The sequence below is a fragment of the Sus scrofa genome, chromosome 9 (assembly GCF_054392235.1).
Source record: "Sus scrofa isolate SSC_HxYL_T2T_F1_AM1 chromosome 9, Sscrofa_HxYL_maternal_Yorkshire_Landrace_v2.0, whole genome shotgun sequence".
Classification (NCBI taxonomy): Eukaryota; Metazoa; Chordata; class Mammalia; order Artiodactyla; family Suidae; genus Sus; species Sus scrofa.
The window spans coordinates 118,765,978-118,910,156 of record NC_139391.1 but is presented as its reverse complement, the minus strand read 5'-3'; the positions used below and the strand labels follow the sequence as shown (position 1 = coordinate 118,910,156).

Below are 144,179 nucleotides of genomic sequence, written 5' to 3'. Positions count from 1 at the left end.
TCCTACGTGGCCCACACTGCTGGTTGGCTAACCAGACTTCCACATCAAAATGCTTCACTCTTGCTCACCTTCACTATAGACTCCATTGGAGAAGCTAAAGGGTCACTTTTCCTCTCTCCTTTGTAGCTAGGTCGGCTGAGTGACACAGTTCTGGACAATGAAAGCCTGTGGGGAATGTTTTTACTTTTCTAATAAAAGTAAAGTTGTCCCTAGTGCCTGCTCCTTCCCTTCCTCCTTCTTCCACCCTTAAACACCTGATGTGATGCCTGGAGCAGCTGTCACATGGTGAGGGCAAGAGGCCAACAATCTTATAAGAATAGTGAGGTGGAAGGTGGCAGGAACATGGATTCCTGATGATACTGTTGAGATCCCACCCCAGTTCCAGAATGCCACTTCACAAAATCTCATTAAATGAGAAAAACCAACCTCCATCTATTTAAGCCAAGTTTCCTGTCACTTGTAGATGAAAGTATTTAAGTGATATATCAGTTGTGATAAAGGGTAAATGAGGTGTATAATGGGATTTTGCTTTAGAAAATAGGAACCAACACAAACATTTCAGATACTAGTTGCTGGTCAATTAAGTCTAAAATTAATAGCATGCAGACTGTCTTTAGTTGGGATCTTTTAAGATTCTCATTCATCAAAAGTTTATATCACATTTCTTATACTCTTTCAACATTTTTTCAATTACTACTGATTGATTATTTTCAGAAACTTTTTACAATTAAAACAAAATATACCATGCATCACAATTTTTAGCAAAGAAAATCAGCTGCCTTATTCAGTGAAATGGATGTTCATTTCACAAACAGTACCATACCTGTATCATTAAAAGTAAGATTAAGGGAGTTCCTGTCATGGCGCAGTGGTTAACAAATCCGACTAGGAACCGTGAGGTTGTGGGTTCCATCTCTGGCCTTGCTCAGTGGGTTAAGGATCTGGTGTTGCTGTGAGCTGTGGTGTAGGTTGCAGACGCGGCTCGGATCCCGCGTTGCCGTGGCTCTGGCGTAGGCCGCCGGCTACAGATCCGATTCGACCTCTAGTCTGGGAACCTCCATATGCCGCAGGAGCGGCCCAAGAAATGGCAAAAAGACAAAAAAGAATTCCATGGTCAGGAGTTCCCTTCTGAGCTCATCGGTTAACGAACCCGACTAGGATCCTTGAGGATGCAGGTTTGATCCCTGGCCTCACTCAGTGGGTTAAGGATCCCTCGTTGCTATGGCTGTGGTGTAGGCTGGATGCTTTAGCTCCAATTCAACCCCTAGCCTGGGAATCTCCATATGACTCAGGTATGGCCCTAAAAAGCTAAAAAAAAAAAAAGAATTCCACTGTCAAAAGCAAAGATATGATTGCCAGCATCTTGACCACATAAGTTGAGTCAAACCTCTTTAGAAGGGCAGTGCAGCCAAACAATCCCGAAATATTGCTCTGAGCATATCACTTCCTGAGCTAGGAATTCTCATTCCACTTCCCTAGATGAGAAGTGTTGGAAACAAATGCCGATAATGATTAGAGGATGTAGAGCCTGCATTTATCATCATTCATGACAGTGTTTAGAGAAACAAGATGAATAATCGGAGCAAGTCACTAGCCACACAGGCTCAGTTTTCTCTACCTTTAATGTGGGGATTGGGATTGAGGTCTTATCTACCTATCCTGAGGGATATCATAAGTGATGTAAATAAAGCTTTGGCATTTACTGAGTACTCCTTAAAGAGAAGCTTGGCTTCCACACCAGGAAAGACGTCTACCTCTGCATTCCTGAGCTCTGCGGCTCAGATCCCCTCTATTTAAATTACTTTTATTGGATAATCTTAGACAAAGCCTCACTTTTCCCATCTGTAAAATATCACAGTCATAACAGTACCTACTTTATAAGTGTTATGAAAGATTAGTGATATAATCCTGCTAAAGTGTTTAGCATGGCCCCTGGCACACAGCTATGCTTAGTAAGTGTCAGCCGCTATTATTGTCAATTCTTACACTTCTGCTCTGCTGGCACTTTCCCTTTAGCATATAAACACACCAAATTTTTTCCATTTTTAAAAAAGTAATAGACCTTAGATATTACCTCTTATTTTTTTCTCCCATTCCGGTAATTCTTGATTCATATCCTCCACCTTGCCCTTAGCTGCATACACATAGCCCAGGTCAACATCTGCCTATGAGTCCATCCTGCCCACCTGACCACACGCCAGGGCAAGGCAAGCAGGTGGCATAGAGGGGGAACATAGGCTTAAGAGCCAGAGGGTCATCTTTCTCAATCCTGGCTCCACAAATTTCTACATGTGTGACTTGGGTAAATTTCTGGTCATCTCTGAACCTAAGCTCCCTCACCAATAAGCTAGCGATGAGAACATCTGCCTTGTAGGACTACATGCAGTGAGGTAAAACCAGATAATGCACATAAAGTACACAGCACAATGTCTGGAACACAGCAGGCACTCAATGCATGGTGAGGTATAATTATTATCTAAAACATAAAATGCATTATAACTTGCATTTTTTTTGTCTTTTTAGGGCCACACCCGAGACATATGGAGGTTCTCAGGCTAGAGGTAGAATTGGAGCAATAGCCTCCGGCCTACACAATAGCCACAGCAATGCAGGTTCCGAGCCCTCTCTGCAACCTACACACAGCTCACGGCAACGCTGGATCCTTGACCCATTGAACAAGGCTAGGGATCAAACCTGCAACCTCGTGGATACCAGTCAGATTTGTTTCTGCTGAGCCATGACGGGAACTCCATAATATGAAATTTGTATCCATAGATATAGAGCAGAAGGAAGGAAAGAACCCAGCTAAGAAAGAGGAGGAACAGTCAGAAGGGCACAGGAGACCCAGGGAATGTCAATATTGCTGCAACAAGAGTGAAGCAATATTCCAGAAAGAGTACAGAATCAACATTAAATGCTGCAATGACAAAAAATGATATAAACTTGAAAAAATAAAAAAGCAAAATTACATTTAACCCAGGCTGCCCTATGTTCTTGGTTTTGTTTTTAATTTTTGTTTCTGGCAGAATTTACCTTTTTCTTCAGGCTTGTTGGTGCTAAGAGTAAAATCATTCTGATTCTGTGAAAGTTGCCTGAGAGATTGGGAGCTTGTTCAGGAAACTCGCTGGACCTGAAATACATTCACAGATAATCTGCAAGGCACGTAATTAATTCCCATCAGGATGCTCAGGGGTCACTGACATAAGGTCGTTCCTTGATTTTCTGCATTTGATATTTTTCCACTTTTATGTAGGGCAAAAAGCCAGAAAGAAGATACCTCTTTCTTTTGAGACAAACTTTTTCCCCTGGAGCTTTGGATATAACCTACCAGCACTGGATTTTTAAAGGACAAACTGTTCTCACTGAAAGCCAAACTGCCAACTTCAAGTGAATGTGTGTGCCTGCCTCCTTGGCATTCTCTCATTACTCAGTTTTGCTGGTGGGAAGATCATAGTTCCAGCTTTACAAATAAATTATTTCATAATGATTTCTTAATTAAAAACCCTTTGAATCATACTTACTGAAATCTGTTACATGAATTTAACTGATCAGCAGGGAAGAGATTTTCTGTTCCCTGTGGAATAAAAAAATTTAGAAAGGAAATGAACGACAAAATGTTCCAGTAATGAAATCCCTCTCTTTAATGATACAGGTCACACTGAGGACTTATCAACTGTAAGTTGACTTAAATTTACCCCAGTAAGGCAGAACAAACCAGTCACACAGGAAGCCCTGACCCTGGGGGGAGAGTTGGGTGAACGTCTCAGTTCCCGTACTTGCCAACATGTTTTTCTTTAAGACTCAGAAACTGAATTTATTCAGAAGTCGTGTGAGGAAATTAGTAAGCATCGGGAAGGGTAGTGAAAAGAATGATAGACTCTATATGTAAAACACCTAGTGTGCAATTGAGGCCATTGTGTCAAGAAATGACTCATAGCCCTTGTATCATCCAGCAATGTCCCACAGGAAGAATTCAGGAGAAACTTTCATCCTCATGGTTCCTTTGCTCCACTTGAGGTAAGGATGAGTTATAAAGAGCATTCAAGTTCCTGATGCAGGAGTTCCTGTGATGGCTCAGTGGGTTAAGAACCCAACTAGTATCTATGAGGATGCAGGTTCGATCCCTGGCCTCTCTCAGTATGTTAAGGATCTGGTGTTGCCAAAAACTGCAGCATAGGTAGACCAAATGTGGCTTGGATCCAGGGTTGCGGTGGCTGTGTGTGGCACAGGCCGGCCGCAGTAGCTATGACTTGACTCCTGGCCCAGGAACTTCCATGTGCCTCAGATGTGGCCATAAAAAGAAAGAAAGAAAGAAAAAAAGATCCTGATGCCATGCTCTAAAGACTGTCTTGCTGATTTGGCATCTGATCTCCAAAAGAACCTTCTGAGTTCTGAAAGCATTTCAATCTGCAGATACTGAGGCACGGCCAGTTGACGAGTGCCCTCAGGGACAGAAGGAGTATACAGACCATGTGGAAATATCTAGGTCCCAACCTCTTTTTGCCATAATATACTAACTCCTATAGAGCAGAAATATGAGGAATAACGTAAAAGATTGGAAGAAGTTAAATAAAATTTAAAGATAAGTTATTTAACAATCACAAAGGAGTTCCCTTGTGGCTCAGTGGGTTAAGAATCTGGCATCATCACTGCTATGGCTCTGGTTACAGATATGGTGTGAGCTTTATCCCTGGCCTGGGAACTTCCACCTGTTGCAAGTGGGGCCAAAAACAAACAAACAAACAAATCGCTTAAAACAAGTTCAGGCTGATTATTAATCTTCCACTTTTAGATTAAAAGCAATACAATGGGAAAATTTTAATAACCTTTCATGATTTTCTATTGATAAAATTCAGTTTTTCTCAGAAAGTAAAGTATATACTAATTATCTGCCAGAAAAAAATCAGCATAAACTTAATATAGAGCAGGCCTAAAATTGTCTAATTTTTATGTAATTTTGATGAGGTAGAACAGGGGGTGAGTAGTAAGTGGCATGTGGGGTGTGGAAGATGCGAGGGCATGGTGCTAGACTGTGTTCAACCGGTTCATGGATTGATAAATGACTTAATTTTCAGTTTCCTCCTTTATAGGATGGGGTTAATAGTACTTATCTCTCAGAATGATCATAAGGCCAGTGGGCTTTTCTTTCTCTCTCTCTCTCTTTTGGCTGTGCCCATGGTATTTGAAAGTTCTAGGGCCAGGGATGAAACACGTGCCATAGCCCTGCCCTGAGCCATAGCAGTGATAAAGCAGGTCCTTAACTACCAGGCTGGTAGGTGAGGGAACTCCTTTTCCTTTTTTTTTTTTATATTTTGTCCTTTTAGGGCTACACCTGGGACATATGGAGGTTCCCAGGCTAGGGGTTGAATTGGAGCTGTAGCCATTGGCCTATGCCATGGCCACAGCAACACCACATCTGAGCTACATCTGCAACCTACACCACAGCTCGTGGCGATGCTGGATCCTTAACCCACTGAGCAAGGCCAGGGATTGAACCTACGTCCTCATGGACACTAGTCAGATTCATTTCTGCTGAGCCACGATGGGAATTCTGGGAACTTCTTTTCTATTCTAAATAGTCCCCTCATCCCCCTCCACAAAACATAATTGAATGGATTAAGGTTGAGTTTCTGTCCCAAGGGCAGAACTTTTTTTTTTTTTTTTTTTTCTGCTTTTTAGAGCAGCACTAGAGGCATATGGAGATTCCCATGCTAGGGTCCAATCAGGGCTACAGCAGCTAGCCTATGCCACAGTCACAGCAACGTCAGATCTGAGCTGCATCTGCGACCTACACCACAGCTCGTGGCAATGCCGGATCCTTAACCCACTGAGTGAGGCCAGGGATCAAACCCACAACCTCACGGTTCCTAGTTGGATTTGTTTTTGCTGGGCCACAATGGGAACTCCTCAAGGGCAGAACTTTAATGGGCAGCTAGACAACCTCTGACTGGTGTGGTCGGCTTCGAAGAAGGCGCTCTCAGCCAAATGAATCTCTCAAGATTGTGTTTTGGGAAACAGACTGAGTTAGTAACCAGAGTCATAGGCTGGGAGGTAGGCTCAGGCCTGGGCTGAACATTAGGGACCAGATGAAAGCTAAAGTCAGCAGGATGAGACTGACAAAGTAGAGAAGAGAGTGGACACATGGAGAGACCGAGCCACTGTGAGAGAGTTCTCGCAGTTCCTGAGAAGCAGGGAGAACAGTGCCCCCGGTCATGCTTCACCAGGTCAGTTTCAGTTTCAATTTAGGAGAACACTTACCATAGTCTCCTTCCCTACACAGCACTTCCCTCACACACACCCTTTTTTCTTAAGGAAATGTGAACGAGAATCTGTACCTTGAAACTAAAACAGAAGGATTTCTGTGCTTATCCCAAGGAAGCGTTACACCTGCAGGCCTCACACAGCCTCGTTGTTTCTGGTCTGGCCACACAGTATGGCACACACTGTCCCATCCGTGGGGCCAACCCAAAGCAGACGTAGGTACGGGCAAATCTAGTCTTTCAGTTGCCAGTCAGTAGACCGGATGGAGGGGAAACATCTGAAGAGCCCTGGAAAGTTCATTCTTGAGGCCTTCCCTGCAACAGCATTAAATTTAGAAGCTGGATGCAGTGGGAAGGCTGTTATTCAAATCCTGGTCCCTTTTACCATCTGTAGGATCTTGACAGAATCAGTCAATCACTTTGATTCACAGTGTCTTCACTTGTTAAATGAAGAATTATGAATGTTGCCCAGTTTACCTCTGGGTTATTGTGAGAGGTTAAATAAGATATGTGGAAGTTGTCCTATAAACTCATTGGCCCTTATTCAGATGTATGTCTTTGGTGGAATAATAAAGAATCAGGACAAGGACAAGTATCAGTGCCAGGAAAGTGCTTGGGCTGTATCTGCTTCTGTTTTCAGTGACTGGTGCTCTTCCTTCAGGAAGCATGAGATCCCATAAGGTAAGTCCATCAGAGAGGCGCTAAGAGACCCAGCATGATCACCTTATGGCACTTGTCCACAGTAAATTTCCAAGAGAGCAAATAATAATGGAAAATAAGATTTTCCCCTGTTTTTAATTTCAGGAAATGATAATGAGAACTAAAGGTCAGTGAATAAGGAAAACAGCTCAGAAAAAGATATTTCCAAATTGATAATTAAGTATCTGTTGCTTAGGAAGGGACTTCCTTGTGAACTTGAGGGAAAAATGAGAAAAACATAAAAAACATGATTTGATCAGATCCCAGAGGGGATCTTTATTTTAAAAACAAAGCAAAAAAAAAAAAAACCAAAAAAACAAAAACCCAGACAGCATCACTGTGAGGAGGCAAGCTCAGCAATGCAAGGCAAGCAAAGGACATAAAAATAACAGCAAAATCAAAATTCTTCAAATGTAGGAAGCAAATGGGATCGGGGTAGGTTTAAATAACAGAGGATGACAAAGTGGTTGAACATGTTCATAACATCTCGCCTGTACTGGGAGACACCATTGACTGGATTAAGTCAGGCTTTTAAGGGAAAGATGAAAGAACAAGCAGTAACAGTTGAAAGGCACCTAGAACACTGAGTGTATTCAAATCAGCAGGGTCTGCTAGCAGGGACCCTAAATCCTTTAATAGGTCCAGTTTTCTTAAGGAATCTCAACTTACAAAAGAGAACTAATTTTAATCACTTTAAATATAAGATAAATATGAGTATGTGGCACATGATCAATTTAGACAAGAGAAATGATTTTGTAAAGTCAGGAATACAAGAATATTGTACCCCAGTTCCTGATGGGTTAGAAATCATTAGAAATCACGATCCTCACAAGCCTAGTTCCTCCACCCTGATCTATCAAGGCCCTTTGTAACATAGGTCTGACGCTCTTTTTCAAAGTGGGCTACCGTTTGATTTTTTTGAAAGGTCTCACTTTTTCTTTCTGTGCTTCCTTTCATATCTCCATATTCCCTCCATACCTAGTAGAAACCTTATTCATTAATAGCTGGAAGGAAATCAGCTTACCATATCATATACTAAAGCTTCATAGGGGTTTCATGGGACTAGTGGTAAAATCTGTGGGCTGAAAATTGCCAACAATGGCATTGTGATAATTTAAGTGTGGTGTGACATGGTCTAGATGCTAGCATAACATTTGGAACTCTCAGGACTTCCCAGGGGACTGTCCCCATACGCATCCAGGCCTCATAAAAAAAGCCTTCTTCTCCAGGCAAGGACAAGCTCCTAGGCTTTACTTTGTGGCTACAGCTGCTGGGTTCTGCCTTTGGAAGACTCTCTCTCTCTCTCAACAGGAAAAGGATGCCCCAATGCCCAGGACCAGCTCCCACCTGAACAGCATGGATAACCCTTGGACAAGTGCTGAATGGAAAAGAATGTGCAGGGCTCACTGACTTAAGACCTCCTCTTCCTTTCTGCTTTGGGTCAAAGAGTGGTGGGAGGCAGCAACAAAGGAATGAGACATGATTAATCTGAAAGTGATTCTGCATGCCTTGTCATTAGACACAAGGTACACATAAAGAACCCAAGGCAAACCTGTAACCAAGTCACAACTCAAATGCCTGTGCCACTGTAAACATGTCATCTCATTAGGACCCACTACAAATTCATCTCCCCTGTGAAGCCTTGCCATTCACAAGGGCCACCTGCCTCCCCTAGGCTTCTCCAGCATTTACCTTACTCTGCTAGCCTTACCCAGTGTTACAGCTTGAGAGATCCTTGATGGTAGGGTATGCTTCTTACACATTCCTGTATGTGCCACAGTCCTTGGCACACAGCAGGTGCTTAATACTGATGTATTTCAACCATGAATCATCAAAAGCCTTGAGCTCCCGGGTTAAGATGGCTGCTTCTCATCAGTCCCTTGCCTGGTCCTTACTAGTCAGTTACCATTTTAATTCACCCTGTTTTGCAGGAAGCCTCCGTATCTGTAGCAAAATGAAGGTATACATGAAATAGTCCCATTTGAGACTATGTGAGTGCTTTCTGGGGAGAAAAGTGCCCCCAGCAAAGGTTTCCTCTCAGCTGGGAGAGCCCTGCTCACAGACACCAATGTGGTGCCCAGTGGGTCCTGAGAAGACACCCAGAAAACAGCACAACCGGAGGCTTTTCTCTCATTCCTGAGGGCTCTTTTATTTTCAATTTTTGAATCATGTCTGCATCCAGGCATCCACTGAAAATGTATTGAACACTTACATCTGCCTGATCCTGAAGACACAAATGATGAGTGAAATAGTCTCAGCCCTACCCTCATGAAGGTTCCAGTCTCACTTGGAAGAACTGCAGAAGAAAATCGGTAGCCAACTAGCTTAAATCTCAGCGTAAAAGAACGGGAATAAACACAACCTTGAATAGAAATGTCAGGATGCTTCTTAAGAACGCTGCTCCCTAGCGCCCCCTGCCGCCCCCATCTTGAATGGGATGCCCCAGGCCAGCGCCTTCCTTGAGGCTCCCGCCACAACCCCAGCTCTGCGGTTGGCCGCACACACCCCTTGAGAGTTTTCCAACTTTCCAGGCTGCTGGGAGCATCTGAATTGGACACTCCCTGGCTCCAGGCTCCAGAAAGGAAATGGAGCTGGAACACAAAGCCTAACAACCAATCTGGAGTGGACAGTGTTTCCTCAGGGGGAAAAATGTCTCCACGTCCAGGAGAATTCCAGAAGTAGGGGACTGCGGGGAGTAGGGGGGCTGGCGCGGAGAGGGCAGTGAAATGCAGAAGGGCGAAAAGGGCAGGAGGAAGCCAACCAGATGTTTATTGCTGTTCACAGGGCTGGAGAGTTTCCTGTGTGTTCCAGTGAGCCCTTTTTCCCGCTTTTAGGGAAATAATCCTCTTTCATGGAAGGATGCACTTTTGTAAAATCAGCTGTGAAAACTCATGGTTATGCATAGGTTTTCCTTCACTAAAGGCCTTTACTTAATGGGAATATAGGAAGCTAGCTCATTCCCTAGAGTGCTGATTCCTGGAAGCGCCTGGAGTCTTTCATGTACTCTGGGCAATTAGTGGGTACTTGGGTGGACTTGGCTTATGCAAGAAGGTGGAAAACCCTGGAATCCAAGACATCAGTTTTCTTTCTAGTTTTGCCACTCATTGACTGTGTGACCTTGGGTAAGTTCCTCTCTTTGTCTGGGCCTTAGTTTCATTGTAAGTGCCCTTGTGGCTCTGGCATTCCATGAAGGCTGAGAGGGAGATGCCGAGAGCGGGCAGCAGGCAGAGCTCGAGCAGTGAGGTGTTGTGGGGGTGGTGGTGACAGGTCAGTGGAGGAAGGCACAGTATGGGTGCTTGGTCAGTCCTTATCACATCAGGCTCCAGGGGAAGAAATGAACCTGAACCACAGCAACTGAGAAAAGGTCAACACACCCATCAACCACATTTCGTTCCCTAAGCACAATGGCATTTGCCAGGAACTATAAAGAACACTGAGAATGACTGCTTTTGCCTGGTGTTCAAAAACAGGGTTGGAACAAGCAAAAATGCCAAGGGTTATTAAACTCTTTCACCCCTGCCTGGCACCCACGCAGCTCAACAGTGACTGGCCTGCAGCTTAGGGGAGATAAAAGAATGGGATAAAGTATGTATGAAAAAGATAAAAATTCCCTAAAGAGCAGTGGGACTGACTGGAAACCCCTGGGAATTATAGACGGTGTACTTCTGGATTATCCAAAGCAGTGCCATATCTCAGAACGGAAATCACTTCAAGGAAAGTCAGAAGACCTGCCCTCTAGTCTTCTGTTCTTCCTTTACGAGCACAGTAATCCTGAGCCAATTGAAGGCAGCACAATTACTTAAAATTCTCTTTGTCCAGAACTCTTTTCCTCTTTTCCATAGCATTGGCAGCCTAGAAATGATCTTAGTCCTTTTAGCAGAAAGAAAACATTCCTAAGAGTAAAACCAATATATTTAAATCTGTTTTTGCTGATGTTGTTTTTTAAAAAAAAAAAATTCATTCTGGTAATGTTTATTATCTGATTCAGGGACTGAGACCATTACCCTTCAGTCAGCAGTAAACAGACACCCATCTGTAAGTATCTCAAGTGCACATCTAACTTTAGAATCAATCAAATAAGAATAGACTCTTCAGAGCAAAATGTATTTCCCAGTCTCACAGTGAGCTGGCCAGGGGACATCTGAAATATTCACTTCACAAATATTGAAGATGTTATGGGTATCAGACAACACAAATTGCTCAAATGCAAATATTATTTTAAAAGTTACTAATGAGGCTGCAGTACACATTCTGAATTAGATGGTCCTTCTCTTGGCATGTTTGGCAGTGTTTTTTTTTTTTTTTTCCACTTCTTTAGTTTTTTTGTTTTTCTCTTTAGGTTTGTTAATACAAAGTAGGGATTATTAACCTGGGTCCATATAGCCCATGAATTTGGATATGAAAAAAATGTTACACCTTTATTTTTACCACCTTCAAACTAAAATTTGGGTTTAACATTTTAGGAATCCCCCATGTGGCTCAGCAGTTTAAGAACCTGACTAGTATCCATGAGGATGAGGGTTTGATCCTTGACCTCGCTAAGGGAATTAAGGATCCAGCATTGCCACAAGCTGCAGCATAGGTCACAGATGTGGTTCCAATCTGGCATGGCTTTGGCATAGGCCTGCAGCTACGGCTCCAATTCAGCCCCCAGCCTGGGAACTTCAATATGCCACTGGTGCCACAGTAAAAGCAAAAAAAAATTTGATTCCATCATGATCTAGTCATAAATCCAAAGTGTTTTAGCACTACCTGCAACTTTGTCGCCACCAATAGAGGCCACAGACGTTTTACATTTAATTGCAGTTTTTGCAGATAGCATGCAATAGGATTGCCACTTGAAGCTACTTTGAAATTAGACACGCCAGCTAGACCTTATTTTTAATATAAATTAAATTAAAAGGATGCGTATATTTAAAATTTAAAAAATTGATAGTGGTATTTCAATATCATGTGTTCTCCTTGCAATCCTATATATTTGATACATTTAAAAACATCTTCCTGAGAAGGGTTCCACAGATTTCATCAGTGAGGTTGATGGCATTTGTACACACACACACAGAATGAGAACTAGTCTAGAGGCTAGCATTGATGCAAGACTGGAATCCAAACGTCCTCCCAAAGATATGCCCACACTTGTTTAAAAGTGAGGGGAAGAATTTGGCTTCCAAATACTTTTATAGGATAAGTATTCCCTGAAGCCTGGTGGCATGCTGCCCTTATATTCTAACTGGCTCTTATTTGTCTCTGTCTCTGCTACAGGGCAGAGGGACTGTTTCTTAGGCATATCTGTGCCCCTGTTTTCTAGAACAATGCCTGACATAAAGCAGGTTCTCAATAAAGTTTGTAGAGAACATGGAAATATAAACTAGAAATAAATTCCTTGTTGAAATCAGCACACAAGCAGACATGCAGGATGAGGTAGGCATGTGTTGAGTGTATGTATGAAAATAAGGTAGAGACAAAAGGACTATTATGGGGATGTGGGGTGCATAAAGTGGGACAGTCTTTTTTTAAAAGAAATTCGAAACATAACCTCTGTAAGTTCATTTTCTAAGTATCTTGCTGGCAGCATAGAAACACCCCCTTATGCACAGCCCCACCCGGCCTCATGTGGCCACCTCATTCTCCCCCCATGCAGGGCTGGCTCCCCCCATGTATATAAACTTCTGTGGAGCTGGGGCAGGAACCAGCAGGGCCACCCATCCAGACACCTCACAGCGCAGAGGAGAGTTCCAGAGGCAGCCTCACCCAGCCTCTGAACTGAGGGCTTCTGTGCACATTGCTGCCGCTGCAGGCCCAAGATGCCAGCTGTCCAGCTGCTGCTGCTGGCCTGTCTGGTGTGGAGTGCAGGGGCCAGGACAGCCCAGCTGTGGAAGGCCAATGACCGGAGTGGCCAATGCCAGTACACCTTCAAGGTGGCCAGCCCCAATGAGTCCAGCTGCCCCGAGCAGGGCCAGACCATGTCAGCCCTCCAGGACCTGCAGAGAGACAGCAGCGAACAGCGTGCAGCCCTGGAGTCCACCAAAGCCCGGCTCAGCTCCCTGGAGGCTCTCCTTCACCGGCTGATCTTGGGCCAGGCTACCGGGCCCTGGGAGGCCCAGGAGGGGCTGGAGAAGGAGCTGGGTACCCTGAGGAGAGAGCGAGAACAGCTGGAAACTCAAAACAGGGAGCTGGAGACAACTTACAACAACCTCACCCGTGACAAGTCAGCTCTGGAGGAGGAGAAGAGGCAACTGGAGACAGAGAATGAGGATCTGGCCAGGAGGTTGGAGAGCAGCAGCCAGGAGTTAGCAAAGCTGAAGGTCCAGTGTCCCCAGGCTCACAGCATGTCTCAGGATGTGCCGTTGGGCTCCAGGGAAGGTAAGAATGTGGGGTGAAGGTGACACGTTCATGCACCTGTTACAGGTGACCCAGGCCTGTCCTTCTTGCCCTCCCCCTTTCTCCCAGAGACCACCCATCTAGCACAGTGTAGATTAAAGAGGGCAAAGCAATCACTTTCACATATTGCTGGTCGTTTAGCTCCTGAGAGTTCTGCTGAGGTTAGTAGTTCTGGGTTCTTGTGCCTACCCTTGACAGTTTTCACAATCCATGGTGCAATGGGAATATGTAAGGACAAGGTGAGGTGCCTGTGTGATCAGCAGCAAGTTGCCAACTACCCTTTTTAGAAAACTATCCTTTTGTGAATCTCTGTTCAGAGATTGATTCTTTGTTGTTAAAATGACCTCTATTTACGAAACGACAATAGATTTATGAAATGATGATAAGCGGTAAGGTCCCTTTTTTAATGTCCTTCCTTGGCAAAATAAAGAGACAGCAACCCTTTGTGGGTGCCCTCAATATGTTGTTTTGGAAGATTTCCTGCTCTTGTTCCAGTCTGAGAACCTCTGCTTTTAAGTCACTTTGAAGCAGCTTTTGCTACCTGAGATGTTGTGTTTATCTTGGCTCCAGCCAGAAGGTGAGTCCGTGAGTGCACACTGGGGGAAGGGGGACTCTTTCAGTACTTAGGAAGACAGTATTTGTGTCACTTTTTGTGACATTGTGCTCCCCAATATTTGCTGTTAAATAAGTTTTCCAATCATAAAGAAACAAGAAAGTAAATCCAGTTAATTGACAATTAGTCTGGATGTCAAAATCAAGAAAGAAAGAAAGAAAAGGAGTCGGGGGGGGGGCTTGTTTTAGATTAATGGGGACCGAAGAGATGTGGTGGCCAAATGCAGTACATGACCCTGGAGTGGCTCCTGCATCCAGGGGGACAAAGCTACAAGGGATCCTTGAAGAAAATTGAATATACGCTACTTGTCAGATTGTGTTATTGAATTAATGTTCAGTTTCTTGGATGAAATATGCTATAGTAGTTATGAAGAATATCCATGTTCTAAGGAGATACATACTCAAGTACTTAGGGGTGAGGTGTCAGAATGGCTACAGTTTACTTCAGATGGTTCAGCAGAGACTAAATAAATAAAGAGAGAAAGAAAAAGAATGCAAATGTGACAAAATATTAACAATTGGTGAATCTAAGTGAACAGCACATGTGGGGTTATTGTACTTTTCTTTCAGCTTTTCTAAAGGTTTGAAAATCTTCAAAATAAAATGAGGGAAACTATTTTCTAAATAGGATTTCTGCATAAAAGGCAAGATCTGCACAGGTCTGAGACCGAAAAACCTGAGTGAATTCCTGATGTGACCTCTGGCAAATTTTTTAGCCTCTGTACCTTTGTTTCCTCCTCTGTAACATGGCAATGAAAATTCCTGCTGTGGGAGTTCCCTTACAGAGCAGTGGGTTAAGGATCCAGCATTGCCAGTGTAGCAGCTCAGGTCGCTGCTATGGCTAGAGTTCGATTCTTGGCTGAGGAATTTTTACACGCTGAGGGCACGACCAAAAAAAAAATCCCCCTACTGTGAGTAATAATTTTTATGGGGTTCAAATGAAATAACTCTAAGGTATAAAGAATCCTATAGTGATAGAGTTGAAAGAGAGCCAATTCTAAATTTTAGAATGAAGGAAAATAAGGTCTGAAATGCTGAGGGACCCCAGGTTGAACAGCTGATCAGGGGTGGAGCTGAGACTTGTTGAACTTGGTCTTTGAGCACAAATGAATCGTTATTAATAGAAATGTTAAGAGCCATTATGTATTTCACACTGTAACCTGAAAGAACAAAACCTATGAGTGTGTGTGTGTGTGTGTGTGTGTGTGTTTGAAAATAGAGGCAATTTTTTTATAGTTTTGTGGTCATTTAACAAGTCTTTGGGAATTTATTTGATGCGTTCTCTGATTTTATATTTCTTTTTGTCCTTTCCAGCTGCTCTACTTTTGAACTAAAGGCAGCAGCCCATTATAGTGAACTCCAGACTTGGAAGCTCTTTTCTAGCTGTGGGTTTTTTGAGCAGGAAATTACATTAGCACAAGAATGCAGAGCTGGAAAGGGGGCCCAGAGAGAATCTGATGCCTCTAGCTCATTTGTACAGATGTGGAAACTGAGGCCCAGAGAGTCACTCAGCAGCCTGCTGTCTCCCAGCCCCCTAGCGGCAGAGTCGGCAATAGAACTCAGGCCCTTCCTCGGAGTTCAGTGGCTCTTCAGGACCCTGAATTGACCTCTAGCTTATAGAATCTAAAGATGCAAGATAGAAGAGTTACATTTGAACATCAGGGAAAGAACTGCTTGGAACAAAAGATGTGCCTCAGTGTCCTGGATGTGATGGTGGAGGGGTGTTTGGGGTGGCTGGGATTTAGGTGTAGGTGTGCTCTATGCAGGGAGGGTGGGCGTAAGGGGAGTGAGGGCTTAGTGAGGCCAAGGAAGCAGGGGAGAGTCCTGAGAAGGTGGATGTTTTCTTACTCCACTTATAAAACTGTCACCACCACTTTCTTTATCGTGTGATTATTACATGGAAAAAAGTCTCCTTAGAATCATGGAAATCACTTGTTTGTGCATATGTGTGTATGAGTTGAAATAATATACACATATAGGGAGTTCCCTGATGGTCTGGTGGTTAGGATACGGCCCTTTGACCACTACAGCCCATGTTCAATCCCTGAACTGAGATCAGGGATATATACATATATGTGTACAGATATATATATACACACACACATATATATATATGAGATCAGGGATATATATATGTGTGTGTGTGTACATGTATACATAGATATGGAATTGAGATCAGGGATATATATGTATATATATAGCTACACACTCACGCACACACACACATATATATATAATTTTGTAGTAACAGTTTTGTAGTGAAATGTCTGGACATCTTTTAAACAAGCCCAAAGAGGAAAATACAGAATACTGAAAATAATCCAGTGTTGGTTATAGCGTCACAAGAGAAGCCCTCCCCTCCCCTTAGTTCTCCTCTGCTTTGAACTGGTCCTTCCAGAAAACAAAGCCTGGGATGAGGGCTCATGTGCAGTGTTTATATGGGCCACAATCCTGAGGAGGAGAATCAGGGGTAAAGAGAGTGCTGCAGGGAAGGAAGGAGAACCAACCAGGAGTGGTGGCTGTCCCCACGGGGCAAAGGTTCTACCCCACCACGACTTCTGAGAAGCTGTGTCACGTCCAGCAGAGGAAGGCAGCATTTATCTCCAGATTTGAGACTTTATTGGCCACAGGTCATCCCCTGATGTGTATCACACTCCTGTGACACACAGATATGGGCACAGAGTCAGAGAAGCTGGGGCAGGGCAGCTGAGGCAGGTTCTGATAAGTGCCAACTGTGGGAGGCAGGTAGACACAGCAATGGCTGGAGAAAGGTAGGCAAGATACGCAGGAGGGGCACAGCAGCGGCTTAGCATGAGCATTGCAGATTTCACTTCCTCACCTATCAGATGGGGAGAATAATTCCCCCATGTGGAGGCATCCAGCATGGTGGCTGGCACAGAGCGACCACCCATAATTACAAAGATAATTACAAAAGACTTCTTTTGCTCACGTCACACTATTCTTTAAAAATGCCATTGGACAGAGTTCCCATTGTGGCTCAGAGGAAACAAATCTGACTAGGAACCATGAGGTTGTGAGTTCGATCCCTGGCCTCGCTTAGTGGGTTCGATCCCTGGCCTCGCTTGCTTTGAGCTGTGGTGTAGGTCACAGGTGGCTCGGACCCTGCATTGCTGTGGCTGAGGCATAGGCCAGCAGCTGTAGCTCTGATTAGACCCCTCGCCTGGGAACCCCCGTATGCCACAGGTGCTGCCCTAAAAAGCAAAGCAAAACAGCAACAAAACAATTGCCACTTGACAATCAAAACATCAACATGTGCTTTTGTTTCTATAGCGCACACTGATTCTGGAAAGTGTATGCATTGGAGCGACACCCAGGAAAGTAATCTGCTAGATAATCTTCACTTTCCTAGAGAATTCGTGACAACTTGTGATTATGTTGGTACCCTTCTTTTTCCTTCATCCTCCTCATTTACATAATATTGACCTAACTTTTGGGGCAGTGGTAGAAAATAACTCCACTACAAAAATATTACAATATAATTTGCATATATATAAGTATATAAATATATATGGTATGTAAGTTTATGTACCATATGTGTGTGTGAGTGTGTGTGTGTGTGTGTGTGTGTATGGAATGCAACTGAGTTAATGAATTCAGGTTTCTAAGTTTAACTCTCTAGCATGTGTCTATCAATAAGAATTAAGGGAGATAGGATGAAGCATGAAGAAAATATTTCCTGAATTTTATAACAGACATGGACTTTTCAACCACAGAAGGATTGAATTTTAATAGAAACAAACAAAAGTCCTAAAAATGTTCAGCTGTCTGATACAATATAGTCCTTAATCTTTTCATAACCTCTTTTTGTTTTTCTCCCACATTCAGAATGAAATTTGAGTGATTTTGAAACATTCCAGAGAAATTTTAGTTTTGATATTTTTTTTATTGAGACTGTTTCATTTATAGTTTGAGCTAAGAGTTCTTTTTTTTTTTTTTTTTTTTTTGGCCACACCCAAGGAACACCAAAGATCTCAGGCCAGCAATCAAACCTGTGCCATAGCAGTGACAATGCTGGCTCCTTAACCACTAGGCCACCAGGGAACTCCATGATCTAAGACTGCTAAGGCTCAGAGAGGAAGCTACAACTTCTGGCCCAGTCCAGGCCTCTTTACACAATGGATTCCCTGCCTTTGGGCCCTGCATCCTCTCCCACAGGCTTCGGTTCTCATGCCAGATGCCTCTACTCTGGGAGTTTCGGCCATTGCCAAGTGTTCCTGGCTAACACAGCCAAGCAGCAGCCAACAGGCTTGTAATCCAACCATCCCACCTGCCAACTGAGAACTGGCCTCACGGTCGTTCTGGAAGCCATTCCCTGACATTATGTTTTATTGTGGTTCTTGTTTATTCCAAAGAAAGCACATGAGGTGTGGTTCCTACAAAGAGCAATGTAAGAGTTTTGGGGGTGAAAGGGGAGAGAAAGGCCTCTTGATCAGAGTTCTGAGGGCCTTAGTGGGACCAGGAAAGGAACTAGACACCAGCCAGGCACTTGTTGTACCGCTTCTTCGGGGAGGAAGAGCAGCTCTCTGGTGCTCCACCTGGGAGCTGTGTGGGTGTGTGAGAGCCCCCACTGGAATCTGAGTAGGCTCCAGGGGTGGGTCACCCCAGAGTGCTGAGCAGTATCTTTGAGCCTCTCGCAGAGCTTGTGGTAGCAGTCTGTGTTCAAGCAGGAAACAGAAACCACACAACAAGCGGAGTCAGGGATGTTTGATAGAAAGGATTAACTGATTAAAGAGTAATGATGAGATAAAGTAAACTCCACATGGCACACCAGGGCTGAGGGAGGGTACCAGAGGAAGGACAAACTTGGAATGGGTTCCAACCTCATTGAGAAAGGTGGGGTTCATCCCATCAGAGAGCAGAGATTCTGGCTGGTTAGCCCAGGCTGGAATTGGAAAGGCCACCTCCTAAGTGCAGGCAAGGAGCCAGGGGAGTCTGGGACAGGCTGCAGGAGCCCTGCTGAGCCAGCACGGGGAGGCCGGCAAAGCACGGGGGTCCTCATGCAGAGACTCTGGGTTCTGCGTTGAGAGGGCTGTGGAAAGGTTATGGCCAGGCCAAGCCTGTGAGGTCACAGAGGAACCGTGTCCTGGACTCTGCCTGAGGGGGTGCCACCAGACGTCCTCACAGTCAGGCTGCCAGCCCCTGCATAACATTGTGGAGAGACCAGCTCCCTCACAGTGCCTCTCTAGCGCCCTCTACTCAGCTTAACATTGTGCTCCTTTTAAAGGAAAAATGCCTTATTTTTCAGAGAGCATCTAGGGAAGGGTGCATTCAGCACCTAGAGAATCCCTTTTAAGCTAACACGCATACCTACCAGAGGATGGAAAGGTGCACAACTGGAGTTCCCAGAGTGGCTTAGCGGTTAACGAATCTGACTAGCATCCATTAGGATGCAGGTTCGATCCCGGGCCTTGCTCGGTGGGTTAAGGATCCTGCGTTGCTGTGAGCTATGGTATAGGTCGCAGACATGGCTTGGATTCTGAGTTGCTGCAGCTGTGGCACAGGCCAGCAGCTACAGCTCAGACTTAACCCCCAGCCTGAGAACCTCCCATATGGCATGGATGTGGCCCTAAAAAGCAACCATAAAATAAATAAATGAAAAATAAAAGAAAGGGTCACAACTGCCATGACCTTGGCAGATGTGGGTCAAGTCCTAGTCCCACCACTCGTGACCTTGGGCAAGCTACTTAGCCTCTCTGAGCCTCAGTTTCCTCTTCAGCAAAATGAAGATAATAATGTTCCTTCTCAGGACTGTTATGTGAAATAGAGGTAATAATAGCAAGAGCCTAGCAGGGTACCCAGCTCATAGGGGTCACTTAGTAAGTGGTGGTGCAATAATTAAATTAGGTGCAGATTATAGTCCCAAAGCCTTATTCTATTTCTCTAAAACTTGTGAAGGTACCAGAGCACATAAATAATTTATATAAAACTTCTCTGAAATGTGGAAAGAGCTATAAATACCTGTTAATCACCTCTGTTCACGAAGAAGCTATTTTCAGTGTTTCAGAACTTCCGCACGATCTCAAATCAATGTAGCAGTGTGTGACCCACTGTGATGACTTAATGTCTAGCCAGTGTCATCCACAGCTCTTGCCTTCTCCATGCCTCAAACTCTCCTCGAAATTCCAGTAGGAATCCTGCACACTCTCTTCCTTGTCCCAAACTGATCTTGGAAAAGGATCTGACCGAATATATCAGAAAAGCATGTAAAGCTTAATATCTTCCTCCTTACAAGACCATTTGCATTATGACAAGAAAACAGAAGCTTAAGTCATGCAGGGGACTGTCAATTGTTGAATTATTTCAGGCATCCTAGAAGAAGCTAAGGATCTTTCCAATATCCCTTCTTAACACCACCTACTCATGTATCAGACCTTCTAGTGGGAATTATTTTAATTTACTTTATGTTGAATACTCTGTGCGAGGGACATTGCTATGCAATTTATTATTTATGAGCTTTGTACTATGGAATTTTTCAAACATTCATGAAAGTAGAGAGAATAACACAAATCCCAACATATCCATCACCCAGCTCTGACAGTTGTAAACTTAGCCCAATCTTGTTTCATGGTCCCTCCCCACAATCTCACCCCACTTATTATCTTAAACCAAATCTCAAACATCATCATATCTTTGGAAGCCTATTTAAATCCTATCTTCAGGAGTTCCTGTCGTGGCTCGGTGTTTAACGAATCTGACTAGGAACCATGAGGTTTCGGGTTCGATCCCTGGCCTTGCTCAGTGTGTTAAGGATCCGGCATTGCCATGAGCTGTGGTGTAGGTCGCAGCTCTGATTAGGACCCTAGTCTGGGAACCTCCATATGCTGAGGGAGCAGCCCTAGAAAAGGCAAAAAGACAAAAAAAAAAATCCCATCTTCAACCTAGTCTATTGTTAGACCTTTTTCCTCACAATACAATTTTGCCTCTTGCTTTTAATATAGTTTCTAAATGGAATGTGGAGAACTTGGACTTTCAAGAACTGAAGTCAGAGTTAACTGAGGTTCCTGCTGCTCGAATCTTGAAGGAGAGTGTGTCTGGTCATTCCGGCAGTGAAGAAGGAGGCAGTGGTATGGAGTTAAATTTCTCCTCTTCTGTACCCACCTGGTCTTTATCTGTGTCTAATTCTGTATTTGGAGTTGGTCAGCCCACTATCAGGGAGATAGGGGTGGACAGGTAACCTCCCGGGAAGCAGAGGCAGGGAAGAGGAAGAACAGAACTGTTTTCTGCTCCCTTTCCAGGGCACACTGGCAGGAAGGTGGCCTCTCCCTACCTAAGCTCTATATTGCATCACCTACACTTGGGATGGGGACTAGGCTGCACTGGGGGAAAATGACAGATGTGTCTGTTTCATCTACCTGGTCAACACAAAGAATTGATTACACCTGAAAATGCAAAAAATGACATTTTCAGTAGACCCTTCATGTCTTTATCTTGGGGCCAGATGGACAGCATGAGCCATCCCAATACACTCTGTTACTCAAGGTATCTTTTCTGAACTTTGGGTACCTAGGAAAAGTACAATTGCCCCTCTGCAAAGTGTTCCCTGAAAGCTTGACTTTAAGACAAAGACTCTGGTTTTCAGCAATAGTGACTATCCATGTTATTGACAATTATTGCTAGTATAGAAGGGGAAGCATGAGGATGGGGAGTTTTGAAATATTCCAAATATGATTCCCTGAGATATGGGTAGCAAAGAGTTTCTGCTTTCTGTAAGGAAATTGAAATGCCCATTAAAATATAGAGATCTGTTGTGATTCAAATAAATCTAAGTGCTCAACCATATCTTCATTTAAAAAATTATATTCAAGTTTTAGTATAGTAAAGTGATGGCTGAAATACATGGTCCCTTGGGGAAGGACTTGGAAAGCTTTGTTTTATAGAGATTGTTATGACTTGATTATTGTCTAATTTTTTAAAAATAATAAATCAGACAGGAAAATCATAGAGGAGGAGTTTCTGTCACGGCTCAGTGGAAACGAACACAACTAGTATCCATGATGACATGGGTTCAATCCCTGGCCTTGCTCAGTGGGTTAAGGATCCAGTGTTGCCCTGAGCTGAAGTGCAGGTCACAGAAGTGGCTCAGATCCTGCATTGCTGTGGCTTGGCATAGGCCAGCAGCTTCAGCTTTGATTCAACCCATAGTCTGGGAACTTCCATGTGCTACGGGTGTGGCCCTAAAAAGCAAAAGAAAAAAAAGGAAAATCACAGAGTAATATAATTAACACCAGGAGATTTTGCCCACCTTAAGTCAAATATTACAAATAGAATGTGAAGCCCTCTGTGAATCTTCCACCTTTATAACTGATACCAAATAGAAGTAAAATTTATTGAACAAAAAAAAATCCACATATATAGTGGCCCCATACTGTTCAAACCTGTGGTGTTAAAGGATCAGTTATAGCTCAATTCATATCATATAGCGCTCATATAATATTTGGCAGGTGTTTATACAATCACTTAGCATGTATAATTACATTTAAAACTTACAACAGCCCTACTACTCAAACCACTATGATCAGCCCCTTTTGCAAAGGAGAAAATTGAGTCTTAGAAAGCCAGGCAACTTATTGAAAGTCACACAGTCAGCCAGTGGCAAAGCTTGGGTTTAAACCCCAAGGGTCTGCTTCAGGGGTTCTCACTTCTTCTAGCTCTGCCATGCTTCCACATCATGGAAAGATGGTAGACACACCGTTTTTGTTTTAATTCACCAGGATGTGGAGAACTCGTTTGGGTAGGAGAGCCTGTCACTCTGAGAACAGCCGAGACAATCACTGGCAAGTACGGCGTGTGGATGAGAGACCCCAAGGCCACCTACCCCTATACCCAGGAGACCACATGGAGGATCGACACAGTGGGCACGGACATCCGCCAGGTTTTTGAGTACGACCGCATCAGCCAGTTTGCGCAGGGCTACCCTTCCAAGGTGCACGTGCTGCCCAGGCGGCTGGAAAGCACAGGTGCCGTGGTGTACCAGGGCAGCCTCTACTTCCAGGGTGCCAGTTCCAGAACGGTGATCAGGTATGAGCTGAGCACCGAGACCCTGAAGGCTGAGAAGGAAATCCCTGGAGCCGGCTACCATGGACAGTTCCCCTACTCCTGGGGTGGCTACACTGACATCGACCTGGCAGTGGATGAGACAGGTCTCTGGGTCATCTACAGCACGGAGGCCGCCAAAGGCGCCATTGTCCTCTCCAAACTGAACCCAGAGAATCTGGAGCTTGAGCGAACCTGGGAGACCAACATCCGTAAGCAGTCCGTCGCCAACGCCTTCATCATCTGTGGCACCTTGTACACCGTCAGCAGCTATTCATCACCTGAGGCTACCATCAACTTCGCCTACGACACAAGCACGGGCAGCAGCAAGGCCCTGACCATCCCGTTCAAGAACCGCTACGAGTACAGCAGCATGATAGACTACAACCCCCTGGAGAAGAAGCTCTTCGCCTGGGACAACTTCAACATGGTCACCTATGACATCAGGCTCTCCCGGATGTGAAAAGCCACCAAGCGCTGTCAAAAAAGGCAGAAGGGGATGATGGTCCGGGCTCCTGAGGGGAGAGCCAGCCAGCAACACCCACAGAGCTTTTCTCTTTTCAAGCTTGCACTCACCCTGGAGAATGTGCATGGTCACCACGTCCCACTGGGTGGGAAGAGCAAGCTGGGGTTTCCCATCATAACAGATGCTTTTCTTCTGTCAGCTTTTAAAGGGATATGTAACCAAGATAGTTTGAGTTTTTTGGTGATTTGAGGCAAACGCATAATGAGTAATAGTTTCTTCCTGAAAACCACAATACTGGCCCTCACTGGCTAAAGAGGATAGGTTTAGAAAAGAACTTGGGAAAAACAGGTTTGCCCCATGTGGAACCCAGGGCCAGCCCCTGCACTCACATGTTGCCGGGTTGCTGTGAGCTACAATAACAGCAGCACTTCTGAAGGAAGAGAAGGGCCTCTGGCGCCAGAGCTGAACATACGTGTGTTTACTATGGTTGGCTTTTAATGCTTCAGGTGGAATCCAGTTGGCTATGACAGAACCTTTGCCTCGTAAAATAAAATAATCTTACATAACGTTCTCTTTGAACTTTGTGGTTTACTTTGCTGAAAAGAAGAGTACAGATTCCAACGATCAGATCATTCCCTTGGGTTGGGAGCTGTGATTAAAGGATACTGAAGTTAGGATGTGTGTGTGTGTGTGTGTGTGTGTGTGTAACTAAGAGGCTTGCACCTGGTTTTGAGGTGCTGCCCACGATGACACCAGGCACACACACCTCCCCACTCCCATCTCCTGGTGTTTTCAGTTCTTCTTGAACAATCTTTTCATCTTTTCTTCAACTTATCCTCATTCACACTAGCTTTATTTTGGTTCTTATCTGCTGTCATGGCTATGAATTTTGTAAGCCCTAACCTTGGGTGAGCAAAACTAAGGAATTTATCTTTTTACCTAAATGTAATTACCTAAAAATTACTTCTTTACCTAAATTTAATTACCTCTTTAAAAGTCTGTCTTCAAAGACAGTCACATTCTGAGGAACTGGGGGGTTATTATTTTAACATATGAATTGGAGGCTGTGTTGAAAAAAATTCATCTCATTGTAACCAGGTATTTCCTCTCTACTCTACTTGTTGCAAATTCTTAAGACTAGACAACTCAGAAGGCAGTGCATGAACTTATCCACCCTTCTTTTTTTTTTTTTTGTCTTTTTGACATTTCTTGGGCCACTCCCGCAGCATATGGAGGTTCCCAGGCTAGGGGTCTAATCGGAGCTTCAGCTGCCAGCCTACGCCAGGGCCACAGCAACGTGGGATCCGAGCCGCGTCTGCGACCTACACCACAGCTCATGGCAACGCTGGATCCTTAACCCACTGAGCAAGGGCAGGGACCGAACCTGCAACCTCATGGTTCCTAGTCGGATTCGTTAACCACTGCGCTATGACAGGAACTCCACATCTACCCTTCTAAGCACCTTTGGCTGCCAGGTGTTGAATGAAGAGTGGAAGATGATGAGAGGAGTGGTTGCAGCACACACAGGTGAAGCAAACCCTGCCCACATAGCCCTGCCCACTTTTCCTTTTTTTTTCCCATCAGTTAGTGCTTCTGGCTTCAGGAGGGAAGAAGGTGAAGGAAAGAGGAAAAAGGGAAGAAGGAAACTATTACCGCAGGTAGCTTTTAGCTTACAGAACATTAGACTCCTCCCCCACCATGGATTGCTCCTCTGTTGGGTTTTGTTTTGTTTTGTTTTGCTGGTTCCTCCTGTTAGCCTATATTAGACAGGGTTCTCCAGAGAAATAGAACCAATAGGAGGTATATAGGTATAATGACAGGCGTAGATGTAAAAAAGAGATTATGAAGAAATGGCTCATGCAATTGTGGAGAAGTCCCACAACTTGCCATCTGCCACCTGGAGACCCAGGAAAGTCTAAGAATGAAAGGAGTCAAAGGTATCCGTCCCAAGGGAGGGGCAGAAAACCAATGTCGCACCTCAAACAGGGCAGCAGGGAGCAAAAGGGGTGAATCCCTCCTCCCTTCACATTTTTGTTCCTTTCAGTCCCTAAACAGATGCCCACTCTCAGGAGGAGAGTCGACCCTGGGTCCACCAGTTCAGATTCAATCTCATCCAGAAACACCCTCAAAGACAAACCAAGAAATAATATTTAATCTGGGCACCCTTTGGTCCAGTCAAGTTGACACAAAAGTTGACTATCACACAGCCCAAACCTCTTAAGACTGGCATAGCCCTGGGCTCACGTTAGGGTTTATCTACTCATTCTTCTGGTGATCTCAACTAGCATCATGGCTTTAAGCGCTCTCTCTATGCTGAGGTCCTCCTCAAATCTGTATCTCTAGGCCAGACTGCCCCTGAACTCCAGATTCACATAGTCATTTGCCAAATTGATATCTCTTCTTATTTATTTATTTTTATTTTTTATTTTTTTGTCTTTTAGGGCTGCACCTGCAGCATATGGAGAATCCCAGGCTAGGGGTCTAATCAGAGCTGTAGCCACCGGCCTACACCACAGCCACAGCAATGCCAGATCTGAGCTGCATCTGTGACCTACACCACAGCTCACAGCAATGCCAGATCCTTAACCCACTGAGCGAGGCCAGGGATCGAACCCACGTCCTCATGGGTTCGTTAACTGCTGAGCCACCACAGGAACTCTGATATCTCTTTTTAAATGTCTATGAGGCCATATCGAGCCAGCAAAAATGGAATTTCTGTTTCCCTACCCACCCATGCCCAGACACATCCAATCTGCTCATCTTTGAAGGGAACTCCAGCTGCTCAGGCTTAAACACCACAGGGTCATCCTTTACTCTTCTCTCTCATAACTTATCAGAAACTTTTGTGGGTTCTAGCTTCAAACACATACGTATATATAGAATCTGACCATATTTTTCACCACCCCAACTGCTACCTGTCCAAATCATCATTGCCTTTCTCCTGGGTTATTCCAGTAGCCTCTGAAGTGATTCTCTTCCCCCACCTCATGGAGCCTGTTCTCTACACAGCAGCTAGATCATGCCTTCCCAGCTCATTCAAAGTCTTTACAAAGCCCCATGGGCTCTACCTCCTTCCCACACCACTTGTGGCTTCATCTTCTGCTACTGGGCTCTGGTTCACTCTACGGCAGCCAAGCCTTGCCCTCCCCTGAATACACCAGGCACATCTTTTTCTGTCTTATAGCCTTTTCACTGGCTCTTTCCTCTATCCCTGATGTCCTCACGCCTAATTCTATCACTGTCCTCAAGATTTTACTCAAACATTACCTTTCTAATGAGGCCTATCCAGACCACCCCACTTAAAATCGCAAGTGGGGAGCTCCCGTGGTGGCACAGCAGTAACAAACCCTATTAGTATCCATGAGGACTCAGGTTCCATCCCTGGCCTCACTCGGTGGGTTAAGGATTCGGCATTGCTAAGAGCTGTGATGTAGGCCACAGATGCAGCTCAAATCTAGCATTGCTGTGGCTGATGCGTAGGCCAGCAGCTGCAGCTGATTCGACCCCCAGCCTGAGAACCTCCATATGCCGCAGGTGCAGCTCTAAAAAGATAAAAAAACAAAAATAAAAATAAATTAAAACCGCAACTGACCTGATGCTTCCTCTGCCACTTCTAATCTCTCTTACCCTGCGTTATTGTAAAATGTCTTTTCCACTACATTTATCATCTCCTAACATAATTTATTGTTCCATGTTGTCAGACATTTATTGTTATGTGTTGTAGACATACTTACTCACTGTCAGTCTTCCTCTACGGGAATGTAAATTCTGTGGGGCAGGGGCGTTTTGCTCAATAATATGTCCCTGGACCAGTGCCCAACTCACACAGTAGGTACTGAATACTTTTATTTAAGACAATCAGTTCAACCCTGTGGGCATCTAAGTTTTTTTTATTCAAATATACAACTAAGTGTTATAATCTTTTTCTTCAATTTTATGGTCATATCCACAGCACAAGGAAATTCCTGGGCCAGGGACTGAAACCGAGCTATAGCTGCAGCAACACTGGATCCTTCAACCCACTATGCCAAGCTGGAGATCGATCCCGTGCCTCTAGAGCCACTGGAGCTGCTGCAGTTAGACTCCCAACTCACTGTGCCATGGTGGGAACTCCCTGGATTTTTTTTTTTTTTTTGAACAAACAAATGAACAGGAATAACATCCTGGGACTTGCTCAGAAACAACTAGCAATAAAGTGATGGTCCTTCAAACCCCTTCCCCTCCTTCTGAAGTTTTTTTCCCTCTTTTTCTTTGGCCATGCCCATGGCACATATAAGTTCCCAGGCCAGGAATCGAACCCACACACAGCAGTGACAACACCAGATCCTTAACCTGCTGCTGTGACAACTCTGGATCCTTATTCCAATTTGCCACAAGAGAACTCCCCCAAGGTCGAGTTTTGAAAACCCAAACACCTCAGCATTCTCTGCAGCTCAAGTCTTTAAATTCACAGAAGCCTGGACTTTTCACTCATCCAGATTTAGTAACAAACACTGAGGCTTGATCATTTTTTTTTTAATTCAAATACAACTGACTACCATACGTATTCTGCAGAGTGACATAAATTAAAGACCAAATATAGACATTAATCAGAGGTGTGGCTTGAGAAACCAAGGATTACTGTAAGTGCATGAGTAAGCACAGTGCTCAACAGTGGTTGCAGGAGAAGAAAACTAGGAAAGAACAAAGCTATTCCAAGACAGTCTTCTTCAAAGACAACACCAAGGACTTCACGGAAACTGTTTTCTGGAGTTATTCTGTCAAGGTTTACTTCAAAAGGACTGATGCTTTAGAAGCTGAGGAGTCTTTGGCGTCCTCAGCTGGAGAGGGAGGTGGGGCTGGGGGTACTTCGGGACCGGCTGTGCTAGGAGGAGGGGCTTGCTCTGCATCCACATCTGAGAGTATTGCCCCCGCTTCATCACTTTTCTTGGTAAATTTCTCTTCTCTGGGAGGAGAGGCACACTGAATGTCATTTAAATAAGGAGGGGCTTTTATTTTTATTTTATTTTATTTTTATATTTTATTTTTTGTCTTTTTGCCATTTCTTGGGCCGCTCCCGCAGCATATGGAGGTTCCCAGGCTAGGGGTCTAGTCGGAGCTGTAGCCGTTGGCCTACACCAGAGCCACAGCAACGTGGGATTCGAGCTGCATCTGCAACCTACACCACAGCTCACGGCAATGCCAGATCCTTAACCCACTGAGCGAGGCCAGGGATCGAACCTGCAACCTCATGGTTCCTCGTTGGATTCGTTAACCACTGCACCACAACAGGAACTCCAAGGAGGGGCTTTTAAAAAGAAGAAAAAACAAACCCCCAGATCCTGGCACCGAAAGAGAACACTTTACATTTTAGAGGACATCCTGACTCACCTACCCATGTTTTCAGGGCTATCACCTGGCAAAAATGAGATGTATGCTATTTACATTTTAACTGTGTGTCTGCTCTTCTCGGAGAGAACTTAACCCTCTCTACTGGTCCCATGGAGCCAGTGTAGCTGTGGTCCACCCCTACCAGCCAGCTCTCTGTACATTCAGCCTAGGGTAGGCTCTCCCTCAGGGTTTTATCTGCACTCCAGATAGTCTATGGTCATTTCAGCTCTCCTTTCTGCCTAGTCCCCGCTCCTCTCTCACCTCCTTCCCGCCCCGCCCCCCAGCCTACCTGGTCCTCTCCCCCTTCTCCTAGAATCATCTGGCTTTCCTACTCTACTCAGAGCTGGGCAAACCCTGCCTTCAAAAGAATACAACTCACCTGGTAAGTGATTAAAGGCTCAGATTTAACTATTCCCTGAATACCTACAACATTCCAGGGCCTTGGGAATTAACTAAAAACTATGTTCAGATTCTCAATCACAGCTCACAATTAAGTTTTTCAGCTGAAGAAGCTGAGATAGAAGGTGATTTACCCAGATCATGTCACCAGTATAAGACAGAACTGGAATCCAAACTCAGATATCCGGACCTCAAGTTCACTGTCACATCTCCCAGTCAGAGCTGATCCCTAATGTTGCTGAAGGCATGTGAGGGAATGGGGAGGAGGTAACAGAGGAAGAAGCTAGGAGACCCCCCAGAATCATCAGAATTCTTCCTTCTTTTTTGGCTGCATCCACGGCATGTGGAAGTTCCTAGACCAGGGATTGAACTCACAGCACAGCAGCAACCTGAGCCACAGCAGTGACAATGCTGGATCCCCAACCAGATGAGCTACACCCTCTTCCTTCTTCAGTGGATGTTAGAGCACAGAGACCACAGCCCACTGGAGACAATGCCCACTCTCACCGTCTAACTGGACATGTCAAGTTTGCCACATAGCCCCATCAGTAAAGGTTTAATGTCTCCCTACCTGTATTAACTAAAGAATTGTACATAATTTTTTAAAAATCAATAATATCTTACATCCCATAAACTCTAAGGTCAAGAGGCATAGTGAATGATTCTAGATAGAAGTCCCTATTTCAAATCAATAGTTTCTTTCTTTGGCCAAATTATCAGGTTTAATAAAATCACTATTTTTAAGTTCATACTCTACCCACAGAACTCAAAACAAAAGTATCAACTCTGCCAATTGAATATTCATATTTGCATCATTAGATTATTTCAACTCAGGTTTCTTTGCAGACATTTGTTAGCCACTTATCTCCATTGAGGGTTACATTCATTAAGACTAGATTCTATAATTTAACCCACAAAGTTAAGTCCCCTCAACACACAAAGACAAACTGCAAAATGTTGGCATTTGCTGTGAGTGAAGCAGCCCCCCGACTTCCTCCAGTTTTATAGCTTCTGTCCTTACGTTGAGAAAGTCAGAATCTATTCATGACCTCTTGACACACAGGAAGAGGCAGCATCTAGCTGATCATCAACAGAGTTCAGTTTTCATATAAATTTGAGACCTAATATTTTCCTTGTTCATCTTTATATATGGGATGTCTTAGGTACCCGCTTGGATCTGGGGATCTCAGACCAGAGAGGGGACACCCCACAGTGGCCATCGTAGGCTTGCCAGATTTAGCAAATGAAACTACAGGATGCCCAATTATATTTGAATTTCAGAAAAATGACTTTTTTTTAAATTGTAAGTTTATCACAAATATCACACAGACATACTTGGGCCAAAAAAACCTTTTAGTTGTTCATTGAAAATTCAAATTTAATTAGGCATCCTGTATTTTATCCACTGACCCTGCAGCCAGGGGAAGGTGTCAGGCAGTGGACTCATTTGAGAACTCCGGCATGCAGCAAGGGCAAACCCTCTTCTTTGGGCCAGACAAGCTGTTGAGATCTCCCCTTTCTCAGGGCACGCTAGCATAGTCGTGGGCACCAGGCCCATGGTGGTGAAGGAGAGAAACCATCCTTGCCTGCGGGGAACCTATAGTCTAGTTGGGAATGAGGACAAGTTTCGGGGAGTCCATGCTATCCTCCAACTTTGCAGTGTCATGCATTTCTATACTGGGAGGGTACATCATAACTTCCATCAGGTTATCTAAGTGATCCCCACCTCCCAATTAGGAGACACTGATCTGAAGTTCGTCCCAGCACCCTTATCATTGCCTGTTGAAGGACCATATGACAGTGGACGACAAAGCATTTTCTCATCCGTAAAACCTGCCTCCCTGAAACGGATGAATACACTGAATACATTTACATAAACCAGCATCTGGGGGAGTTTCAGGTGCTTGGTGGGCATCAGCATGTATGTGCCATCCCAACCTCCCCCCGCCGCCCCGCCCCAAGAGGTTGGGAGTACCTCATGGTCATGGTGATTCTGCGCCTGTTCACCTCCGAGACCAGATCTCTGTAGAGAAGGTTAATATTGTTGCCCATGCAGCCTTTCTCAGCCATAGTCTTGCAGTCAGAGGATTGAGATTCACTGCACCTGTGAATCTAAAACAAAAGCACCTGCTTCAGTGATCAAGCCTGCTCTTCCTGGGTCCAGCATTGGGGGGTTTGCAGAGGACTTTCACTGCTATGTTCTTAGTGGGTTCTCCACACAGCTGTCTCCAGCTGCCACCCCCACACCCCATTCCCCCAGTCCCACTGTTTCACAAGGCATATATTTTCTCAAATACCTGCTGTGAGGGGGAGAGCAAGAGCCTCCCTGCCATTGGGTAGAAGAGGTATTACTACCTCAATCTTGCGAGATGGAAATCAAGGGCAGCTTTGGTTCCCCCCAGGGAACAGCTGAGGAAATGGAGACCCAGAGAGGTGAATTGTCTCTCCCCAAGTTGCACAGCGAGGCCCTGTCCCAAGCTGCTTCCCCTCTAACGAGCACCAGTTCTCTGGAGCCCTTCCCACAAGGGCTGTTTGGCATGCCTGACACATGCAAAGAGTGCTCTTCCTGGAGCACTTATTTTCCAAAGAACAGGAAAGGTTCATGGACAAAGCTGGAGTTAACAAGGCTACTTGTTCAGATAAGCACCTGGCAGATAAGCACCTGGCAGAGACACTGGAGGCTTGATATTGAGGAGAGAAATAGCAGGAGTGGGACCTATTTAGTGTCAGACACTCTGGGGTGTCCTAGGTATCTTATCTACTAACAATAGTAATTTTGCAAGGTAATTATTATGATACCCACTGAACCTATGTGGAAACTGAGCAGTAGAGCAACTAGATAGCTTCAGGAGGCACAGAGCTAGAATCTGAACCTAGGTCTGCCCAGATTCAAAGACTCCACTACAAAGCCAAGCCACCCTCCCATTCCGTGCTAAGCCACTTGCAAAGAAATAAGAGACCAGCCTGGTTTCTGGACACCTGGTCACATTCTCTGGTGACACAGCCATTCTCAGAACACAAATTGCAGCGGCCTGAGCCCACCAGCCTGATCTTCTGGCTAGAAAGTTTTGTTCTTAGGAGGAAGCCCAACTGACTCACATTTTGATCCCAGATCAGCACAGGATATAATTCCTTCTACACCTCAGCTCATGGTCTTGAAAGAAATGCCCTTATTACAGACTCTGTAACCACCTATCAGTTACTCCACCTCCTCAGAGTAGGAAAAGGCCAAAACCACCACCACCACCACAGCCAATGGCCTTCCCTACTTTTTTTTTAATCCCTCCGCAGCCAATCTCTCTCAGGAGCCTGAGTTAATGGGTTAATGGGTCGAGGCCTTAGAAGGTAGCAGCTGACACAGATTTTCCCTGCAGAAATGACCTTGATGAGAAATCCCCAAAGAAGTCACAGGGAGGGATGGGTCTTGAGTGCAGTGCAGGGGAAGGGCAAAAAGGAAGCACCAGCTTAGAGGCTGGAGAGTATGCCAGCTTGACCTGCTACTTAATGACTACATTTAAAAAACTAATTCACGTGCACCCTTTCCCAGCACCATCACTGATCCCGCTCCTTCCTGATGACTCACAGCACTTCTGCTGAGGTGGCAGGTGTTTGGCTTTGAAATGAAAAGTCTTGATTGATCTCATGACTCTCACTTTGAGCTGAGTGATCTTGGACAAGCAATTTAGCTTCAGTGAGCCTTGGCTCTCCTACCTGCAAATGAGAAGTAACACTCTCTCCTAGGGCAGTTGTGAGGATTGAAGAAGTATTTGCAAAAGTCCCTAATTTTATCTGTTTCTTGCCTTTTATTTTTAATTTATTATTTTTAAATTTTTTGGCCACACCCATGGCCTGCAGAAGTTTCCGGCCCAGGGATCAAACCTGTGCCACAGCAAATCCTTTAACTGCTAGGCCACCAGGGAATGCTTGGCCTTTTAAAATCCATGTTTCAATATATATACTTTTAGTCGAGGAATGAATATGAACCTAAGTATGTGTATGCTGCCCCTCATTTAATACCATGAATGTAAGCCTTTTCCTCACAAACCCAATTATATTATATTTTGAAAGCAGGAGCCCCTTTTTTTTTTCCTTGCCTCCTATCCCAGGGCTTGGCAGTGTTGTGTTCCTAGTGGGAACCCAACGATTACTTCAATTAACTCAGAACCTGCAATAGCATTGTGCTCCCATCTGTTTCCTTTAGTCATGTGATTACTAAAGTCTGATATAAACAAATTTCTGTATTGTGTTTGAATATATCAGAAGCATTTATTGGATGTAAATTTCAGAAAGGATGCAGTGGCTGTACTTATTTCTTAGTTTGGTTTGTGTGTTGCTGTTTGGGCCCAAGGACTTTGGAGAACAAAGTCTGAGCTCTTTTGCAGGAACCCTGGGGAAGTCTGCTGTTGTCAGATCCATTGGAAGTGACTAATGGCAACATGAACCTGGAAAAATGCCTCCCTTCTATGCTAGCCATCCTTTATGATGTTACACATTTATCTCAAATGTGTTTCTGAATCCTGATGTCCAAATGTGAAGTTTACACTTCAGGTAGGTAAGGAGAAGCCCTGGTAATAAAGCAGTTTGGCGGTAATAGAGCCTGCATTTCTTGCTATTAACTATAATGAAATCACAGTGGAAGGCAGCTGTTACTTGTGCCATAATATATGATAAAGCTGAGGTTCAAAGCATAGCCTACTTGGCCCCAAATTTCACACATATAATGAATACGGTTTTCCACTCACAAAATAACAATTAAACAAGAATGTGTAAGCTCTAGGAACAACAGAAAAATATGTGACTACCAATATTATTACTAATTTTACAATAGGGGCACTGAAACTTCTCTGTTAGGTTCTCTTAGTTGCATGGGACATAGACCAAGGATATCTCAAGTGATAGGGGATTGTCATGAGGATGTGCTCATCAAAAAGGGGGGTCCTCTTGGAGGGACAGGGTGGGTTACCCTTATGGTCCTCGTGGGAAGACTTGAACTGGAAGGCCAAAGAAGAGGCACCTCTAGGAACTATATTTTCCTGCCATCCTAACAGCAGCCAAAGGCTATGGCTCTAGCACATCTAGTTCATCTTGAACATGATATATTTATTCTCAGTCTCTCTAAAATGGGGAAGCTGGGTATAATTTTTATAGGCATGTACACATAGCTGAGGCAATAGGATAATTAGCAGTGACATGGGATGTGAGTCCCTGCAGTCCACTCTCAGCTCCCCTGACCCACCCTCTAGTGTGCACCTGCTTGGCTGAAGTTATTCTCAACTCACTACCTCTTGACGCCTCTACCCATGCAGCTGTGTATGGCTAGAGAAAAACACACAGCTTGATGACTCATCTCACTTGAACTTCATGACTGCAAACTTCAGGTGGGTACTTACCCCAAGCTAGATACCATCTCATCTCTTCATAAGCCTCCAATCCTCCTTCCCAATTCTCATTTTCAGCTGAAGAAAATGAAAGCAATCCTAAGAACCTCCAAAACTACCCACCACCACCACATCTACCCAGCTTCTATCTTTTGTGCCATATTCTTTGCCTTCTCCCTCATTAGTACAGATGAATGATGAGCACTCTTTTCAGAAGCCAACCCTTGCACTCAGGCTCCTGACTCCATCCTCTCTCCTCCACTTCAGGTCTTCACTCCAGGAGTCCTCTATGCCTGAGTATCAAATTTCCCCTCTCTACTAGATCTTTCCCACCAGTGTACAAAGCTTATTTCTCCCATCTTAAAACTCTCTCTTGAACACAGTTTTCTCTACCACAAGACAGATCAACAAAAATTTCTTGAGAAAGAGTTGCTTATATTCACCAATTTCAATTCCTTTCCTTTCACTTGCTATCAAATCCACTCCAGTGAAGATTTACCCAAATATTGCTCATCTCACTTAACCATCAGTGGTGGTTTGGGACAGTAAATCATTCCCTACTCCTTGAGACATTTCCTCATTGACTTCCAGAACATTACACTATTGTGTGTGTGTGTGGGGGGGGTGCGCGCTTTCTTTTTAGGGCTGCACCCAAGGCGTATGGAAGTTCCCAGGCTAGGGGTCAAACTGGAGCTACAGCTGCTGGGCATATGCCTCAGCCACAGCAATGCTGGATCCTTAACCCCTGAGTAAGGCCAGGGATTGAACCTGCATCCTCATGGATGCTAGTCATATTTGTTAACCACTGAGCCGCAACAGGTACTCTGACACAACACTATCATTACACTATTCTCTTTCTTTCTTTGTTTCTTTTTAGTGGGGGTCTGGTTTGGCCGAACCTTCAGCATGTGGAAGTTCCCAGACCAGAGATCAAACTTGTACCACAGCAGTGACCTGAGCCACAGTAGTGACAATGCCAGATCCTTAACCCACTGAGCCACCAGGAAACTCTGCAGCACACTCTTCTTGCTCCAACCTCAGTAGTTACTCTTTCTCAGTTCCCTTTGCCTATTTCTTCTCATCTTCTTTTTGTGTGTGTATGTTTTCTAGGGCCGCACCCTTGGGATAAGGAGGTTCACAGGCTAGGGGTCTAATCAGAGCTGTAGCTGCCAGCCTACACCACAGCCGCAGCAATGCCAGATCTGAGCAACGTCTGTGACCTACACCACAGCTCATGGCAACGCCGGATCCTTAACTCACTGAGCAAGGCCAGGGATCGAACCTGCAACCTCATGGTTCCTAGTCGGATTTGTTAATTACTGAGCCACGATGGGAACTGAGACTCATCTTCTTAGACTCAGCATTAGAGCATGGAATGCTCAATTCTTGAATCTCTTCTCTACATTCATTTCTTTATTGGTCTCATTTAGTCACATCATTTAATTCCATCTATAGGATGACGAGGTCCTGTCTGTCCAGTCCAGATCTCTCTCCCGAACTCCAGACTGATACATCAACAGCCTACTTGACATCTCCATTTACTAATAAACATTTAAACTCAATGTGTCCAAGAATGAACTCTTGATCAGCTCCTTTAAACCAGCTCCACTGGCTGTTTTCCCATTTCTCTTCATGGCAGCCACATCTGTTTAGGGCTCAAATCTAGAAGTCACCTTTGTCTTATAGCTCTCTTTCCCAAACTCACATTCAATCTATCAGCAGATGGATTATGAACTCAACTCTTCAAGTTATATCCAGAATCCAACTGCTTCTCACTACCCTCACTATTCCCTCCTGGTCCACAATTCACCTTTATTTTTAGCATGAATAATTGCAAAAGCCTCTGGACTGGACTGCTTGTTTTCATTCCTGTCCCTCTTTCAACATACAGTCAGAGAAATCAATCCTTTAAAAATGTCATATTACTCCTCTGCTCCAGACTCTCCAATACCTTTCCATTTTACTCAGAGCAAAAGCCAAAAATCCTGGCAGTGGCCTTCAAAGCTTATAACAAGCAGCCTCCTTCCTTCACTCCCAGTTCCTCTGATTTCAAAATTTATTACTCTCCCTCATCAAGCCAGGCTTCTACTTGCTGTTGCCCCTGCCTAGAATATGCTGTCCCAAATATCTACATAGCTTGTTTCCTCTCCTCCTTCAAGTCTTTGTTCAATATTGTCTGTGCAGTGATGCCTTCCTTGGGTACTCCATTCATTCATTTGTTTAGGCCACACCTGCTATATGTGGAAGCTCCTGGGCCAGAGATCAAATCTGTACCACAGCAGCAAATGGAGCCACAGCAGTGACAGTGCCTGATTGTTAAACTGCTGAGCCATTCGATGTTGTCCCAGAGGTCTGTCCTCATTTCTTCTTTCTTTTTCTGGCTGGTGGCGGTAATTTCCACCACTCTGTCTTCCAGATCACTGATCTGTTCTTCTGCCTCATTTGTTATACCATCGATTTCTTCTACTGTACTTTTCATTTCTGTTATTGTACTCTTCAGTTCTGTACGGTGCTTCTTTATATTTGGTAATTCTTTGTTAAAAGCTTCTAATTTCTCACTCTGTGTGCATCCATTCTCCTCCCGAGTTCTTTGATCATCTTTACAACCATTACTCTGCACTTCTTCTTGGGTACGTTGCCCATACCCAGCCTAAGACACTTAATTCTTCTTCTGGGGTCTTCTCCTGTTACTTCATCTGAAACATTCCTATCACCTCATTTTGTCTAAATTGCTATTTGTATTTTTATGTATGTGCTGGGCTAGTTATGTTTCTCAGCCTTTGAGAAGTGGCCCTCTATAGATGTCCTGTGAGTCCCTTTTGTCACTTAAGGTCTGGGTGCCAGCTGGTCCCAAGATAGGATCCGGCCTTTATTTGGTCTGTAGGCTTTAGGACCATAGTTTTCTTGCTTCTAGTGTCTGCCCACTGGCTAATCTAGAGGCTTGTGCAGTCTTGCTGGTGAGAGGGGCTGGTGCCTGCCCCCTAGTGGGTGGAGCTGGGTCTTGGCCCTCTGGTGGGCAGGGCTCTGACTAGGTTCATATCTAGAGGTGGCTGCTGGCTTAGGGTCCTTAGGCAGCCTGATGGGTGGGGCTGTCTCCCTGCCCAGTTTGTTGTTTGGCCTTAGAATCCCAGCACTGGAGCCTACAGGGTGTTGGGTGGTGCCAAAATGTGAGCCTCCAGGAATTCTCACACATATGTGAATGCTCCTTGACGTATCTGCCACCAACGTCTATGTCCCCAGGGTGAGCCACAGCTGACCCCCATCTCCCCTGGAGACCCTAGAAGACTAGCAGATAGGTCCAGCCCAGGCTCCTATCAAATTATTGCTTTTGCCCTTGGTCATGGTGCATGGGAGATTTTATGTGTGCCCTTCAGGAGTGCAGTGTCCAATCCTGTGAATCTCCTGCAATCGAGTATCCATTGGCTTTCAAAGCCAAATGCTTGGGGGGTCATCTTCCCAGTGCTAGAGCCCCAGGTTGGGAGGCCTGATGCAGGACTCAGAACTCTCACTCCTACGAGAGAAAATGTAATATAATTATTCATCAGTTTGTGGGTTGTCAACCTGGGGGATATGGGATTTGATTATGTGGCGGGTCTGCCCCTCCTACTGGTCTCATTATGGTTCATTCTTTATGTCTTTAGTTGTAGAAAATCTTTTCTTTTTTGGTGGGTTTCAGTATTTTTCAATGGTGGTTGCTCTCCAGATTGTAGTAATTTTCAACCGCTTCAGAGGTGAGCTTAGGATCCTTCTACTCCACCATCTTGGCTGCTCCTCCACAATTATCTAGTTCTGGAGGCTGAGATCAGGGTACCAGCATGCAGGTAAGGGTCTTCTTGTAGGATGCACACTTATTTTATGCTCACATAATGGAAGGGCTAGAAATTCCAGCTTTCTTTTTTTGGCTGTGCCCACAGCACATGAAAGCTCCCAAGCCAGAGACTGAATGTGCACCACAGCAGCGACACAAGCTGTGGCAGTGACAATGCTGGATCCTTAACCCGTTGAGCCATATGAAAACTCCAGCTTTCTGAAGAACACTAGTTTAAACTATATAGATTCAGTAAGGCAGGTAATCAATTAATCACTTTATCGTAGCACACCAAACACCAGGCATATTGTGCATACACATGTATATATGTTTTATTTCATTTCCATTTTAGAGCTGGAAAGACATGCGTTGTGTTTTTCTTAGTAACCTCAAGCACAGTGCTTTCATAGCACTGCAGCTCAGTATTTAAGAATTTATGCCTTGAGAATCAGACTGCCTGGACCAAATCCTGGTTCCTACACGTACTGCATGTCCTTGGGCAAATGATCTATGTCTCATTCATGAGTAAATGAGAATAAAAACATTACCTACCTTGTAAAGGTATTTGGAGGCAACAATTGATACATGGCAATGGGGACTGGCTGGCACACAGGCTGTTTCTTAAGTGTTTACTACTTCCATGCAGACATAGCAGAACTAAGGAGGAAGCGTTTTGGGACATGTGCGGCCAAGAGAGTATTATTAATTATTAATACTCTGTATTATCGCTATTTTCTCTGTATCCTCTGGTCAAAATGTACTTGGGAGAAGTGTTTGTACTAGGGGTGTGGATGGGAACTTCAGGAGTGTGAGCATGGTCTGATACTAGTGGCCAGGTCCTGTCTCTTTAGTAACTTTTTTTAAAAATGATTTTAATTTTTTCCATTAATAGTTGATTTACAGTGTTGTGTCAATTTCTACTGCACAGCAACGTGTCCCAGTTACATATACATATATTCTTTTTCTCACCTTATCCTTCATCATGTTCCATCACTAGGCATAGCTCCCTGTGCTATACAGCAGGATCTCATCGCTTATCCACTCCGAATGCGATAGTTTGCATCTATTAACTCCAGACTCCCAGTCCCTCCCACTCCCTCCTTCATCTTCAGTAACTTAAAACTACCAGCAAAATATCACTTCTGCTAAAGCTTTTTTTGACTAAACTGAGCTCTTTGGAGGGGGGAAACATGCTTTTTTTTTGGCTTTAAACATTTAGGACTTAGCAACGATGATGCTTATTTCTGAAATAAATAGAGGAGTACTGTGTACCTTTCCTCATGGTTAAAAATGGGATTGCCTTGTGTGGGAGTCCTACCTGGCCATTCTGTTCTCCAAGATTATGTCCTAATATACCTTTGGGAGGATGAAAACAAAACAAAAACAAAAAAATGAAGCACTTGAACTATACCTTGATTCTGGGCTGCTGAGAGAAAACAAAGAACCACTCAGCCAAACAAATAATGTTTTTGAGTAACTGTTTCTTACCCATGAGACTTTAAGCCAGATATAAAATTCTGGTAGCTGAGATGTTTAAGAGGAAACAAATCTTAATTCCAGATGACCAGAATACACCTGTCTATCCTCTTTCTAGCCCTCTTAAATCATCCTTGAATCTGGGATTTATTCATCTGGAACCCTGGGGCTGATTAATAAATAACACATTTCTGGGTTCCCTTTTCATCTCAAATGAGTAAACTACTGATTTTTTTTTTTTTTTTTGCTCAGAAACCAGTAAAGACCAAACTTTACATACAATTCTACCACTTAGGAGTTCCCATCGTGGTCCATCGGTTAACGAATCTGACTAGGAACCATGATGTTGCGGGTTCGATTCCTGGCCTGGCTCAGTGGGTTAAGGATCTGGCGTTGCTGTGAGCTGTGGTGTAGGTCACAGACGCAGCTTGGATCCCATGTGCTGTGGTTCTGGTGTAGGCCGGCAGCAACAGCTCAGATTAGACCCCTTGCCTGGGAACCTGCATATGCTGTGGGAGCAGCCCTAGAAAAGGCAAAAAAAAAAAAAAAAAAGACAAAAAAATTAAGAACAAAAATTATACCACTTATTAGCTAGTGTATCAAGAAATGGTGAAAAAGTTACTCCCTTTTTTTGTCCAACACCTATTCTCAACAGTTGTTAATCAGGGAAGGGAGGGGATGCAGAGGAACAAACAACAGTGCAGTCCTGGAGGTAGGTTTCTGGTTCCTCTCCAAGGAATATACCTAACAATATCTTTTGAGTTCTGCACAACTAAAACCCCCAACAAAAGAAAACCAGAGAGAAGAACCACCAGAACCAGCCCTGGGGCCACTAAACATCGGCTCTGAAGAAGGAAAGCTTGCATCTATCCAGATCCTTATCTGTGACCCTATTTTCTACCCCTGAACTATAAAACCACTTCCTATTCTTTCCCAAAGTGGGGCACAGTCTTTAGGGTATTAACCTGCTCTTGCCTCCTTTGCCTGGCAAAGCAATAAAGCTATTTTTTCGTTCTTCATGCCACCCCCACCCCACCCTCCACAATGGTGAGAAACAAGACCAGATTAGTAATGCCTAAATACTTTTAGGTCTCAATCATATTTAGAAGTTAAGCAGTATAGATAGATGTATGGCAGAGGGAAGGGAGAGGGCTTGACTGGAAGAAGACAGAATGAGTGACCCAGGAAATAAATGTCAGGTATCAGTAATGGCAAACTTAAGAACTCAAGCTACCACCTGGATCTGCACCTCCCTCACTACACTATGTTGAGGTAAATAAGACCTGTTTTCAGTATTCCCATCATGACACAGTTGATACATGACCCCTTGCCTAACTAGTCTAGAATCTCATCTCTTCCTTAAACTCTCTAGTATGGGTAAAATTTACTTCTCTTATGGTACAATGGTCTCAGCAAGGGAAATGGGTATGTTTTTGAAAATAATTCTTTGGAGTAATTCCATACTGGAATACGGACTAAATTAGTTTTACCCAAACTTTAATCACTTTCCAGATAACACATTATGGACTAATGCCCCTAACTAGTAGGCTTAAGTCTACATTACTTGATCTCTACCAATTTTCACTCTAAAAATTCTTGTCAAATTAGGTGTGGGGAAAACTAACAAAGTATCTAAAAATTCAAGGAAAATTCTATACTCACTATATGTAAAAGACTCTGGTTTGGCAGACATGTCAAAGAAATGGCAAAGATGTCACCTAAAGGTTGGATGGAAAACACATACCTAAAATTATGCTAGTACAGTATCCACATTTTTTGATTTCTCACTTTGACCAGCCACCAGCCTAGAAAGATCTGAGAGCTTCTATTAAGAATCTAAGTGACATGGAGTTCCCGTCGTGGCTCAGTGGTTAGCGAAACCGACTAGGAACCATGAGGTCTCGGATTCGATCCCTGGCCTTGCTCAGTGGGTTAAGGATCCAGCGTTGCCGTGAGCTGTGGTGTAGGTTGTAGACACGGCTTGGATTCTGCGTTGTTGTGGCTCTGGTGTAGCCTGGAGGCTACAGCTCCAATTCAACCCCTAGCCTGGGAACCTCCATATGCCATGGGAGGGACCCAAGAAAATGGCAAAAAGACCAAAAAAAAAAAAAAAAGAATCTAAGTGACATCACATCATAGTCACCTTACCACAGAAAGGCTGAAAATCAATAGCATGCTTGGCTTGAAATTTATTGCCATCATCTACTGGATATTTCAGGAAAACAATATAGAGTCACTACTTTGAGTGTCAACAGTGGACTCAGCCCTACTGAATGTGTGAAAATCAGCACAAAAAGGAAGGAAAAGGGCCAAGGAAAAAGAAACACTTCTCTTTGGCAATGTAAAAGAAACAACATGCAAGTGTTAAGATGGCCAGTATAACATTAAGACATCATTGTCTTGTTCTCTTGTTCAATTTTACAAGCAAAAATTTTACAGCTGAAATTTCGTAAAGCACCTAAAATATAATTAAGATGCTTTTCACAAATAGGTCAACATGGTTAGATAGAAAAAGAGACTGCAGACTATGGAGAGAAAAAGAGATTGGAAAGAGAATGTGAAAACACTGAAAATGCTAAGAAGCTATGTAATATGCTATATAAAACAAACAAACCACTGATGACCTATTAGAAAAAAATACCTCATACATTTAGGTTCCCGACAGTCTACTTTTTCAAACCTATGATGTTTCCTCATTCCACCTTCCACATCTTGCCTCTAGCCAAATGTATGCTTGAGCTTTACTTTCTGTAATCTGTATTGTGAAAACAATTAAACACCTTTTCAAACTATACTCTTCTCATTCCCCAACCATACCCCCCTAACACTCTCCTATCATAAAACACAATTTGCTATTAACTAAGGATAAAAATATGTTCTCTTTTCCCTTACCAGAGGAGTTCAAAGGGCAGAGAATGCTGAGGTTATGTGACCAAGTCTATCGTCAACCTCTAGCTGAAATATCTTTTAGGTTACTGTTGAACTCAAGAGATAAGATTTAGATGACCAACTGGAGAAGATATGTGTACACAGATATCTTACTTTCACTGACTAGACTTTCACTGCCATTTTTTTTCCCACTGTACATCTTAGCTGGTAAAGGGCCTAAGGATTAAAGGTTTCAAGCTAACACAATCAACTGAACAGCACACACCTGGTCACTCTCTAAGTCCTACAATTTAGGAGGATTAGAACATTAGAGACAGTGGTAATGGAAGTGAGTTGGCAAGAAGACAAATATACGTAGTGACAATAGCATTTTGGTACAGGTTTGTGTTCCCAACCTTCACCATCATACCAAATTAGAGCACATTTTCAGAAGAATCTGAGACTGAAAATCTTGAACATCAAGGTAGAGTTTATTGGTACTTGGGTATTTTAAATGTTTAAGAATCACAGTATCTGTGAGTAAAGAAGGCACACAGGTTATCAGTAACTGGATTACTAATTTTCCTAAACCTGGGTCTGGAAGCCATGTGTTCTCGAGATGGGATTTTAGGCAACTGAAATCCTTCAATATTTCACAAATTGAGTAAATGGTAAAACAAATTGCCCTACATTCTGCTTGTGTGGGTGATGATGGCTATGAATATGCTAGCAAAAATATGAGAAAGATTTCTCTTTTCCTCCTTTTATTTTTTTGGCTGCACCTGCTGCATGCAGAAGTTCTCTGGCCAGGGATCAAACTCATGCCACACCAGTAACAATGCCAGGTCCTTAACCTGCTGAGCCACCAGGGAACTTCTTGACAGTTTTCAACATGAGTATCGCTACCCTGAGAACAGGGGCCATGACTATTATCCTCTTCAACGACCTTTATTTTGACTGAATAAGTTTTGTACTTCTTGAAAGTCAGAAATCAAGTTCTGGGATGATAATTTTTTCCTAGAGCATAATACAGTCTGGATTGTTCTTTTTGGTACTTGACAAACTTCTTGCTTCAGATTTTAGGAATGGATAAGAAGCTCCAAGATTCATTATTTAGAGAATACTTTATTAGTTTCTGTAATCAAACCCATGTAGATAAGACCTTACATATTTAATACAGTGCGTTACCCCTGTACAAATGGAAAAAATTATGTTTAACGTTTCTAGACCAATATGGCTGTTAATTTCTGTACAATGCCAACCCAACACGGTACAACTGAGATACTTTTTCCAAAGTTGACAGCACAGCTAAAGTTTCCAAAAATTCAAATTATATATATATGTATATATATATATAGATTTATTTATTTATTTATATAAAAAGACCAATAGCAGTATGTTATGCATCAATAGCAGCAATAGCTTTTCCAGGTTCTGCAGTCATCTGAACAAAATTATAGAGACAACTAGCACACTCCATTTAAAAAAAAAAAAAAGAAAAAGAAAAAAAAAGGTAAAAAAACAAAACCCCAGAAAACAACAAAATTTTGTTACTGTCGTGGTACCTGGCACCATTTTTTTTTAATTAGCTTCTCAATCATCATCTGGAAAGAAAACATTCTAGAATAACGTCATTAAAAACAGCTCTGATAAAGCACAGTCACTACTACATATCATAAAGCAGGTACAAGATATTTTACATTCACAGAGGTATGATACAGTACTGTCCTACATCTATAATACTAGAGGATATAATTAAAAAGGCATTATTCGAGACTTGATTCTACTTTTCCAGCAGAGGGCCCAAAGGATGGTTATGACACAGCTCTGGTACAGAAATGCACCTTCTTAGATAGAATATCCTTTCTTTAGTGGCACAGCTCTAGGTACTCACTGCTCTTCATGAACATCAGTTAAAAACCGTTTTAAAAATAAACAAAACCCACCACTGGATTCATACAAAGATGACTCTGTAGAGGCAAGCAAGACTCAGGTGACCTAACTAGTATTTGACCAGCTCTGATGTTTCTGAATGCTAAGAGCTCCATGGAAGAAAGGAGATGCCAAGTAGCACTTCAAAGCTTCAGGCCACAACCAAAACACAGCATCATTTCAAACAGAAGCAGTAGCCAAACATTGCCCATATGGATATGTTCGAGGATGAATATATCATCATCTGCTCACTCATCCGGGAAGAAGGGGAGATCAGTTACTGTACTTTGATTGTGTTCAACTCAATCACCATGTTATAAAAATAGCAAGCTGCCATAATAAAAAATAAGGCTCCTCTATCCAGCACCAGTTATCTTCTGTTCTTCACCACCAAACCTATAAATGCTATATCACCACATTAAAAGAACACAAGGGAGCAAAGAAATCACATCTGATGTCTTAACTGAGATCAGTACACTGTTCGGGCTGAGCTATTTCTCTGCAGTTTATTTCCCTCATATTTCTGGTATTTTATCTAACCATAAGGATTTTAGTTCTAAGTTATATGCACTCCAGGAATGTGTGCACATATGAATATATAAATTCTGACTGAAGATGCATGGCCATCAACAGAGTGCATGTTACATAGTGGGTGCAAGCTGGCAAAGCCTCATTTTACTGGTGTAGCAGCTGTGTGTCAGTGTAAATTGCTCCTATGTCCCTTGTGCACCTCTAGGCTCTGGAGAGGATAATGTCAGAGACCACTTTACCCTTTTGGCTACTGGCATTATCTGACTTCATTCTCCCTCTTTCCCTTCTCCCCTCCCCAACCCTCTGCAATAAACCATAGCCTTTAAGATTTTGTTTCTTCAGTTTTGATCGCCTGAGGTTTGATTGGTCCAGTTCTAACAGGTTTGGTGGCTATGGTGGGTGCAGGGGGTGGCTTTTCTTCTACTTTTTCCTGACAGACACCAGGAGGGTCTGTCAGTGTTTCAGAAGGTTTACTTGTATCACTGTCCACTTTCTGGGCTTTGCTTCCTATCTGTTTGTTCTGTTGCTGTTCAGAGAAGAACCGTTGCGTGGACTGAAGAACCTCTGCTCTCTGCTTTGCCTTAAAAAATGAGAAACAGAAACTGAAAACGCTGCAGTATTACCAAAGCCTGTCATTCAATCTCAATTCAAATTCTTTTACCAATCACAAATCAGTCTTCCCCATGTTGGTTTGTCCCCAAAGTACCTCAATGATCTTTCGGCTTTTAATGGATAGATTTCTTCCTAACTTTGAAAATATTCCATGTGACTTTTCAAAAAACATTTGAAAAGAACAGGACCACCTCCCACCATCTTTTCAAAGTTTGCCCTTTTATAAAACAATAAAATAGAAATTGCTCTTGGTTTTTATCTTTTTTGGATCAAAGCTTATTAGTATCAAATTTTATTTGGGGAGCCTGCTTGCAAATTTGAAAACATATATGTAATACTTTAAACTTCTAGTTATCAATATGTGGTCTACAATAAAATGAAAAGGAAGCACTTATATTGTGGCATTACCAACACCTAGGACCAAATGTCTTGTGGCTGAGTCCTCTTCCCACAGCTCTCTTCTGCAGGGGAAGAGCATCAGAAATTAGTAACTACAACTTCACTTGATCACTAAGTTCTGATCGCTCCTACCACATTCTGAGCTGGTAAAATTATTTCCTAGTTTTATTGACTCTGTGCCCCCAAAGAATATACTTACGTCAATCTGTAAATTATACCACTGTAACATACACAATTAAAACTAAAGTTTCTACACCTCTTGCACATAACAAATGCCCTTTATGTTCTACAGGTAACCTGTACTATTCAAAGCTCTGAAGCAATTTTTATGAAATTTGTACCCTTCCCCACCCCATTAGTTAGTTCTAATGCCATTTCCACCATGGGCATGTATGAAAATCAAGTGCCAAGATGGCAGGAGAAGAACTGGATATCAAAGCCAGATAGTTCCCAAAGATGTATTTTTAATAGTTATGAACGAATGGCTATCCTAGGCACACATCCTTAGTAAAAGTGGGTAATATTTAACAAGAGTTTCATGGCAGGGTAGTCTTTAAATCTGATCACTCATCAGCAACAAGGGATATCAATCCAGAAAGAAACTTTGGTCAGTCAACCGAATTTTCTCACAGGATTGTCATAAACACGTTTCTCATTAAGAGTAAAGCATTATCATGGGCATTTTCCCTTTGAAGGCCGTAAGGTTTTTTTTTGTTCTAGTCTGACCTGATACGTAGTGACAAAATTGGCAAAACTACTAGGCCCGCTAGTCAAGTCTAAGTAAATATAATATAGAAAGAAACCAGCTAGCTGTACAGGCAGACAGGTAAGATTTATGCTATAAAAACTGTCCCCACACAGACTCCTAAAGGCACCCTTCTGCATTAGTAAACTTCATGTTAATCAGTGCCTTTTATCATGAAGGATCCCAAAGTGCTTTTTGAGTTCTTCATCTACAACTATACAATCTGTTGTGAAATACGGCCATCTCAGATGGCACACATTAAAAAAAGCATATGAAACCAGTTTGAGAAGAAAACTATACTTGGAAGACTTAGGAGGGAAGAAAAATCAAGATATGTAATATGCCTTACCCATTCCAGAGTTTTCACATAACCATGCTTTATATTTCAGGATTAGGGGATGGAGATGGGGTAGGAAGGAGGGGAAAAGAAAAAGAAAAAAGAAAACGGGGACGCCTATAATAATTCATTTTACTTATTTGCTCTTCAAAAAAACATAGCAGCTAAACTCAGATCTCCCTCAAATATTTATTTTATAAGCAATTCATTTGGCCACAGTTTAAATTAAAATGTTATTAAACTTGTTTGCTGACTATAGTTGCAAAAAAACAAAAACATAAAAAAAATGGGAGGGGGAATAGGAGAACAAAAAGGAAATTAAAAAAGGGGGGGGATGAATAAAAGTAGTTAGTTGATTAAATCGGCTAAGACAATGAATGCCTGGATACGTGGTTACGGGTCTAGAGGCATCTTAAGACATGGTTCAGAGACAGATTCTTGCTCTGTTGGCTGTTAACACTGTACTAACCTTCATGTCTTGTTCAGCCTTCAACGCAGCCTGGGCCTGATTACCTCTGACTCCAGATAGTGATCCACAAGGACCCCTGGCTACATGTGGCAAACGAGCATGGCTCATGAGGCCTGTGGTCAGCGGAGGAGGCATCTGACTGGCCAGTGCCATTGGTGGCCTCTGAACAGGCGCTGGGAAGGTGTTAGTATGTGGGGCTCTTACCAATGGAGGGACCAGGTTAGGCTGAGAGAGAATCTGAGTGAAAAAAACAAAACATACAACATTGAACTGTTAAAAAAAAAAAAATTGCCAACTAGACCAGGTTGGCTTATCCCAGAGTAAATCTGTGCCCATTCTGCTAGTGAAAGGAAGTGTATGGGTTTGTGCCATTCTATCACAAGGATCAAGAACAAGCAGGCCATGCTTGGAGAATCTAACAGAAAAATTAGGCAAAGCATGCTATGACACTTCAGTTCATTCTAGCATTTCAGCTACAAATTGTGAAAGGGAGATAGAAAGGCTATTAGGATATCTTTTAAAAAAGATATAACTGCAGAAAAGGCACATACCTATACCAAACATAATCTGAAGATAAATGAAAATAGTACTAATTCAACAAGTATGTGAGAATTCTTATTAATTTTAGTTATTCCTCCCATATGATCAGCAAAGGAAAGAGAAGCAAACATTTTTACACATAAATTAGAGTATCTACCTCAACTATGTAGAGTTATCTTAAAGAAAACAAACCAAAAAAAAACCCCTACTTTAAACTTAGAAAATATTAAGCACTGGGACCCTTCTCTGAAAAGCCAACTTCTTCAAAAAGATAAAAGGATCAGGACTGAAACAAATTATCAGAGCTGTGTGGGGAATCTTTTGACTATATTTCTATTGTCTGCTTTAGAACCATATGGTTACTACTTGTGTCTAGTTAAAATCTGTAGAGAGTATATTTGAACATCAAAAATTTACTAAAAACTGCTTCTAAGTTGGTTATAGTACGGCAAGATTACAAAATCAGAATTAACCAGATTAGTAATCACTTACAAGTAAATAATACTCATTTCTCACTTATATCTGCCCACCTGGGGTGCAAACTGTGTAGGAAATGGTTGTGTCATTCTCACAGTGGCAGGGGCTGACTGGAACTGCTTCTGATAGACAATGCTGTTCATCTTGCTGGACTGGCTATTTGGACTTGTGGAAGTAGCCCTTGGAAAGAAGCCATCACTGGTCAGTACAAGAGTGCCACATAAATAATGCTGGTAGATTTTTAGAGACATTATCTTGGCAGATTCATCATACTTGGTAGTTGATGAAAATTTACAAAAGTTAGTCACCAAATAGTAGGATAGCAGATCCAGAGACAATGGAGGTGAAGACAGACAGGAGAAGGCAAAGCAGCTATATTTTTCTCTGGGTTAAACTTTTTTCTTAAAATAGAGTATAACAAATAAGTTCTTAATTATTTAACAGCTTAACACTTTGGATAAATTATCAGAATATTTTGTGCTTAATGTAGGAAAGGTGACATTTACACATCTAACAAATGGGCTCAGTCATTTGGAAATTCTATAAGCGAATTTAAATGCCCATTTTACCGGAAAGGACTAGATGTTGGTGTGGTGCTTCTACCGCTGATTGGCGGTGTGCCTGGCTTTATATCAATGCCACTTCCAAAGGCTTTTAGTTCCATTTCAGACATCTGAAAAAGAGTATAAAATAAACTTAACATTTCTACAACTCCATAAACTAAAGTGCTGGATTTAGTATTCTATGTATGATAACTTCATCTAGCAAAGAACCTGAGTACAAAAATCCTATTGGGTTTTAAGTATCATGGAATTATCAGGGCCAAATTTGTGGCTGAAATGTCTAACAGACTGTGCAAATTCAATTCTTCCACAAAATTTATGAATTTTTTGTTATTAGGGAAAAACCAAAGGGGGCCAAATACATTAACAGTGAGTAGCTAAAAAATAAATATACTGAGCTTTGACATTTCCTGGAGGGCAGTTAAAACTGATGCATTTTATTTTTACAGACTACACAGATGGCCTTAAATTCCTGAAGAAAGTGGGCAAATTTCTCTTTACTCACTTTTCCTGTGGTTGCAATCATGCTATGCTGTGTTCCAGCAGGAATTAATCCCCTGAAAGGCTGGCTTACTTGTGCAGGACGACTCAGGCTCTGGGCCTGTGCTTGTGCGGTGGTATGCTGTAATGGGGGCTGAAGAGTCTGAGGCAGAGCAATTAAAGGTTGCCCCGTAGATCCAAAATTAGGTAAGGAAAGCTGGGATGCTGGTAAAGGTACTGTAACCTAGAAAATAAGCAAATAGAAACTGTAGCAACTTGCTTCCACTTGTATACATGCCTTTTAATTATATACATGACTCTTCAAATACTTTTGAGTAAGGTTTTAAACAGAATATTTCAATCTATTAAAATATTTCACATATCAATGTTTTTGCTTAGTAACTATCTCCATTCTTTTATTAAAAGCTCAACAAAACTATCTCCATTCTTTTATTAATGTTGAATAAAAGTTCAATAAAACTATCTCCCTTCTTCTACTAGAAGTGCAACAATAAAACAGATTAGCAGTGGAGAAATTATATATACATGAAATAATTAAGACTATCTTTGAATTAATCTATATATCAGATAAAATATAGTAAAATCAAGATGATACAATTTAGGAAAGTGGTTACCACTTTCATTTTTACCAGACATTTTTATACTGTGTGGTCAAAATGAGCTTTGACAAAAAACAAAACAAAAAAACTCAAAAAAATTCCAGTTTTCATATAAACTATTTAATTGAAATGTCAATAATGCGATATTTTTTGAATTGTCATACCCTCAATACCCACCAAAAATAGCTATGAGAGGAATTCCTTGGTGGCCTAGTGGTTAAAAATTTGGTGTTGGGACTACTGTGGCAAAGGTTCCATCCCAGACTTGGGAGTTTCTGCATGTCACGGGTGAAACAACCCCACCCACGCCACCCCAAAGAAAGCTACGAGAAAATGCTAAGTTGCTTGCCTCTCTCCTCCAGTCTTCCACCAACTTCAGAGTAAGCTGATTAATGACACTGCTGGAGGAGATAGTTTCATAAAAACATAGAATTTTCACTGAAAATTATTATTGCATTCATATACTTAAGAAAAGTGAATGTCATTTAACTCTGTCATGCTTTGCCACACAGTCCTATGTATTACATTAACTGGTGTGGTGGTCCTCAAAGCCTTCCTTCATCTCTAGTGCAGATGGGCAAAGCATTTATGACACATGTAACTGCATATCCTGACAATGGTTTTCAGATTTTTATATCTGTGGAATCTTTTGTTAAATGATTACATGGAATCCATTTTAAAAAGAGGTAAAAAGTATAACCGATTCAAGCTGGGGTGGGGAGAGGGGTGGTGTAGGACTGAAGCATGTGGACACTATGGAATTCCTAGGACACCTCAGAGAAAAGACTAAAATCACCGCATCACTTCCCCATCTTGGTTCTACTTAAATTCTCCAATAATAACAAAAGCAAGAGAAACAACAACAATAAAAATGATAAAGAAAATTAAGGAAATTTACCATGCCATAGTTTACCTGCTGGAGAGCACTCGGTGACTGGGCAGTGTTATAAAAATTTGTCTGACCAGGCTGTTGTACTTGTCCAGAATAAAGATTTGAAGCCTGGGTAAGATTCGCTCTGGCCTAGAAAATATTTTGTAAGAAAATAGCAGTAAGACAAAAAACTTCCAATTCAGATAGCAAGGTTACGGCTTCAAAGCAATCTCTAAGAATTTTAGCATTAGAAAGGAAGATCTTGGTTTTTCATGGTGTCAAAAACATTTTTTCTTTAAAAACTGTTTCCTTAAATAATCTGCTGCATAGGAAAATAAAGACAGTACGTGATTCTGATCCCTGCCTTACCTGAAGAAGATGTGTATCAATCAGCTGGGAACCTCCTAGTCCTGATGCCTGACCCAGCTGATGTTCATACAATATTGGAATAGGCTGAGTATTTGACGTTTGTTGAAAGGCAAGACCCGACTGTGCCTTGGCAAGTTCCTGGTGTTGGACAGCTGGAAAGTTATGGATGGCAGTACCAGAAAGCACCACAGATGGCTGGGATAGATTGCTTTGCATGAAGGCTGGCTGGGATCTGCAGAAGCATTAAAAAGGTTTGTGTTTTAGAAGTCAAATCTATCTGGAATCTTAAGAATGAGTATCCCAAATAACCAGGTACTCTAATTAGCATATTTAAAAAGGCAGAGAATACAGACTATGTCTAAAGCACTTGTTTCAAGATTTAGAGTCCTGGGAGTTCCTGTTATGGCTTAGCGGGTTAAGAATCTGACTAATATCCATGAGGATGTGGGTCTGATCCGTGGCCTCGCTCAGTGGGTTAAGGATCTGGTGTTGCCGTGGCTGTAGCGTAGGCTGGCAGCTGCAGCTTTGATCTGACCCCTAGCCTGGGAACTTCCACATGCTGCAGGTACACGAAGCAAGGTAGGAAGGGAGGGTGCACATCTTTCCCATATATAGGAGGTCTCAAGACCTCTATGGAATGTAGCAGAGTAGTAGTTCACATTGGGATTACCTACAAAGTTCTGTTTTGTTAACTTAAGTACAATGGACTAATAATAAGTCAAGTTAACATCTGTCACCATACATATTTACAACATTTTTTTCCTTCTTATGAGAACTTTTAAGATCTACTCTCTTAGTAGTTCAAATATGCAACACAGTCGTATGGCCAAAGGGCATAAAACTCCTCTGTTATAAAATAAATCATGGGAATGTAATGTATAGCATGGTGACTACAGTGTATAACAGGCTGAAATCTAACCACAGACTGCCCTATTATTTCTGTGATGGAGGATCGAATTTTCACACCTGCGGTAGGAACAAAATCCACTGAGCAGAAATGCCAGTCTAGGGTCATAAGTAATCTTTACAATATCTACATATAATTCCTCTCAAATAGAAAATGTGAAAACATAAGTATGCTGTTAAAACCACCCTGTTCTGATAGAAATTAATTAATTCAAGGATCCTCTGTTAGTAAACACTATGCTAATTAGCTTAAGAGCAAGAAACAGCAGAGTGATGTGGTAGGGATACAAACAACCACCTTCAAAGTCAAAACTGGTGCTTTCTAAGAAGCCACTTGCCACAATTACATACATAGCCTGTATTATATTTTTATTGAACAGGTCTGATCTTAAAAGTACTTCTTTCAAGACAATTATTAAACACGGGGTACAAATACAGAATGTCAGTATATTGCTAATCCATCTATCATGCCCATGGAAGACATCATTAATTGATCACTGAACTTTTTAACAGAGCTGAAAAGCAGCTGCAAACTTTTTAAAACAATGTTTCAAACTGCCAGTACCAACGAAAAGGAAATGGGTTTGTGAGATTAAATCTGTTTGCTATTTCTAAATCTGTTGAAGTTTAAAACGAAAGTGAGAGCCACATTTATTAAGTTCATTAATAATTCTGCTCCTTTGAGAAAGTTTGATCAGCCAAGCCTACCTTCTTTTAGCAGTAAAACATGTGATCTGAAAGAAGTAAATTATACCACTGATGCTAACTTCTTATGGAAATTCTACTTGAACCATTTCAACAACAAATTTCTAAAAGCAAATGCCTAATTTTGCAACCTTCTTTAAACTAGATGTCCTGAAAGGAATTTATTTTTCTTTTTGATGGTTTAGGGTCATAAAGTATCAACAGGTCCATAGAGTATCAATGACAGGTATACCATGATGATGAATGAGCTATGCTGTCACTGCTATCATTCATTCTCACCTTATCCTTCCAATCTCATTAAGTTGAAGATGAGAGAAAACCTGGGTTAAATCCAGGCTCTGCCACTTATTTGAAATGTAATATTAGGTTAAACAAACAAAACCCATCCTCTTCAAATGTCAATTGTGGATGACTTAATCTACTATATACGGTTTTGTGAAAACTAAGTAAGTTAGTGCATATAAAGGGCTGAATAACTATCATATATAAGGAAAGATCAATAAAGATCAATTTTCATTACTTGCTTAATTACAAAGATAATTTACAGCAAATCTTTCAAAGGAATGGTTTCCTCTATGCTACTCAGCATACTCATCACCACTTCCATTGTCAGACACTCTACTTCTCTCTTGTATTGTATTCCACTCTGGCCTGTGCCCCCTAACATACTGTTGTCATTTTCCACGCCTCAGCTTTTACAGAGAGCAGGTCTGGATTTATAGCTGTTAGCATCAAGATAGCATTTTCAACTTTTAGGTCCTTTAACAGCTATTTTCTGTGATTTCTAATTTTTATGGGATTGTTGTTAGCCTCCTCTTTAAGAGGCTTTAAGGCTTCACTTTGTTCAATAAAGTCTGACTGAAATTATCAGAGGCTCAATCATGACATATAATCAACACTATTTAATGCAGTCTATAAAAGCTTTTTGAGGGAAGAAGAGGGGTAGGGATATGACAAGAAGGCTCAGGAATTGTGCTGTTCCCAACATCACAACTTTTTTTTTTTTTGGGCATTTCTTGGGCTGCTCCCACGGCATATGGAGCTTCCCAGGTTAGAGGTCTAATTGGAGCTGTAGCCACCAGCCTATGCCAGAGACACAGCAACGCAGGATCCGAGCCGCGTCTGCAACCTACACCACAGCTCATGGCAACGCTGGATCGTTAACCCACTGAGCAAGTGGCAGGGATTGAACCCGCAACCTCATGGTTCCTAGTCGGATTCGTTAACCACTGCGCCACTACGGGAACTCCTGTTCCCAACACTACAAACATAATTTTAAAGGATTTACCTATATGGTTGAAGTGAAGAACTGAATAGTTCCTGAGCCTGGGAAACAGCAGGCCCAGCACCCAGACTCAGTTGGGCTTGATGCTGTCCTTGCAGTGGTGCATATATAGGGATTGGAATCTGCTGAACTGAAGTTGGCTACAATGTAATGAAAAAAATAATACATGAACATTATATACACAAATGATAACACCTGGAAAAATAAAAATTTGATATATGAAACAAAAGATTAATGCTATCTCTGAAAAGTTCCCTTTTCAAACAAACCAAATATAAACATCTAAAATTTCCTTTCAACCCATTACTAGTTCTACATTAAGTCCTAAATACTATTACACCATAAATATGCCAAGAAACAAATATAGGATGGAAGAAGTCTATGATATTTACCTGAGAGAGACCTGGTTGGAAGCCTTGTTGCTGAGCCAAGGAAGGTGGAGCCAATCGTGCATGTTGCGTATTGAATAAATGACTTGTGTCCATATAAAAAGCAGGGATTTGAGCTAGAGATTGGCAAGAAAAACAAATAGTAGTAAGTGTTTAAAATCCAGAATTTTAAAATCAATAACCAAAAACCAAGCTTTGTAGCAGATTTCAAATTACGTTGAGCCCTCTGAAAATTAATACAGTCAAGGAAAAACTAGAAATGTGAAATGATGCAAATGCAAAAAGATGCAAACCTTCTAGCAAACAGGTACATGCAAATTAAAACAATGAAACTCTAGTACTTGGGGTAGGAAAAAATACACACTCATATTCATTCTGCCACTGGGGTATAAATTAGTAAAATTTTACACAATCCACTAAAACTGAAAATGAACTGTCTGTTTACCACCAAATCCACTCCCATTTCAGATTTACCAAGTAGAATTTACCAAAGTATTTCAAAAATAACTGACAATAATTAAAAGAATTTAGTATACAGATTCTTAACAGATTTCTGTTTATATATATTACTTTGCGTTAACGTTTTTATACAACAGTATGTTTTGGAGAACTTCCCATATTGTTTTTAATTTGTTGTCATTAATAAATACTATTGCAATAATGAACACCCTGTATACTTACCTTTGATTAATTAATTGGAACCTTATCATATAGATAAACTGAAACTGTTACTACAGTGAGTATGTACACATAAAATAATACCTGTGATCCTTATAGGTGCTAGGTATTAAATGTGCTGGGTATTATCAATCTTCTTAGTATTTCCCACATGGGAAGACAAATAGCTTCACTGTCCTTTTATTCTGAATTCAAACCATCAGTGAGCTTGAATATTTTTCAATGTTATTCATTAACTCAGATTAACTCTGTGATAATTAGCAGGACAAGTTACCCCCCCCCCCGCCCCGCCTCGAGTATATAATGTTTTTCTTATTCATTGTCCTTAGGTTTGTTCTTCCTCACGAACTTTATCATCAATTTTGTCAGGTGTCAGATAACAAAATCTGCAAATGCTCAAGTCTGTCTCTTATGTAAAATGTACATCATATGAATATAACCTAAGCACATCCTCCCATGTACTTTAAATCATCTCTGTATTACTTACAATACCTAATACAATGTAAATGCTATGTAAACAGGGTACAGAAAATTAAAGCTTTATTTTTTGGAATTTTATGTAATTTTTTCCTGGAAAAAAAAAATTTTTTTTTCTGTCTTTTCTAGGGCCACACCTGCGGCATATGGATATTCCCAGGCTAGGGGTCGAATTGGAGCTGTAGCTGCCGACCTACGCCAGAGCCACAAAAACGTGGGATCCAAGTCACGTCTGCGACCTACACCACAGGCTCACGGCAACGCCAGACTCTGAACCCACTGAGCAAAGCCAGGGATTGAACCTGCAACCTCATGGTTCCTAGTCAGATTCATTGACCACTGTGCCACAACAGGAATTCTTTTCCTGAATATTTTTGATATACTGTTGGCTAAATCCGTAGACTCAGAACCCATGTATATGGACTGTACTGGATACTAATTTGTCTACTAAATGTAACATATGTGCAAGAAACAATTGCCAAGAGCCTCAGAATGTTCATCAAAGAGAGACAGCATGCAATCCTATGAGGAAACATGTTTGCAAAGCAGATAAAAAAAATATTTAAACTTGAAAGGGGAAGAGAAAAATAAGCACTTAAGATGTCTTCATTTTCTACATTCCTTATATTCAATCTTAAAAATCTTACCTGCTGCAGACTGAGACACATAGACTTGTGGACTCTGTTGTTGCTGGGCAATAAGGGAAGGCATACAACTTAACTGTGAAAAATGACTTGCAGAAGGCAGGCTGCTTGTCTGTAATTGTTGGGGTTTTACTTTACAAATATTAGGAGGGTCTGATGTAGTTGTAGATTTTGTACTCAAAGAAGAGGTAGTGTATGTACCAGCTCCTACATTTGGGAGATGGATAAAATAAGGGGGAAATATTAAAGTACCACTGTTGTTCACAGTAAACTCAGCCACCAAGCAGGAACTGGAAAATTAATATTTATGTCCACTATGTACTTATTATGCATTTATTTATATACTACACCTCAGACCAAAAGTGGCTATGAGGTGGCTTATAAAATGAAGATACACAACACCAAATGCAAACAAGACTATAAAATCTGAAGAAATATAAACAGAAAATTAAAATGAGAAAATTTTAAAATAAACTTAGAAAATAAGGAGGCTGAGAGCTGACAGCATTGTTACAGTTTAATCTCAAACTAATATTTAGTTTTTAATTATCACAAAGGATAATTAAGTACCTCATTCATTTATGGCTAGGCATAAATACAAGCACATAAATGGGCCTTGAGAGATTACAATTATTTCTAAAAAGTCACATAAACTTAAGGTTAGATTCCCCCCCCCCCTTTTCTAGCAAAACACCTTAAGGATAATAATCTTCAGAGCTTCATTCATTTATAAATAAATATTTGAACATCCATTAGTGGCCAGGCATCGACATAAGAACATAGAAGGACAAAGTGCTGCTACTTAGAATAATTATTAATATAAAAAACAAATGTAAATTGCTTTTAAAATGTCATATAAACTGAAGGTTATTTCCTTTCTCTCCTTGTACATATACCAGCAAAAACTGATATTTAGTAATACCTTAAAAGCATACAAACTATGAATAAATAAGTAGAATTCTAAAACTTAAGATCTTGAAGGGTCAATTATTTCTGTTGATCAGTTAGCTATAATGACTGCAATACTAGAGAAAAATGACAATACTGATATTTGATACAAAAGAGAGATGGAGTGGTTATCATTATTTTCAGACATCAAATGATGTTCTGCCAAAGAGAGGACCAAGACTGAGATACCTCTGTTCTTCCATTTAAGCCTCTACCAGTAGAATGACTGGGCAGGAAGGTCCTTGTTAAAAATTTACCCTAGTTGAGGGGAGTGTGGGGAAACTAGATCCAAAGGAAACAAAGTAGCTGAGCTCCAAGGAAAGAACCAGGAATCTTCCCCATCCCTTATCTCCTAATCTTCTACCATATGCTCCCCCTGGTACCTTTACAGCCTCACGCCCACCCACCCAAGCAGTCAGGGGCTCACACTGGGAAGCATAATGAAGATGCCTTGCAAATGGATGGTGGGGAGTGCCAAGTGGGTTTAAAGAGGGGAAAATTACAGTTGGAATACTCGTTTAGATTTGTATCTCTGGGTTTATCTTAATACATATTGCAAATAGTATCAAAATAACTATATTACAACCCAAAGACCAGTTCTTCTGGTCCTTAAAACTAGTAGAGAAAGTCAGAACATTGAAAATAATTACTGTAATCATTAAATAGAACTAGTCAAAGAAAGTAAATTCTGTTCTGGACATATTTTACATGTGCTGGAAAGGAGTTTCCCACTGTTCTGGAAACAGAGAATACTAGAAAAGCTTAAAATGACATTTCTATTTTTAATAAACACAGTTATACATATGGTAAAAGGGTACACCTTCCTAAGTCAAATATTTCTGAAATATCTTCTCTGATCCTTTAAGAACAATAAAGCTCCACACGAGAGAGAGAGAGATAGTTCAAAGAAAAGATTATACACTAGCAAAAAAATTTAAGAAAGAAAAACATCTTCTAACTTGGGGTACCGATGGGCTCCCCTTAAAAACAAACTCCCAAATTATGATCTACTCAAATAACACAGGCTGGAAATTCTCTACCCCTAACTCTTCACCAGAAAATAGATTTAGAGCAAGAGCTTCTTCAAATTAGATATAGATCATAAAAAATTTAAAAGCTTTATGATTCTGTGTTATTTCTGAATTGGTCTAATTAGCTGTATATGAGTTAGGTAATATAAATCAAAAGGCAAAATTTACAAAAAAATTTAGAGGAAAAAGATAGAAAGTTTCCTACCAATTGCTTATTAGTATCTGTTTTGGGGGTTGGGGTAGGAAGAAGAGAAGATAAAGAAAGCAAAGTAATTTAGTAAGTCATCAATAAATATTTGCCAAACTAAAACTGGGAGAGGGCAAAGAGGGGAGGAGGTAAAATGCGGCAAATTTATAAAACAGATGATAATTATCTCATGGACAATCTTACCTCTTTTATAAATAATATTTTGGGGGATGGTAAACAGGAAAAGCTCATAAGAAATTTTTAAATAATTTGGGAAATTTAAAGAAAAAGTATAAAAGACTTCTACCTGATAGTGAAGTCGTGGGAGTGACTGAAGCAACAGGAATCTGAGGCATCGATGCACTTGAGAATGAGTTGTAATTAGCAGTGCTTGGTCCACTGGCACTACTGCTGACGCCACTTGCAATTGGAGGTGCTGTGGAAGTTACTGGAGATCCCTTTTCCCTTACATTTGGAGAATTCTCCCATGCCTTACGTGCAGACTCCATCTGCAACAAAATGAACACTTTTTTTTAAAAGCAAAAATAAAAAAAAAATAAAATCACTGCAGCTAACAGAATATACCTATCTACACAAATATATATATATATATATATATATATATATATATAGTCCAAATATAATCTTTCAAAACCCACAAAAATAGAAGATGAGGATCATAAGGCTTTCAAACCTTTCACTTCCCCCTTTATCACTACTCTTTTACTCAAACTGGGAGGCACTGGGCTTTAACTGTCTTTGTAGAGAGCTTGATGAAGACTGGCAAACCAGTGAAATATAAAGCTCTTGTATCATCTAAACATGAACCCCATTCCTACCAGCAAATAAGCAAACAGATATGTCATACCCCTGTTAAGACTGACTTAGGGCTCTAATTCCCGTAGGAAGGACACTAGAGACCCTCCACAAATACCCATTCCCTCCAGTCTTTCTTTTTAAGCCAACAATTCTGAAATGCCAAGTGACAGGCACCTTTTGTTTGGCTGTTGTATGTTTACAGTGCCTTAAAAGGCAACGTAACCAAGTAGGTTTTAGGCTTGGGTATAGTGGAAATAATTCTTATTTCACATCTAGACCTCATCAAGCATTTCAGGTACTGAGTGCTGCCATTTGTTTGTGGCTGCTGGTTTTACCTGTAGGTTTTGTTTCTTAAAAGGCAGAAACAGGTCTTATTTTATCTAGAGCTATTCAACGGACATATAAATGCAAGCCACGTATAATTTAAAATTTTACAGTAGCCACACTTTAAAAATAAAGAGGTAAAACTAATTTTAGTAATGTATTTTATTCAACCCAATAAAACCAAAAAATTAAAGCCTATAATCAATATAAAAATTGAGATGTTTTGGGAGTTCCTGTTGTGGCTCAGCGGGTTATGAACCCGACTAGTATCCATGAGGATGAGTCTTCGATCTCTGGCCTCACCTCACTCAGTGGGTTAAGGATCCAGCATTGCTGTGAGCTGTACAGTAGGTTTCAGACACAGCTCGGATCCCATGTTGCTGTGGCTGTGGCCAGCAGCTGCAGCTGATTTGACCCCTGGCCTGGGAACTTCCATATGCTGCAAATGTGGCCCTAAGAAAGAAAAACAAACAAACAAACAAAAAAAAACTGAGATGTTTTAATTTAAAAATTTAACATTTCAGATCCATCATCTATTTTATTTTACACTTACAGCACACACCTCAACTTGGATTGGCCACATTCAAGTGCTCAATAACTACATGTGGCTTGTGGATACTGAATTGAAGAGCACAGATCCTCAACTATCCTTGAACAGAAAAGGAACAGATACTGAGACTTTGAAGTTTTTAGTTCTACTAGTCAAAATACTGAGCCCAGAGGAAAAACCCACGATAATCTATAAAATTCAGCTGTAATGACTTACACGAGGGTACTTTTCACAAATAAAAAGTTGGAATATCATTGCTGGCAAGTTTGTAGGTCCCTGAGATACCAACTTTCAAGTTTAAGAATGTGAGAAATATTATGTCTCTTTCTACTTTCCCGTCAAAACACACACTGTATATACATTAACTTTTCCTTAGTGACTAATTACTACAAATTTAAAACATTGCGCACTTTTATGTTTGTTTGATTCTTTTCTTTTCTTCATAGTCACCTTTCTGGTTTCAAATGTATTTTTTTAAAAAAACAAAAAGTCTTAGAGGGTAAAAAAAAAAAAAAAAAAGCCCCACACCACCACTCAGGAAGTTAAGACAAATGCAATTTGCTTGTACTATCTGAGATCTTATGGTTTAGAGCAATTTTACAGACTACAATACCTTTCTTTTTTTTTTTTTTTCCTCTTTTTGCCTTTTTCTAGGGCCACTCCCACGGCATATGGAGGTTCCCAGGCTAGGGGTCCAATCGGAGCTGTAGCCGCCAGAGCATAGCAACGTGGGATCCGAGCCACATCTGCAACCTACACCACAGCTCATGGCAGCGCTGGATCCTTAACCCACTGACAGAGGCCAGGGATCAAACTCGCAACCTCATGGTTCCTAGTCAGATTCGTTAACCACTGAGCCACGATGAGAATTTCTACAATGCCTTTTATACCAGTTTTACTGTAGAGGGAAAATATAAACTATAGCTAATCAAACTCGAATAATATTTAGGCCACTTTGGCTTCATTTCATAAGCAGTAGGAAAATTAAGATTCTATTTTTTTTTTCTTTTTAGAAAAAAGTCTTTTTCCTGGAGGCTGATAATCTCCAGATCACTTAGCTGTTTTTCTGGGATTTTTTCTTATTTCCTTATCCGAGTTATAGTTCTCTGACTTTTCATTTTTATAGGTTTTTGGTAAGGTCTCCTTTTTGCAGATAACAGAGTTGCAGTCTCTCTTACTTCTGATGTCTACCCTGCTGGTGGCTGAAGCTGATAGGGGGCTTGCTATAGGCTTCCTGATGGGAGGGGCTGGTGCCTGCCCAGTGGTAGGTGGGGTTGATTCCTATCCCTCTGGTGGGTGGGGCTTGTCTCTGGGTGAGATTAGAGGCGGCTGTGTGCCTGGGGGAGGTATTTAAGCAGCCTGTTTACTGATGGGTGAAACTGTGATCCTACCTGGATTATTGTTTGGTCTGGGGCTTCTCAGTGCTGATGGGTGGGAACACTGGCCACATTATAAAACAACTTAGTTTCTCCCTCTCCTGAAGATAATCAGAAAGATTCACTGGCAACCAGTGCAGCAAGAGAAAGCCCTGATATAGTAGAGGATTAAATACTTGCCCAGATTATAAAACTAAACAAAGAGCACCAAAGAGATAAACAAATACAAAAAAATCCTAAAGAAAAAAAAAATCCTCACTTAATTCTACACCTATACTTTTTAAACACTGAACAAACTTGAAGTGAACAACTGGTTTAAAATGCTCTAAAATAACTCCATTATAAAAAAAGTATTAGTAATGAAGCTCAAAATTATAAACATAGTAGGAGACTAAAAAAAAAAAAAGCTGGAGTCCTCCTGTAGCATGGTGGGTTAATGATCTGGCATCATCACTGCTGCAGCCTGGGGTGCTGCTATGGGGCAGGTTCAGTATCTGGCCTGGGAACTTCCACATGCCACAGGCATGGCCAAAAATAAATAAAAAAGTAAATCTCTTTTGGACCCTTATTCAAAAATTTGTATCTTCATAAAAATATTCTGAATCACTGTTAGACCGCATTCATTCAATTCACACATGACATATAGGAAAGACAGAAAATTAGCATTTTTACCATCATTGGTGCTCAAGATAAAAAATATGCGACATCAAGTTAGTTGTTTTGTACACAACTAATATATTCTATAATTATTAGGACCTCTAAGAGGTAGGGGAAGGATCAAGATGGCGGAGGAATAAGATGACATGCTCACCTTCTCCCACAAACACATTAAAGACCTCTAAGAGGAACTCAGTACAAACATGAACTATAACATACTCTCCTGTATTTTTAAGACAAAATTCACAAGCATAATAGCTCACTTTATTTTATTTTTTTGCTCTTCAGGGCCGCAGCCACGGCTCATGGAAGTTCCAGGCTAGGGGTCAAATCTGAGCTACAGCTGCTGGCCTATGCCAGAGCCACAGCCACACGGGATCTACGATGCTGGCTCCTGGACCCACTGAACAAAGCCAGGGATCGTACCTGCATCCTCATGGATACTAGTCGGATTCATTTCCACTGTGCCACAGTGGGAACTCCATGATAGTTCACTTTAAATAGGGCACTATCAAGTCACTGCTATGTGGTATTAGAAATAAAATTTTAAGGTATAATTTGACATTGCTCCATTTCCTCAGCTTAGTATTGTTGTTTATTACACAAAACTAGTAAAAATACCAAAAGTATTATTAATTTATGACCCCTTGCATGCAATAATCAAGGACTTTTCAGAGATGGATATTGTACCTACCTTGAAGGTGAGGCTGAAAGTAGTGGGAGGAACTGAAGTTAGGCTGGAGCTCTGTTGTATAGTCTCCCTCTTAGGGAGGGGGAGGGTGTTGGGCAAGGGCACCTGAAAAGTAGGCAACACATATCACAATTCAACTAAGTCTGCTACAAAAGCACAGTTAAAGATAAGGCTAATGTATTCTGAGGTTATTTATTTTTCATCTGAGCCAAGAGGAATATCTGACTTAGTGTTACACTATATTTACAATAACTGATAATTTTGGACATCTTAAATCAAACTTCTGAAAAGAGAGTATCTGCTTATTCATGCACAGATTAACTGAAAAAAGAATCTGCTCCAAATACAAACTCAAAGGCCATGCTTCTTATATTTTAATGTATTAAACAAAACACCTGGGGGTGTTGTCAAAATGCAGATTCTTATTCAGTTGGCCTGGGGTAAGGCCTGAAATTCTGCTTTTCAAACAAGCTCCCAGGTGATGCCGATGCTACTGGTCCATGGACCACACACTGTATAGCAAAGCTCTAAGGAATATAATTTCCACAATTTACCGGATCCACAGGTTCTGAGAAGCATTTAACATGACAGGGTAAATAAACTGTTCTCCTTCTGGCAATCTGGTCAATTTTCTTATAACGAGATTCAAGAACAAAAGTAGGAGTACCCACCATGGCTCAGGCTCAGTGGAATCGAATCTGACTAGCATCCATGAGCACACAGGTTCGAGCCCTGGCCTTGTTCAGTGGGTTAAGGATCTGGCATTGCTGTGAGCTGTGGTGTAGGCTGCAGATGTGGCTCAGATCTGGCATTGCTGTGACTGTGGTGGAGGCCAGCAGCTGTAGCTCCAATTCAACCCTTAGCCTGGGAACCTCCATATGCCATGAGTGTGGCCCTAAAAAAGGTACAAGTCCTTCAGCTGGACTACAAATGTGTCTTCAATGATCCCTAGTGCATCTCACCTAAAAGACTATATACCTACCTAGAAGGAAGAAAAGAAAAACATAGGAAAGACATTATAATAAGACATAATTGAGATTTTTATTCCTAAAATGACAGTTAAAGGCTTTTACAAGACCTTTAAATGCATCTGTAAAGAATTTTTTTAAAAAAGAAAAGTTATTGTATATTATAGAGTTATATTCTAAAAAGAGAGCAGATGACCAAATCTCTACCATACCTGCCCTACAAAACAAAAGAGCCATACAAATAACCTCTAAAACGCTCTTCTACCATGAAGGTTACCTAACTTTTTCGCCTTCAATTTTTCACCCAGTCAGCCAGTGAACTAGGTAAAATTTTGGACCATACTGAAGTTTTTTTTTTGGCTCTTTAGGGTCATACCTGCAGCATGTGGAAGTTCCCACGTTAGGGGTTGAATTGCAATTGCAGCTGCTGGACTACACCACAGCCACAGTAACATGGGATCCGAGCTATAAGTGCACCACCTACACCACATCTACACCACATCTACACCACAGTTTAACCCACTGAATGAGGCCAGGGATCAAACCCACATCCTCATGGATATTAGTCAGGTTAGTTACCACTGAGCCACAACGGGAACTCCAAGGGACTCTACTGATATTTAACAGAGCCTTAGATTATAACATAGATGATTTTGGGAGACTAATCTTACATTACTTACTATCACTTTTTCATAGAGCATTTAAAGGTTTTTGAAGTACTAACATATACATTATAGCTTGGTCCTCACAAGAGGAATGACGATTAAGGTCCAGTATAATTTTTTAAATTCCAAAAGATACACATAAATATTTCATAATAATATAATTGTCTTTTTGTTTTAAGTGAATAGTTTTCACTGAGTTAAAAAAAGGTGTCATTTAAGAACAAAATTACCAACCAAATGTAGAATCTATAGAATGTGGAAGCTAAGAACAAAAATTTTTAGCAAAACTAGGTTAATAAGATTAGTGCTTATGAAACCAAGTCTGAGCACCACAAGCCTGGATATTAAATGTAAGGCTGATGACTTTCGGGGAAAAACAACAACTCAGCTCTATTTCCCCTAATTATATTATAGTGCTCCTTAATACAAACTTACTGTCAATTCTTTGCCAAGAGTTAAATACTGGTCATAAAGTATGTATTATGTAACAATAGCCAGGTTCCTACCCAAATTTGTCATATCTCAAGTTGATTACTTACATTATTAACCAAAGTATCCTCCATCTTTGCATTATTAGTAGCCACAGTGTTAGGCAGAGAGGAAGAAGGTGTAGTATAGTCTGTTACAGATTCCTGTGGAGTAGTAATAGGAAAAAAAAAAAGTTTTAAACTGAATTTAAGAGTTACTTTCTAATGACAGCCTAATAGTTGTAAAGTTGTTTTAGAAGAAAGCAGGAGAGGGGAGCAGATTCAACTCAAGACTTAACTCATTCAAATCTTAAAGATCGGGAGTTCCATCGTGGCTCAGCAGTTAATGAATCTGACTAGCATCCATGAGGACGCAGGTTCAAATCCTGGCCTCGCTCAGTGGGTTGAGGATCCTAAGTTGCTGTGGCTGTGGTGTAGGCTGGCAGCTACAGCTCTGATTGAACTCCTAGCCTGGGAAGCTCCATATGCCGAAGGGTGCGACTCTAAAAAGCAAAAACAAAAAAAACCCCAACAAATCTTAAGACCAACAGTTGGATAAAATAAACACAGACCCACGTTTCAACCACTGCTGGGGTCCTATACATTTAAAAAAAAATACTGCGTAGTATTAGTTACAATACCAAATATTTATTTCTGTGGATTACTAAAAGAACTCTGGTTGTTTTTCTCTCTTTTTTTGCCTTTTAGGGCCGCGCTTGCAGCATATGGAAGTTCCCAGGCTAGGGGGTTGGATCAGAGCCACAGCTGCTGGCCTACGCCACAGCCACAGCCACACCAGAGCTGAGCTTTCTCTGTGACCTACACCACAGCTCAGAGCAACATCGGCTCCTTAACCCACTGAGCAAGACCAGGGATTGAACCCGAATCCTAATGGATCCTTGTCAGATTCGATTCCACTGCCCCACGACAGGAACTCCTCTGGTTGGTTTTTATACTCAATCTATATCTTACTTTCAACTATTGATATTTTATTTTCTTCAAAATAAAATAAAAATATGGATAAATATCAAGATTTCAGTTATCACAATTAATTAGGTTTTAGGATAAACTCCTTATTTATCATCATGAATCTCTGGATCACACCAGCTTTTTATTTCCATGCACTGAGTTGTACGACAATTAAAAAGAGGAAAATATTCAAATAATATGAAAGATTCCATCTACCATTCTCAATAAATACATGTCCCAGAGTGAACACCAAATAGCAGATATAAATGTGCTGTTCCCACAAGTGTTAGTCCCATACGTCACTCAGTATATCTTGCCTTACTGAGTATTTTTAGATATGAATCTTTCATTCAACATAGTCCCTAAATGCGGAGTTCCCATTGTGGCACAGCAGAAACAAATCCAACTAGGAACCATGAGGTTGAGGGTTCGATCCCTGGCCTCACTCAATGGGGTTAAGGATCTGGCGGTGCCATGAGCTGTGCTGTAGGTGGCATTGGCTTGGATCCCACGTTGCTGTGGCTGTGATGTAGGCCAGCAGCTGTAGCTCCTATTCGACCCCTAGCTTAGAAACCTCCATATGCCTCAAGTGTGGCCCTAAAAATCAAAAACAAAACAAAACAAAACCATAGTCCCTAAATGAAGTCAACCATTTCTCTGGTGCTCAACCAATGAAACATGATCTGTTCCAACAAATTTGGAAGAAAACTGGCTATACTGGAGTTACTAAAAGTTTATCTTATTTCCTAACTTCAGAATCTCATCAGTGGGCAAGATAAAGAGGGCTCCATTATAACTCCATTGATAAAATAAAAAATAACACAGAGTAATTCTTTCAAAGTCTACGAACCCATTGAAAAGTATTCTAATCTCATAAATCTTTTTCCACTTTAAATTACTCAATAGTCCAGGAGTTCCTGTCATGGCTCAGTGGTTAATGACTCCAACTAGGAGCCAAGAGGTTGCGGGTTTGATCCCTGGCCTTGCTCAGTGGGTTAAGGATCCGGCGTTGCTGTGAGCTGTGGTGTAGGTTGCAGACGAGGCTCGGATCTGGCTTTGCTGTGGCTCTGTCGTAGGCTGGTGGCTACAGCTCCGATTATACCCCTAGCCTGGGAACCTCAACATGCCACGGGAGCAGCTCTAGAAAAAGGCAAAAAGACAAAAACAAACAAACAAAAAACTACTCAATAGTCCAGAATTAAGTTTCCACAGAAAGAAATAATTTATGGTAGAAATTTCTTTAGCTCACATATGCACACCATGAAATAAAGTATTCTCTGTAGGAATAATAACTCATATAAGCCACAGAACTGTATGTCTCAAGAAAAAGGAAAAAAAATACTGTTGCTGTTTTTCCCACTCATTTTAGACCTAATTTGGTTCACCTGACCTGGCAATGTTGCTTACCTTTACGTTAGTGCCATATTCTGTGGATGATACTGAAATCATTGTTCCTATTTCAGTAGATATTTCTGAAACTGCTTTGGTTTCCTTTGTTGTCACAGGATCTGTACTTCTGACTGTAGCAGGGCTTGGTTTCTCTTGTCCTTCTGGCTCCACCTGCTGGGCATCTTTTACTTTTCTGTTTTTCAATGAACGTTCCTTTCCAATAGGACCAGGTTTATGTTCTTTGTTTTCCACTGGACTCAAATCTGGAAGCTAAATTCAATGTTTATGACAAAACACATCATGATCAAAGATATTCAAGAAAACTAAACCCAATGTTAAAGCTGTTATTTATTCTCCATAAGTGCTAGTGGCTTTCATACAATTATATCTGGAACATGAATTGTCTTTACCTTCTGGGCTTTGATAGGGCCTGCCCGTGGCTGCTTCTGCCTTTGTTCTTTAGGTTCAGACATTTTGTCAGTAGTTTTTTCTGAAAGCACGGGAACAATTTCATTTTCGTTCCCATTAGAAGCTGGAGCACCAAACTGAATTGTGTCAATTCCAATTTCAACTCCACTTTCTTGACTATTCTTTGTTCCCTAGTAAGAGAACATTGAAAAATTTGCTTCAAAGCAGGGTTCAAATTTGACTGATTTACAGAGTAAAACATATTTTAAAAGTACAACAGGGAGTTCCTGTCGTGGCGCAGTGGTTAACGAATCCGACTAGGAACCATGAGGTTGTGGGTTCGATCCCTGCCCTTGCTTAGTGGGTTAAAGATCTGGCATTGCTGTGAGCTGTGGTGTAGGTCGCAGACGAGGCTCGGATCCCGAGTTGCTGTGGCTCTGGGGTAGCCCGGCGTCTACAGCTCCAATTGGACCTGTATGGAGCTCCGATATGGAGCCTGGGAACCTCCATATGCTGCAGGAGCGGCCCTAGAAAAGGCAAAAAGACAGGAAAAAAAAAAAAAAAAAAAGTACAACAGAAGTGTGAAGCAATCTACATCTGAGATTAACTGACACTACGTCTTAAGAGAACATTATCATTATCTTAAACACCATTGTTCTGTTATTAGGAAAAAAGCTAATAAAATAAAAACTAATGTAAGACTTAAGTATTATAAGACCTGGCTTTAATGCCCTGGATTTAAGGGCAAATTATAGCCTCAAGTTAAAATAGATATAAAACAACAAATACCTAGAGGCTCCACCAGTGACAAACAGGTGAATGAATTAATGGGAGAGCAAAGAAAGATAGGAATTCCAGAGTTACCTACTTTTGTTTTGAAAATAAAGTGAATTTATACAAAGAAGTACTCTGGATTGGTAATGGAGTGCATGGACCTTAGGAATCCATTTATCAATGAAAGTGCTAATTTATGTAGCACCATCTCTTTGTTAGGCACTGATCCAGACAGATATTATCAATCTAACATGCAGAATTTGCATTACAATGGATGAATAACTAAAAAGTTAGATAAGGGATATGCAAAAACTAAAATACAGTTAAGCCACTTAAAAGTCCCTAGGAAGTCACGCTGAAATTGAATCAAAAAGACAAGATCAGGGGTGGGGGGATGTGCTTGGGCTGTGGGATGGAAATCCTGTGAAATCAGATTGTTATGATCATTATACAACTACAGATGTGATAAATTCATTTGAGTAATTTAAAAAAAAAGCAAAAATAGATAAATAAAATTTAAAAAAAAAGGCAAGATCAGTGGGAAATGTTTCTGGTAGAGCAAACACCTAATATAAATGTCAAGAATTAAAACAACAACAACAACAAAAACCTAGTGGGAGTTCCCATTGTGGCTCAGAGGCAACAAACTTGACTAGTATCCATAAGGATGTGGGTTCAATCCCTGGCCTTGCCCAGTGGGTTAAGGATCCAGTATTGCTATGGCTGTCATGTAGACTGGCAGCTGCAGCTCCTATCTGACTCCTAGCCCGGGAACTTCCATATGCCGCACGTGTGGCCCCCGAAAGGCTAAATAAACAAACAAACAAACAAACAAACTGGCGAGGCCAGATGGAACACAGCAGATATTAGGAACAGTGGTAGAAGATGGACAAGCAGAAGTCTAGGTGACATGGGGCTCTGTAAACCGGAGGATGTTCATAACAACTACAGCAGTCCCCTATTATCTGAAGGAGATGGAACAAGACCCTCAGCAGATGCCCAAAACCACAGATAGTACTGAGCCCTACATATACTGTGTTTTTTCCTATATATACATAACTGTGACACAGTTTAAATTATAAACACACAGTAAGAAAAACATCTAAATTACCAGCAGTACCTCTCTTGCACTTTGGGGCCATTATTAAGTTAGTGTTACTTGAACACAAGCACAGCAAAATGATCGGTCAATGTGATAACCAAGATGGCTACAATGTAGTGGGTGGGGAGGAATGCTGAATAAGGGGATGATTCTTGTCCCAAGCAGGATGGCATGAGATTTCATCAAGCTATTAATTCAGAAAGGTATGCACAATTTGTTTATTTCTGGAATTTTCCATATAATATTTTCTGGCTGTGGTTGACTCCAGGTAACTGAAACCAGGAAAGCTACACTTAATCTATTCATGGAAGAACAAACAAACAAACCCACCGGAGACAAAGTTCAACTTCAAGACTTGGTCTTATAATTCCACAGCAATAACCAGAGACAAATCAGGGACAACACCAAATCCTGAATCCACTGGGCCTGAAGGAAACTACTAGATCTATTTTTAATATCTGAATATTCACTTTCAAACTACAAGAAAATTATCTATCAATGTAACTTAGAATAAACATCTGTTTTAGTCAATGTTGAAATTTTATAGTCAGTTCAGTATAAATGTACAATTAGTCTTAGAAGAACAGAATGCTACAGTACTTAATGATTGAAAGCTATTAATTATATAAAAAACAAGAACTTATAAATAGTTAAACGAATAGGCAAATTGATTGACAGTTAATAGGATTATTAAAGAACATGAGACATTAAGAATATTATATCCTTTGAAACAAAAAAGTGTATAAAATGTAAGGCAAGGAGAGATGATAAAATAATATTCTATCCAGAAACTGACATAAAGAACATAAAGAGGATGAGAAAAAAAATGTGTGTGAGAAAAATGAAATACCAACTAAATATCTTACTCCTCCAAGTGGCTGGAGGAGAATGTAAGCATCCTTTTAATATCACAAATTTGTAGTAGAATGTCTATAACAAAAATATTGCAGCTGAGGGATTATTATTTCTGCACTTTAATGTCAATTAAAAAGCCTAGACTAAACTTTTTTTTTTTTTTTTTGTCTTTTTGCTATTTCTTTGGGCCGCTCCTGTGGCATATGGAGGTTCCCAGGCTAGGGATCTAATTCGAGCTGTAGCTGCTGGCCTACACCAGAGCCACAGCAACGCAGGATCCTTAATCCACTGAGCAAGGGCAGGGATCAAACCCGCAACCTCATGGTTCCTAGTCGGATTCGTTAACCACTGCGCCACGACGGGAACTCCTAGACCAAACATTTTAACAAAATTATTAAACCAGCACACCCATTCAAAACAAAGAAAATTCCTAATCCATCCTTTTTATCAGTATGAAAAACCTATAACTTTCTGTATAAGAAATGCTAATTAATCATAATGTCAACAGAAGAAAAGTGATTAAACTGAGGATATATATATTTTTCTCCCCTTTTTATGGCCATACCTGCCGCATACGGAAGTTCCCAGGCTAGGGGCTGAATCAGAGGTGCAACTGCCTGCCTACATCACGGCCACAGCAACACTGCATTCCAGCCATATTGCGACTTATGCTACGATGTGGCACCACCAGATCCTTAACCCACTGAGTGAGGCCAGGGATCAAACCCGCATCCTCAGGGACACGACACTGGGTTCTTAACCTATGGAGCCACAACAGGAACTCCTAAACTGAGGATCTTAAATATAGAATCCAGTGACTCTTAATTCTACTTGTACACAGAGTTCTCTATAGAACTTTAAAAATCAAAACAGATGATGAGGACTACTCTAGACCCAAGTCAAAAAGCTGAACTAGGGGTATAAGGATAGTGGGAAGACTTCCCAGGGGTAGATATCTCAGCTATATCTTCATCTACATTTCTCAGCTTCCCCTTTACAGCACAACTTCTCTAGGAGTGTTATAGAGTTAGTTGGCCCTCCTTCATTCATCATCCATGGGCTCTACCACCCCTGGATTAAAAAGAAAAAAAAAAATTCCAGAAAGTCCCCAAAAGCAAAACTTGAATTTGCTGCATACCAGCAAGTATTTACCTAACACTTACTTTGTATTAGGAATTGTAATCTAGAGATGATTATATGCAACATACTGTATCATTTTATGAGACTTGAGCATCCTTGGAGTTTAGTATCCATGGGGGGGACTCAAACCTCCTTGGATGGAGTTCCCATAGTGGCTCAGCAGTAATGAACCTGACTAGTATCCATGAGGACTTGAGTTTGATCCCTGGTCTTGCTCAGTGGGTCAAGGATCTGGCATTGCCACTGTGCAGTAGGTCGAAGATGCAGCTCAGCTCTGGCATTGCTGTGGCTGTGGTACAGGCTCACGGTTACAGCTCTGATTCAACCCGTGGCCTGGGAACTTCCATATGCCTCAGGTGCTGCACTAAAAAGGACCCCTCCCCCCAAAAAAACCAAACCAAACCAAAACAAAAAACCCTTGGATAGAAAGGGGTAAATGTACTCATCTTTTCTCCCATTTTCTCTTAAATTCACACTTTGGCACCTGCTGCTCCAACACTATTCTTGTTAAAGTCTCAAGCAACCTCTAGCTGTTAATGCCAGCTGTCAATGCTCGGGATCTGTTTATTTGACCTTCCAGCAGCATTTGACAACTTGATTTATCCTTCTTTCTTTAAACTTATCTTTCACTTGGGATTCCAGGATACTTTTCCCATCATTTAGCTTCTCCATCTCTCACATCTAAGAATTTTTTTCCTCTTTTTTTCTTTTAATTCTCTTCTCTTTTCTGAGTACTCTTATAACTCATTCTCCCTTGGTGATCTCTTTCAACCTCACCCAATGATTTTTGAATTCATACTGCCGAACGAGACCATCTTCTCTGAACTACAAATTCTTATATCCAACTACCTACTTGACACATTTCCACTTAGGTATGTAATATACATCTTAAATCCAACAAAGTCCCAAACTGAACTCCCTTTTCTTCTTCCCCAATGATGATTCATTTTATATCCTCCCAATCTTAACTGATGGGAAACTATTCCTTTCTTGCTGCTCGAGTCAAAAGCTTTGGAGATAACTCTGACGCCTCCTTCTCACATACATTTAATCCATCAGTGAATCTGTGGGTTCTATCTTCAAATACCCCAGAGCCCAACTATTTCTCACCTCTTTTAATGTCACTTCCCTGGTCTGGTTTAAGTTATCTTCATTTGATTACTACAACACCATCCTAATGTCGACTCTCTCCCCCCAGACTGTTCTCAGCAGACCACTTAACAGTAGTCTTTTAAAAGTCAGATCCCATCTTTTTCTCAAAACCATCTATTGCCTTTCTATCTCTCCCAAAGGCCCTAACATATCCCCCATCTATTATCTTTCCAACTTTATCTATTTTCTCTTTATCCCTTACTTCAGTTTAGCCACACAGACCTCCCTGATGTTCTTCAAACACACCAGCCATGCTCTGTCTCAAGGCTTTTGTATTTGCTATTCTCTGTACCAAGGAACTCACTTTTTCTAAGATAACTAAACAGCATGCTCTCTCTTACCTCCTCCAAGTGTTTCAAATGTCACCTAAGTAGCCTTTCCTGGCTGCCTTATTTTAAATTGTCTCCCATCCCTTGGGAATTTTCTTTCTCTCTTTTTTTTCCTTTTGTTCTAGCCATTATGTGGAGGATTTCTTGCCATTTTTGGAGGTTTAAGGTCTCCTGCCAGCATTCAGTAGATGTTCTGTGCAGTCATTCTATACTTAGATGGTTTTTTTAATGTGTTTGTGGGAGAAAGTAAGTGCCACATCTTACTCCTCCGCCACCTTGATCCCTGGGAATTTCCTTATACACCCTCCTTACTTTGCTTTTCTCCTCAGTACTGATCACCATTTAATACATCGTGTTATTTATTGTTAGTTCTTCCCACTGCAATGGAAGCCCCATGAGTGCAGGGATTTTATTCTGTTTTTATACCACCACCCCCCTTTGGTAAGGCCACAAGTTAGGACAGTGCCTGATACACTGCAAGTGCTCAATAAATTTTTTTTGTTCAATGAAGAATTGCTGGTCTAGGGGGTTCCCGTCGTGGCGCAGTGGTTAATGAATCCGACTAGGAACCATGAGGTTGCGGATTCGATCCCTGGCCTTGCTTAGTGGGTTAAGGATCTGGCGTTGCCGTGAGCTGTGGTGTAGGTCGCAGACACGGCTCAGATCCCTGAGTTGCTGTGGCTCTGGCGTAGGCTGGTAGTTACAGCTCCGATTAGACCCCTAGCCTGGGAACCTCCCATATGCCGCAGGAGCGGCCCAAGAAATAGCAAAAAGACAAAAAAAAAAAAAAAAAAAAAAAAAGAATTGCTGGTCTAAACAGTTATTTACCAAAATTACACATTTGAGAAATTATGTTAGTACAATTCCTGTAAACTCTGCTCCTAAGTTATACTAATTATTCAAACATTCATACCATATTAAATATATAGTAGAACAGTCCAGAAAATAGTAATTGCACTTATATTCTCCGTATCACAGGGACTTTTTTCTTAAAAGTACAGTTTTTAAAATGTTAAGCTTAATATGTATGTCGAAAGGTGAAAAGCAGCTTATAACTATTGAGATTCAGTATGATTAGCACCACTTGGGAACTTACTAGAAATGTATTCAGGCCTCAACCCAGACCTAATGAATCAGAAACTCTTGAGCATGGGTCCCAGAAATGTACTTTAATAAGCTCTCCAGGGAGTTCCCATCATGGCCCAGCAGAAATGAATCTGACTGGTATCCACGAGGATGCAGGTTCGATCCTTGGCCTCGCTCAGTGGGTTAAGGATCTAGCGTTGATGTCGGCTGTGGTGTAGGTCACAGATGTGGCTCGGATCTGGCATTGCTGTGGCTGTGGTGCAGGCCAGCAGCTGCAGCTCTGATACCACCCCCTAAGGCTGGGAACCTCCATATGCCTTGGGTGCGGCCCTGAAAAGAAGAAGAAGAAGAAGGAGAAGAAGAAGAAGCTCTCCAGGTGATTCTTAGGCATGCCAAAGTTTGAGAAACTGTTTTAAAGGAAAGTGCCACAGGAACCCCACAAAAGCCATTAAGTCTATTCCTACCTCTGATGAAGCAGCTGATCCAAATGATGTTAGGGGCTTATTCCATGCACTGACTGAAGGTGGCTGTGGTGGACTAATGGGACCTACTGAAAGGGAGAAGCCAATGGAAATGTGACCATTAAAACTTAGAAGCTAATAATCTTTAATCCATTTAAGCCTGCCTTTTAATGGCAGCATACAATAAAACAACTGACTTTTCAGATAGTTACTTAGAAATTCTCACATGACAAAATAAACATAACTCCCCCTAAAGCATTGTACATTGTTTTATCAACACAAAGTTGTGCCCATAAAATATGTCTGTTAAAAGTATAACACAATTTTCTTAAAAACAAGTGCTTTAAGAAGGAAGCTAGGAAAAGATTACTACTACAGCTTCCTACTAAGGAAAAAAAAAAAAAAAAAAAAGAGAGACGGCTACAAAAGAACATAGTGAGTATATAAATAAAACTGAAAACAAACCCCAAATTCCCATGCCATTCCCCCACCCTCACTTTTTGCTGCATACTTACATTTCTTAGAGATGTCATTCAGTACAGCTTGTGGGGCCACTTTGTTATCCCATAATTCAGTCTTAAGAGTGCCATGTGACTGTGAGCTCTGGATGGATTTTCCTGTGGTGACATAATCTGTGCCATTAGGTGTCTGAGCTGAAGGTAGTCTAATTGAAGGAGGTGGCTGTTTTGAAGACTGTGTTGTAGTCTGCAGCGGACTCTGGACTGTTTTGTGAATCTGTCCCTGAGTCTGGCCTGGGGCAGTGGAGGCTGGAGCTGGGGGAAGTGCTGGGACTTGGACTAGGGTGGAGGCGGGGGTTGGGGCTGCTGCTGGAGCTGGGGCTGGGGTTGGGGTTGGGGCTGGGAGTGAGGCAGGGGTAGTGGAGGCTGAGGCAGGGGCAGCTGGGGTTGATGTGGGGACAGTTGGGGCTGAGACAGCTGGAGATGGAACTGAAGCTGGTGCTAGGGCTGAAGCAAGGATGGGAATTGAGGCTGAGGTAAGGATGGGGACAGAAGCTGATGTGGAAACTGAGGCAAGGATTGGGGTTGGAGCTGGAACTGAAGAAGAGGCTGTGGCTGTAGCTGAGGTGGAGGCTGGGGCTGGAACTGGAGCTGAGGCAGAGGCTAATGTTGGAAGTGCAGCAGAGGTGGAGGTTAAGATTGGAACTGCAGCTGGGGCTGAAACTGGAGCCGAGGATGATGCTAGAACTGGGGCTGGGGCTGAGGCTAGAACTGGAGCTGAAGTTGTGGCTGGAACAGGAGCTGAGGTTGAACCTGGACCGGGAGCTGAGACCAGAGCAGAGGCTGGAGGCTGTGCTTGCTGGGTCCCCGTAGCCTGTTTTTTGGCAAATCTTGGCGGGAGCTTGGAAGTCTGACTTCTTCCTTTTTCACTTGCATTCTTTTTATTCCAAACCTTAAAGAGTTGGCAGGAATCATTTTTTTTTTTTTTGGTCAATAACAAAGCTGAAAATAATGGTTCATGAATGGAAGTTCCAACAAAGCTACATACTAATTTAGCACTTTTACTTTTCAAAATAAGTCCCCGACAGAATAAAAATGTCAAGGTTGCTAAATGAGATTTTAATTACAAGAAGCCAAGATGCTATTTGGGAAAAAAAAAAAAAAAAAAGACAAATATGTATTATACATTCTTGATCTATAGGTCCACAATCTTTTTCCATAATTCTGAAATTCAAAAAATTAAGGAAGTACAGTTGACAGAACACTATAAACCAACTATATTGGAAAAAATAAAAAACATTAAAAAAAAAATTCAACACTAAATCACTTGGCAGCAAAACCCGACCCCACCTGACAAAAAGTTACTGATTTCATTCAACTCCTGTTTGCCACAGAAACACTAATTCTGGGAGTGTTGCTGGGCATTATGCTACATAGGATATAGGCACTAATGTACCTTCCTTTAATAAGTAAATAAATATCTAATCCCAAGGATTATTCAATTAAATTTAAAAATCCCACCCACATAGGATTTTTAGTGTTCCCTGTTTTTAAGCCTTCTATTAGGGCTCTCTATCACTATGACCCATGTGCTCTATTTTTGTACTGTGTTAGCAATTAGCAAAATGGGTGTTTGGGTTGACTTAAATGAATTAACTTACTGTGATTCATACTATGTATTTAAATGAACTAATTTAGATTACATCAGAAACTTGTATAGGTCAAGAACCTTCAAGTTATTAGATATTATGGCAGGTGTGTTCATTCGATTTCCAAGATAATTTAAAATTAACTCTGCAATGCAATAAGGTGGGCAAATTACGCATGTTTTGAAATAAAGATGGTCCTCGCTAAGGCAAATTGTGAGCTACAGTGATTGTATTCTATTTAAAATTTACCTCAATTCTGGTTAAAGAGCTTAAATTTGTAAAAGTGAGGTCATTCTCAACACTTGAATAATAAATACAGCCTTGACCTTTTAGGTAGACAGAAATGAAAGCTTGACCATTTCCTAATATATTCTGGGCAACAATCTAAATAACTACCAACAAATTGAAACACCAAACCTGTATGATTTGTTCTTCCTTCTTTCGGCGTTCCTCATCCTGTAGACGTTTTTGTTGTTTTTTGGATACCACTTCGGTAAAACCATCATCATTTAAATTTGACTGAGGATCTTCAACTACCGTTACTTCAGGATGGTCATCGATTATAACAACACCTATGGGTACAGAAAAATATTTAAATATTTTCTTTTTTTTTTCCAAATGAAAAGATAGAAATGTTTAGTCCAGTAGTGATTAAATAAATAAAAGAAAAAAAGACAAAGATCTACTTCTTATAACTCATACGATAACTCATTTTTCACACCATAAAATGAACAACAGGAGTTCCTGCTATGGCACAACAGGATCAGGGGCATCTCTGCAGCTCTAGGACTCAGATTTGATCCCCAGCCTGGCACAGTGGGTTAAAGGATCTGGCATTGCTCTAGCTGTGGGTAGGTCATAACTGGATGTGATCCCTGGCCTGGGAACTCTGTATGACACATGGTAGCCAAAAAAGGAAAAAAGAAAAAGGGGGAACCACTAGTAACATTTGAAGATTTCATATATTTACGAAAAGATTTCATAAACAGGTTAAAAATGAAAGTCCTAAAACTACCTACTTTAAATGACATATGTTTTTTTCCTTAAGCAATGTAGCAGTAACGCCTTAAAAAAAAAAAAAAAATCAAATGATCTTGGTCAAATCATTTCACTCTTCGATCCCTCCTATTCTTAAGAACTAAGCTGGCCTAATGAGTCTTAGTGCCTCTGTCTTTTTTTTTTTTTTTTTTGGCTTTTTGCCTATTCTTGGGCCGCTCCCGAGGCATATGGAGGTTCCCAGGCTAGGGGTTGAATCGGAGCTGTAGCCACCGGCCTACACCAGAGTCACAGCAACTCGGGATCCAAGCCGCGTCTGCAACCTACACCATAGCTCATGGCAACGCCGGATCCTTAACACACTGAGCAAGGCCAGGGATCAAACCTGAAACCTCATGGTTCCTAGTCGTATTCATTAACCACTGCACCACGATGGCAACTCCAGTACCTCTACCTTATGTAGACCACTGTCTACAATGTCTAGCTATTAAAAACAATATACATAAAAGTTCCATGTGAATGTAGTGGCATAGATCATAATAACTTAGCAGAAGAATAATTCAAGATATACTTTCAACTCACTGTCTAACAATTATTCTGGCTATCTTGTTAAAATTATTCTAGGAGTTCCCATCGTGGCTCAGAGGTAACGAACCCAACAAGGATCCATGAGGACTCAGGGTTCAATCTCTGGCCTTGCTCAGTGGGTTAAGGATCCGGCATTGCTGTGAGCTGTGGTATAGGTCACAGACTCAGCTTGGATTCCAAGCTGTTATGGCTATGGCGTAGGACAGCAGCTACAGCTCCGGATTCAACCCCTAGCCTGGGAACACCCACATGCCGCAGGTGTGGCCCTAAAAAGATGCCCCCCCCAAAATTCTGTATAAGAAATCTAGATCCATTACCTAGTACCTTAAAGTTAAGAGTCCAGGTGATGTGATTTGGGGTTGCAGGTATGTTTACACAATAAAGAGAAAAGGGTGAGGCAATCCAAATAAATTATTTTCATTTTATTTTCACTGGGGAACACACATAATAAAGGTAGCTATTTACTTGGGAATGCTACATAGCAATTTAGAATGGTGATTAACTTGCAGGAGGTTGCAAGAAAATATGACCATGGAGTGCGTCATGGGGAATCTACCTACGAACAATTTTTAAATAGCTAAAAATATGCATTTATAGAAACACTGACAGGGAAACAAAAAATAAATCCTAAAGCTGGCTTTTACTCTTTACAAACCTATTACTATTATCGTTTTTCTAATAAAAATTTGATTTTAAAGGAAAAAACCAATTGATTCTGATTTATATGATACATCTACTTGTATTTTAAATCATTTGAGAAATTAACTGTATAAAACGGAGAATTTGCTCATCATTTGCTCATCTCAATGAGCAAATTTCAAAGGATTTCAAAGATGTCCTGAACCCCAATATTTCAGATTTATGATAAGATTCTTAAAATTAACAAGTCAAAACAAATAGCTCAATTTTCACCATCAAATAAGAGACTCCCTATCTTTTTATACTATGTCTTAATACAGTAATATAATACTTTGGAAAAATCTCTACTCCAAAAGTTGTTTGAAAGAAGAAAAACTAGTAAACAAATATTTGAGAAGACAAATTTGCCATGTTTTGTGGACTTTTGTAATCTTGTCATTTTCCAACTGTTGTGTTTTAGATGGATGCTAGACTCTTCTCATGGAAGAGTCCTATCATAATAGGATTAGCATCCAAACTTCCTATGGATTTTTTTTAAATTGCTCTAAGTTTGAGCTTTTCAACTTCAGCACTTAACATTTTGAGCTGGCTGTCCTGTGCCCTGCAGGATGTTTAGCAGCATCCCTGACCTAAACCCACTAAGATGTTAGTAGTATCCAGCTACCAGTAATGATACTCAAAATATCAACAGAGGGGAGTTCCTGTCATGGCTCAGTGGTTTGTGAACCCGACTAGCATCCATGAGGACAGGACGTGGGTTTGATCCCTGGCCTCTCTCAGTGGGTTAAGGATCCAGTGCTGCAGCGATGCCACGAGCTGTGGTGCAGGTCTCATACACGGCTCGGATCCTGCATGGCTATGGCCGTGGCGTAGACCAGCAGCTATAGCTCTGACTGGAATCCTAGGCTGGCAACCTCCATATGCTGTGGGTGTGGCCCTAAAAAGACAAAAAAACAAAAAACAAAAACACCAAAAAAACCAAGTCTACAGAGGCTGCCAAATGTCCCCTGGGGTGCAGAATCCTCCTTATTGAGAACAAGAGCTCTAAATATCTAAAAATTCTTAAAACATGCAATCAAGATAAGTTGATTTCTTTCTCATGTGAATCCTAAAACAGTAATCTAAAATTAGTTCGCAAAAGTTTGCATGCATCAGAATCATCTGGAGAACTTGTTAAAAGACAGACTGCTTCACACTCCAAGAGTTTCTGATTCAGTAGGTCTGGGGTAGGGCCGAGGATTTTTATTTCTCACAAATTTCCAGGTTGTGCTGATGGTCTGAGGACCACACTTTGAGAACCGCTGGTCTAGAGATAATAATGCCAAGGTCCTGGGCCCATTTAACATTTAGTATGTATCAACTAAATGAAAGAAAATTCTCATCTACATCTCTAACACTGAAAGAAGAGTATTAAGAGTAAAAACAGTGAAACTCTGTGGATTATCTTTAATGAGAAGTATTTTATTTTGGTCATGCCTATGGCATGTGGAGTTCCCTGGCCAAGAATTATGCCCACACTATAGCAGCAACCCCAGCCACTGCAGTGACAATGCCCAGGTCTTTAACCTACTGCACCATGAGGGAACTCTTCTTTAATAAGAATTTTATTAAACTTCAAGGCTATGTCAAAGCTGGCATTATTTCAATTCAATCTATATCAGTGATTGATAACCAGCCTCTATCTCTACCTTGAAGTCTAATGCTCTGTTGTTTTGGGGTTTTTTTTTTTTTTTTTGGTCTTTTTAGGCCCGCACCCGAGGCATGTGAAGGTTCCCAGGCTACGGAACTCCCCAACTGTTTGTGAGTTCTTTAACTATAGTATTTACTTAAATTTAACAGCCAGATAGACAGACACATAGATAAAAGGGACCTGAGACGCACTTGCATAGTTGTTGAGATCAAACTGTGAGAGTGCATCCACTTTCTCTTTGGGTTTTTTAGGGCCTGGTTTGGGGTCTTCTCTTTTTTTCCCAGTAGAATCTTTGGAGTTCTTTTGTCCTGTACCATTAGGTGCTCCTTCCTGGTGATGTGCAGAGCTGCCATTGACAGGATCAGCACCAGTTGTGCCTGCTGACTGGTCATCAAATGGCCTACAAAAATAATAATTTGAGATATTACTACCTCCACATAACTGAACAAAATAAAAATGCTCTTAGTTTAGTCTAAGAAGAAATAACAATGAGATAGAAGACACTAAACTCGAAAAGCAACAAGCTTTGATGACTTTTATTGGGTACAACTTCATTAAGACTGAGCTACCCAATAAAGGAGATAGACTAGCTCCTTAGAGTTCTTTTTAGCAATTAAATTCTAGAATTCTAATTATCCCCTAAAGGTACTTATTATGTCTATTATTACTGTGTCCATTACATTGTGAATGAGCTAATCAACATTGTTTACTGCAGAAAATTTCTTTAATTCAAGCTAGTCCAATGTATAAACTAGTGGGCAACAAATGAAAAAAATTTCAAAGCATTCTATGCTTATAATATGCATAGCCCTTCTAAAAGTTCAATCAGATTTATATATAAAATAAACATTAAAAGTTTTAACATGGAAACCATTCACTTCAGAAACCAAAGTTATTTATACAAGAAACACAACTTGTAGTATCACGTCCCTGGACCTTTTTCTGAATTATCAGAAGGTAAAAATATTTTCACTGACAGATGTAGTAACCTCAAATGTTAAGTGTAAGTAACTAACCAATACAGATTAAGATATTATTTTGTCTGAATAAATTTCTTACCAGCTTAGGCCGCAAATTTGGGAATCTGGTCTTTAAAAAACGAGGTACACCATAATAGTTGCTTACTATATATCAGGTGTTGTTAACTAATTAAAAAATATGTCACTAAACCTTCATGCATTTTCTTTTTGGCCACACCCACAGCACGCAGAAGTTCCCATGCCAGGAATCTACCTTGTGCCACAGCAGTAATAACATCAGATCCTTAACCCACTGAATCATCAAGGAACTCTCTTTTTATAAGTACTATTACTTTCTCTCCATTTTACTGGTGAGGAAGCAGAGTTTATACAACCAGTAAGTACCAGAGCCTAGATTTAAAACTAGGAATAATGCTTTATAATGCTACCTAGTACTAAAAAAATATATTAAAAAAATAACTATACAAACGCTTTAATATTTAAAAAGAACAGACCAAGTTTAGCATAGGTTAGAAAAATTCTTCTTAACAAATCTTTAAAAATTACAGTGGCATCGTATTTATGTTATCAGTAGACTTGGTGGTTGGGCAGGACTTTGCTTTCTAGCCCTCTCAGCTGTATCATTTATTGTAGGTTTGCAATGTGAGAGGGGAATATAATTTATATAAGTTTCAACATTCACTCTCTAGAAACTGATAAGAGTGACAAAGTATAAGGTTAAAACATTAATTTGTAAGTCCCAGAGGACACCTGTGAACACCACAGTCTACCAAAGCGAAGCCAAGAAAGGCAGGCTTACTTACCAGTATGACTTACCAAATGGAAGACACTGTATGTGTCCCACACTAGGTGCGTAGATTTTCCCAAAGCTAAAAATTCCTAAGAAGACTCTTCTGGGAAATTTAAAAACAGACAAAGGCTGCTAAGACACACTAACCTCTTTCTTAAGCACCCTTACACTTTCAAAACTGGAAAAAAACTGGCCCTCTACAGACTTGGTTGCACAGTTCAACCAAGAAGGCTACTTTCAGCTTCCCTGAAGGTGCAAAAGTAATAATATCTAAAACAAAGTACTCACCCTCGCTTGCCACTTTTTGATGGTGGGCCACTTCTCCTTTCATTTCTAGGACCTGAGAAATTCCTTCCGGATTTGGGTGGACCATTATTGCCACGCCGATTCTGGCGATCTATGCCAGGTCTCTGACTAGAAAAACTTCTCTTTGCTATTTCTCTTTTTGGAGGTAAAACATTCTCTCCAGCCTTTACAACCACCTGTGCATTCAAATCAGCATTTTTTTTTTCATCCCTTTCGCGCCTCTCATTGAAATCACTGCTTTCAGAAGCTGTTTCCCATTCTTCATTTGCCTGATCTGAAGAGTTCTGATTAGATAAGTCTGGTGTCTTATTTCCAGAAATATCCCCAGCAGTATTAACTGGTTCTTGAACTACATTATTAACTGTACCATTTGTAGGCACTGCCACCTCGCTGGTTTTAGAAGCAGCCTCCCTCTCCCTTAGCCGTCTAAATCGGGGAGGCTTATCTTGCCTTGGAGGTCTGGTAGGACGCTGCCTTCGGGGCCTCTCTCTAGCTGGGTCAAATTTTCGCTCAAATTTTGGAGGCCGTTTATCTGCTGGTATAGGAATAAACTGCTCATGTCTTCTTGGTGGCTCTCCATCATCTGGTTTAGGAACTTCTGCCTGCCTTGGGTTCCACTGATTGTCCCGATAGGCAGGTCTTCGTAAGGTGGAAGGGCGTGACGGGCGACCTCCAGGATCCCTTCCACCACGTCTGAATGTTCCCCCTCTGCCTCGCCTTGTAGGTTCTCCTTTAGGAAGGAAGCCTGGTTTAGATTTATCATCATCCCTTACAAAAGGTTTTTCTAGAGGTCTATTATCTATTCGGACATGATTTTCAGGCTTGAAAGATTGAGGCTTTATAGGTTTTTTGTTTTCAGACCGTTCCTCTCTTTTGGGAAGTTTACCTTTGCTTAAACTATCCTTGTCACTTGCACTTTCATGAACTTCACTGTCTGTGTCAGTTTCTGAGCCACGCTGCCTTCTTCTTTTGGGAACAACTTCAAAATCAGAGCTCTCACTTCGTGTTTCACTTTCTTCTCGCTGCCTGAGAGGTCCTGGGGGCACATGCTCCGTTCGTGGCTTACTGTCTCTATACTGAGGATAATCTCGAGTGTGCCCTCTACCGCCCCGCCCACGCCCTCCATAAGAGCCTCTGTAGCTTCGCCCTCTGGAGTAATATTCACCTCGGCCTCGACCTCTGTATCCTTGATCTGGAAACCAATCTCTATCTCTTGCTTCTTTCCAATAGGTCCTAGGGGGTAAAGTTGATTCTTTTTTAATTGCTGGTCTTGAATCTGGTCGAGTTCTTTCTGTAACAAGGTCTTTGCTGATTTTTTCTGGTTGCTTTTCTTCCTTGACCGTTGGTGCTGAGACAGTTTGCTGGTTTACAGTTTTAGCTGCTGGCTCTACTTCAACATTACTTACAGGTTCCAAAGCTTTTTCAGTATCTTGAGGTGGCTTTTGCACCAGTGTTGAAGTTTCCACTGAAGGAAATTTCTCTGATTCTGGCTGAGGTGGTGGTGGAACCAACTGTGGCTGAACTGGAGCCACGGGTGGTGGGGGAGGAGGAAGAGGTTCTTTCTTCTCTGTCTTTTCAGGTTTTGCAATTTTTTCAGTGACCTTTTCTCCCTTTTCTCCTTCTTTCTCCTTCCTTTGCTCTCGTTCTTCTTTCATATCTCTAAGTATAGGTTTTTTAATAGGACCTGATCTTCTCACGGGCCTATCATTACCTTCTTCTCTTCTGTTAGAGCCTGGTCTTGGGCCCCAACGAGTTTCTGATTTAGACTTATATGGTTTTTCAGGTTTTGGTCCTTCAGAAGATCGTATAAAGCCCTCTTTTTTTGGTTTTTCCTCTGGCCTTTCTGCTGGTTCTTTTGAATCAAGGCACCTGCCAGTTACTTTAGGAATGCTTGCAGATGGTTCATTTCTCTGCTCCTCTGATTTTTGAGTATGGTTAGATCCATGGGAAACACTTCTTTTCCGGGCAGGCTGAGTTTCTCCAGATGAAATTCGCTCTTCTTGAGGAGTGGATATAGTCTTTCGATCAGATACATCAAAACAAGCAGACTGATTATTTGTGTCAGTATGGTGAGGTCTAATGTCCTCCACTGATCTGCTTAAAAACTTTTGAACTTCTGTCTCACTTGATTCTCTGATGAAGTCTGCTTTTGGATGAGCCTCTAACTGACTGTGTTCTACAGGATAAGCAGCAGTTATCTGTTCCTGATCCAATGGGGCTTCAGGTCTATGAAAATGAAAATTCAAAGATGTTACCATCAAGGCAAAATATCACGTACAGGTGTACAGCAAAGTGATTCCTCTAATTTAAGAACAAAACAATGGATCCTAATCATAAAGAGCTTTATATTGCTACAAAAATTTAGTGCAACATTATTCAAAACAGCCAAGAGATGTAAATAACCTAAATGTTCACTGACAGATGAATGGGTTAAGAAAATGTGGTATATACATACAACTGAATGTTTAGCATTAAAAAAAAAAAGGAGTTCCCGTCGTGGCGCAGTGGTTAACAAATCCGACTAGGAACCATGAGGTTGTGGGTTCGATCCCTGCCCTTGCTTAGTGGGTTAAAGATCCGGCGTTACCGTGAGCTGTGGTGTAGGTCGCAGACAAGGCTCGGATCCCACGGTGCCGTGGCTCTGGCGTAGGCCAGTGGCTACAGCTCCGACTGGACCCCTAGCCTGGGAACCTCCATATGCCACAGGAGCGGCCCTAGAAAAGGCAAAAAGACAAAAAAAAAAAAAAAAAAAAAAATTCTGTTATATGCTACATCATGGATGAAGACATTACATCAAGTGAAATAAGCCAGTCACAGAAGGACAAACACTGCACAATCCCACTTATATATGCTATATAATGTAATCATATTCATCCACGAAAAAACAGAATTTTGACTGCCAGGGACTGGGAGGAAGGGGGAAATGGGTTGCAATTAAATGGGTATAAAATTTCAATTGTGCGAGATAAAAAAGTTCTAGAGTTCCATTGTACAACATTACGCTTACAGTTAACAATATTGCATTATACACTTAAAAACAAATAATGCTGGAGTTCCCATCGTGGCTCAGCAAAAACAAATCCGACTAGAAACCATGAGGTTGTGGGTTCAATCCCCGGCCTCGCTCAGTAGGTTAAGGATCCAGCGTTGCTATGAGCTGTGGTGTAGGTCAAAGACACAGCTCGGATCTGGTGTTGCTGTGGCCCTGGTGTAGGCCGGTGGCAACAGCTCCAATTGGACCCCTAGCCTGGGAACCTCCATTTCCAAGTGTGGCCCTAAAGACAAACAAAACAAAACAAAACAAAAACAATACAAAAAACAAATTAAGCTGATTCCTTAAGAAAAAGAAGTTCAGACAATGCTGATGTGAATTTTTAATCCACCAAAACTAATAATTTCCACTTACAACCGGAGCGCACTAGAGTAGTCTACCTTACCCACTGAATCAAAATTTAAAACATCATAAAATGCACTGCATAAAAGGGCAGAAGTTCTAACTTTACAGTTATAAATTATTAGAAATCACCAAATGTTTGCTACTTCAGGGTAACTCTGTAAATTAATATTTGTCTTTAACTTGGCCTTAATATATGTCAAGCACCTAAGCAACAGCAAAATCTCACCAATTTTTAACATCCACCACTAAGTTTCATCATTTAATTAAGTGTACAGTACTGTTACAAAATGCCCCAATAAATACAGAAAAGTAAAAAAAAAAAAAAAAAAAAAAAAGAAAATATGTATGTCCTAAAATGAAATGAGGCATACTAAATGGAGAAAATCTGATCTGTGGCTCAGTCCCAAAACAGAATGATCTTCAAGGAGGCTACAGTTTTCATTTTCCCACAATATTCTATTGGTCTCCTAATAAATAATTACCTGACATCCTCAGGTTCTTCTGTCGCCTTGGGAGTAGTGGCCTGTTGAGGCTCAGTGTGAGGATAGGTATCTGACCCCCACATCACACGAGGCTCAGAGAGGGAAATAGCATGATCTCTTGTAGTTCGAGCTATGTGCTCAAATGACTCAGAATTGTTCGGTGTTCCTTCCACCTGATCTCTTCTCATTAATGGCTTAGGTGGAATCATTCCTATACAAAAGGTCAGAAAAAGATATTAGATATTAGGGGGGAGGAGTAGGTGGAACAAAGGAAACATCATTATAAACACTAGGTTATTAATTATTCTAGGTTATTAATTACTCACTCTTTGGAATTCTCTACTCTTAAACCAAAGAAACTTTTTGCCAAGTAAAACTGATTAACTCATAAAATAATCAGCAAAAACTATGGAGTTTTTCTGTGAATGAGATTTTTACTGTTGCTGTTAAAGAGATTTAAAAATTTAGGAAGGAAGCAAAACAAGCAAAACCACAAGAGTAGCTTATTTTACTTTAAAGAAAATGCCTATAAAAATCGGGTAACAAGCATTCTGAATCTATGCATGTTAAATATTATGAGAACTATACTAACAGTGATCATGTTCAGAGAAAACAGTTTCTAAGAAAACTCCCATTAACTTGTTAAATTATGCCTCTTAAATTTTAAAATTTCAGTTTAAATTTTAAAATCAAGATGGGATGTGTGATCATATTTTTATCATCACTAAATTTTCCTCAATACCATTTTGGTAATGGATTATCTGGGTTTATTGTGATAAAGACTGCTAATTTATTTGTTTATCGATAACCTGTTAGGAAACTCAAGTGGTATGCTGACAGAAAAAGTTGGAAAGCTGTTAATATATAACATGGACAAAATTCAAATGCTGAAACACTTAAAATAACAAAAACAATGTAGTGAAAAATAGATACTGTAAGATAGTAGATACTTTTCCATCTGAACATTTTTAAATGATATCTGTAAAAGAGAAAATATAGTATTTTGGGAGTTCCCATTGTGGTACAGTGGAAACGAATCTGACTAGGAACCATGAGGTTGCAGGTTCAATCCCTGGCCTTGCTCAGTGGGTTAAGGATCCAGCATTGCCGTGAGCTGTGGTGTGGATTGCAGATGTGGCCTGGATCTGGTGTTGCTGTGGTTCTGGCATAGGCCGGCAGCTATAGCTCCGACTGGACCCCTAGCCTGGGAACCTCCATATGCCGCAAATGCAGCCCTAAAAAGACCAAAAAAAAAAAAAAAAAAAAATATATATATATATATATATATATATATATATATATATACTCACCAGGATGAATGGGTGGAATGTCCATAGCTGGTCTACCTGATATCATGCGTGGATCCATATATGACTGCATCATGAGCCACCTTGGATCAAAACCCATAGAGGCCAAATGCTGAGGGTGAGGCTGCATGGGCTGGTAGAGAGGTCTGTGTGGCGGTGGAGGGACAGCACCACTAGATGGTTGTGAAGGAACTGTTTGTGGAAGTACACCTTGCTGCTGCTGCTGCTGCTGCCACTGCTGTTGTTTCATCTGTTCCTTAAAAAAGGATCCAACATCTTGAGACATGCGAAACATTAATGTAACCAATCATATCAGAAAATATGCTTTTCTGAATCATGGAGGGAAAAGAATTCAAAATACACTTGATAGTGAGAAGGAGCAAGACAAAAGAACAAAAAAAGTTATAACATTTTGCCTTATACTTGACTTAAGCAACTAATTACTCATTAGTTACACTACAGAAACCATTTCCTAAAAAGGAAGAAGGTCTCTTTAATGAGAAAGAGGAAAAAAAAAAAAAAAAGGAATGACATAGAAGTTCATAGTAAAACCCATTTCAATAAATGTTTCATTAATTTAAAAGGGGCAATTTTTCAGAGAAAATTTGTGTGCTTTGTGTATTTTGAGTTTTATGTCAAATTATTTCTCAGACTACTGAACAGACCTTTTTAATCACACGTACAAGATAAAATGTTTTTATTGTTACCTGCTGCCGCTGGAATCGTGGTGGTAAAGACTTCTGAAACTGTTTAAAATAGCCAGATAATACAGCAGGCCGAGGCTGAGATCCAGATTCTGGTTCTGCTTCATGTGCTGCTTGAGTGGTCTCTTTTTCACTGCGATTGCTGTCTTGTCTAGAGAAAACTGGGTCATCCTCTGCCCAAAGACAAAGTGAAAGATAATGATATTCATCTATGATACTTATCAAATACACGATGTTCGTATTAGAGTAAAATTATTAGATTGACGTGTTTTAAAAGTTAATGAGGAAGAAAAGCATCCTTTACTCTTAAACACTGTTTTGCGTTTTGACAGTGGTAATTATCAACGAGGTAATATTACATTGACAGAAATCACATGCCCAAATGCTTTACCACACAAAAGTCTGTATTTGATATTTTGTTATAATAAACCACTTCAAATACTACCTATTTTTCATTGTTTCAGTAAATATTAACACTACCGTCAACATTTTCTTGTGGTGCACTAGGGCTTACATGAAAAAACAAATGGCCTATAAATATTTAAAATAGAACATACTGGGAGTTCCCGCTGTGGTGCAGCAGAAACAAATCTGACTAGTAACATGAGGTTACGGATTTGAGCTCTGGCCTCACTCATTGGGTTAAAGATCCAGCATTGCTGTGAGCTGTGGTTTAGGATCCTGTGTTGCTGTGGCTGTGGCATAGGCCAGCAGCTGCAGCTCCGATTTAACCCCCTCACCTGGGAACCTCCTTATGCCATGGGTGTGGCCCTAAAAAGCCAAAAAATAAAAATAAAATAAAATATACTGGTTTATTTAAAAATATTTTTTGGTCAAGGGATTATCTATAAAGAAAACTAATGAATCAAAATCTGATGACAACAGGTTGATCACTAGCTATTTTCAAATATAAATCATTATTTGGAGTTTCTGTCAGGATGCAGCAAAAACGAATCCAACTAGAAACCATGAGGCTGAGGGTTCAATCCCTGGCCTTGCTCAGTGGGTTAAGGATCCGGTATTGCTGTGAGCTGTGGTGTAGGTTGCAGACCTGGCTCGGATCTGGTGTTGCTGTGGCTGTGGCATAGGCTGGCAGCTATAGCTCCAATTAGACCCCTATCCCAGGAACCTCCATATGCCAAAGGTGGCCCTAAAAGGCAAAAAATAAATAAAAAACAGAGCTATATTCATTCTAGAAAATGTCATTTGTCACTATGCATGTTATAAATTCTTTTTTCAGAGAATTAGGGTTGGGTTTTTTTTTTTTTTTTTTTTTTTGATCTTTTGTCTTTTTTGTTGTTGTTGTTGCTATTTCTTGGGCCGCTCCCGCGGCATATGGAGGTTCCCAGGCTAGGGGTTGAATCGAAGCTGTAGCCACCGGCCTACGCCAGAGTCACGGCAACGTGGGATCCGAGCCGCGTCTGCAACCTACACCACAGCTCACAGCAACGCCGGATCGTTAACCCACTGAGCAAGGGCAGGGACCAAACCCGCAACCTCATGGTTCCTAGTCGGATTCATTAACCACTGTGCCACGACGGGAACTCCCTAGGGTTGGATTTTTAAAAGGAAATCTAATGTAATGCCAATGTAAAACAATGCAGTAAAGAATCACAAATCACACTTTGTATTATATTCAATATTAAGAATGTTATAATAAATAATTATAATAATAATAAAATCTTGGAGGGAAAAGAGCCAAGTAGGTGAAACACTTAAAAATCAAGAGTAAATCTCACTGATAAACCTAGCTAAAATTAAACTGCCATCAGAAGACACATAAAATGTGAATGAAGATAAAGGTGCCACTAAAGTGATGATTGTTGTACAACTATAAATATAATAAAATTCACTGAGTTTAAAAAAAAAGTGCCACTAAATCATGATTATTAAAAACAAAACCAGAATTAATTTATGTACATATGGTCATCACAGTTAATTAATCAGGGTCAATGAATGTATTTACTAGCAGAACTTGGACTAAACTGAATTCTCTTATTTCTCACTCTCCTTTTTTTTTTTTTTTTTTTTTTTGCTTTTTAGGGTCACACCCACGGCATATGGTGGTTCCAAGGCCAGTGGCCTACACCACAGCCACAGCAATGCCAGATCTGAGCCAAGTCTTGGACCTACACCACAGCTCACGGCAATGCCAGATCCTTAATCCACTGATTGAGACCAGGAATCGAACCTGCATCCTCATGGATGCTAGTCAGATTCATTTCCGCTGAGTCACTATATCAACTCCAATTTCCTTATTTCTAATCCATGGTCCTTTCTCATTAACTGTGAATGAGATTCCCTAAGGCTGTTCTCTTTCGGAATTCATCAGTTTTAAAGCATACCAATGTTTTTCATTTCTGTGGTGAGAATTTTACTTTACTTTTTTGAGTGTTTTGAGCAAAGTGCTTATAATGTATAATAAAAGGCCATTATCAATATCTAGCTTTAGAATGTTTAATATAAACTAAACAAATAATCTACACTGGTTGTATCTCTCTTTTTTTTTTTTTTACTCTTTTTATAGTTACATTAAGGACCGAGTTCAAACATAACCCAGAACATAAAAACTTGAAGCAAAATTTTAAATAGCTTTATAATTTCAAGTGGCAAGGTTTTATAGAAAAAGCCTGGGTTTTGAGGTCAAAAAAATTTCCACAACAGAAAATATATTGAAGTAAAACTATTTCTATTTTAACTCACTATTAATGCAAGCTATTAATTCATTAAGACAACTTTGCAAGTTTGTAGTTTTTTTTTTTTTTAACAGTCATACCTGCAGCACACGGAAGTTCCTGGGCTAGGGAGTCAAATCTGAGCTGCAGGTGTAGCCTATACCACAGTCACAGCAACACTGGATCTTTAACCCACTGAGCAAGGCCAGGGATAGAACCCACATCTTCAAAGAGACAATGTCAGGTCCTTAACCCACAGAGCCACAAAAGGAACTCTGGTAGCAAAATTTTACTATTTAGAGTTTATAAGCCAAATTAAGGAAGAACAAAAAAGTTGATTAGAGCTGGAAAGGGCTTTTTTTGAAAGGCATATCAATGATACTATATTGAAACCGGTAGAAAAACAAATATAAAATTATGAACTGAGAGTACTCATTTAATTATGACAATCTGAAATTCCCATTAAGCTCTATTAAACTTAAGTTTTAGAGGTATTAACACGTGTGAACAAATAATATTTTATTTGGTTAAATGTCGTCGAATCAGAAAAAGAGTAGAACAATCAGCCACCTGCCAACTATAAAGCCAATATGATTTTGCAGGTAGAATAGAATTTAAAGTCACCTAACTATACAATGATATCTATAAGAAACTCATTTTAGGAGTTCCTGTTGTGGCTCAGCGGAAACAAATCTGACTAGGAACCAACCATGAGGTTTCGGGTTCAATCCCTGGCCTAGCTCAGTGGGTTAAGGATGCAGCATTGCCGTGACCTTTGGTGTAGGTCGCAGATTCAGCTCGGATCCCTTGTTGCTGTGGCTGTGGCTGTGGCTGTGGTGTAGGCTGGAAGCTGTAGCTCTGATTTGACCCCTAGCCTGGGAACTCCATATGCCACGGGTGTGGCACTAAAAAGACAAAAAACCAAAAAAACAAACCAAAACAAACAAACAAACAAAACCCCTCACTTTAGATCCAAAGATGCAAATAGGAGCTCCCATCGTGGCACAGTGGTTAACGAATCCGACTAAGAACCATGAGGTTACGGGTTTGATCCCTGGCCTTGCTCAGTAGGTTAAGGATCCAGTGTTGCCGTGAGCTGTGGCATAGGTTGCAGATGCAGCTCAGATCCCGCATTGCTGTGGCTCTGGTGTAGGCCGATGGCTGCAGCTCTGATTCGACCCCTAGCCTGGGAACCTCCATATGCTGCGGGGAGAGGCCAAAGAAATGGCAAAAAGACAAAAAAAAAAAAAAAAAAAAAGATGCAAATAGACTGACAATAAAAAGATGGACAAATATATTCCATGGAAATAGAAACCAAAAGAGAAGAAGGTGGCTATAGTAATATCAGACTAAACTGACTTAGTAAATAAAAAAAGGTACAAGAGACAAAGAAAATCAAAAACTAATAAAAGATTCAACACAGCAAGGTAACAATTATAAATATTTGTACACCTAATAACTGACCATCAAAACATATGAAACAAAATACTGACGGAATTAAAGGGATAAATAGCACTACATTAATAATTAGAGGCTCCACCATCCCAATCTCCATAATGGATAGATTAGCCATACAGAAGAAGGTAAGGAAAAAAGACTTAATAAACCAACTAAATTCAACAGACATACACAGAACATTCTACCCAACAACAACATAATATACATTCTTCTCAATTGCACATGGGACATTTTCCAGGACAGACCATGTTATGTCACAGATTAACTTTCAAAAGATTTTATTTAAAAAAATTTTTTTCCTCAAAAGATTTTAAAAGATAGATATCACATAAAGTATCCTCTCTGACCACAATTAAATGAAGGTAGAAATCACCAGAAGTAAACCTGGAAAATTTACAAATATGTGGATATTAAGCAAACACTATTAAACAACTAAAAGATCAAAAAAAGAAATTGCCAACGGAAATTGGAAAGCACTTAAGAGATAAATGAAAACAAAATCACAGCATATCAAAACATTGGATGCAGCAAAAGCAAAGCAAAGGGGGAATTTATAGCTATAGATGCTTGTATTAAAAAACAGTTAAGACCTCAAATCAATAACCCAGAGTTACAACTTAAGGAGTTAAAGATAGTAAGAACAAACTAAACCCAGTGTTACCAGAAGGGAAATAAAAGTCACTGCAGAGATCAATAAAATAGAGAGTAGAAAAATAGACAAAAATTAATGAAAACAAAAGTTGGTTCTTCGACAAGATCAACAAAATTGACAAATCTTTAGCTAGGAATGCGAACTAAGAAAAAAAAGATTCAAATTATCAAAATTAGAAATGGAAATTGGGACATCACTGCCAATTCTACAGAAATAAAAAGGATTATGAGGAGCTCCCGTGGTGGCGCAGTGGTTAACGAATCCGACTAGGAACCATGAGGTTGCGGGTTCGATCCCTGCCCTTGCTCAGTGGGTTAAAGATCCAGCGTTGCCATGAGCTGTGGTGTAGGTCGCAGACGCGGCTCGGATCCCGCGTTGCTGTGGCTCTGGCGTAGGCCAGTGGCTACAGCTCCGATTAGACCCCTAGCCTGGGAACCTCCATATGCCACGAGAGCGGCCCAAGAAATGGCAAAAAGACAAAAAAAAAAAAAAGGATTATGAGAGAATTATGTACAACTATATACCGACAAACTGGATAGCTGCACACCAACAAATTAGATAACCTAAATGAAATGATGAACTCCAAAAAACAAAAAACCTACCAATAATAAAGTTGCGAAGAAACAGAAAATGTGGGAGTTCCCATAGTGGCACAGTGGAAACAAATCCGACTAGGAACCATGAGGTTGTGGGTTCCATCCCTGGCCTTGCTCAGTGGGTTAAGGATCTGGCATTGCCGTGAGCTGTGGTGTAGGTGGCAGACGTGGCTTGGATCCTGTGTTGCTGTGGCTGTGATGTAGGCCAGCAGCTGTAGCTCTGAATGGACCCCTAGCCTGGGAACCTCCATATGCCACGGGTGAGGCTCTAGAAAAAAGAAAAAAAAAGAAATAGAAAATGTGAATAGACTTTTAACTAGTAAGGAGGTTGAGTTGGTATCCAAAGACCTTACAGCAAAGAAAAGCCCTGGACCTAATGGCTGCAGTGATGGGTTCCACTAAACATTAAAAAAACTGGAGTTCCCGTTGTGGTGCAGTGGTTAACGAATCCGACTAGGAACCATGAGGTTGCAGGTTCGATCCCTGTCCTTGCTCAGGGGGTTAAGGATCTGGTGTTGCCATGAGCTGTGGTGTAGGTTGCAGACGTGGCTCGGATCCCGCGTTGCTGTGGCTCTGGAGTAGGCTGGTAGTTACAGCTCCGATTAGACCCCTAGCCTGGGAACCACCATATGCTGCCAGAGCAGCCCAAGAAATGGCAAAAAGACAAAAACAAAAAAACAAACAAAAAAACCCCTAACATCAGGAGTTCCTATTGTGGCTCGGTGGTTAACGAATCCGACTAGGGACCACGAGGTGGCAGATTCGATCCCTGCCCTTGCTCAGTGGGTTAAGGATCTGGTGTTGCCGTGAGCTGTGGTGTAGGTCACAGACTCGGCTCAGATCCCGCGTTGCTGTGGCTCCGGTGTAGGCCGGCGGCTACAGCTCCAATCAGACCCCTGGCCTGGGACCCTCCATATGCCGAGGGAGTGGCCCTAAAAAAGGCAAAAAAAAAAAAAGACTAAAAAACTAACATCAATTTTTCTCAAACTCTTCCAAAAAACTGAAGAGGAGGGAACACTTCCTAACTCATTTATAAGGTAAGCATCACCTTGATATCAAAGTCAAACAAGGGCACTGTAAGAAAACTACAAATATCTTATGAATACTGATGCGAAAATTCTCAACAAAATAGTAGAAAACAGAATTTAGCAGTATACTGAAAGGATTATACACCATTACCAAGTGGGATATATTCCGAGGATACACAAGGATGGTTCAACATACAAATATCAATCAATACATAACACAGTGACATAATGAAGGAAAAATAACATGATCATCAAAATTAATACAGACAAGGATCTGACAACATTCAACATACTTTTATGATAAAAATACCCAAACTAGGAATAGAAGGGAACTACCTCAACATAATAAAAGCCACTTATGAGAAACTCACAGCTAACACCACATTCAATGTTGTCAGACTGAAAGCTTTTTTTTTCTCTAGGATCAGGAAGAAGACAAGGGTGCCTGGGGTGCACTTTTATTCAACTTAGTACTGAATAACTATGAGGGGTTCAAGACTGCAGTGAAGGAAGTAACTACAAATGAGAAGGAAACAGCAAGAATTAATTAGAATTAATTAGAATTAGAAGTAGAGCCTGCAGATGTGACTGAACTGCTGCAATCTTATAATAAAACTTGAAGGGATAAGGAGCTACTTCCAATGGATGAACACCGTGATTTCTTGAGATGGAATCTATTCCTGATGAACATGCTGTAACAAACTGTTGAAATGATAACCAAGGATAACGGAACATTGCATAAACTTGATGAAGCATCGGCAGGGGAGTTCCCATTATGGCTCAGCAGTAATAAACCTAGCTAGTATTCATGAGGATGTGGATTTGATCCCTGGCCTCACTCAGTGGGTTAAGGATCCGACATTGCAGTGAGATGTGGTGCAGGTTGCATACTCAGCTTGAATCTGGCATTGCTGTGGCTGTGGTGTAGGCCATTAGCTTGGAACCAGCCTGGGAACCTCCATGTGCCACAGATGCGGCCCTAAAAAGACATAAATAAATAAATAAACAAATAAATAAAAAATAAAAAAGGGTAAAGCATCAGCAGCGTTTGAGAGAACTAACTCCAATTTTGAAAGAAGATCTACTATGGGTAAATGCTATCAAATAGCGTTGATGCTACAGAGAAATCACTCATGAAAGGAAACTCCATTGTTATCTTATTTTAAGAAATTGCCACAGCCAGTTCAATCCTCAGCAGCCACCACCCTGCTCAGTCAGCAACCATCAAAACTGAAGCAAGATTCTCCCTTACCCCAACAAAATTATCATGATTCAATGAAAGCTCAGTGATGGTTAGCATTAGCAATAAAGCATTTTTAGGATATATGTATTTTTTTAGACAGAAAGCTACCTCACACTTAATAATCTAGAGAGTAGCATAAACTTTTATATGCACCAGGAAACCAAAAGATTCATGTGACTCCCTTTATTGCCATATCTGCTTTACTGCAGTGGTCTGGAACTAAACCTTCAACATCTCTAAGACGTCTGTACTCAAAAGAAATGAAATCAGGGTCTCAGAGATACTTGTGCACTTTCAATCACATTAGTATTATTCAAAATAGGTAAAAAACGAACTCAACCTAAGTGTCCATCAACAGTCTGGGTAAGCAAAATGTGGTGTGTGTATATATGTATATATATATATGAATTATTAGCTCTAAAAAACAAGAAAATTCTGCAATATGTATGAAACTTAAAGATATTATGCTAAGTGATATAAAGCCAGTTACAAAAAGAAAAATACTGTATGATTCCACTTCTATAAGCTTCTGAGAATAGTCAAAATCATACAGAAGGAAAGCAGAATCACTAGCCAGAGTCTGGGGAAGAGTTATTGTTTAGTGGGTATAGAATTTCAATTTTACAAAATAAAGAGAGTTCTGAAAATGAATGGTCGTGATGGTTCATTATAAATGTTTCTAATACCACTGAACTGTACACCTAAAAATGGTTAAGATGCTAAAATTTTGTTTATATATATTTTATAACAAAAAATTATAGAAAAACATATAGTAAAGCATTCAATAAAATTCAATTTCTACCCCAAATACACCACTTTTATTTGGATTACGTATGTTAAAAATACACAAACATCCAACATCCACACTATAAGTAATAACGAAGCCTTCTGTAAAGCTTATATAAGAACAAACAAAACTATCATACCTTTATTACAGTTGTTTTCACTTTCTGGTTTTTCTACCATAGGCTCTAAAGTAGGTTCTCTGTGTTCAGTTTTTTCTTCCATTTTCTCCCTTTCTTTCTTCTCCAGTTCACATTCCTTTTCCTGTTCTTTCATCACCTGCAGTTCTTTTTCCTTTTCTTGTTGCCGTTCTATTTCTTTCTCTTTTTCTTGCTTTCTTTCCTTTTCCATTTCTCTCTGTTTTTCCTGCTCTCGCTCCAGTTCTTTTTCCTTCTCCTGTTGTCTTTCCCTTTCTTTTTCCCTCTCCTTCTCTCGCTCCCGTTCTTGTTCTTTTTCAAGTTCTTTCTCACGTTCTCGTTCTTTTTCTCGTTCTTTTTCTCGCTCCCTTTCTCTAATTTCCTCTGGAGAGGGTTGTTTGTCCACTATGCCAAGCTTTTCATCCAATCGTTTCAGTTTCTCTGCACACGCTGCTTTCCTCTGTTCTTCCATTCTTCGCTCTTCCTCTTCACGCCGTTTACGAGCACGTTCCACTGCTGCAGAAAGTTCTGACTGTTGTCGTCTTCTTTGCTTCCATATTTCATCTTCATCTGGGACCTGTTGCTTGGGGGGGAAAGGGCCTGGTCTTCCAGGTGCTGCCTGTCGGTCTGGAGGAGGATGCTAAAACATTAAGATAAATTATCAGATGAGTATGACCACACTGAAAATATCATAGACACAGTGAGGGAGAAAAATCCTCCATAAAACATCAAAAATTTTCCTGAAGGAGCTCCCATTGTGGTGCAGCAGAAAGGAACTGGACTAGGAATCATGATGTTGCAGGTTCGATCCCTGGCCTCACTCAGTGGGTTAAGGATCTGGTGTCGCCGAGAGCTGTGGTGTAGGTCACAGATGCGGCTTGGATCTGGCATTGCTGTGGCTGTGGTATAGGCTGGCACCCGTAGCTCCAATTAAACCCCTAGTGTGGGAACCTCCATATGCCATGGGTGCAGCCCTAAAAAGCAAAAAAAAAAAAAAAAGAAAAAGAAAAAAAAAGAAAAAACCCTGAAAAAAAAAAACCCACATTAAAGTGCAAACAAGTAACAAGATGGGGAAAATAGTAAATCTAGGTTTCCAGAATAATTATTCCAATCATCTAATACTTACTGAGCATGTATGTACCTATTTATTATGCCAGACATTATTTGCTCACTCGGTTATCTGTTAGGTCAAACAGACTGTCATAACATGAATTTCAAAATCTAAATTTAGAGACAAAGGAAATTCAGAATGAGAATGCTTTAGCAGGAACTGCCAGAGATGGGATGCCTACAGAAGGAGAAGAGTCCATAAAGATGTAACATGGCACCATGTGAAAATGCTAAGAAAACTGAGGTACAGTTACAAGGAAAGAGCACACAAAGAAGCTAAGTGAAGGAGATGGAAACACTGCTCCTGCTGCCACCTTGGAGGAAAAGAAACATTCCTAGAAATCAGCTTATGGAGAGAATTCTGTTTTTAAACTGAAAAATCCAGAAAGGCATTGCTAGATCCCATTGCTGAATATCAGAATCATCTGACAGACTGAGATTCAATCATTTAAATTTTTTTTTTTTTTTTGCTTTTTAGGGCTGGATTCCCAGCATATATAGAAGTTCACAGGCTAGGGGTTGAACTGGAGCTACAGCTGCCAGCCCTCACCACAGCCACAGCCACACGCAAGATCCAAGCCGCACCTGCGACCTATACCACAGCTCATGGCAACACTGGATCCCTGACTCACTCAGCAAGGCCAAGGATCAAACTCGCATCCTCAATGGACACTAGTTGGATTTTTGTTTCCAGTGCACCACAATAGGAACTCCTAATTTTCAATTAATATGTTCTAAAGCAATTACTACTACAAAGTCTGAAATCCCTGCCAGCAACTATGCAAATACAAGCAGAACGGGAAAAGCACACGAAGAGCTGAAACATAAAGGAACTGAAAAATCTTTCTATCAAAAATACTGATTTTTGGAGTTCTGCCGTGGTGCAGTGGGTTAAGAATCCGAATGCAGAGGCTTAGACTGCTGCACAGGTGTGGCTTCAATCCTTAACACAGGGGCAGTGGGTTAAAGGATCCAGTGTTGCCACAGCTGTGGCACAGAACGCAGCTGTGGCTTGAATTCATTCCCTGTTCTGGGGACTTCCATATGCCAAAAATGCAGCCATAAAATAAAAATATATATTACATTATAAAATATATATGTATGTATTTTTTAAATTACTACTAGGATGAAGCCATGTAACCAGTCAACATTCCTACAAAGAGAAAATAATGATGATAAAAACAATGGACTAAATACTAAAAAAAATAAAAACAAAAACCATGAATCCAGACTCTACCATTTACTAACAGTGCTCTTAGGAAAGCTGCTTTACTCTACCTGGTGTTCAGTTACTTATCTATAGCTCAAAGATAAGTGGCAAAACAAGTAACTATATAAATGTAAGCACTTTATGCTGTAAACTCACAGAGAAAGCATTAAAAAAAAAAGCACCTTCAAGTATAATTTACATAAAATGTGATACATATATCCTAACTGTATAATCTGATGAGTTTGGCCAAAATGACACCCTCATGTAACTACTGCCCCAATCAACATACAGAGGATGTTCATCAGTCCTCTGCCTGAACCCCTGACCCAAACCACCACTGATCTACTTTTTTGGTTTTTTTGGCATGGGGAAGTTCTGTGGTCAGGGATCTAATTTGTACCACAGCAGTAACAATACCAGATCCTTAACCCACTGTGCCACTGGGCAACTCCTAGTTATATACTTGTGACAATACAGTTTCGCCTTTCTGAGAATTTCATATAAATGGATATATCAAGTTATAGTCTCTTTAGTATCTGGCTTCTTGTGTCCAGGGTAATAGCTCTTTTTTGGCTGTGCCTACAGCATGTGGAAGTTCCCCGGCCTGGGATCTAACCCATGATACAGCAGTGACCGGAGCCACTGTAGCGACAATGCCAGATCCTTAACCCATTCGCTGTACCACAAGCGAACTTCGGGGTAATAGTTTTGAGGTCACTGTATATAGAGATAGTTTGCTACATTCTACTGCTGGATAGTATTCCACCATAGGCATACTGTTTCATCTGTAAATGGACATACAACTTTTTTTTTTTTTTAAAGGGCCACACCTGTGATATATGGAAGTTGCAGGCTAGGGGGCAAATTGGAGCTGCAGCTGCCTGCCTACTCCACAGTCATAGAAACACAGGACCTGAGCTGCATCTGCAACCTAGACCACAGCTCAGGGCAATGCCGGATTCCTTAAGCCCCTAAGGGAGGCCAGGGATCGAACCCACATCTTCATGGATACCAGTCACGTTACTAACCCACTGAGCCACAATGGAAACTCCTACTCCTACTTTTTAAATGAGGAATAAAACAGCTATGGGCATTCATGCCTAAATCTTTGTGTAAATGTATGTTTTTATTTCTCTAGGATAACCCTAAGAGTGGAACTGCCGAGTCATGTGGTATGTGTTTCACTGTAGAAGAAACTGCCAAAATGTTCTCCAAAGTGATTATAAGGTTTTAGAGCCCCAGTAGCATTGTATGAGGGTGTCACCTGCTCTATATCCTCATCAACATTTTGTGTCATCGGCCTTTTAAATTTTGGCTGTGTAAGAAATTTCAACGTGGTTTTAATTTGCATGTCCCTGGTGAATAAAGTAATGAACATCTTTTCATGAGTTTATTGGCCATTTACATACCTATTTTATGAAATGAATGTTCAAATCATTTTTTGGGTTGTTTTATTATTGAGTTGTAAAGGTTTTTAAATACACTTAGGTAATCTCAATATAAACTGTCAGATTAATATTTTTTTCTGTAACATCTTTTTTATGCCTTAGAGATGTTTTTCGAAGACCAACTCATTAATTTCTATTTTCTTTCTAATTCCTGCCTTTTTTGTCTTATCTAAGACACTTCTGTTGGCCCAAGTTCATGCTTCTACATTTTCTGCTAGTTTTTTTTTTTTTTTTTTTTTTTTTTTCCCTTTTTCTTTTTCGGCCACAGCCACAGCATATGGAAGTTCCCAGGCTAGGGATCGAATTCCAAACTGGAGCTGTGATCAATGTCACAGCTGCAACAACGCTGGATCCTTAACCTACTGGGCTGGGCCAGGGATCAAGCTGGAGCCTCCACAGAGATGAGATTGATCATTAACCCACTGTTCCACAAAAGAAATTCCTCTGCTAGATGTTTTAGTTTTAGCTTGCATGAGTACAGAAATGCTATAAAGAGCATCAGACGGTTAAAAGGAAAATAACTGGTGGAGATGATGATGATGGTTATGTTATGTGTACCTATCAGAGTAGAGTGATTAGGGAAGCCTATGAAGTAGTTACTATGTTAACAAAAATTTTGATCATAGGAAGAACCTCAGGGAAAGTCTTCTGGTTACAGAAAACAGCAAATAAAATGTCTCGGGGGGTAAAATAAAAACAATGGCAATAAAAGCTTGTGTGGCAAGAACAGAAAGGGAGAAAAGATGAAATAAATAGAGAACTTAAAAACCATAAAAAGAACCTGAGCAAGGAATAACTGACCTAATATATTTATATCTATTTTTTAAAAGTTATATCTACTGTTAAGGAGAATTTGGGATAGAGGTAGTACTTTGGTGAGCAGACAGTAAGAATTCAGTGTACGAATATATTCTAAAGGTAGAGGTAACATCATTTGCTGATGGATTAGGCTGGATGTAAGGTAAAAAAAAGAAAGGTTAGGAGTGACTTTCAGGGAGTTCCCATTGTGGCACAGTGGAAATGAATCTGACTAGTGTCCATGAGGATGCAGGTTTGATCCCTGCCCTCACTAAGTGGATCAGGGATCTGTCATTGCCGTGAGCTGTGGTGTAGGTTGCAGATGTGGCTTGGATCTTGCATTGCTGTGACTATGGCGCAGGATGGCAATTGTGGCTCCGATATGACCCCTAGCCTGACAACTTCCATATGCCGTAGGTATGGCCCTAAAAAGCAAAACAAAAAGAGTCACTTTCAGGTTTAACCTGGGCAATGTCATTATCTAAGATAGGGAAGACAGAGGAAGAAAGTAGCAGAACTAAGTGTGGGAGTTGGGGTTTGTTATGGTTTGGACATATTAACTGTCAGATATCTATCAGAAGTCCAAGTGGAAATGCTGAGCTGATTTGTTGAATATACAACTTTTGAAGTCAGGATACAGTTTTAAGGGCTCAAGATACACACTGAGTGGGTACCGGATGACTCAGAGATCAGGACAAGAGGTCCGGAAAGAGAATAAATTTAAGAGGACAAAATAGTGTGATGTCTCAAAAGCAAGTTTTTAAAGTGTTTTAAGAAGGATAGAGGGATGAAGAGATTAACTATGTCAACTGCTGCTGAGACGAAGTAAATGAAGACAAGAGAACTGTATCTGGCAAGACGGAATTGTCATTACTAACCTTGATAATAACAGTTTCAGAGGTATAGTAGGAGATGAAAGTATAAGTGAAGAGGGTAGATGAGAAAAGTGAAGGCAGTAAGTATAAATAGCTCCCTAAAACAATGTTGCCACGAAGGAGAACAGGGATATAGGAAAGACACTGCGGGGGTGGAGGGTAGTGGGAGGTAAAGAAGTGTTGTGTTTTAAACATTTTTTAGAGATGAGAAATAATGTTATTAGTACATGACAGATTATGGGATCTAGGGAATAAGAAGGGTTGTCCCCAGGAGCAAGGACAACAGGAAGAAAGTCAGAACAGGAAGCCTACTGAAATGGGAAGAAAAGGCGCTTATTTTCTTAGAAAAATTAGGAGCATGCTCATCACCTGAGAAGAAAGAGGGACAGGCTAAAGAGGAAGACATGCAGGAGCTACAAGGTCAAGTCACCAATTGTTTCATAAAAATTATAAATTAGAAACATACACAGAACCTTTCCATTAAAACAAATAGGATGAATAATACATACAGACCATTAACAAGAATTTAGTTAAGATTTACCTGCTGTGCAAGCAACTTTGGAGGTGGTGGCAAGTGTGAGGATGGTCCTCGATCCTATTATTAAAAAAGGATTTTTACAAAATAAGATTGAAAACCATCTGAAATATTTCTGAATGTACTGCTTTTAAGAAAGACCAAAAGATTACAAAAAATAAAAATCTTTAACCTCTTTTTAAATAAAAGTACATTACTCACTGCAAGCTAACTTTACGTTCTATAAATAGAATTTCTTGGCCATTTCAAAAAGGTTACAACCTCAAATTAACTTTGTTAAGAGTAGAATCTCGAGTGTACAAATTCTGGAATTCTAGCTCAGGTAATATGGCTGTAGAAAAGTATGCCTCTAATTTCAAATTCTTATTTATGTAAACCCAGTTCTTTTTTTTTTTCTAATGGCAAATTAAACCCGTGAGGTTTAGATAAAGAAAAGAAACATCTAAAACAGTGGAAACAGATATTAAATGTGCAATATTCACTCGTTAACATATGTATCAGGGACACACACACACAAATCAAAATATCAAGATACAGTCTATGATACTCCTCTGTTCTTTTATCATTCCCCATTATGCCAATAAGTTAGAAGTCACAAAAAACACAGATTTTATTTTTAAAATTACTTTAAAAATCCTTTTTCAGAATTTGAATTTATTTTGCAATGGTGAACCAATACCTTAAGAATAAAATTCAAACTTTTTTGTATAGTATACAAAACGTAGTAACTACTAGTTCTTACACAGCTCTCTTACTTCTCTCCCCTATCAAACTACAAACTACTGGGGACTTCTTGACTAGGCCATGCTTCCTCCACACTTTCCTATTCTCATCATGTTTCCTTCCACTGCTTGGAATCGCTCTCTTTCCTTTGTTTACTGGTTAACTCCTGTTTCAAGTATCAAGTCTTTTGTGAAATCTTTTACACAGAATTTTCCAAGAACTATGTGCACTCTATCACAGCACATAGTACATATCACGCTGTAACGCTTGCTAGTTTTTTCTCTCCTTTTCTTTTCACTGAGACTGTTTGCTACTTACTTTTATCTCCCTGAAGGCACCAACTGCTCTGTTCTGCATGAATTCAATCAATACATGCTAAGAATACTGCGAATTAAGTGACACTTGGAAGATATAGCCCTTTTTAATTTTCATTTGGTAATGCAGTTCTTGCTACGTCTTAGAAGTAAAATCAGTGTATCTGTTGCCCACATACTTCCCCTTTTAAATAACATTCTTCAAAATGGCTCAGACTTCATAGATTTCCCTACTCAGCACACAGTTTCACAGATGAATACTAACTAACTAGGACGTACAAAGCATCAGTAAACCATAGAGCACTGTAGCTAAGTTAGTTTGGAAAAACAATTTATCCCTCTACTCTGACATGACCACGCTGTTTCAAGGGGAAAAAAAGTGAAACTTTAGTTTTCACTGTACTGATCATTTATCATCACTGTATTGATGCATTCCTGTTACTATGCAATAAAACTATGGTTTAGATCTAGCTCTATTTAAGAAAAAACATATATTTCCCTTTCCTTAAGTCTTTTTCCAACTCTGTGATTATGAGATTAATTCATCTTTGTCATCTGTCTATAGTGACAAGGATTTCCATGAGTTCAACAAACCTGATTAAATGGAGGTCCTTTCCCATAGGGACCTTTTGCTACAGGTGGCTGGGCAGGTATCTGAGAAGATGATTTAGTGTTGTAAACTTCATCTGCTTCTTTTCGGTTTTCAGTGTTTTCAGAGCCTTTTGAATCTTGATCCTCACTGAAGAATCAAAATCCAGGTGAAATAAAAAATACAGTGGACAGACTATACCATAGATAATGCATTTTACATTTCTTAATGTAAAAAAGACATTACTTTCAGGGTGGTAGGAGGTAATGTAACAAGGCATGAGATGATTTTGTAACCCAGAAGTGCTAGTTTATTCACTCGAGAAATACATGTTATACATTTACATGTGATGGGGATTGGGATTGGCCAGATTATCATAAGATATAATGTGCAATATATCACTTGTCAAATATGGACACTCACATTTGACATAAAATATGATTCCACCATCTTCTATTATCTACCCCCAAACTCTCATCTGAATGCAACTGAGTAATATTCCAGATAATTAATTAATGTATTCTAATCAATTCTGATTTAATGAAAGAGAAATCAAACTACAGTATTTTAAGTCACAATACATAACAGGCATCTCACAACTAATCATGAAACAGTGTATTATAACATCATGGCTGAAAAACTATAGCAATGTGTTCATGCAAACTCCTGTGTATTTTAAGAGCCCAACTTTTATGCTACATAAGCCATATCTTGACCCTGATGATCCTATATTCCAGAAAAAGATGAAGAGCTCCTGTTTTCCAGACCTTATTGCTCCTTGCTAAGTTTAAGAAATTAAGACTTGAAGCAGATGTTGAAACCCAAGTAATTTTTCTCCAATTTTGTAAATATTAATCAGGTCAAGAAAGTAACAAGTTTTAAATGGTCCTTGACACTATCGCTCTAAATATCTCAAATTAGATGACAAGCATCTAAGTTATCTTCCTTTTAAATATATGTACTTTCTTCAGAAACATCAAACTCTCAATTCTTTGATTATCTGTACTTTTAAAAAAGCTGGCTCATTAACTGCCTTCCTACTCAGTAAAAGTCCTTTGGAGTAGAATGTAGAAATTCTGTAAGTAGGGAGCAAATACCTATTAATGAAGCTCTTTGCAAATATGGTTTGTATTGTAGCATCAATCAATTCACGCTATTATTAGTAAAAATCATAACTTACCTGCTGTTCTCTTTAGGACTAGTACTTCCTTGCTCATCATCATCACTGAAATTTAGCTGTTCTGTATAATCTACTTCCATCTGAGCACCTGTTAAATTGAGGAGAACTCAGATTGGCTGTTTCAAAGCATCTAAAAACTAAAAGTGCTTAATTAACTTTGCCTCTTACCTGCCCAACCTTCATCAGCTTCAGCATCTAGGTTATCAAATTTATCAAGCTCCTTCAGTTCTGATGCACTAAGGATGGAGGGGCGTTCAGGCTCAGAGGCCCATGAAGGAGGTGGGCCTCTTCCTCGAAGGCCTCTAACCAACGACAGGTTATAAAGGAAAAGAATATTAAGTTTTAATGATACTAAATTAGGACAATATTAAAAGACTGGAATTTGGTTCATTTCAATTCAACAGTGTTACTTTCTATGGCATGACATACAAATTATTTTGCACCTCATATGACTGCAAAGAGGTATAGAATTAACACATAAATTTAAGACAATATATAACATTTTTTATGCAGATATTTAATGCAGACAAAGTTTTCAAACATCTGAACAAAACAAATGTATGTTAAAGGATAATATGGCTAAAGACTAATACTAATCTCAAAAGGAAAAACTTTAAGAAAAAACCCATCGTTTAAGAGAATGCTCCAGTCCTAGATTAAAAAAAAAACATGGGGGGGTTATCAACATCATGGAAGGAATAAGGGAGAAGCAAGTGTCATCTATTTTTTTAAGACCATGATTTTCAGTTTTCATCATTTTATGTCAATTGATTTAAAGTTTTAGAAGAATATTTAAAAAAAAAACAAACAAAAAACAAAAAGGAGTTCCCGTGGTGCACAGTGGTTAACGAATCCGACTAGGAACCATGAGGTTGCGGGTTCGGTCCCTGCCCTTGCTCAGTGGGTTAACGATCCGGCGTTGCGGTGAGCTGTGGTGTAGGTTGCAGACGCGGCTCGGATCCCGCGTTGCTGGTGGCTCTGGCATAGGCCGGTGGCTATAGCTCTGATTGGACCCCTAGCCTGGGAACCTCCATATGCCACGGGAGCGGCCCAAGAAATAGCAAAAAGACAAAAAAAAAAAAAAAAGAAGAATATAATATTTTCTGTTCTGTCTTATAAAGGTCAGCCAGTTACTTGTTAATGGCAACTGTACCTTGAGGACAGAAATATAACACCATTATACACTCAACCTCCAGAAAATCTTAAGGCGCATATATACACCTTGCAAACTTTAATCACTTAATATTCTTACTTGTTTGTTTCAGATAAAGAAGGTGGAAACCTCATGGGACCATGAAGAGGAGGATAGGCCATCCTTGGATATTGCTGAAACATCTGAACAAAGGAAACAAAAATTTATAAATTTAGCTACTCAGTTATTTTTTTTTTGTAAAAAAGATCACACTAATCCTAAAATTATAATTTACAGAAGTAATTAAAATAAATAACTAATTTTACCTACTGGTATAGATACATATAGATGACCCTCGATAACAAGCCATTTCTAAGACTACTCTTTCACCAAGTCATTACAAATAAAGGTAATCACTAGGACACATCATATTAAGAACTTGTTATCCCATTACACCCAAAGTTACATTTTTTAAAAAGACTGTATTAAAATGAAAAACTAAAAAGGACAACATGCCCGCACCCCAGAAAACTGCAAAGTTTTCTTAACCAAATTCAAATATGTGAAAGGAAATAATGTGAGACCTCATTCTAATGCAAAAGTAGATTAAGTGAAAGCAGACTTGTTGGTAAATAGGAACTCAGTTCAGAATAAAGGATAGCCCATAACCTAAAGGAGTTGAAGGAGGTGGGTGGGAGCTAACTGGGAGATTTTCTATGGGTAGGACACAGGCATATTTTGAGTCAAGTTACTGCACAGTTAGTAATTACATAAAGGTGGACCAAAAATGATGCTCTCTGAGTTCCCGTCTCGTGACACAGTGGAAATGAATCCAACTAGAAACCATGAGGTTGTGGGTTCAACCCCTGGCCTCGTTCAGTGGGTTAAGAATCTGGTGTTACCGTAAGCTGTGGTGTAGATTGCAGACACAGCTCGGATCTGGCATTGCTGTGGCTCTGGCGTAGGCCAGCAGCAACAGCTCTGATTAGACCCCTGGCCTGGGAACCTCCATATGCTGTGCGTGCAGCCTAAAAAGACAAAAACAAAACAAAACAAAAAAGATGATGCCCTATGGGAAGTTGGCTTTGAGAAGCTGAATTTAGGAGAATCTGTAAGATAGATTATGAAGACAAATAATAATGCCAAGGGATTCATTCTATGATTTGGACAGGTAGAAATGTCAAATAGTGCTTGGCTATTTATTATTTGCTTATATCCAAATTAAATCATATATATCTTTAAAAATATGAAATTGTTTACATTAAATACATAATTTATATCCTGAATTAGATTACTTTCTCTCTTAAAAAATAACTATTAGATGAGGAAATTACTTTATACTTGAAGAAAGGTTATATTTATATGATCCTGCTGTGTAAAGAAGACATTTCTAAGTAGGGTTAGAGCAGCAGCTAAAACTCAACTGGGGAAGCTTTTTGTTTGAGAGATACTCTGGAGAATTTTTGGTTGCATCGCACTTCTACACTGAAGTTAGCAAATACACTACTGGAGGCAAATGTTCATAGGTTAAGCTGCCTTATACCCTTCTGCTGATTATTCAAGCATAGGCATTAATTTCGTGTGATAGTAAGTGTTTAAGATTTAGGGATTTTCCACAAAATTAACTGTAGAAACAACTATAAGTCTTCATTATAAAATAATGGTTTTAATGTTTTCATTTTTGCTAATTACTGAAACACTTTATTTGAATAAATTCACTGATGAAACTGGGAACAAAGCTTACCTGGTCTCCCTCTCACCTCCCCTTATCCCATCTGACCCCTATACCTGGAAATTTAGGGACCAATGGAAGCACAATGTGAAAATTATTAGGAGACAAGAAGTTGGATGGGAATCGTTATCCAAGGTCAGATCAGCATCTAAGAGTGATTTCTACCATAAACCCTAATTTTTAAAGAAAATATCTAACAAGTAATTATATTTGATAATTTAGTAACACGACAGAAAACATGGGTAGTTAGAGCTTGAATATATAGGAGTTAACTCCTAAGAAAAACAAATGTATGAACTAGATTGTTCTTCCCTTTGAGATTAATGGTCTTCTGCAAGAATAGAGGTTATGAAAATGGAATACTGACTTGGTATTTTAAAGAGAATTTTCTTTTTAGGTATGATAATACCATGTGCATTTTCCCCCTAGTTTTTATATTTTAAAATACAACCTAGGAGTTCCCGTCGTGGCGCAGTGGTTAACGAATCCGACTAGGAACCATGAGGGTGCGGGTTCGGTCCCTGCCCTTGCTCAGTGGGTTAACGATCCGGCGTTGCCGTGAGCTGTGGTGTAGGTTGCAGACGCGGCTCGGATCCCGAGTTGCTGTGGCTCTGGAGTAGGCCGGTGGCTACAGCTCCGATTCAACCCCTAGCCTGGGAACCTCCATATGCCGCGGGAGCGGCCCAAGAAATAGCAACAGCAACAACAACAACAAAAAAAAAAAGACAAAAAAAAGACAAAAAAAAAAAATACAACCTAAAATATATATGGATGAGATGACACATCTAGAATTTGTTTAGTAATCCCAGGTGGTGGAAAAAAGGTGAAACAAGATGGACCACAAATCGATACTGTCAAAGATGTATGGCAGACATGGGAGGAAGCAGGTTTGTATTCTTGCAAATGTTAAAAATATTCCAGGAGTTCCCGTTATGGCGCAGTGGTTAATGAATCCGACTAGGACCCATGAGGTCGTGGGTTCGATCCACGGCCTTGCTCAGGGGGTTAAGGATCTGGCATTGCCCTGAGCAGTGGTGGAGGTTGCAGACACAGCACGGATCCCACGTTGCTGTGGCTCTGGTGTAGGCCGGCAGCTACAGCTTCGATTAGACCCCTAGACTGGGAACCTCCATATGCCGCAGGAGCAGCCCTAGAAAAGGCAAAAAAAGACCAAAAAAAAAAAAAAAAAAAAAATCCATAACAGGAGTCCCTTGTGGCAAAGTGGGTTAAGGATCTGTAGTGGCTTGGGTCACTGCTGCGGCTCTGGTTCGATCCCTGGCTAGGGAACTTCCACATGCTGCAAGAGTGGCCAAAAAAAATTGAAAGAAAAAGTATTCCATAATAAGTTGAAAAAAAAATTAAAAGGTAAGCTAATAAAAACTTTATAACTAAGGCAGGTATGTCTTTAAATGCATCATCAAAAACACAGTTATATTAAGGCAAATAATTATACTAAAATTCTATTTTTGCCACAATATTTTTTTTAAAAAATTTGTGATAGAATAATGTATGTTTCACTAAGTAACACTAATAACTATTTTGAAGCAATGCTGAGTACAAACGATATTTGCAATACCTAAAAACAATGTAATGTGATATGAAAATATCTACGATGTCTATTTTTTTTTTTTTTTTGGTCTTTTCTAGGGCTGCTCCCGCGGCATATGGAGGTTCCCAAGCTAGGGGTCCGATTGGGGCTACAGCTGCCGGCCTACGCCAGAGCCACAGCAACGTGGGATCAGAGCCACGTCTGCAACCTACATCACAGCTAACGGCAACGCCGGATTCTTAACCCACTGAGCAAGGCCAGGGATCGAATCCGCAACCTCATGGTTCCTAGTCGGATTCTTTAACCACTGAGCCACGATGGGAAATCCGAAAATATCTACGATGTCTATTAAGGATAAAAACAGAGGTACTGCTGATACTTTCTGTGATTTGATTCCTAAATTCATAATCAAACAAAATGTTAATTTTTAGTTATATGTTAATGAAAACTTTTTCCCATTCCAATTCTTCAAGTTCAGATCAAAAACATCTTATTTAACCACCTGCTGATATGACAATACTCACATAAGGAGGCATCATAGCTCTGTATTGGGAAGCGAGGGCAGGCTGTTGTCCATTCAGTTTAGCCTGTGGGGGACCACAAGCTATTCTCTTTTCCACCACTTTAAGAATATCATTTTGCTCTGATGTTCCGGCTGCGCTTTCATCCTGGCCAGGCTTTTCATCTTGGTCAGATGTTAAAGGTGAACCAACAGATTTACCACCATCTCTCCAACAAGCAACATCTGGTATGAAGACAGATAATAAGAAAAAAAATGTAGGAATGGAACGGGGTCAAACAAAAACAGGCATATTTCAAGAAAATTTAAGCAAGTAAGCAGAGTGAAGGAAGAGTAAAAGTTTAATCTAGGCTGTACTAAAAATCCAGGCTTTGAAGCTGTCGAGGTAGTCAAGAGCAATGGCTTCTAAAGCAGAGAGTATATACTTCAGAGGGTGTTAGCAAAAGCAAACAATGAGGTTGGGGAAAGAAAATATTAGAGCTTCCTTATAAAGCCTCACCAACTTTTGATACAGAGATTAAAATCACTGTTATACCTGAGATGTCCTGAAGGAAGGGGGGGGGGGGGAGGGAGTTCTATAACACAGAAGGGTTGACAGTGATACTTACCATTTATTTTCAGTCTACTACTGCTAGTTACCCATGCCCAAGGGAACAGATTTTATGACTGCATTATCTGATTCAACTACACTTAACCAAATAAATAAATGGTTTTACAAGGAAACCCTGTTCAGCCTGAATGGTCTCTATCTCTTGGTAACACCTTGTACAGTCCCCCTCTCAATAGTGTACCTGGATTGGTCTGTGTAACCTGCAAAATAAGGCAGACGTATCAGCATGTCTTCTCTGAGAATAGGCTATGAAAAGGGTAGTGGTTTCCACCTTGGGTCTGAGATATCTGTCTGCCTCTCCTAATTTTTTCTGAGGAAGCCATGTTTTGAGCTGCCCCCACACAAATGAGCCACCATAAGTGAGTTGAAACAGCAGCCCTAGTCAAGTCATCACCAGATGACTGCAATTTTGTTGAGTTCCTGAGCTAGAACCCCCAAATAAGCGGCTGTCAGATTCCTGACCCTCAGATACTATATGAAATGCTAAGTCTAATTCAGTTCACCGGGTGTTTTTAGCAGCCAAATATGTTATGCAACAATAGATAAGTAGTGAAAATAAACAAGAATACGGTGGAGCTGACACATTTATTCCTATTACAAATTCATCAATCACATTACAGCAATTAAAAATAAAAATTAAATAAAAATTACAAAGACGATTTACCCAGACTTGCCAAGAAATGAACCAAAAAAAAAATACAAAATACATCAGGTTGTCAGAAACATGGATTTGTAACCATTACTCTAAAGAGGAACCTCCCTCCCACAAGATCCTTTGAGGTATGTGATAACAACACTCTGAATTTAACATAATTAATAAGACATTTAAAAATCAAATATTTTATATTTCTACTTATAAATTTTGCTTTATAATGTACATAATACAAGTATCTCCTAATATTCAAATTGATCTGGTTCTTTGGTTTGAGTTTAGAAAGCAAGGGATCCCTGAATATTAGCAGCCTAGGAAATGGGAGTTCTCTGGTGGCACAGCAGGTTAAGGATCTGGCATTGTCACTGCCATGGCAAGCGTTCAACTCCTGGCCCAGGAACTTCCACATGCCACGGATACAATCAAAAAAAGAAAAAAGAAACGGGTATAATTTATAAATAAACATTTGCATATTGGGGGATGCTTGCTCAAAAATGTTATTATTGTAAAAATGACCAAATATTGCTGCACAAACAAGTTACCTAGGCATCTTGTGAAAATGCTCACTTTTGATTCAATAGGTTGGATATGAGACCTAAGACTTATACTTCCATTAAGTTCTCAAGTTAAACTAATGCTCTACAAGTAAAAACCACAGTTGAATGGCAAGCAACCATAGTTATCATCTGCCTTTTCAAACTAGGTGAGTCATCATACATACAATAGCAGACAGAGAAGGTTATATTACACAAATATGATCTCATTCTGTATTTTATTAAATAGAAAGTATTCTTACTTGGTGGGCGTAAACTGGGTCCAGGCCCATAGTTGTCATCATTTGCTTCTTTTTCTTTTTTTTCCTGATCCCCAGCTGCCTGCAGGCTGGGAAATTCTTGCTGAAAATGACTATTCACCTGGATTCCTATAAATTAAAAAAAAAAAAAATTACATGTAAATTTTATACTGAGGATAATTCAAAAACCCTCCCAGGATAGAGCTGTCTTTTTTGGATAACTTATTGCGCATTTCAATGATGACTGTTCATATCTGTAAAACTTTTAAATTTACCTAGAATTAAAATCCCTTGGAAAGTTAATCAACAGCCATGAGGAGATACAAATCTAAGAAAGCAATCTGTCAGACACTGTTCCAGAGGACTCATTAAAGATGATGAGGCAAGTGAGGAGAACTTCGTTTCTGTTTCTCTTTTATTATGACTCCTTTCACTTTTAATACAAGTCGAATTCCTTTGCTAATAAATAACTCTAAGAACAGTTCAAGCAGTATTACTAAAATAGAATTTATGAATCAACACTACAAGTATCATGTGAGGCTAAAATGCTTTCATTTAATTTACTGCTGAGATACTGACTGCACCTCACTATTCACTCATTCACCTATCTACCTACGTGCCTATTTATTTTTATACTTCCATAAATTAAAAGAGCTGATTTTATTAGCTTGAGGAACTTGAGATGGGTTTTTCCATACAATGCTTTATAGATATGTTTTACAAGTGGGAAAATTAAACTTTGTTGGGGTGACCATCAATCCTATGTGGGAGGGAAGTATTACAGCTACTGTGCTTTATGGCTACTCTCTAACTTTCCTCTACCATGGAAATCTTAAGCTTTGTGTTTCAAACAGAAGAGGTTTGGGGCACAGATGGAGATGAATATGATTTCAAGCAACTGGCAAATGTATTGGTACTTGTGTGTCTCACACCTTAAGGCACAAGGTTTCGTCTAGTCATCTAGGGTAAAGACAAAATAACTGGGGTGGAGGGTATCTTAAAGACTTCTTTATTCCCTATTACTCGCTCATACATGGCCTATAACACTAAAATTTAACTAGCCCAAGGGACTTTTTAAAAGACCATTTTTTTAAGGCCTGATTGTATCTTTTGACAATATTCTCTACCCTCTCCAGAACACCATAATCCACCCCTTATCTCCTGCATGGCTGTTCAGTAACTGTCAAACCTAACCAGTTTCCCCAGGCTAAGGTCCACTTACCATCTCCTTGCCCACCTTGCTTGTTACTGGCCCATGATTTGGGAGCAGGTGCTACTTCTGGGGGAGCTGTAACCCCAGGTTTTGGTTGTGCTGGTGGAACTTCTGGTGCTCTTAAAAAAAATATGAATCCATTATTTCAGATATTATATGTTTACATACAATAAAATATTGCATGTTAAATTTGCATACAAGTTATTTTGGCTACACATTTACTAATAGTTGCACACCCCCACACAATATTTTCCCTCTGCAACATTCCTTTAAATGAAGTAAGCTATTTTATCCCCTTTCATTTCTACCCTTGAATAACCTGTGGAGATGACAGATCTATTCTTAATTTTGAAGAAAGAAAGAAACAAAGAGAGGGAGGGAGGGAGAAAGAAAAGAAAAGGAGGAGAGGGGAAGGAAGGAGGGAGGGAGGGAAGGAGGGAGGGAGGGAAGGAAAGAAAGAAAAGAAACACTCATTAATGAATAAAGCTAACAAAAAGTGAACATGAGAAGTTCTCTTGTGGCTCAGCAGGTTGTCACTGAAGCACTCAGGTCGCTGCTGTGGCATGGGATCATAACTCTGGCCTGGGGACTTCTGCATGCCGTGTGGCCAAAAAAAGAAAAAAAAAGGAAAAGAAAAAATGAATATTTATAGTTAGAAATAACATTACAGGCATACATACAGTCTGGATTGGTGGGATTAGCCAGGCGCTAATGCTAAGGAAGCTCTCCATTTGGCAGTCAACAGGTTCACCACTGTACACATTACTGTTATTTAAAAGAGGTAAAAGCAACCTGCCTGATGCATCCCCCTGAGTAAAAGCTGTTTTAAAAGAGTCTATAATTTTATACAATACTTGTAATCAGTTAAGTCTTAAAAATGAAAAAGGTAGTTAATAGACTTAAAAAGTGCAATATATTTCTGGTAGACTCAGACCTGAAACTAACTTGCTACTACAAAATAATTCTGTGAATAAGAAGTAGAGAACAATAAGTCTTTAACAAGCTTTACAAAGTAGTCATATTTATTATATAAAGCTCCCCAAACCAGAATATAAAAATTTAGTGATAGATGTAGGCAAGTACTCATATGCTTGTCTTATTTAAAAAAAAAACTGGAGTTCCCGTCGTGGCGCAGTGGTTAACGAATCCGACTAGGAACCATGAGGGTGCGGGTTCGGTCCCTGCCCTTGCTCAGGAGGTTAACGATCCGGCATTGCCGTGAGCTGTGGTGTAGGTTTCAGACGCGGCTCGGATCCTGCATTGCTGTGGCTCTGGCGTAGGCCGGTTGCTACAGCTCCAATTAGACCCCTAGCCTGGGAACCTCCATATGCCGCGGAAGCGGCCCAAAGAAATAGCAAAAAGACCAAAAAAAAAACAAACAAAAAAAACCAAAAAACAAAAAAAACTACTATTTAGGAATTCCCTGGTAGCACAGTGAGCTAAGGATCCAGCATTGTTACTGCTGTGGCACAGCCTTGATTTCCGAATGTTGTAGGTGTGGTCAAAGAAAAACCCTCAAAAAAACCCCCCAAAACCTAAAAAAACCAAAACCAAAAACAAACTACTACTACTTGGTTTTGTTCATTCAATAAACCAAGAGTCTTGAATAATTCTTGATACAGAATGCTAAGTTTTTACTGAATGAATGATTAAGAAGGACATTACTAATTCCATCAAACTTTCCTACTAATTCTTTATTCATTCAAATATTACTTGAGTACCTATGATATGTATCAGGCATACTTTCAATGAATCGGGCAGACAGAAATTCTTAATTTCATGGAAATAATTTAACAGAATCAACTCAAATCATTTTAGAAAGAAAATGATTGGTGAGGATGGAAGAGGAAGGAGGAATCTGACACAGTAAATGATACAAGGAAAGCTATGATTAGCAATTCTGTCATCTGTTCTACCCTGACACATGAAAATAGTCACTGAACCCACTCACAGGAAAAATTGCACAAACGTTGACTATATAAACGACTTTAAAGGGCATGAGACATGTAATATACATAGCACAACACCTAGCACATACAAGGAACTCAAACCTAAGTTCCCACAAAGAAATTGGAATGGTTTCATTGTTTAGTATACTTTGACTCACTTTTCTTCTTCATGCTGCTCTTGTTTTGATGCCCATCCTGTGCCATCTTTAGGTACAATGTTCACATTAGGATCATTGCCTTTGTTTTCTGCTTTGAGACTTGGGAGGTTAGCAGGCGGAGGCATACGCCGTGAAATACCAACTTTTCCAAGACTCTGTAATCCATGTCGAGCTGCAACTAAAGATCAATAACATCAACTTTCTTAGTAACTATTTTATTCTTAAAACTAAATAGAAAGACAATAGGAAATAATGGGATCTTGAATTATTATTTCTGAATATTTTAAGATAAAATTTTAAAAACTAAGACACACACCTGCAACATAACACAATGTAGAAATTATATTTAAAAAAAACTATCAAGCCATTGAACAGATGCTGTAAAAAATACTAACAATTCAAGCAAACCTATAAACTATGAAAAAGAAAACACTAACAATGTTTTATAATTTTTTCAGGGAATCTATTTTAAACTCAAAACTTTGCCTGTTACAATGGGGTCCTACTGTACAACACAGGGAACTATGTCCAATCTCTTGGGGTAGAATATGATGGAAGACAGTATGAGAAAAAGAATATATATCTGTATGACTGAGTCACTATGCTCTAAAGGAGCAATTAACACAACATTGTAAATCAACTATAATAAAAAATAAAACTAATTGAATTATTAAAAAAACTTCTCATGTTAAAGAATAAACATGCTGCCTTTATGTTAATGAACATTTTTTTTTTTTTTTTTTTTTGCTTTTTAGAGCCACACACGTGGCATGTGGAAGTTCCCAGGCTAGGTCTTGAATTGGAGCTACAGCTACCAGCCACAGACACAGCCATACAAGATCCAAGATACAATTGCAACCTACACCACAGCTCATGGAAATACCAGATCTTTAACCCAGTGAGAGAGGCCAGGGATCAAACCCATATCCTCACAGATTGTAGTTGGGTTCATTACTGTTGAGCCACAACAGGAACTCCAATGAACATTGTTAATGCACCATGCATTAGCATGTGTACATGGTCCAGTTTTCACTCTTCACTGTAAACAATGGGTTCAAGGTATAAAAAAAATAAAACAAAAAACCATAGGAATCTATCCTCTAACTAAAAGTGCTAAGATAAATTCATTAATATATAGATAGCTTCATGCCTATTAATCTTATTGACCAAGTTTCCCCTCTGGAACAACGTAGTTCTACTTTCTGCTGCTAACAAACAGGAAAAAAATAAACATTTTATTTTTTAACTTTTTGGCCACTTTTTATTTCTACTCCTGGGCCAGGGATCAAACCCTATGCCACAGGAGCAACATAAGCTGCTATAGTGACAACATGGGGTGCTTAACCCTCTGTGCCACAAGAGAACGCCGTAACAAACACATTTTAAAATATATTTATAAACTTTCAATTTTAAAATATTAATTCATATCCCTTAAAAGATGTGTATGTACATAAAAAGCCCAATGTAAATAGGGCTGCACTGACATAGGTTTGCTCTAGTTCCTAATAGCAATAGCTCTAGTGTGCCATTTACAGTAATAAAACCATAGGCATTCCCTGGTGGCTCAGAGGGTTAAGAATCAGTGCTATCACTGCTGTGGCTCGTTGCTGCTGTGGTGCAGGTTGGATCTCTGGCCTGGGAACTTCTGCATACCATAGGCCCAGCCAAAATAATTAAGTAAGTAAGTAAATAAATAAATAAAAACCATTATAACCAAAAAACCCCATAAATACCACCCAATTTTACTCACCTGTAGTTTTCTGAGTTTCTAATGATTTACCCTTGTAAGTATTAAATAAACTGAGGGTCGCATACTTTTTCCCATCCTTTGCTTTTGTGCTCTGGCCTGACTTCTCCGACATTTCGGTGGAAACTCATCGAGTCCAGAACCTCCTGCCACACCCCTTAAAACCAGCCTTTAAGACGCATATAAGAAAAATAAGGAGGAAAATTTTAGAATCAGCTAAAAACTTTTAGTAAATTCAAATGTTCACAGAGATTCTGAAAAATAAAACCACTGAGAAATGAAATCAGTCTTTTATAATTCACATCAATAATAATTTCATAGAGCTGAGCAATACTGTAAAATTCCAACAACCAACACGTGACAAAATTAAACTGCCATATGCTTGGTAAGCATATTATTTATAGTTTGTAACACCTAACTATGAAGAAGAGTTTTAATCCATAGTGACATGAACAGTCCAAAGATAGTGACTCTAAGGAGACTTTCTATTTAATAAACAAATACTGTTCAGTTTAATAGGATTGAGACAACTGGCATGATAAGCTTACACATATAGAATCCAAACATGACAGAAGGATAACATTTCCCTATCAATTCCATGCCTGCTTTTTCAGGCAGTATATATCTAACGAAGATCTATTAATTTAACAGTTTAGAATAGAAAAAAAATCATTTTCTCTGCATATGTATAACATTTCTTCATAAACCCAAAGTACATAAAAACCATATTCTATTTCATGGCTATGGTGTTAAGTGTTCAAGAAATGGTGTGTACTTGTCAAAATAAGTCTCTGTGTATATGAGAAGTTATTAAGTAGTACTTTAATGAACAAAGAGAATGTTCATCTCTGGAACTAATGTAACATAATTAAAAACTATTATTAATGAATGGAGGGAAAGACACAACTAATCCTCATACTATTTCCCTTCATTTTAATGAGGTCTATCAACATTAGGGGTGTTTTTGTTTGTTTTGGCTTTCTTTTAAGGGTGGAAGTAAAGCAGGAGGTGGTGAATTCTACCAAGAAACCATTAACAGCTAAAAACATTGAGAAGTGAAGCATGGGAGCTGAAGACAATAAAAAATAGTATATAATGCAAAAAGCATTCAAAGTCAAGGAATTCCTATCATCATAAAAATCATTTTATCACTGGTTTTACATTTGTCAATTACAAATAAGTACCACATGCAGAGATGTGATTTTATACATGTATCAACTGCCACCCAGTATGTATATAGTTCCATAAAATGCATCAATAACCTTCACATTTATCATATTATTTCTGCATAATAGCTTTATGATATAGTATCCTGATTTTACAGATTCAGAAATTGATATGCAGAAGTAAGTGAGACTGGACTGGAAATTAAGGTTTCTGGATCTGCCACCTCCTCCCGAAGTAACTGTAACCATTTAGCTGCTTCAAATATACACCTACAATATACCATCTTTCCTTGAAATAAGTTGTGAAGAGGACCCATCTGCAACCAAAAGAACCACATTAGATAAATACTCAGCATGCTATCATATGTGTAAGAATGTGTATATAATTAATTACATCCCAAGGATGCTAATAATGATGATGGTGTGAAGAGAGCTACACTTTCAGAAACTATCCTGTGGACAATTTTCACCAATAACATGGACAAAGATACATAGGAAGAATATCCATCTACAGTGACAAGAAGACTATTCATATTGACTAGATGACAAAATTATGAATCAAGAGATCTTCATGTAAAAAAAAAGTACTGATGTATATAAGAAAAAGTCAACTTGATGGCAATTTAACATCTAAGAATCCTCAAACCTCTCTTAACATAACTACTCTTGCAACACTCATTTTTTTAAAAAAAGGACCGTAGATAAAACGTAAAACCTAAAACTAAAACTTCTATATAAAACACAGGAGAAAATCTTTGAGACTGTGGATTATGACTTTTTAGTACACTAAAAACACAGTCCATAAAAGATGAAATTTCTAAACTGCACTTTTTTTATACAATGGAAAAAGAGAAGATGAGCTATTTCTTAGGGGAAAAAAATCTCCAAATCATATATCTGATGAAGGACTTTTATTCAGAATATATATAAAACTTTAGAAACTCAATAATAAAACATACAACCCAAGTTTTTAAAGGGGGCACAGGATATGACACTTCACCAGAGATATTCAAACAGCAAATAAACACATGTAAAGAAGATGTTCAGCATTATCATATTTGGGAAACGCAAATTTAAACCACAGTAAGATACCTCCATACTTTTACTGTATCAGCTAAAATTACGGAATAATTATACCAAGTGTTGATAGGGATGTGGAAGAATTGGAACTCTAATAGCCTGTTCATGGGAACGTAAAATGTTATAACCACTTGGGAAATGAGCATGGTAGTTCCTTATAAAGGAAAAAACATCCACCAACCACACAATCCCCCAATTCCACTCCTAATGTTCATACAAGAGAAATGAAAATAATGTCCAGAGTTCCCATCGTGGCAGATTGGAAAAGAATATGACTAGGAACCATGAGGTTGCGGTTCGATCCCTGGCCTCACTCAGTGGGTTGGGGATCCGGTGTTGCCATGAGCTGTGGTGTAGGTCACAGAGTGGCTCAGATCTGGCACTGCTGTGGCTATGGCGTAGGCCAGCAGCTATAGCTCCGATTAGACCCCTGGCCTGGGAACTTCCATATGCAGCCCTAAAAAGACAACCTCCCCCCCAAAAAAAACCCCTACCAAATGTCTATATGAAGACTTATACTTGTACTCTGGTTCACAGTTTGTAAGAGGTAAGAACTAGAAACAACCCAACTGTTCACCAACAGGTGACTGGATAACTGTACTGTGGTATATACAAAAATGGACTACTCAAGCAACAACAAAAAATGAACCACTGATACACTCGACAACATTCAAGTTGTCTATATAAAATTCTACTGAGTGTGGAAAACGTTGCCTACCACATCAGTAAAAGGATGTTGGGGCCATCAAGCCAGTATCCACACTGCAGTCGTCCCTAACCTACACCAGAGGGGAGATGCAGGATGGGGAAAAGGTTGGTTTTAGATAGAAATTAACAGTAACCTTTTAGAGTTCCCACTGTGGGCTCGGGAGGTTAACAACCTGACACTGTCTCTGTGAGAATAGGTTCAATCCCTGGCCTCACTGGGTTAAGGATCTGGTGTTGCAGCAAGTTGTAGCATAGGTTGCAAATGTGGCTCGGATCTGATGTTGCCATGGCTGTGGTATAGCTGCAGGTGTGGCCGTAAAATGAAAAGGAAAAAAAAAAAGTAATCTTTTGATATTCTGACTACCTGGATGGATTTTATTGCAAAAGTCCTATATATCCCGGCTCCTTCCTCATCTCTTTGGAGCGGTCCCTCAGAATCATCTAAGAGGCTACCTCCAGACTTAAGGCCTCAATTTTGTCTGCCAAAAAAAGCGTAGTTCTCAACTTCAGGTTGCGTTTTTGTCTGCTTTTGCAATCAATGCTACAGAACGCAAAGGTATCTATAGTACAGGAAGCAGATCAGTGATTGCCTAGGGATGGGAAGGAACAGCAAAATTTTTGATGTTCATTATCTTGATTGTGCTAAGAGTTTCAGGATGTGTTAGGGAAAAGAGTACACTTAAGGTATGAGTGATTTATTATATGTCAACAAAAAAATATATTTTTAAAAAGATCAATGACCCGTAGATTCTAAGAAAACAAGAATATTACCATACAAATCTATCAGGGGAAATTAAAGAAGTGAACACGATGATCAACTGATTAGAAATGAAGTTGTTACAGATATGTACAAATTTAGTGTTAAGTGGAGTATAGATTGCAAGGCGTGACACGATTTATAAGTAAATTATATTTGGTTTTCATCCTCATTTCTGGCACATGGCTAAAACCATTGCAATTTCCTAAATAAGACATAAAGGTGTCTTTTGTTACTGGTAACAAGTCCCTTAACAACTATTTCTGGAAAAAAAAAACCCAACTATTTCTGACTATATGTTAATGTGGTGACCCCAGGGAATGGGGGCTGGTTGCCAGGGCAATTAACTAAGAGATTATAAAGAGTTAGAATTTTCAACACCATCCCCCTCTCCTTCAGGGAGGGGAGAGGAGCTGATTGAATTAATTACCAACAGCCAATGATTTAATCATTCATGCCTCCATTAAAGTTGCAGCACCACAAACTACACAGGGATATAATAAGCTCACATGCTTGGGACTCTTTCTGGACCCTGCCCTGTATATCTCTTCATGCGGTTGTTGGTTGTTCACCAATATCCTTTAGTATCTCTGTAATAAACTGGTGATCTAGTAAATTGTTTCCCTGAGTTCTGTGAACTGCTCAAGCAAATTAATCAAACCTGATTTATAGTCAGAAGCACAGGTAACAACCTGGACTTTCAACTGGTATCTGAAGTGGCATCTGAGGTGTCGCAGGGGACAGTCTCCTGTGGGGCTAAGCCCTTATTAATCTGTGGGATCTGATGCTATCTCTAGGTAGATAGTATTAGATAGTGGCTAGAGAATCTAAGGCTTGCTGTGAGAAAAATCCCTGCTCCACAGACAATTAAGAGAATAGGATAAAAATCTGCTCTCCTGAGGCTTACTTTCTAGTTTGGTGACTCAAATAACAGGTAAATAAGATCATTTCAGACGGTGACAAATGCTGTAAATAAAACCAAAATAAAATAAGAGAAAGGAAAAGGTAGAACTATTTTAGTTGATCACTAAAGCCTTTTAGAAGAGAGCTTCTAACTTGGATCTACAGGGGAAGCAGACAGCTTCAAGGCTGAAGAAAAAGCAAAGACAAAGGCCCCAAAGCACTGATACATTAATCACGTTCAAAAATAAAAAAGCTAGTGAAACAGAAGAAGCTGGTAAGAAAGGGAGAGTTGGAGGAGAAGGAGAAGGCTGGGTGAAGTGGGGCTATTACGATTTTAAATTTTATCTCTGAAGTAATGGGAAACTACTGAATTCTGACCAGAGGTTTTTCTTTTGTTTTAAAAATATAATGTGGAAGAGTTCCTGTCGCAGCTCAGCGGAAACGAACCTGACCAGCATCATGAGGACGCCAGTTCGATCCCTGGCCTTGTTCAGTGAGTTAAGGATCTGGTGTTGCCATGCACGAGCTGTGGTGTAGGTTGCAGACTTGGCTTGCATTTGGTGTGGCTGTGGCTGTGGCCAGTGGCTACAATTCTGATTAGACCTCTAGACTGGGAAGTGGCATATGCTGCAGGTGCACCCCTAAAAGGCAAAGAAGAGAAAAAGAAAAAACTCAACTGGGTAAAGGGACATCAAAGAAAGGAAAGAGACTTTAGATAGGATGGTGAAGGTCTGGAAGATCTCTATGAAAAGGGAACATGAGTTAGGAAAATCAGTCAGTGGTTCTCAACCCAGGCTGCAGACTTATCCAGGTTGATTGCAAACAATACTATTATGTCCAGATCCTATGCTAGACCAATTAAATCAATTTCTGGGGCTGCGGCTGGCAACAGTATTCTTTGAAAATCCCACATGTCTCTAAAGTATAGCTACAGTTGCAAATGACAAAAAAAAAAAAAAAAAACTAATTTTGATCTGGGAGAGGAATGTTCAAGTGTAAAGGTCATGCCTGAGGGAAACAAAGCAGGACAGGAAGTCAGAGTAGGCAGAAGTCAAATTTTGCAGAACCTCTTATGCTAGAAGATAAGGAGTATTGCCCTCAAGTTTATTCTATATGCCACAAAGAGCCAATGGAGGGAAAAAATAATTCAAAAAAAATCTCAATCGCTGAGTAAATGAATGCCTGCATTCTGCAGACCATATCTTAAGTAACAAAATTGTACAACTTACATAAATTAGTAATTCAAAAAACCCTTGAAACCTAAGCTCAATAGCATTTCTCTTCAAATTTGCCAGCTACTTTTCAAAAAAACCCAGAGGCACAGTTAGTAAGAAACAAAAGGACTTATATACTCTACTTGTATCACTTTTAATTTTGAAAAGCTTTTTATTATTTGGATGCTATTATGAATATTTTTATCTTACTATCTGTCTACTCTGTTCCTAAAAATTTAAAACATTAAGGCCTGAGGGTCAGTCTGCAAAAACAAAACTTTTTGAATAACACGCCCCTTTCTCTGTTTAAGGAAAGAGAAAGTAATCATATCTCTAAATTCAAGGTTCTTAGACTTTGAGCAATGCTAGTTAATAACTAGCATTTTTTGGAGTTCCTATTGTGGCTCAGTGGTTAACAAACCCGACTAGTATCCATGAGGACGCAGGTTCAATCCCTAGCCTCGCTCAGTGGGCTCAGTGGGTTAAGGATCTGGTGTTGTCACTGCAGTAGCACCTGGGAATTTCTTCCATGCAGCTGGCACAGCCAAAAACCAAACAAAAAAGGTAAGAGTCAGGCACACATATGTGTGACTGTGTGCATATGTACATGTACACACAGGGAATGATAAAACAAATATGGTAAACTATTAATAACTAGAGAATATGGATAAAGGACTAAGAAAAATTCTTTGTACATTTTTTACACTTCTGTGAGATTAGGATTACTCCCCTTCCCTCAATAAAGCTAAAAAAAAGCTCATCTGCTTTTCTCAAACATGTTCTCAATTTCACCATAATCGTTTTCACTAATCTCCAGTTTAAAACCCTAAGTAATCTTTGACATTTCTCCAACTTCTAACATAAAAAGGGACCCAAGTTCTATACATTCTAATTTAGTAATGTCTCTTGAAACCAAATTTTTATTTTAGAAATGAGCTCCAGAGATATTGAATATTGTAAACAAATATCAGATTGTGAATAAGAAAAGCTCAAAGCCCAAGTCACCAAAACTTACCAATGAGAAAACAACCTTAAAGAAATAAAACTTGAATCCGACTAGGAACCAAGAGGTTGTGGGTTCGGTCCCTGCCCTTGCTCAGTGGGTTAACGATCCGGCATTGCTGTGAGCTGTGGTGTAGGTTGCAGACGCAGCTCAGATTCCGCGTTGCTGTGGCTCTGGTGTAGGCTGGTGGCTACAGCTCCGATTCGACCCCTAGCCTGGGAACCTCCATATGCCGCAGGAGCGGCCCAAAGAAATAGCAAAAAAAAAAAAAAAAGAAATATAATAATGTAAAAAGCATAAGAATCAATGCACCATAGACTATAAAAGGGGGTTACTATGAACTGAATTGTGTCTCCCCTCACCCCCACCAAATTCACATGGGGAAGCCCTAACTAACAACATGATTGATGGTATCTGGAGACAGGATTTGGGGGTGAGGCAATTAGGGTTAAGTGAGGTGATGAGGGTGGGATCATGGTAGCCAGAACTAACAAAGATAGAGGAGATTGATGTTAACTTTAGAAAACAGCGTTTTATTTATCACTCAAATTCTAACTAAATTTTCCATTTAAAATAAAAGAGTGAAGACATCCACCACATTCCTCTGAGTTCTAGGTCAATCAGTGTTCACAAAATATTACCTTCCTAAAAAGTTTAATTTTGATTAACTCCCCCACCACCTGATTTTAAACACATTAATTAATCAAAGCCCTAGTCTTGATGTAATACTTAAATATAAAACAAATGAGAATTACAGAATATTTGAGGTTAAAAATTCAAAGAATGGTCAGAGTTCCTGTTGTGGCTCAGTGGTTAACAAATCCGACTAGGAACCATGAGGTTTGGGGTTTGATCCCTGGCCTCGCTCAGCGGGTTAAGGATCTGGCATTGCTGTGAGCTGTGGTGTAGGCTGCAGACCTGGCTTGCATCTGGTGTTGCTGTGGCTGTGGCATAGGCCTGCGGCTACAGCTCCGATTAGACCTTTAGCCTAGGAACTTCCATATGCCACGGGTGTGGTCCTAGAGAAAGCAAAAAGACAAAAAAAGACAAAAAAAAGAATGGTTGAATGGTTAATATAAAGTAATGTGGCCAGAAAAACTAATTAGACCTTGTCCCTTTCAAAGTCTTTTGTCGAAAACTTGAATAAAGACCTAGAAAGTAAAAAAAAAAAAAAAAAAAAAAAAATCTAGAAAGTAGGTACCACATAACACATCTGAAAGAGAAACAACGCATGCAATGACTCTAAAGATTTAAACAGGTCTTAGAGGGGTAGTTCTCTGATGGCCTAGTGGGTTGAGGCTCCTGTGTTCTCACCACTGTGGCTCTGGTTGCTGCTGTGCAGAGTAGGTTCAATCCCTGGCCCAGGAATTCCCACATACTGCCTGCATGGCAAAAAAGAAGAAAACAAAAAACAAAAAACAAAAACCAAGAGAGAACCTGAAATAAACGTTGCAATGCTCATAAAATAAATAAATAAATAAATATAGAAAGGTCTTAGAGGGAGTTCTCTTGTAGGACAGCACGTTAAGGATTTGGTATTGTCACTGCTGTGCCTCAGGTTGCTGCTGTGGCACCACCAGATCCCTGGCCCAGGAACTTCCACATGTCACGGATGCAAACAAAAAATAACCAAAATAAAATAAACTAGGTCTTGGAAGCTTTGGCAGAATTAAACTGGATTTAAGAATAAATAATTACATAGTCATAGAGTTCAGGAACAGAATTTCAGGAATTGTGGCTCACCAGGTTAAGAACCTGACTAGTATCCATGAGAATGCAGGTTTGATCCATGGCCTCAGTGGGCTGAGGATCTGGCATTGCCATGAGCTGTGGTGTAGGCTGCAGCTGCAGCTCAGATCTAGCACTGCTGTGGCATAGGCTAGCATCTGCAGCTCTGATTCATCCCGTAGCCTGGGAATCTCCATATGCTGCAGATGCAACCCTAAAAAGACCAAAAAAAAAAAAAAAAAATCATAAATAGAGAATACAGACCCAGCCTATTTCATATGAAACAGCACAGTATATAACAGCTAATAGTGTGACAGCATTGCTTTACAAAAATTGCTATTTTAATAGAAATCTAATGCACAAATATGGAATTGTGAGTTTCACTTGTGTTTATCACATTGTTTAGCATGTTACACTCAATCCTGAGCTTCATTAAGACAAACATTAAAAGGAAAAGAAAAAAAAAAAACTAAGCTGGATACGAAATAAAAACTTTCTCACTGCTCAGTTCACCCACAGCATTCTCTACTGCAACATTAGCCAAGCAACCCCAAAGAGCTGTGAAATGAAATGACAGTCAATTTTGCTGAGACACAAAATTTACATCCAATGCCATGAGGTATGTGAGAAAAGGATGCTTCTAAGAAATAGACATCCCTCCCTATCTCTCCTGCTGTTCCATCCCCAGAGTCTGTTTTGTGTTCTAGAGAAACAATAACTCTTGTGAAGAGATATATAACTGTTGCTTTGTGGGAAAAAAAAAAAAAAAAAAAGCGCTCTGAAAAAAAGCCAAATCCTGGTGCAGATGACGGAAGCCAAGAGAAAGTAAAGAGGTTTGAATGCTATTGCAGTGTTCAAATATTTCGAATTTAGAAGATTTTAAAATATGAACATTAAAGGCTGACTACAGGGTCCTCCTGGGTACCAGATACATTCAAGCGAAGACAAGACAAGACTTTATTAGAAATATTTTAAAAGGTAATTCGTGCTTTGAATGAGAGGTTGAACTGGTCACCTCCATCTCTAATTGTTATAATTACTTAGTAATTTTAAAGCTACAGTGACATAATGCCTATTTGCAGCAACATGACTATATCCAGAAATTACCATACTAAGTTAAACAAGTCAGACAAAGACAATGGTATCACTTATATGTAGAGTCTTTAAAAAATGGTACAGGAGCTCCCACTGTGGTGCAGCAGAAATGAATCTGACTAGTTAACATGAGGTTGGGGGTTCGATCCCTGGCCTTCCTCAGTAGGTTAAGGATCCAGTGTTGCCAGGAGCTGTAGTGTAGGTCGCAGACAAGGCTTGGATCTGAGGTTGCTGTGGCTTAGGCCAGCAGCTGTAGCTCTGACTTGACCCCTAACAAACTTATGGTTACCAAAGGGGAAAGAAGAGAGGGATAAATTAGGAGTTTGGAATTAACAGATACATACTACTACACAGAACAGATAAACAACAAGGACCTACTGTGTAGCATAGGGAACTATATTCAGTATCTTCTAATAACCTACGATGGAAAAGAATTATATATGGATCACTTTCTAATTTTCATATTATTATTACTAAAGTATAGTTGGACGTTCCCGTCATGGCACAGCGGAAACGAATCTGACTAGGAACCATGAGGTTGCAGGTTCGATCCCAGGCCTCACTCAGTGGGTTAAAGATCTGGCGTTGCCATGAGCTGTGGTGTAGATCGAAAACACAGCTCAGATCTTGCACTGCTGTGGCTGTGGCATAGGCCAGTAGCTGTAGCTCCAATTAGGCCCCTAGCCCAGGGAATGTCCCTGTGCCGCAGGTGTAGCCCTAAAAAACAAAAATAAAATAAAGTATAGTTGATTTACAGTGTTTCACTTTTTTTTTTCTTTTTAGGGAGGCACTTGCGGCATGTGGAAGTGTCCAGCCTAGAGGATCAAATTGGAGCTGCAGGAGTTCCTGTCGTGGCGCAGTGGTTAACGAATCTGACTAGGAACCATGAGGATTCGGGCTCAACCCCTGGCGTTGCTCAGTGGGTTAAGGATCCGGTGTTGCCATTAGCTTGGCGTAGGTCGCATACGCAGCTTGGATCTGAGTTGCTGTGGCTGTGGTGTAGGCCATCGGCTACAGCTCTGATTAGACACGTAGCCTGGGAACCTCCACATGCCGTGGGTGCGGCCCTAGAAAAGGCAGAAAGACAAAAAACAAAACAACAACAACAAAAACCAAACTGGAGCTGCAGCTGCCAGCCTATGCCAGAGCCATAATGGATCCTAGCTGCATCTGCAACCTACAGCACACCTCATGGCAATGCTAGATCCTTAACCCACGGAATGAGGCCAGGGATCAAACCTACATTCTCACAGACACTATGTCTGATTCTTAACCCACTAAACCACAGTGGGGACTCCACGAATCACTTCGTTGTACACCTGAAGCTAACACAATATTTTAAATCAATCACACGTCAACAAAAACAAAGAATGGCATCCAATATTTCTAAGATCATATTTGCCACTATAATAATGCTATGATTATGAATATCACCATATGTCAAATGCCTCTACTACAAATAGCAGTACAGCAAAGACATTAAAAATTGTCATTTTTAAAACAAAGTGTAATATAAATAAATCTGTTGGAGTTCTGATCAAAATAATAGAAGGGTCAGGCTATTCTTAGAAGCTAAAACATGTGAACTAAATTTCTGGGGCCAAGACAGCCTTAACAATCAGAAAAGAAATGTAGCTATCAAATCTTCTGTACTCTAAGTTACTGTTCTAGCAAAGTAAAGCTATTTGTCTCTCAATTATTTGATAAGGTGACTGCCAGAGCACTATTTTTGACAACTTGTAATATTTTAAAACTGTTCATATTACACAATTACTTCTCTTAAAACAGATTCAGTTTAAATCTCAGCCTTTAACACTTAGTAACTGTTTTTATAGGATAATTGTTCCACATGCACCTTATGGCATAAGCATTTCCCCCTAGTCATTAAATATAAATCTGGATTTTTAATTCCTCATCTGTGGGCTATAGCTTCTTTCTAGTGTGTTGTGAGATTGAAGTGTGTATAAGATGGTGTCTGGTACTTAATGAGCTTAATAAATGGTAACATTTCAAAACATATACATTGCAAACAGAAACTAAAGTATAAATAGTCTCTTAGTCAACTTTATTTTTTGCAAGGTAAGTATATTGGATATTACAGGAGAAAAAGAGAAGCATTCTCTTCAAGATGCTCATCCAGCATCATGAATTATTCTAAACCCTTTATATAACTAAAGGGCTACCTTTAAGGGCTAGAATCTGAAATTTAAAATTTTTTGTGTTGGAGTTCCCTGTGGCTCAGTGGGTTAAGGATCCAGCATTGTCACTGCTGGCTTGGGTCGCTGCCACAGAATAGATCCCTGGCCTGGGAACTGCAGGGGTGCAGCCAATCAATCTATCAATCAATCAACATTTAAGTGTAGAGAATTGGTTAGAATCTTTTCCCACCAAGCACTGGCTCTATTCTTCTGCCATTAAATCTTCTGTCTTGAAACATGTAAACCTACCATCTCTCTCTCCTACTTTCTACTTTCATTTTTTCCGTGTTTTCAAATTTGTCATAAATATAACTACACAATCAAAGAATTTTTTTTTTTTTTCTGGTCAGAAAATCAAGCAATTAGCACACACAGACTACTCCTGAGTTTTTAAAACCTTTTTCAATAGTTCTTTCTTCAGCAGGAGAAATACTTTCTGTCTCTAAAATGTCAAAAGACTCTGGTTCTAGGGTTGGGAGCTAATTCATCTTTCTACATTCTGTATCCTAATTGTGGTGCGGACTTCATGTAACTACACATATCAATACTTAAAGAATTGTAAATCAAAAAAATCCAATTCCCCTCCCCACCCCCGGGCCACCCCTATGGTATATGGAAGTTCCCAGGCCAGGGATCAAATCCAAGCTGGAGCTATGGACCTACGCCACAGGTGCAGCAGTGAAGGGTCCTCAACCCACTGTGCAGGGCCCGAGTGTAGAATTGGTGTATCCACAGACAAGCTGGATCTGTCTGTGCCACAGCAGTAACTCCAAAGGTCAATTTTTCTTAATCTAAATTTTAACACTCATACAGCAATATAACCAACCTTGAGGCTTTTGACAGAGATGTGGAACAGGCTCTGTCAAAAGCCTTATTTCAATAACATCTTTTCCCTGCTTTTAAAGTAAAATTCTTCTATTTGTCCCATTTCAGAAGTAATTGTTCACATTATGTTCTTCAATTAAAATGTACAAAATTTAAACCTAACATTAAAAACAGTAAAAATACAGGCACGTAACAACAGTCATATTGACAAAAATGTAAATTATAATCAGAACTGAAAAATTATAGTTTTTTTGGAAATTAAATTGTATTAAAGTTTACTCCTATAATCTCCTCTTTGAAAGTTGATAATCTATATATGGTATTTTAATATACTGTTTCTCAATTACCAGAAATATTTAACAAGCTACAATGCCATCTTTAAAATACACTGGATTGGTTACCTAGCAGTTAAAGATTGTCACTGCTCTGGCTCAGGTTCCATTCCTGGCGCAGGAACTTTCACATGCCATGGGTGCAACCAAGAAGAAAAAAAAAAATACACTGGATAAACTGGAATTCTACACTTGCTGTTGGGCAACTACTTAACCCACCTTGGTAAAAATTCTAAGCTTTTTGTTTCCAGTGACCACTTCTCCAGTCTCCCAATTGGTTTTGAGGTTGTTCTAAATGAACCCTTGATGTCCCCTCAAAGAGCCTTTCAGAGCATCCACTGGCCAACACAGGGCCCTGCGCAAATAGAAAAACAGTCTGGGAAGGTACAGTTACTCTTCTTGGTTAGGGTGCTGATGCCTTGGGAGGGCGGGCACAGGACTCTGCAAGCCTAGCATGGGCTGAATTTCAGTCCTTGCTCCCTTCTGCAGCCTGGCATCTTTGTGCAGTGCACAAATAGTACAACCATATACAGCAGTCCTGCACTGTCAGATTATTCATTAGGAAAGGAGGAAGGAAGATCAATCATCAACTTCCACAGATACCCATTCTCTAACTACATATGAATCCATGAGGGGATTTTCCAATCTCACTGGGAACCTATTCCTTATCTTCAACTTTCTACTTTTCATGGTTCTCTTTTCTGTTTTAAATGTGTTTAAGACTCATGTAATATCAAAGAATATTAAGTTCATAAAGTACAGAAATACATTTAATGAGATTTTTGTAACAATCTCTAAGAAAGGGAAACCAGTTTTCTTTCTTTCTCAGATGAATACAGTATATCTAAAACTTGAAGGCAAGTCACTTGCCCCCAAAGTTTAACAGCTGGCACAAACTGACAAAAGGACTAAACCTAGATTTTAAAACTCCTCGTCAAAAGCTCATTTTGAATATTCAACACACCTAAAAATCAAGAGGTCTCACTACTTATTCCTCCCTACTCTCACTACTTGATTTAAATTCTGAGGGTCACCATGGAACACTGAAGCCAAATTCAAGAGCCATTTCTCATCTACTTTTCTGAACTCTGCTACATTTGGCTCCAATGATTCTATTTTTTTAGATAATTCTCTTCCACCCTGATTTATTTTCTTTTCTTTTGGGGAGGGGGGTTCATACTCATGGTATGTGGAAGTTCCTGGGCAAAGGATCAAACCCATGCCATAGCAGTGACTCAAGCCGCTGCAGTGACAATGCTGGATCCTTAACCTGCTGCGCCACAAGACAATTCCCCACCCTGATTTCTGTAGTGATGTCTTTCTTCAATTACTCATTCCTGTTCTTCTTCTCTTGCCATAGATTGTCTTAGGCATTCTGTTACATTTCTGTCAAATAAACCCACTCCATTTTGCAGTTCATCATGGAAATGGTTGTTTCAAGTATGTAGTTGAGGCTCTAATTTATATATCAACCCCTGTAATGCTGCCATTTCTTATTTGATGAATCTATTCCATTTCTACGCTTTCATCACTTGTGGCCTTCATTAATTCCAACTGTTGCCTGATCCTATCCAATATTTATTTCTTATAGCAGTTATGTCCCAAGGGGTGGGATATAAATGACTACTGATGGTGTATTAGATGATTTTATGTGGTCCATAGAGGAATATTTAAAATTATTTGTTTATTTTAAGACATGTTCAGGGGGAAAAAAACTGTAAAATAATGATGTAAACTTTTCTTTTAAATTCACCTAATTAAAAGAGAGTAAGCTAAATTAAAATATTGACAGATGGTTTGAAAATAAAGTAAAGGAGTTCCCGTTGTGGCGCAGAGGTTAACGTATCCGACTAGGAACCATGAGGTTGCGGGTTCGGTCCCTGCCCTTGCTCAGTGGGTTAACGATCCGGCGTTGCTGTGAGCTGTGGTGTAGGTTGCAGACGCGGCTCGGATCCTGCGTTGCTGTGGCTCTGGTGTAGGCCAGTGGCTACAGCTCCGATTCAACCCCTAGCCTGGGAACCTCCATATGCCGCGGGAGCAGCCCAAGAAATAGCAACAACAACAACAACAAAAGACAAAAAGACAAAAGACCAAAAAAAAAAAAAAAAAAAGAAAGAAAGAAAAGAAAGTAAAAATTGCTAATGACTTAAGTTTGGTAAACAATGGCCACTGGAAAATACATGTAATATTGAAGTTAAGCACTCAAACTCTGGGTCAGTGATTTGAATCGCACTTACTAGCTAAGTAACTGAACAAATTACTAAATCTCTTTAGGTCCTAATTTTCTAGTTATGCAATGGGAATAAAATCCACATTCTAAGCTTACTGTATGGAATGAAAGCAATAATCCACAACATGTTCTTAGCTCAGTGTTGACAAAGTAAGTGCTTACTGAATATTAATAATTACAATTATTCTTAGTCTCTCCTGCCATCATGCCTTTACCTGTAATTAAATGGGCACTTGACTTATAATCTTCCATATATAAATTTTCTGTCAGGAATTTCCATTACCTACTTGTATATTTTTATCTTCTGGTATGAATACAAAGATCACATAACTTTTAACATTAATTCTTAAGACTGTGAACATACTGACAGCCATTTTCCTCTGATGCACTGGGCCTTACAAAATTAAAAGAATCTTTAATATTTACTGAATAAATCTAAAAACTAGGAAGGGTAATGTGATGCAAATAAACCTCACAATGCATAGTATACAAATAGAAACTATCTGAAAGCATCTGATACTATTCTAATAGGTAAATAAGGGGGGAGTGAAGGGAATGACAGAGTATTTTGTCAGTTGAACCTTAGCTGTGGGTCTATTCTTAGTATCTCCTAATCACATTCATTCAATAACATATAATAAACTGCAAGTATATGGCAACCACTGTAAAAAGTGATAAGGACATGGAAACAGTTTAGTAAAGAAAACAAACAAATATCAGAACACAGACAAGTACAGAGTTCCCTGGTGGTCTAGTGGCTAGGATTCAACACTTTCACTGCTGCAGCCTGGGTTCAATCCCTGGCCCAGTAACTGAGATACCACATCAATCTGCTGCACACCATGGCAAAACAAAACAAAAACAAAAACAAAAACAAAACAAAACCAAGTAAATAGAACACTAATAGATAATATGTTGTGTAAATAATACACAATAGGTTTTTTTTTTTTTAAATACTAGATATGCTCCACAAATGCTGATTATGTTCTACCCTCCTTTAATGTAGAAGCACCACATATGGGTGAATACATTATATTACACTGACAGAAAAAACTGTACTGCTATTTTGTTCAACTATATGCTAATAACCACATAAAAGTTTCTGTCTGCCAACTAGACAACTGCTGAAACTCAGTAATAGTCCTTGTTTGGTCTGATTTCCCAGCAAATACGAGCACACACAGGCCCAGAAATGTGACAGGCATTTTGTCAATCTAGAGCAAAACAATAACTAGAAATATACCTGACAAAAAGGTCAGACTATATTTAGCCTTTGAGGAGGGTGGGACACATATGATAAAACAATTACTTAAGTTACCCTCTGTATAGAGAAGACCTTTACCCATTTTGACTAATGCATCTATGGCATTACTGAGAATTTTTAAATGTTATGACTCAAAGCTAACTTACTAATTCTCAAGACTTCTAGGCAACACTTAACTTAGACAAAGATAAGCTTTCATTTTGTTACTATATTCATAAGGTGACAAGTCTTGCTTGATTGAAAGTATCTTAGTCATAACTCACCCAGACACAACTTTTGGGTTTTCTTCATGTAAGAATAGAGTTCTATACCAATTTGTGTTAACATTTTATCAATGATCAATCTGTGCCTTACACAAGATATGGCATAAATAGCAAGTTACTCAAACGACTTACAAATTGGTGTTTAGGGGATAAGAGTAGGAAGGAGACCACTTGGAGGGAGAGGAGGACATAGTACAATCTTCAAAGACATTTTACCAGTAGGAATTGTGGATTAAGGAGTAGAGAGGGGACAGAGGGATTGGAAGGCGCTAGAACTCTCTATTTCAGCTATGTGCAATACACTGATTCCAGGGGTACTGCCTCTAGAACATGAAGAAATCTTTAAGAAGCAAAATCCATTTATATAGGTGTAAAAAAAAAAAGGATATTTAAGGCTAAGAAGCCTAAAAAAAAGAAAAAAGAAAAAGGAAAGAAGAAAAATTTTTTAAGTTCCCAAGAAATGTATACACCATTCAGAGAATTATACAGATTACCTACTGCTTAAAAGACAGTGTTTACTTCTACCAGTATCCTGCCATTCTCCTTCCACTACTAGTTGACCTTTTACTATGTACTGAACACAGAAAAAAGCCCTTTACATACATTATCTTTTAAAATTCTACAGCAAGCCTTTGAAAAAACTGCTGTTATTATCATCATCACCATTTCACAGATGAGGAAATATTTTATCAATAATATAGACCAGATATCAAAAATTTTTAATTATCTATCATACTATAGAATTTTTCTCATCTGGGCTTTAAATAAAAGAAGGTACAAAAATTAGCCTCTATCCCATAGCCAGAGTAGCTATAATCTTTGTTACACCTTGCAACACTTTAACCTTCACATGCAACAGTGTTTCTATACTGAGTCAAGCAAAACAAAAACATGGTTAATAAGGCTTTATCTTAGTTAACTATAGCTCACAAAATTACAAAGAACAGGGAGACAGTTTGACAGCTTACAGCATCCCCTTTGGGTTTAGACAATATGGGTTTGAATCTATACAGCACCATCAATAACTGCTGTATGACCTTGGTCAAACTACTTTTTCTCAGATTTCACTTCCTCATCTGTAAAATGGGGATGATAATAGAACCTCCCTTAAAGGCTTGCTATAGGATTAACGAAGAGAATGTGTGTAAAGGGCTTTTTCTGTGCTGAGTACATAGTAAAAGGTCAACTAATGGAGCAGGGAGAACAGCCACATGTAGAAGCTTACTAGACCAAAATACAAAAAATTCCAATGTAGAAAATTCCATTGTAGAAAAGTCAAATTACTATTTGACTATACGCTAAAAACTCAAATTTCTCTTTTTTTTTTTTTTTTTGCGGGGGAGGGGGGGGGAATCAATGCACTTGAGGTGGGCCAGAAAGATGCTGCAGTGCATCTGTGACACACACCTAAAAAATGGCTCCAGTCAGAACAGCATCTTAACTACCAACAGAGGAGGTTAAATTTACTTTTAACAAATGCTGGAGTTAGCCTTGGTGTGCACTTAAGTATCACTCTATAGTTTTTATTTGCAAGAGTATACTATCAAACTCTTAATCAAGAATGCTGATTCTTCTGGTGCATTCCAAATAAAAATCCTACGGCACAGCCGCCTACTGTACAATTCCAAGTACCCTGGCGAGCTATCAATCTATGGACCTAGGCTGAAGATCGGCCAATGCGGAAATCCGGGTAGCTTTAGAAGCCAGCAAACATCAGGCATGTCGGAAACCTCGAAAAAAGCTCAGATCAAGTCAAAACAAATATACATCCCTTTAAAGGTATTAGACGCATTCCTCTCCAGCAAAGGAAGACTTCATTAGCGTTCTCACTGGCCCTCCCATGCCCTTTCTTCAAGTCCTGAAGTGGGGCTTTTACCGGAACATCAATACTGGAGCTATCTATCTCAAAAGACAGAAAGATGCAGAGTGGGATTCATCATGCAGGTTAGGGGATGGAGAGGCCTAGGGTGAGAAAAGACTATCCGAACCCGCCTTTGGAGTTCGGGCAGCACGTCTCTAGCGGAAGTAGGACTGGTCCTGATTCCCCCAAGAGCCTCTCACCGAGTCCGGTGTTTAACCCTGTCCCTCCCGCACATTTCTCACGGCAAATTTCACCCTCCCCATACACGGAGAAGAGGTAGGCACTGAAGGCCTTAGAGGAGCCCTGGAGTTGTTCAGGGGACGCAACCCCACGCCAGAAAGCGACCTCGCACCCGCCTGCCCCACGGGAAGGAAACTCCCTTCCTTTACCCGGCAACGCACATTAATTCCCCACGCCCTAACCCCCCAGGGCCTGGGTGGGAGAAGACCGACTGTCCGGAACTCACGCTGCAGACCACATGGGGCGGGTCTGACTCGGGTTTCCCGCTCCCCGAGCTAGAGGCCGAGGTTTCCCAGGCACAGAGAAGAGGGTAGCCAAAGAGAAGGGGATGCCCGGGCCGAAGGTCCTCGCCACAAGTCTCCCCAGTTTCTGGGCGCCAGGGTCGGGGTGAGCTCCCACGTCCCAGGGCGCCCTTCGCCAGCCCTCCCGGATGGGGCCCGCTTTGATCGCAGCTCCTACGCCCTCGCTTTTCTTACCGGCCAGGGTGAGTGTCAAGCTGAGTGTGTTTGCGCACGTCTAGGGGCTCCGCCGTGCTCTGATCAGGGAAGGGGGAAGGGAGACTGGGGGTAGGGGGCGGCTGGAAGGACCACGCGACGCGGAACCCGAAGCTGCAGATGGACAAACCGCCAAAGCACTTTCGCTGCTTCCCAAGAGGGAGATAGCGAGCGAGAAAAAGAAGCAAGATGGCGGCTAGCCAGCCCCTACGTACGACGTCATCCGGCGGCGTACGTAAGGCAAATCCCCGCAAGACCGCCCCTCGGCGCAGAGACGGCTGCATCACGTGAGGTCTCCGTGGCGGCCCAACCCCGGCGGAAAGCGACGGCGCCTCTTGCTGGACGGAGGGAGTTCCTACAAGCCGAGCTCACGTTACAGGGTAAAGGTTTCGCCAGAGATCTCTCAAGGAACTCTTGAGACCTCGGTTACAGGTTGACATGTCTCAACGAAATGAGCACACTTGTAGGTGCTGGATAGGTGTATGAATTGGTTCGAACAGCAGTTTGGCAGTGTGTATCAAAATTGAACTATGCGGGGAGTTCCGTTGTGGCTCAGCGGTAACGAACCTGACTCGTATCCATGAGGACCGGGTTCCATCCCTAGCCTTGCTCAGTGGATTACGGATCCTGGGGTTGACGTGTGCTGTGGTCTGGGTCGCAGACCTGGATGTGACCTGGCATTCCTGTGGCTGTGGTGTAGGCCGGCTGTGGCTCGGTTTGGACCCCTATTCCGGGAACTTCCATGTGCGGGTGTGGCCCTAAAAAAAAGACAAAACAACAGCAACAACAAAAAACTATGCATAATCTTTAACCTTGACATTGGCAAGATCTTTGTACTTTCCAGAAATGTACATACATAATTCAGAATATTCATAATACAAAAACCTGTCTGTTGATAAAGATATATATAGATAAATGCAGTATGATACATTCATATTGTGGAATGTTTTGAAGCCATTAAATTCAGAGTAATGTTTAAAGAGCAGGGAACTGCTTAAGATGTAATATGCTTATGCCATAAATATGCTATAAACACACACATATATGCATATTCAGAGAAAAAAGACTTTAAAATGTACTCAGATGTTTACAATAGTAAACTTGTTGACAATAATTTTCTTAGAGCCATCGGATTTTTAAAAATATGATTTTCAATAATTTGAAAATTTTTTGAGTCATGAAATTATGAGAAACAAATGATAAATGTGTGCATATTAGAATATATATAGCATGTGTTTAAGATTTAAAAGGTATTACATATTTTTAAGCCTTTAAAATAAAACAAACAGGTGTTAAGACCAGTTCTGCTTATTAATTGCTGTGTAATATGAGTAAGTTAACATTTCTTCGATGCAGTTTTCTCACTTTGTAAAATATGTCATTCAGTTTATTTACATGATTTCTCCAAGAGTGCCAGCTCTTTGGTACAGCCACTGAGATGACAGATAGTAAGATTCACTCATGCTGAGTTTTACCAGGCAAGTGTAATGTAGGGGGTGATGATGTCTGTAAGTGAGGGACTATAGTGCTGATAATATTGTGTTTAAACACATGATGGATGTGTAGTAAATGGTACTTTGTATCCACTTTATATATGATTTACAGTTTATTTTATTGCCAGCACCCACACCATGTGGAAGTTCCTGGGCCAGGTACTGAGCCCTAGCCACAGCAGTGACAACACCAGATCCTTAACCCTCTAAGCCACCAGGGAACTCCCATATTTTAGATCTAAGGCTAACCTGCCACCTCCTCTCCAGGTCTGAGCTATCTTCTACCCCATTATGGTCATGGAAGTGTCACTGTAGCAATGTTAGAATAAGTAAAATAATAAAGAGAGGTAAATCATAAGCACTCAACCCCCACCTCATTGATATCAATGATCTTTTGAAATGGAAAATCTTGACTGATATAGGGCCATTGTGGTCAGGGAAAGGCCTGCTGACTGTCTCCGAGCAGACAGGGAAGCATTACTTTGGTGAGTTTTCCAGAACACTCGAGGATATGGACTAGAGTGTCTTAGAACAGAAATACCTTTCTTTAGCAATGTAGAACAGCTCGTATGAGCTTGCATTAACCAAGGTCACTAGACTGATATATACAACCAGAACAGTAATTAATTTCTGAGTTATAATTTATATCTCTGAAGACTCGAGTACTCCAAAGCTAGTACATTTTCTTTATTTTTTTTTATTTTCCCACTGTACAGCAAGGGGGTCAGGTTATCCTTACATGTATACATTACAATTACATTTTTTACCCCACAAAGCCAGTACATTTTCTAGGTAGACAAACCTACTCAGGGAACCAGAGTTGTTATTTGAAGGCTGCTTGTTAAGCACAGATTCAGAACAAGTGGAGTTGTGTGTATAGACTGTTCTTGATTCATCTATCCTCATGACAGGACAATTTTTGTCCCAAAGATAAAAATACTCAGTTTCCAATGGTCACAACTTTCTACATTGATCTCGAATACAGTACAGACATCGTGCCATACTGTTGATTTGGACCTCTTCTCCCCTGACAGCACTTGGATGGGCACTGGCCCTGAAGTGCCCCCTATGCTCTTTTCTCTGTTTCCATGACTACCCAAACCTCTTAGCAATATTCTTTTTTTTTTTTTTTTTGCCATTTCTTGTACTGCTCCTGAGGCATATGGAGGTTCCCAGGCTAGGGGTCTACTCGGAGCTGTAGCTGCCAGCCTACACCAGAGCCACAGCAACACAGGATTCAAGCTGTGTCTGCGACCTACACCACAGCTCATGGCAACGCCGAGTCCTTAACCCACTGAGCAAGGCCAGGGATCGAACTGGCAACCTCATGGTTCCTAGTTGGATCCGTTAACCACTGAGCCACGATGGGAACTCCAGCAATATTCTTCAATAAAAACAAGTTACAGTCAAGTCAGGCCAGTTTATATTTTAAAGGTGATTGATATAGTTCTGCTCATATCCATTGTCTGTGATCTTAAAGTTTAGCTCTCAGAAAGCAGTTGTCTTATTCTTATTTCCAATATTTGGGGGAATCTCTGTCTGCAATCTCTAGATATTAGTACAGTATCCAAAGTCAAATAATACTCTTTTTAAAACTTTTTTTGTTTTGGATTATTTGCATCTCTCTTTACACCCTTTCAGCATTGATAAATTTGTCATAACAAAATGAAATGACCAGCTGAATGAAAACTTGCATTTAATTTCCAGTTCTGCTTTTTAAACATTAATTTTAGGGCAACATTATCAAATTGCCAATTGATACATGGAATCAGGCAATCTAGTTTCTTACTGAAAACAAATTGATTCTCCAAACAATATGACCTATTTTATTTGTGTTTTCCCAACCTTATTTGCTAGTGGTTTTATTGAGTCTCTACCCGTCTCATTGAGAGTAACTGTATCAGGCTGTAGGTACTAAAGATTTATGAGGGATGAGGTGAAAAATTAGAAGAACTAATGAAGATAACATGCTTCATGAGTAGTAGTGTTTCTTTTTTTTAAATTTTTATTTATTTTTTTCAGGGCCGCAACCATGGCATGTGAAGGTTCCCAGGCTAGGGGTCTAATCAGAGCTATAGCTGCTGGCCTACATCACAGCCAAAAGAACACCAGATCCAAGCTGGGTCTGCAACCTACACCACAGCTCACAGCAACGCCACATCCTTAACCCACTGAGCCAGGGATGGAACCCATGACCTCAAGGTTCCTAGTTGGATTCGTTTCTGCTGCACCATGATGGAAACTCCTGTAGTAGTGTTTCTTAAATGTCTATGTGCGCATGACAATTTGGGTATCTTTTCACCAATGGTCCAGCAAATCATGTTTGGTAAAATTGTGAAATAGTGTAAATTTGATGTAATGAAAATTATAATACTCAAATATTGTATGAAGACATAATCTCATTTTATAAACCTCAACAGATGTTGGTTGTAGTTTGCTAATAAAGAGAAAATATTGCCAGTGCTTCATAAAATTATCTGTTGCCAACTTGTAAGAGGTTATATCCTAAATAAATTATTAAATGTTATATTAAAATGTTACATTATTTGTAAAATAGTATAAATATTTTTATTTTTTATCAGACTACATTAATTTACTCAGCAAACCCTTTTTATAATGGAATAAAAGGTACATTTCATCTAAAAGTGTTGTTCATTTATCACGAGTCATATGTCAATGAAATTTGAATTAACTGGGATTTACCATCCACCCAAAATTTCTTAGCTGAGAGGAGAAACTAAGTTCTTGGAGCAGTGGATTTAATTCAAGGTAGTATAGTGTTGTTAATTAACAGAGACTATCATAGAGAAGAAAAAAGGAGAAGAGGAAGGAGAGGGAGGAAGGAGACTTACTTGTTCACAGTTTTGCCTCAGGCTGGAGTTTACTCACCTGAGTCGGGAAGTGAGTAATGATAAAAGGCTCAGACCCGAGAAAGTGGGTCTAGGGAATGCAGAGCAGAAAAGGTTACAAGGAAAACTAGCCAGGTGGTAATTGAAGATACCAAAAAGGTGATTTCCTAATGTTTTGGGTCAAATAATAGAAACTTGAGATATGGGTGATGTGTATAAATGCAGTACTCAATTATTACCTCTAAAATTGTAACTCTGGCTGCTCTCTGTACCATTTCTCAAATATATGTCACCTTTGCTTTTTTGCTGCCTGACAAATTATATATAAAATGTGTAGGAAGTCTTATTGTGGCTCAGTGAGTTAAGAACCTGACATAGTGTCCGTTAGGATGTGGGTTTGAGTCCCTGGCCTCATTCAGTGGGTTAAGGATCTAGAGTTGCTGCAAGCTTTGGTGAAGGTCACAGATGAAGCTTGGACCTGGCGTTGCTGTGGCTGTGACTGTGGCCCACAGCTGCAGCTCCATTTGACCCCTAGCTGGGGAACTTCCATACACTGCAGGTGCGGCCAAAAAGAAAGAAAGAAAGAAGGAAGGAAGGAAAATGTATAAATGGAACCACCAAATCAAATCATTTATTGCTACATGGTAATTAAGAGAAGTAAGGTTGAATAGTACATTTTTAAAAAATTGAAGTATAGTTGACTTACAACGTTGTGCTAGTTTTGGTGTATAGCAAAGTGCTTCATATACATATATATACTTTTTCATTATAAGTTAGTACAAGATATTGAATACAGTTGCCTGTGCTATATAGTAGGATCTTATTGTTGATCTATTTTATATGAAGCAGTGTAGATCTGTTAATCCCAAAACTTAATTTATCCCTTCCCCACCCCTTACCCTTTGGTAACTAAATTTGTTTTTTTGTGTGAGTCTGTTTCTGCCTTGTAAATAAGTTCATTTGTATCATTTTTTAAGATTCCACATATAAGTGATATCATATATTTGTCATTCTCTGATTTATTTCACTTAGTGTCGTAATCTCTAGGTCGATCCATGTTGCTGCAAATGGCATTATTTCATGATAGTACATTTCTTTGTTAGCACTGCGTCTGGGTAGTTTGAATAACTTTTAGGCTTCCATTGGAAAAGAGAATTTCATGCTTTAACAAAGTATCAGCAGTTCAGGCCTAGTTCAGATTTTGTTTCTTTGTATTCTCCGTTCTTATTTCTGCTGGGGTTAATTAAACAGTTATTTCAGAAATATTGAGTGGTGGAGTCTCAGTGAGATAATTGCTTCAAATGGGAATTAATAATAAGCAGGGTGCTTGAGGGGCTGGATTGTTATTAAGTTTATAGGACACTGTCTTGAGAAAAGAGGAATAGAGATTGAAAGTGAATCGGAAAAAAAAAAAAAGCTCCTCAAAGTATTTAACAGTCTGAGTAAATTGCAGTGGTATGAAACTTCATTTCATTATTACCAATATGACACTCTTAATTGGAAAGTCTTACTCATTGTAATGATTAATAAAATAGCACCACATGTTCCCAGGCCACCTGCCCAACCTTGGAAAATGCTGGTAGGATGATGAATCAAATCGATTTGCTCACGCAAAACTGTCATGATTCTAGTACTTGAAGGTCCGATGATGTAGTCCACGGTCCTACTTGGCTACAGTGAAGAGGAGATGTAGATCTTAGTTCTCAGTTTCTTCTACATTAAAACCTCATTTTGATGGCTACAATCTGCCTTCGAAGATGCCCTTTCTGGAGACCACTAACAGAAGGGAGCCTTGTCTCATACTAGAGATGGTTCTTTTAATTTATTATTAATTAATTTATTTATTTATCTTTTTAGGACCACACCTGCAGCATATGGAGATTCCCAGGCTAGGGGTCTAATTGCAGCTACAGCTGCCAGCCTACATCACAGC

General features: G+C 40.1%; 3 protein-coding genes across 41 annotated transcripts; 1 reads left to right on the top strand and 2 right to left on the bottom strand.

Moving 5' to 3' along the window:
* The first annotated feature begins 12,660 nt into the window (after positions 1–12,660).
* Positions 12,661–24,034, top strand: MYOC (myocilin). Its single transcript, NM_213986.1, is given in 3 exon segments — positions 12,661–13,322; positions 20,912–21,037; positions 22,685–24,034. Coding segments are annotated over 3 exon segments (1,470 nt in total). The 5' UTR covers positions 12,661–12,763; the 3' UTR covers positions 23,470–24,034.
* Positions 24,035–28,186: 4,152 nt separating this feature from the next.
* Positions 28,187–32,430, bottom strand: MYOCOS (myocilin opposite strand). The gene is made up of 3 exons (XM_084977626.1): positions 32,341–32,430; positions 31,217–31,353; positions 28,187–28,417 (listed from the first exon to the last, which is right to left on the bottom strand). The coding sequence occupies exons 2-3, from the start codon at positions 31,309–31,311 to the stop codon at positions 28,240–28,242; spliced, it is 273 nt and encodes a 90-aa protein (XP_084833752.1). The 5' UTR covers positions 31,312–31,353; positions 32,341–32,430; the 3' UTR covers positions 28,187–28,239.
* An 11,446-nt stretch (positions 32,431–43,876) lies between these two features.
* PRRC2C (proline rich coiled-coil 2C) lies at positions 43,877–138,090 on the bottom strand. Of its 39 annotated transcripts, none has more exons than XM_005653740.4 (36): positions 137,887–138,090; positions 118,547–118,712; positions 116,797–116,974; positions 114,699–114,808; positions 113,480–113,605; positions 111,426–111,646; positions 107,741–107,823; positions 106,657–106,790; positions 106,489–106,576; positions 105,314–105,458; positions 103,689–103,742; positions 97,713–98,346; positions 89,138–89,307; positions 88,434–88,686; positions 87,124–87,334; positions 83,227–85,470; positions 81,360–81,568; positions 77,673–77,827; positions 75,664–76,558; positions 75,152–75,237; positions 68,252–68,440; positions 67,860–68,111; positions 65,556–65,648; positions 63,387–63,488; positions 59,274–59,475; positions 56,804–57,007; positions 55,005–55,117; positions 54,616–54,752; positions 51,717–51,948; positions 51,375–51,497; positions 49,882–50,100; positions 49,383–49,486; positions 48,867–48,993; positions 47,797–48,033; positions 46,255–46,307; positions 43,877–45,814 (listed from the first exon to the last, which is right to left on the bottom strand). In XM_005653740.4, exons 2-36 carry the CDS (start codon positions 118,656–118,658, stop codon positions 45,742–45,744), a joined length of 8,568 nt encoding a protein of 2,855 aa, XP_005653797.2. In that variant the 5' UTR covers positions 118,659–118,712; positions 137,887–138,090; the 3' UTR covers positions 43,877–45,741. The 39 variants fall into 39 exon arrangements, with proteins under 39 accessions (XP_005653797.2, XP_020919288.2, XP_005653789.2 ...); XM_021063629.2 differs by having other exon boundaries at positions 51,390–51,497; XM_005653732.3 differs by lacking the exon at positions 46,255–46,307.
* Positions 138,091–144,179: the final 6,089 nt, after the last annotated feature.

Excerpts from the sequence above, each read along its gene's own strand:
- MYOCOS (XM_084977626.1), bottom strand. The coding sequence starts at position 31,311 with ATGGCTGAGAAAGGCTGCATGGGCAACAATATTAACCTTCTCTACAGA. Across the intron at positions 28,418-31,216 it reads AGAATCACCATGACCATGAG|AGAAGAGAAATTTACCAAGA; the intron begins GTACTCCCAACC and ends CTCTCCTCCCAG.
- PRRC2C (XM_005653732.3), bottom strand. The coding sequence starts at position 118,658 with ATGTCGGAGAAGTCAGGCCAGAGCACAAAAGCAAAGGATGGGAAAAAG. Across the intron at positions 107,824-111,425 it reads GAGCTATGATGCCTCCTTAT|ATGTTTCAGCAATATCCAAG; the intron begins GTGAGTATTGTC and ends TCCTTTGTTCAG. Across the intron at positions 65,649-67,859 it reads AATATGGCACTAACGTAAAG|GAATCTGTAACAGACTATAC; the intron begins GTAAGCAACATT and ends ACTACTCCACAG.